The following is a 113,642-nucleotide window of genomic DNA, read 5'->3' on the forward strand; positions in this document are numbered from 1 at the left end:
AACGTGGAAACATTGATTTTGGTCATCCAAAATTGATAAATGATTCAAACGTGTTCGTGTTTTTATTTTGAAAATATTCAAATAGAATATTTTCGAAGATTAATTCTATTTTTAAAATGGAAATGTTCATTCTTGATCGTCAAGGAACATTTAAATATTTTCATATGCAGAAACCTTGTGTAGGTTAAGTCAGGGTTTAAGCTTCATGTTGAATAGGACCAAGGGGCTAAAGCTTGACCCGAACCCTTTTCCTTTATTTTATATATATATATATATAATTTTTTGGTGTTAGGGTATTTGCAGCCGTTTGGTAGCCCAAAGTGAGAATTGCGGTGGGTGGCTTGTCTAGGAATGAGCTACTCGAGCGTCAGAAGCTGCCTTTACTGGTTGAAGCTTAGGTTAGGGGCTATGCACAGGTTTCACTTACTCGCACCTAGTTGTCTTATGGGTGGGCGCGTTTGCAGGATGTCATTTTTACCTGGTCAACCATCGTGGGGACCAGCCTTCTCCTGACGTGTCCGAATAAAAAGGTGTTTGTTTTCTACTTTTAGTGCTTTACACCCCTGGCTTGCCAGCAATTTTAATTTAAAGATTGGCTTCTCTTTCTGTAAGAGAGTATTACAGGCATTTTTGCTCTGTTTCACGGTTGGCAGCTAGCAACAATTAAATGGAAAATTTTAATTTATAAAAATTTCAATATTTGGAGGTTAAATTCAGGGCTGCAATTTGGGTGGGTTGATGGTTAAACCCTAATTTAAAAGCAACTAATCCAAGTTAATCCAACATCATTTCTCTCTAAGATTGGATTAAGTTCGAATTGGTCGAGGTAAACTCGAATTGAACTCAGATTGATTAGATTAAATTTAAGTTAGTTAGGTTGATGGATTGTATAATTTAAAATTTATTTATAATTTTTAAAAGAATTTACATACTCAAAATTTAAATAATAAATAAGACAAAATTTTAAGGTAATAATAAAAATAAATAAAAATAAATTTACATATATTTCTATAATAATGAAAAATATATAATATATTATAATATTATATTTTTAAAAAATTTTAAAAAATAAATAAATATTATTATATAAGATAATATATAATATAAATATTATAAAAATATTAAATCAAATTTATGTTAAGCTTAGGTTGCCTAAATGTTGGTACGAGTCCAGCTCAAACTAAGTTCGGATTAAAAAAATCTAATTTAAGTTTAAATTAAGTATTGAAAATGATTGAATACTCGATCGAATGGGAGAAGTTGCAGCTTTAGTTATAACTTATAACCTAAAAAAAATAAAAATATAATTAAAACTTTTTCAATATTTTTTTAAAAGAAAATGGGTATTGATTTTAAAAGAGAATGAGTAATGAGTGGCCTAGATTTCTGGAGGGTGACGAACAAGGGCCCTAGGATTTTGCTTTTTCATTTTGTCTAGGATGGATAAGGTGCGGCTAGTGGAGAAGACCCTGGACCTGGATCTCACAAACTCTCCTTCCCCACCCTTTTCTCTCCAAGAGGAACCTGCCAAATTAGTCTCCTACTGTTAGAAACCTTAAAGATGTTGCTGTTGTATCCGGCATCCGCCTCCCTACCATCACTGCAACTGCTGGCCAATAGTTCAAGCATCAAATGTAGAAGTGGATTGCATATGCCACTGAAGGTAATGGGTATGGCAAAGGAAAGCAGCGACAGCGGTGATGGCATCACAGAGAAGGTAGCCATAGTGGGTGGCCTGGTATCTACCCCCGTCATTGCCTGGTCTCTCTACACTCTGAAGACAACAGGCTGTGGCCTGCCCCCTGGGCCAGGAGGCTCAATAGGCGCACTTGAAGGTGTGAGCTACCTCATTGTCGTGGGAATTGTGGCTTGGTCCTCGTACACCAAATACAAAACTGGCTCCGGTCTCCCTAACGGACCTTTTGGCTTGTTGGGTGCTGTTGAAGGCCTTTCATATTTATCATTGCTCGCCATTTTGGTGGTGTTCGGGCTGCAGTTTTTTGAGCAGGGTTCCATCCCTGGACCCCTCCCCAGCGACCAGTGCTTTGGCTAAAGCCTTGTGTATCGTCATCCTTGTTCTACCTCAAGATAATGTACTACAGGCCAGTACATTTCCTATCGGCTGTATATGGTCATGCTTCACCCGGGCTGTCGGTTGAAGAAAATTGCCGTGATTGAATGTTGATCCACACTTTTTCTTTCTCCACTGTTGGTCTCCTGTTTATAGTTAAATCTTTTTCTCCAATAAATTGGGCTTTGGAACAGTTTTGCTTACTTAGTTCTCACTGGTTTTAGGCATCTCAATTGGGACCTAAGTCACTTGGTTTTATTTTCCCGAAATAAACTATCTTTGAGTTTGATCTACCCACTGGTCTGAAACTATTCCAATTCATTATAGCGCAAAGGCTGATTCGCCCATGAGATGAAAACAAGATCAGCACCAAATACTAAGAGCAACCTGATGAACTGGCTATGGAAGTAAAAAATACACAAAACACATAATGATTTATGTGATTTGACTTTAAGCCTACATCCATATCAAAATAAAGAAAAACTTTCACTATTGTTTGAAGAACTCTCACATCTCAAAGTCTTGGTTACTCTCAAACAAGGAATCTTTAAGTTAAAATCTTTCCCAATAACCATAAAAACCCTTTATTGTTGCAACATGTTGTTCTTTTAAGAGCTTTATTCTAACACTTTGAACCTCACATCCTCGGCTCTTGGAATTCTTTCCTTCCTTTCGAAAACTCATTTGCAAACAATAACCTTTTGTCCCTTAGGCATCTTAACTAGTTTCCCAATATGGTTTTGTTGAAGTGATTCAATCTCCTCATTCATAATGACAATTCATTGTATAGACTCTTTATTAGTAATGGCCTCATGATAACTGTGAGGTTTCTTACTTCTAATGCTTTTGACACATGAAGTATATAAGCAACCAAATCTATATAAGCATACCTTTAAGGTGGTTTAATCGGCTTTCTTGTTTTATTTTTTATTAAATTGTTTAATTGCTCATATGGTATTTTTTTTATCATCAAAATCTCTTCTACGCTTTGTGCTCAAACTCCACATTTTTTCTCACACCAAGATTATTTTCTATATCAAATTGCTTCTTCTTAGGACTTAATATTGGAGACTCATCAAAGGCACATCCATACTAATAAGAAATTTGGAGGATTTGAATGTAGACACCATAACCTATACCCTTTTATACTATTTGTATGCCATAAAAATATGCATTTCTATGCTCTTGGTTCCAACTTACCTTCATTTATATGCGTATAAAGTAAGACAACAAAAAATTCGAAAAAATTTACATAATTAGTCAAGGAACTAGAATCTATCTCTTTAGGATTCTTATAATTAATGGAAACTAAAAGAAATCTATTTGAAAAGATAACAAGCTAAATTAACCGCTTTACCCTAAAAATTCTTTTAACAATCTTGTATCTAGAAGAGTTCTCTTCATCTATTTTATAACACCATTCTGATGTGGATTATGTCTAATTGAGTAATGTGTCACAAGATGCTTTAAATGAGCCTCCCCATGGGTTTATATAGAGCCCATGAAGCTTCTGGAGACTTCTACACTTAGCCATTAGTGGGAAGAGTGTAGAAGGTTCTAAAGATGCCTAGAGATGTCCACACATCTTTACACTATGGTGGAAGTCATGAGAAGAGTCCAAGGCTTTCTAGAGAATTCTAGAGATCTCTTTGTGAAACCAAAGTTTGGTTAATCTCGGTTTTGATGATAACAAAACAAGGTTTATAACTAATTATTATATTTCAAGTGTATTTAAGCAAGACGATTTCCAAAGTGGCAATCATAAAGAGAAATGATTAAGAAGAAGAAGACCTCAAAGAGAAATGTTTTTCAAGACCCAAGCTTCATAAGATCTGTTTGTAAAGTTGTTGGTGTACTAAGATTTTCATGCATTACGTTCCTTACTTATGCACCAAAATCATCCAAGAGTTTTTTCTTTTTAAATCCTTTAAATTTGGATGATTTCATGTTTTCAACTAAAATCTTGTGTTAAATGTTTTTCAAACCTGTTTAAAAGGTTTTAAGTTGAAAAAGTTGGTTGTTGAGCCAAAAACGGCTCAACCAGTTGAACCGGTTGACCCCCATCTTAACCGGTAGAGAGGTGCAAAAAAACCTTCTCTTATTTTCAAAACAGTTGTTCAACTGATCAAGGTTGGAGCTCAACTGATCAACCCGTGCTTCAACCGGTCAAGGGGCGGTCGAGATCCAACGATCGCCTACCAAACATTAAATGCTAACGACTAGTCAATCGGTCGATCCTCAACTTGATCAGTCGAACCCCCAATGGCTAGTTTGACATTTTTCATCTATAAAAAAGTTTTAATCTTCATTGTTTCATGAGGTTAACCTTCCTAAACCGTTTTTTAATATATTTGAGTCTTGGGAGAGTGTTTTTGAGTGCACCGTTGTTCTAAAACTTGTATATCTTTAGTGCACCATTCAATCCTAGTTTTCTTGTATCATTTGAGCCTTAAAGTTTTGTACTAGGATTTTGTGAGATACTTTATTCATTTGTAAATCTTTGAGATGAAGAATCTAAGTGTGAGATATCACTTAGGGATTCTCAAGAGTGAGATATCTCTTGAGGTTTGTAAAGGGTGCTTAAAGCCAAAAGTCCAAGATAGTGGATTGAAGCCATTATCCAATTGTATTGCTTGAAGGCTTGGTTTGGAAGCCTTAAATTAGTGGAACCTCAAGCTTGAGATGAAAGCTAGATGAGAATGGATGTAGGTCAGGTTGCACTGAACCACTATAAAAATATTGTGTTTGCATTCTCTCTTCCATACTCTTTTACTTTATATGCAATTGTTTTTATATTGTTTTATTATATATTTGTATATAATTGTCTTTTGCATTCATACAATTTAAATTTGCAAAAAGAGACCATCACCCTATTCACTCCCTCTTTAGGGCAATTACCATAAGTTGGATTAGCCTAATTTTTCTAACAATTGGTATCAGAGCTAGGTCTTTTGTTTAAGACTTAACCGTCTAAGAGATAATGGCTAATACTTCAAGCTCATCTCACATTGAAAGTTTTTCAACCACCCGATCTTCATTCTTTACAAGAACCAATTATTCCTATTGGAAAGAAAAAATGTCTTGGTTTTTAAAATCTATTAATCTTGATCTATGAGATGTCATTGGAGATGGTCCCCACATTTCTTCAAAATGAGAAAATGAAGTGATGGTTCCAAAACCTAAGCAAGAATGGGATGAGGTTGATAAAAAAAAAAAAAAAAGTTCAATTAAATGCCAAAGTCGTTTATATCTTACATAGTGTTATTGATAGAAATGAATTTAATTATGTTTGGCAATGTAAGTCGGCTAAAGAAATTTGGAGACTATTAGCAATCACTCATGAGGGAAACAACCAAGTTAAAGAGTCTAGAATCAACATCCTTGTGCATGATTATGAATTATTTTCTATGAAGGATTTTGAATCTATTGTAGAGATGTTTTCTAGGTTCCTAGTGATTGTGAATGAACTTGACGCCTTGGGAAAAACCTACACCGAAGTAGAGAAAGTTATGAAGATCTTAAGGTCTCTACCAAAGAAATGGGAAACAAAAGTGATGACTATTCAAGAAGCAAAGGATCTCACCAAACTCTCACTTGAAAAACTCATTGGGTCACTCATGACTTATGAGATAAATTTGACCAATCATAAAAAAAATTGAAGAAAATAAGAAAAGTATAGCTTTTATGGCTTCAAAAAATGATGATGAAGAGGAAAAGAGTGAAAGTGAAAGTGATGAAGACTCCATGGAAGAAGAATGTACAAATGAGAATGCCAACAAGTGCTTCATGGCTTTCGAGGATCATGAAGATGAGGTAAATTCCAACTCTAACTATAGTGAGTTTCCAGATATACTTCAAGAATTATATTTTGATCTTGAAAAACTTTGGTTCAAAAATGTCTTTCTCAAGAAAAATATTTCTTGTCTTCAAAATGAGCTCAATGAGCTTAAGGAAAAATTTGAAAATATTGAGAAGGCAAAAATCTCTTTTGAAAAGGAAAATGATGAGTTGAAAAAGAAAAATGAATGGTTAACATCCTCTCTACAAAAATTCTCAAATGATCATAAGACTTTTGATATAATTTTGACAAGTCAAAAGTGCATTTATTATAAAAAGGGACTAGACTATAAGTCTTTCAAAAATCAAAAATATTTTAAGAATTATTTTGTAAAGGAAGCCTCTAGTTTTTCACCTTCAACTATTTGCAATCTTTGTGGAAGAGAAGGTCACATTAGTGATATTTGTCCCTTAAGAAAATCCCTTCATGTTCTTTAAAACTCTAAATTATTTTGGATTCCAAATGGAAGAAATACCCAAAAAGATATGGGTACCAAAGGCTACTTAATTTGTTTTGTAGGGATCCATGGAAGAAGGAGAATATACTTACCTTGGAAAGAATGCATTGATGATATTGGTAATGGTATCTCTTTTAAAGTTTAATTTGCAATATCATTTTATCATTTTACTAACACTTGATAAAATTTTTGTTAATAATATAACATTTGGTATCACATCAATAAAATTGGTATATTTGTTAAACCAAGGTTTGGATTAAAAAGAAGATTTTATTTAATATATACCTAGGTAAAATTGAATGATCATATGTTTGTATGCTCTAATAAAGTTATTCAATGCATGTTATATATATTTTTAAATGCATATGTTTTCTCATACATCTTTTCCAAATCATGTTTTAAATTGGGAATGCTCTAAGGTTGAGAAATCTTTTATTTGGAAAATGTTCTCAAATGAAAAATTGGGGAGATTCATTTTCATGAGAAATTATATAATGCTTATTTTTTATTTTAACTTTTGATGTCATGTGATTCCCTTTATATGCTTTATTGAGACTTTTTATTGATGACAAAAAATTGGAGAAGTAATGGTAGGTTGCTAACTTGAAAAGCATATCCATATTGATGCAATGTGCTTTATTGATCATAATTGCTTCTATCATATTTAATAATAATATCTTGTCAATTGCTAAATTGCTCTTTATGCTATTTATGTTTGATTATATCATTTTGAGCACCCTTAATATACTCCTTGAAGTTTCTAAACTTGAATATTTTCTAAATTCAATGGAGCATATATTGAGGGAGAGCTTTTTAGCAACCTTGGTTTTGTCATCACCAAAAATGAGAAGATTGTGAAACCAAGGTTTGGTTAATCTCGGTTTTGATGATAACAAAACAGGGTTTAGAAATAATGATTATATTTCAAGTGTGTTTAGTTAAAATGATTTCCAAAGTGGTAATCACAAAGATAAATCAAGCCAAGAAAAAATCATTAAGAAGAAGAAGACCTCAAAGAGAAGTGTTTTTCAAGACCCAAGCTTCATAAGATCTCTTTGTAAGGTTGTTGGTGCACTAAGATTTTCATACATTACATTCTTTACTTATGCACCAAAATCATCTAAGAGTTTTTTCTTTTTAAATCCTTTAAAATTAGATGATTTCATGTTTTCAAATAAAACCTTGCGTCAAATGTTTTCCAAACTTGTTTAAAAGGTTTTAAGTTGAAAAAGTTGGTTGTTAAGCCAAAAATGGCTCAATCGGTTGAACTGAATGAGGAACCAGTCGACCCCCAACTTAACCAATCGAGGGGTCCAAAAAAACCTTCTCTCTCTTCCAAAATGGTTGTTCAATCGGTCAAGGTTGAACTTCAACTGGTTGACCCCCACCTCAACCGATCGAGGTCTGATTAAGGGGTGGTCGATGTCCAATGATCACCTATCAAGCATTAAATGCTAACGGTTAGTTTGACATTTTTCATCTATAAAAAGGCTTCAATCTTCATTCTTTCATGAGCTTAACCTTCCAAAACCTTTCTTGAATATATTTGAGCCTTGGGAGAGTGTTTTTTAGTACACCATTGTTCTAAAACTTGCATATATTTAATGCACCATTCAATCATAGTTTTCTTGTATCATTTGAGCCTTAAAGTTTTGTACTAGAATTTTGTGAGATCCTTTATTCATTTGTAAATTTTTAAGAGAAATGATCAAAGTGTGAGATATCACTTAGGGATTCTCAAGTGTAGGGTATCACTTGAAGGGTTATTCAAGAGTGAGGTATCTCTTGAAGTTTGTAAAGGGTGCTTAGAGCCAGAAGTCCAAGATGATGGATTGGAACCATAATCCAATTGTATTGCTTGAAGGCTTGGTTTGGAAACCTTAAATTAATGGAACCTCAAGCTTGGAATGGAAGCTAGAAGATAGTGATGTAGGTCGAGTTGTGCTGAACCACTATAAAAATATTGTGTTTACATTCTCTCTCCCCTATTCTTTTACTTTATATGCAATTGTTTTTATATTGTTTTATTATATATTTACATATAATTATCCCTTACATTCATACAATTTAAATTTGCAAAAAGAGATCATCACCCTATTCACCCCTTCTCTAGGGTGATTACCATAGGTTGGATTAGTCTAATTTTTCTAACACTCTTATATATCCTTATACATAGGCTTGTACATAGAATTGTGTAGGGTGTTTTACAATAGTCATGAATTGTATGGAACCCTTCAAGGCTTCAAAGAGTTCCATTGGTGCCTATAAATAGGTGAGAGCCTCATTTGGCCAAGACACCAAACAAGTGAGTTCTAAAACACTTGTAAAGCTTTTTTTGAGTAATAAAAGTTTTTATTCTTCAAGAGTTGCCTACTACGCCTTTTAAAGCTTCCAAGTTGTGAGCATCTTACCCTAACAAGCTAAGCATCAGGAGTAAGGCTAACTTAGCAAGATCGAGGGTTTTGGTTTGTCTAAGTGTCGCTCAAGCTTAGGAAAAGACTAAGTTTGTGATAGTTGGTATAAGAGCGTGACTACGAAGCGAGCACAATAAAGAAATCATGTCGGGCTCCAACATAGACGAAACTAATGAGCAAACCAATAAAAGGGAGTCCGAGCCTACTGCATTGAACAGATGCAGGAAGGAAAAAATTTCTCTGATACCTTAGCCAACATAGAGGCAAGACTAGCCAAAGTGGAGCTAGCCATGACAAACAACTAGGAAGGGATGGACTTGATCGAGCAAAGCATGGAGAAAGACTTAGAAGATCTAAGGAATCAAATCTAAGACCTTCGTGAGGGGATTCTAGGCTCACAAGTTCAATCAATGTCACACAAGGAGTTCATGTCCTTCCAAGATAAGGTCATGAGCATGTTTACTAGCATGGAGTCAAGAGAGGAGACCTTAGCTAGATGTATGAAGGCCCAAGACCATGAGGTTCGACAAAAGTTGATCATCTACAAGATTGTCGTATCAGCATGAGTCATGGCCACTCATGAGGCACTAAGGGTGGAGGTGCCTAAATCACACACATTCAGTGGCAAGAGGAATGCCAAAGAACTGGACAACTTCTTATGGCACATGGAACACTACTTTGAGGTTATCGCACTAACAAATGAAACCACTAAAGTACATATCGCGACCCTCTACCACACTGATAATGCTACTCTATGGTGGCATCGAAGATTTGCCTATATAGAAAAAGGGACGTGCACCATAGACACATGGGATGCCTTTAAGTGAAAAACCAAAAGGCAATTCTACCCCAATGATGTGACTTACCTAGCAAGGAAAAATATGAAGCATCTTAAGCACACGGGCTTGATTCATGAGTATGTCAAAGAGTTCTCTGCACTAATGCTTGAGATTCCTAACATGTCTAAAGAAGAGTTACTATTCACTTCATAGACAACTTGTAAAGCTAGGCTGAGCAAGAGTTGAGGAGACGTGGTGTCCAAGACCTAGCCATGATCATGGTAGTAGCGGAGTCATTGGTGGAATATGAGAGAGGAGACTCATCCAAGCCTAAGCCACAATCTAGGGATAATTATGCCAAAGGTGTGGGAGACATGGGATCACGGGGCTACACTCCTAAGAAAAGATCAAGCAAGGGTCCTAGTGGTAAGGATGGCAAAGGTAAAGATAAACGGAAAGAGTTCACGTCCATGACCAATTGTTTCCTATGTGATGGTCCACATTGGGCATAGGATTGACCCAAAAGGAAAGCCTTAAATGCCATGATTGAGGAGAAAGAAAAGGAGGGTGATGCTCACGTGGGATCATTATAACTCTTAAACCATCTCAAGGCCAAGTCAGTACTTAAGACACCTCAAATCAAATGGCTAACGTATGTAGAGAACGTTGTAAATAGGAAGACCACCAAGGCTCTGATGGACACTGGTGCCACTCATAATTTTGTCTCGAAGAATGAGGCAAAGAGGCTAGAGCTCCAAGCATCCAAGGGAAGAGGTTGGCTTAAGGTAGTTAATTCAATTGCGAAGCCATCACACAGTGAAGCATGCAGGGTGGCTATGCGTATTGGCTCATGGGAAAGAATGGTTGACTTCACAATGGCACCCATAGACGACTTCAAGATGGTATTGAGGATGGACTTTCTACTTATGTCACTGCTCTTCCTATGCTCAATGGTTATCCTAGGGGAAAAGAAGCCATGCATGGTCTCTATGGTCATCAAATTTTTGCCCAAGACCTCTATGTTATCGGCTATGCAAGTAAAGAATGGGTTAAAGAGGAAAGAGATGACTTATCTTGCCACCTTTAAAGAGGAAAAAAATGATGGGTCGAGAGAACCCATGCCTAAGGAAATCGAGAGAGTCCTTGATGAGTTCAAGGACGTGATGCCACTCGAGTTGCCCAAGAGACTCTTTCCTAGAAGGAAGGAAGACCATTAGATCAAGTTGGAGTCGGGAGCTAAGCCCCTTGCTATGGGGCCATACAGGATGGCACCGCTCGAGCTGAAAGAGTTAAAGAGACAACTTAAGGAGTTTCTGGATGTAGGGTTCATCCAACCATCCAAGGCTTCATATGGCTCACTAGTCTTATTTCAAAAAAAACATGATGGGTCTCTATGAATGTGCATCAATTATTGGGCATTCAACAAGGTGACGGTAAAGAACAAGTATCCTATTTTGCTCATCGCCGACTTGTTTGATCAATTTGGTAGGGCGAGATATTTCACAAAGCTAGACTTGAGGTCAGGTCATTATCAAGTAAGGATTGTAGAGATGGACGAGTCGAAGACTACATGTGTGACCAGGTATGGATCATATGAGTTCTTAGTGATGCCCTTCAACCTCACCAATGCCCCGATGACATTTTGCACACTCATGAATAAGATCTCCCACCATATTTAAACAAGTTCGTGGTGGTGTACTTAGATGACATAGTCATCTACAATAACATGTTGAAGGAACATATAGAGCATCTAAGGAAGGTTTTTAATATTTTAAGGCAGAACGAGTTATACGTAGAAAATGAGAAGTGCTCATTTGCTAAGGAAGATGTGAGCTTCCTAGGACATCGCATCAAGGTTGACAAGTTGATGATGGATGACAACAAGGTTAAGGCCATCCAGGAATGAGATCCACCAACCAAGGTACCTCAACTAAGATCTTTCCTTGGTCTAATTAAATACTATCGAAAATTCATTAAGGGTTATTTGACAAGGGCAACTCCACTCATTGATCTTCTCAAGAAGGACAAGGCATGAGAGTGAGACGAAAGGTGTCAACAAACCTTCAAATATCTAAAGAAGGTTGTGACTGAGGAGCCCATGTTGGCACTACCCGACCATACTAAGGTATTTGAGGTACATATGGATGCCTCAGACTTCACTATTGGAGAGGTTCTAATGCTAGACAAACATCTGGTAGCCTCGAGAGTTGCAAGCTTAATGACATGGAGATGTGCTACACAGTGCAAGAAAATGAGATGATCGTCATCTTCTATTGCTTGCGCATATAGAGACATTATCTCTTAAAGTCTCACTTCATAGTGAAGACCAACAATGTTGCCATTAGCTATTTCCAGACACAGAAGAAGCTAAGTCCTAAGCAAGCTAGGTGGCAAGACTTCCTGGCCAAGCTCGACTGCACATTGGAGTATAAGCCAGGAAATGCTAATCACGTGGCTAATGCCTTAAGCCATAAAGCAGAGTTAATTTTCATGACGAGCCAACCCCAATGAGAGAGGTTACAACACGATCGAATGGCTAAGAGCGTCATTGCCTTAGCACATGAAAGAAAAATTAAGTGGTTCTGGGTAGAGGACAACTTACTATACACCAAGGACAAACAACTCTATGTGCCCAAGTGGGCGAATATGAGAATGAATCTTATCAAAGAGTGTTATGACACCAAGTGGGCTAGGCACCCTAGGCAACGACGCACAAGAGCACTACTTGAGTTGGCTTACTATTGACCTTAGATACAGGATAAAGTTGAGGCCTATGTGAGGACTTGTCTTATGTGCCAACAAGACAATGTAGAACATCGATAACTTAGAGGCTTGTTGGAGCCACTACCCATAGCGAAGCATCCATAGGAGAGCGTCAGTATGGACTTCATTATTGAGCTACCTAAGTTGAAGGGCTACGACTTGATCATAGTGGTAGTGGACAAGTTTTCTAAGTATGTGACCTTCATAGCAGCCCTTACTAGTTACATCGTAAAGGAGACAACAAGGCTATTCTTGAAGCACGTGGTCAAGTATTAGGGGTTGCCTAAGTACATTATCAGTGATCGTGATCTACGCTTCATTGGGAAGTTTTAGACAAAACTCTTGAAACTTGTGGGTTTGAAACTTCTCTTATCTTCGAGCTTTCACCCATAGACGGATGGACAAACTAAGAGGGTGAATGTCTTACTAGAGCTATACTTAAGGCACTTCGTGAGTGCCAACCAAAAGGGTTGGGCTAAGTTGCTAGATGTAACCTAGTTCTCATACAACTTGCAAATGAGTGAGACAACCAACAAGAACCCGTTCGAGCTAGCCACAAGGCAACAACCATTGACTCCTCACACCCTAGCAATGGGCTATGCGGGAAGAAGTCCAATGGCTTTCAATTTCACTAAGGGATGGTACAAGCAAGTTGATATAGCTCACTCATACCTGGACAAAGTCGTTATGAAGATGAAAAAGTGGGCTTACAATAAGCGATGCCACACGAAGTACTAGGTTGAAGACATGGTGCTGATCAAACTCTTTCCTCAACAATTCAAGTCGCTAAGGTCAATGCATAAAGGCCTTGGGAAGAGGTATGAAGGACCCTTCCCCATACTAGTAAAGGTCGGTAAGGTGTCCTACAAAATTGAGTTACCTCCAAGGTTGAAGATTCATCCCGTCTTCCACGTAAATTACATAAAACCATATCACAAAGACAACAATAATCCAAGTTGAGTGTTGTCCAAGAGGCCACCTACTACGGTTATGACCTCCTATGACAAGGAGGTAGAACACATCATTGCAAACCAAGTCATCATGAGACGAGGTGTGCCTCCTACTATGGAGTACTTAGTGAAATGAAAATGACCACCAGAGAGCAAGGCCAGCTAGGAGTTAGCACACACACTATGGCAGTTCTAAGAGCATATAGAGCAGTTTCGAGTGAAAAACATGATGAAGAGGTCTATAGCTTAGGTGGGGGAGAGTGTCACAAGATGCTTCAAATGAGTTTCCCTATGGGTTTATATAAAGCCTAGGAAGTTTCTTGAGACTTTTACACTTAGCCATTGGTGGTAAAAGTGTGAAAAGTGTGAACATCTTTACACTATGGTGGAAGGCATGAAAAAAGTCCAAGGCTTTCTAAAGAATTATAGAGATCTCTTAGATATCCTTGTACATAGGCTTGTACATAAAATTGTATAAGGTGTTCTATAGTATTCATAAATTGTAAGGAATCTTCCAAGGTTTCAGAGAGTTCCATTGGTGCGTATAAATAAGTGAGGACCTCATTTGGCCAAGACACCAAGCAAGTGAGTTCCAAAGCATTTGTAAAGCTTCATTTGAGCAATAAAAACTTCTATTCTTCAAAAGTTGCCTACTACGCCTTCTAAAACTTCCAAGTGGTGAGCATTTTGGCCTAGCAAACTAAGCATTAGGAGTAAGGTTGACTTAGCAATATCAAAAGTCTTGGCTTGTCTAAGTGTCGCATGAGCTTAGGAAAAGACTAAGTCTGTGACAAATGTCTCACAAAACCTTCATTCTTAAAATCTCTTTCTCATAAAATTTTATGTTATTGCTATCTATCTATCTATCAATCAATCAATCTATCTATCTATCTATCTATCTATATATATATATATATATATATATATATATATATATAGATATATATATATATTTCTAAAATAATTATTGATGAAGGTTAACATATATCTTTCACTATCATGTGATAAGATATAAATTGATGTAATCCAAAGTACCTTAAGTCTTGTGAACAACTACACTAAATCTAATTTTGTATTATTTCCATAACACACAATTCTCATAAATAAAAAATAAAAAAACTTAGATTTTGTCCACTAAGAAAACCTTGTTTGCTCAAAATTCTAAAACATGTCCTATTCATGTGCCTAAGCCTCATATACCACCATATGGTGAATTTTGAGAAAACAAAGGCTATGCTTAGTTAAGAAAAACACCCAAAAGGGGGGAGTGAATTGAGTTTTTAAAATCTTTTCAATCACAACAAATTCAAACACAATATAAGCAAAGTAAAGATAGAGAGTTTAGAGAATTCAAATTCGGGTTTATAATGGTTCAGCACTTCCTTGCCTACGTCCACTCTCCTCAACCTCCTAACCGAGTGAGGGTTCCACTAACTTGAAGCTTCAACCAAGCTTTCAATCTTCTTACACTTGGATTCCGACTCCAATGGGCTCTTACACAACCTCTTCAAGATTCAAACCTCTTGAAGGCTTTAACACTCAGATTTTTACAAGATATAATCCCTCAACCTAGCTTAAGGATAGCTCAAATATAAGACAAAGCTAGGATGACACATAAGAGTGCATTAAAGGATATGCAAGTGGTGATTTAATGCATTATGAAAGAAATGAGAGCTTTTTTATCAAGAACAGGTAGGTAGGCTATTGAATACAAGTGTTCTCTTACCAATAAATGAAGTGGAGCTCTCAATTTATAGGTTTCTAAGCTCGGGAGTCTAAAACAGCAAAAGGTAACCTTGTTCGGTCAAGCTAGGGGCGAGCTAGGGGTCGACCGGTTCACTAGCCATTGGAGCATTTAATGTATGACAGGTTACCGTTGCCTCAACCGGACCTCGACCGATAAGGGAATCACCTCGATCGGGAAGAGAAGGCCACTGCGAGAGAGAGAAGGTTTTGGTGCATCATTGACCGATCCTCGATCGGATGAGGTCAACCAATCAACCGGTTCCTCAACCGGTTGGCCATAGCCTCGACCAGTTGAGCCTTTTTGGTCCTGAAAACCTATTTTTTTAATTCCTTTCTTTTCTAACACTTAGACAAGGTCTTTAGGTGAATTATTAAGCCAGTTATAAAACATTTTGCCTAAGGTACAATAGTTAAAAACTCGGGTTTTAATGAAATCGAAGTTTTAAAGAATAAACCGAGTTTTCTAAGATGCATGAAATGTATGAAAATCCTAAGTGCACTCATGCATTCATCTTAGATTAGTTTCCTATGATCACAAGTCTTCCAAGTGTCTCGATCTTGTATCCATTTGGTCATTTGATGAATTTTCGAGTTTATACCTGAGATTCTTAATCATTAAACCAATTAGTCACTTAACCATGGTTTGTTATCATCAAACCCGATTAGGAGAACCCTTGGGCTAACAAATTTGATTATAAAGTTGAAATTGAAATTTCACTTGTAACCGTGCTACCTTGCAATATATAAAGACCAATCACAATAAAAGCACCATTTGAGATTCTCATTACTCAATCTCTAGCTTTATATATGCATTCATCAACCTTCTTTTACTCATATGCCTAAGTCACATGCTACAATCTAGTAGTCTTTGAATTTGAAACTCAAGTTGCACTTCTAATTATGCTATCTTGCAATATATAAAGACCATTAATTTTTTGTCTTTATATCACAAAAAGAGTACCCTTTGAGATTCTTATAACCTAACCTCCAACTTTATATGTACATTCATTTAAGTCAAGTATATTTAAAAGAAATCAAAATTTTCTTTAATTCTAGGATATGCCTTACATTAGTTAACGTCCTCGTAATGTCACCATGCATCTTAATTTGAATTGTGTCTATTCCAAAAACCTTACAAACTTTATTTTTTTCCAATACCTAATTGGGAGAAATATAATAAAAGTACCTTGAATCAATAATCCACTTATCACTGGAGTTATTAACAATAGTTGAATGAATACTTTATAAGTTGGTAAGTACTAAAATCCATATTTGAAGAACTTGATAAGAGAATCTTGACTTACGGATCCAATCATCACTTGAGTTATTAACTATAACTAAAAGGACATATGCAACATCCAAATTTTTTCCTATAACTGCTATATCACTTGAATTAGAAGCTTTGTTTTTTCCCATTTTCTTCACATTATGGATAACTTTTCACATAGTTTCCTTCCTTGTTACAATTGAAACACTCGTTATTTCCTTTAGACTTTGATTTAGATCTAAATCAATATTTCCTATCATTATTTTTCTTTTCTATTCTCTCTCTAGCCAACAAACCTTCAATTGACCTTTTTTTTCTATGCTCAAACACCATTTTCTTCAACTCCTTTGAATTCATGGTTGCCCTAACATCTTTTATGGAAAGAATATTTCTACTATACATCATAGTATCCATAAACACTCATAAGAATTTGGTGGGGAACATATCAAAATTATAATTTGGTTTTCATCATCAATTCTCAAATCAATATCCCTTATATTTATTATAGTTTTATTGAACTCATTAAGACAATCTTTAATGAATGTACTTTTTTTTTACCAAGAAAGTAAACAATTGTTTCTTTAAATACAAACAATTATTAAAAACATTATATACAAACTTTTCAACTTCAATCATTACTTGGTAGTTGTATCGCAAGCACAATAGAATAATACTATTAGTTTTCTCCATAAGATTATTATTCTTTTTATCAAACATATTTGTTGGAAAAACTTTTCTATCTTTCAGTGTTTTACACAACCCTTATTGAACTAACAAGATATGTATCTTAACATGCATGTCATAAATTGATATTATTTCTTTCATCAAACTTTGTAATCTCAAACTTCATCATTGTTCCAAGTCAAACAACCTAAGTTTTGATACCAGTTTGTTATGAAAGACAATGCCAAAGAACAATAATAAAAAAAGGAAATCAAACTAAAAACACACACACACACATGCGCACAAAGTAAGATTTACATGGTTCACCTTAAAACCCACATCTATAAGTTAAAATGAAAAAAAAACTTCCACTATTGTTCAAGATGTTACAATAATAGAGTTCTAAAACTCAAGTCCTAATTTCATTAAAAAGAAGACTTTTTCTTTCAACCAAAATTTCTTTTTATATTTTGGCAATTACATAACAATATTCAATATAAGAAACTAATTGCATAATTATCAAAGATATATTTCCTAAAAAAAAAAATCTCACAATAAAATATTTCTTTTATAATAATAGAAAAGTTTCTTATACGAATATACCCTAATAGAAAAAATCAAAGATTTTAAAATTGAATTAAAAGAGAATTTGAATACTTGTTATGTCAATAAAACTTTTGATATTACTTATTGTATATACGAAAGTTATAATGTTAACATATTAATAAAATAATACAAAGATAAAATCATAAAGATACATAAGGTTTTAATATGGTTTTGTTAATTATGCTTACATTTGTGGATTAGAAAAAAGTAGTATATAACATAAAGATAGAGAATATTATAAAAGACAAAAAAAATAGATACCGATATCGAACTTTGAAAGCATCTTATGTTTTTTTTGTTTCTTGTATTTGCACCTTAAATCACGAGCTTTAACTATATTAAGTGTCTCTAATGCTAGCTCATAAATTATAGAGGTATACTTAATAATTCTCAATTTTTTTAAATATCAAAAATATTATATCAAATATTCTTTAATAATATATATATATTAAGAATTTCAAACAATTTTTCAATAAAAAACATTGCGATAACATTTATTATTTAGGTCGCAACACTTTCATTACATTTGTAATTCATTTTCAATCATTTTCTATTATTATTGACTACTTGTTATAAAGTCATGGATTAATACCAAAATTAAACTTTGAATCAAACTTCATTTTACTAGATAGTAGACGGTGATTTGATAAAGAAAGCACTTACTCATTGTGTAGTGTATGGTCAACCAGCTTCTGGTTTGACTCCATCCTGGTAGGAGATAATTGTAGCCTGGGACACAAACACTCCCTTTTTTAAGGTGCAAACCCTTGGCTCTAGCCTATAGTCAAGCCCCGGTCTTCTCCAAAGCTTTCCTAATTAGAAAACTTACAAAAGCACCCAATTCAAACTTCTCTCTAGAGTCTATACCCACCGACCCCTTCCCCTCTCAGAATCAAATCGATTGAGGTATGAGTTTATGCTTAATTATTCCATTTATTTCAGATTTCTCTGTAGTCATTACGTTATCAGTGCTTAGCGTCTTTTATTATTTTCGATCGAAATGCTGCTGACGGTGATTCGTTGTTGTTTTTTTTTTTTTAAGAGAGAAAATGCCTAATTTTGTTTACACAATTTTGATTAATTTATAAGTAAAATAGCTAACTTTTCCGATCATGTATTATGATTTGGGCTCTGTTTGGTTCTCTGGAAAGATGAGAGAAAACAGGGGAATTTGTAGAATAGGGTTTCTTATTCTCTCCGAGAAGCAAACTGAGTGTAACTGTGTCTGAAGTGGTGAAATTTGGTAAAAAAAAAAGTACTAAAGCTCTGTTTGGATCACGGAAAACGGTAAGAAAAAATGTATCGAGAAATCCATAACCTCTTCTTTGGTTTTGGGTGAAAGCTTTTTATTAAGTTCGGAACCTAATTATTTGTTTCTTTCCTTAAATTTTTACTCTATATTCTCTGTTTCTCCTACTTTGTCTTAAACTTTCAAGGATCCGGAGAGACCCTAAAGGAAGAGAATAAAGAAAAGGGAACATATCTTCATTTCGATCATTCCCGTTGATTATATTGAAATTGAGTGGTTGGATTTGAAGTTGATCTTCACCATCCATCCAATATACTAATAAAAACCAATGTGGTATTTGATTCATTAATTAATATTAGATAGCCTCTCATTTATGGATTTTCCTCATTTTGATTGCATAGAAATTGCAGAGTTTAGTGCAATTTTCCATACAGGAAACAAAACAAATGGAGAGAGAAGAAGAAGAAGAAGAAGAAGAAGAAGAATATAAAAAAAGGCGACATTTTTTAATCTGAAGTTAGAATAGATGTGAATTTGTCTAAAATCTAAATGGTAATCTGCAAAAATGTCATTCAAACTTAATATTTATGATAAGAGTTAATTTTGTCTTTTAAATATTTGGACAAAATATTTGAAATAAGACTTAATTTAAAAAACAAACAATACTAGCATATAAAAAGTTGGTTAAACTTTAGATAGAATGTTTGAAAATAAGGCTTCAAGGGTATTTGGTTAAACTTAATAGTTAATACTTAATGACTTAAGGTGATTTCCAGTTAAATTATGCTTAAGTCATTAAGTCATATTAAATTATTAAATTGTTCATCAAAGTCATTTTTAGCTTTAATTTGAAATATTAAGCTGAAGCCCTATTTGGATCAACTTCTAAAAAGTCAAATACTCTTTTTTAAGCTCAATAAGATTCTATTCTTGTTTGGCTAATTTTGTTCAAGGAGCTTATGGCTTAAACAAGAGCTTAATATGGAAATCAGGAAAATGTTGTTTCTTGTAGAAACTTATGTCTTATGTGATAAGTTCTTTCATGTTTAATAAAACTTTTATAATAATTTTTTTTTGATAAGTAAAGGATATGCATTAAAAAAGGCAAAACGCCGCAAAGCATACAGGAAGTATACAAGGCAGCTTAGTGTCACGAGATGCTTCAAATGACCCTCCCCATGGGCTTATATAGGAAGAGGGAAGCTTCTGGAAACTCCTGGAGCCATCTACACCAAGCCATTGGTGGGAAGAGTGTGGAAGGTTCTAGAGAAGCCTAGAGATGTCCACACATCTCTACACTATAGTGGAAGGCATGAGAGGAGTCCAAGGCTTTCTAGAGACTTCTAGGAATCTCTTGTATATTCTTGTACATAGGGTTGTACATAGAATAGGGTAGGATGTTCTAGAATATTCTTGATTTGTAAGGAACCCTCCAAGGTTCCAGAGAGTTCCCTTGGTGCTTATAAATAGGTGAGGGCCTCATTTGGCCAAGGCACCACCCAAATCACTTCCTAACCAAGCAAGTGAGCTTCTAAGCACTTGTAAAGGCTTCCTTGAGTTAATAAGAGCTTTCATTCTTTAAAGAGTTGCCTACTAAGCTTCTTAAGCTTTCGAGTCGTGAGCGTCTTAGCCTAGCAAGCTAAGCATTGGGGAGCAAGGCTGACTTAGCAAGATCAAGCGTCTTGACTTGCCTAAGTGTCGCACGAGCTTAGTGAACGACTAAGTCCGTGACAAGTGGTATCAGAGCGCGGTTACGAGGTGGGCATAGTAAAGGAAGCATGTCGGGCTCTAACATAGAGGAGAGTAGCGTGCAAACCTGTAGGAGGGAGACCGAGCCTACTGCACGGGGCAAGGCTAGCCAAGGTGGAGCTAGCCATGGCAGACACTCGGGAGGGGTTGGACTTGATCGAGTAAGGCATGGAGAAGGGCTTAGAGGATCTAAGGGAGCAGATCCAAGACCTTCGTGAGGGGGTGCAAGTCTCACAAGTTCAGCCAGTGTCACACGAGGAGTTCATGTCCTTCCAAGGAAAGGTCTTGAGCATGCTTGCTAGCATGGAGTCAAGGATAGAGGCCTTGGCCACTCGAATGGAGTCCCGAGATCAGGAGGTTAGGCAAGAGTTGGCCATCTACAAGACTGCTGTGTCGGCACAGGTCATGGCCACACATGAGGCATCTAGGGTGGAGGTGTCGAAGCCACAAGGGTTTAGTGGCAAGAGGGATGCCAAGGAGTTGGACAACTTCTTATGGCATATGGAGCGATACTTCGAAGCTATCACATTGACGGATGAGGCGACTAAGGTGAGAACTGCGATCCTCTACCTTACTGACACAGCTACTCTATGGTGACGTCGAAGGTTTGCCGATATGGAGAAAGGCATTTGCACCATAGAGACGTGGGAGGACTTCAAGAGGGAGATCAAGAGGCAGTTCTACCCCGAGGACGTGGCTTACCTGGCTAGGAAAAACATGAGGTGTCTCAAGCACACAGACTCGATACGCGACTATGTCAAGGAATTCTCTTCGCTCATGCTTGAGATTCCTAACATAACTGAGAAGGAGTTGTTATTCAACTTCATGGATAACCTGCAAGGGTGGGCCGAGCAGGAATTGAGGCGTCGAGGTGTTCAAGACTTAGCCACTGCTATGGCAGTAGCAAAGTCTTTAATGGATTATAAGAGGGGAAACTCCTCCAATAATGAGTCTTTGGAGGATAGCCACGCCATGGGTGGGGGAGACGAGGTTCCAAGGGACCACAATGCTCCTAAAAATGGATCAGGCAAGACGCCTAACGTCCGAGAAGGAAGGGGTAAGGTGGAAAGGAAGGAGTTCACGCCTAAAATCAAATGCTTCCTATGTGACGGTCCACATTGGGCATGAGATTGTCCAAAGAGGAAGGCGCTTAATGCCATGATCGAGGAGAGGGAGCAGGATGACGAAGCACATATGGGCTCAATGCAGCTACTAGATGCCCTCCAATTCAACCCAAAGCCTAATACGCCTAAGACCTCCTTACTAGCAGGGGTGCAAGTAAAGGAGGAAAAAGGGGAGCGAGCTGAGGTAGCCCGTACACACATGGAAGAGGTCACCAAGGGAAAGGTGAACTCAATGGGTAAGAGGAAGCAGCACTCTGAGCATCGAAAACGCACGGGTCTGCATCCATCTAGAGCCTCACGGGAGAAGGAGGTGAAGAACATCCTGGCTGAACGGGTCACTAGGAGACAAAGGGTTCCTCCTGTGATAGAGTATCTAGTCTAATGGAAAGGACTACTTAAGAGGCAAGCAAACTAGGAACATGTGGATGCCTTGAGAAAGTTCTGGAAACACATCGAGAGGTTCAGAATGAGGCAACGACGAGGACGTCGACGACATCGGTGGGGGAGAGTGTCACAAGATGCTTCAAATGACCCTCCCCATGGGCTTATATAGGAAAAGGGAAGCTTCTGGAGACTCTTGGAGCCATCTACACCAAGCCATTGGTGGGAAGAGTGTGGAAGGTTCTAGAGAAGTCTAGAGATGTCCACCAATCTCTACATTATAGTGGAAGGCATGAGAGAAGTCCAAGGCTTTCTAGAGACTTCTAGAAATCTCTTGTATATTCTTGTACATAGGGTTGTACATAGAATAGGGTAGGATGTTCTAGAATATTCTTGATTTGTAAGGAATCCTCCAAGGTTCCAGAGAGTTCCCTTGGTGCTTATAAATAGGTGAGGGCCTCATTTGGCCAAGGCACCACCCAAATCACTTCCTAACCAAGCAAGTGAGCTTCTAAGCACTTGTAAAGGCTTCCTTGAGTTAATAAGAGCTTCCATTCTTTAAAGAGTTGCCTACTAAGCTTCTTAAGCTTTCGAGTCGTGAGCGTCTTAGCCTAGCAAGCTAAGCATTGGGGAGCAAGGCTGACTTAGCAAGATCAAGCGTCTTGATTTGCCTAAGTGCCGCACGAGCTTAGTGAATGACTAAGTCCGTGACATTAGGCCTCAAAAAACAAAAACAAAGAATCACCTCCCTTTAAGTGGAAGCTATCCACTCTAGGAAGCCTATAAGGGAAAACGCCTCCTCACCTACATACAATTTGGCCCAACTCCACAAATTACAAACAAAAAAATTCTTTAACTTTTGAACGTTCAAAATCCCCCCCCCCCTTTTAAAAGCTAATCTATTCCTCTCCTTCAACACCGTCAAATACACAACGGAATAGCATCCCATATCTTTTTCCTTTTCTTTCCCACAAACGATCCCCTCCAACTAGCTAAAACCTCCTTTACAGTTTCTGGAAAAACCCATTTCACATCAACTAAACCAAAAACAATATCCCATAAAGCTCTAACCACCGTACAATGTATAAGGATATGATTTACACTTTCTTCCTCACAACCACACAAGAAGCAATGATTTGGAAGTTGAAGTCCTCTTCTTTGAAGTCTATCCAAAGTTAGCACCTTCCCCCATGTCGCCTCCCAGGCAAAAAAAGCAACTTTAGTTGGCACCCTTGCCATCCAAATGCTTCTTGAAGGAAAACCTATATCATCAGACTTCGCCAACAAACTATAAGTTTCCTTGACCCTAAACTGACCACTTCTTCCTTTCCTCCATAGAACCGAGTCTTCCTCCAAGGAGGGTTTGAAACCCCTCAATATGTGGAGAAAGTCCCCAACCAACTCCAACTCCCAATCATTGAAGTCCCTTTGTAGGTTCCAATTTCCTTGACCCGAATTTTGATCCCACATTTCCTCAACCGTTGAATTCCTTTGCGCAACCATACCAAAGAGATGAGGGAAACACTGAGACAATGAAGATTCTAAGCACCACACATCTGTCCAAAATCTGATCATGTTGTCCTTCCCTACTCGGAATGTCATGTTATCCCAACACCACTCTGATTCTTTCCAAATCTCCTTCCAAACCCCTACTCCAATCGCCCCATTTGCCTTTTTGGGCCTCCAATCAAGACCCTCTTGCCCATGCTTCACCTTGATCACTTGTCTCCACAGATTATCTTTGTCACAGGCATACCTCCATATCCACTTGCCAAGTAAAGCTTTGTTCAACAAAGCTAGCTTCCTAAGTCCTAGCCCGCCTTTATCCTTGTCTGTACATACCACCTCCCATTTAACCAGATGAACTTTTCCCTCCATATTTCCCCCTCCCCACAAAAAATCCCTTTGCACTTTCTCAATCCTTCTAACAACAACCTTGGGCATTCTGAAAATAGACATTTGATAGATTGGCATGCTAGCCAAAGTACTTTTTATTAAGGTGACTCTTCCTCCTTTAGAAATATATTGTTGTTTCCAAAGAGCTAGTCTCCTCCTTACTCTCTCCTCCACCCCATCCCATATATAAGGCGCTCTGTTTGGGGCCCCTAAAGGAAGACCCAAGTACTGAGAAGGTAAAGACCCCACCCTGCAGCCTAGCTCAACAGCCAACTCCTCCATCTCCACCACCTCTCCAACTGGAATGATTTCACTCTTGGCTAAATTAATCCTTAGACCTGAAGCCGCTTCAAACCAGAATAAAATCCAACTTAAGTGAGTTAGATGATCCTTTCTAGCCTCACAGAATATAATTGTGTCGTCAGCAAAAAACAAGTGAGAGATGTTCAAAGGGGGGCCACTTCCACCCCTTATGTTGCATCCTGATAAAAACCCCCCCTCCACAGCTCTCCTGATAAGAACATTTAGCACTTCCATCCCCATAATGAAGAGGTAAGGAGACAAAGGATCCCCTTGTCTAAGGCCTTTAGTGCTAGGGAAGAAACCTGCAGGCACTCCATTAACCAACTTTAGTGTTATAATAATGAAATTATCTTTTAGAAATTATGACTTAGGTTTCACCTTCAGCTTCCGTCTAAAGCCAAAAAGAGGAATCTATCTCAAATGAGGCCTTAGTTTATTTAATAACTTAAATTAAGTCATCAAGTCAATTAGTTATTAAGTTGATTTACCAAATACTCTATTAATTTTAAAAAACAATTGGTATTAAAACATCTTAAGTCTATTAGACTTTAGACAAAAATAAACAAGGTCTTTCTTTCTTTCTTTTTTTTTTTTTTTTGATATCCCTGGAAAGTAAAAAATGAATGTAATAACTTAAATTAAGTCATTAAGCAAATTATGTTATTAAGTTGATTTACCAAACACTTTATTAATTTTAAAAACTATGGGTACTAAAACATCTTAAGTCTATTAGACTTTAGACAAAAACAAACAAGGTCTTTGTTCATTTTTACATCCTTGAAAAGCCAAAAATGAATGTAATCAATCGATAACATAATTTTGTTTATATATGAGCATAAGCTAATTCTAAAAGTGATGAGTTATCATTAGAAGTTGGTTAAAATTTATCCCAACATAGATGAGACTCTTCAATTGATTGAAATAAGGTATTAGATTTGAATTGAGTCAAATTAATAAGTATTCAAGTCCTTTCTATAGTTGGTTTTATTTTTTTTCCCCCTTTTTCTTTTTGTTTATTTATTTATTCATTTTCTATTCAAAAGAAGAGGAATAGCAAAGGAGAGGATTTATCCAATATGATGTTTTAAATCAAGGATTTGGGTAGTGTTGTTTATGAGTATGGGGATGGGCTGCCGACATAATGTGGTTTATTGATGCAAAAAAAAAAAAAAAAGGAAAGAGAAGAAAGAAATGGCTTAACTAATAAATGAAAACTTTTTTTTTTAGAAAAAATAAATAAAAAAGGGGTAATTTTTGCACACTTAAAAGATACAAAATTTAATAGACTTAAAGTGTGCTTTAAACTATAGATCATTAGTTTATTGTGATTTGATTGATGCTAAAGTGCTTAATTCAGGAACCATATGAATGAGTCTCTAGGAATTCAATAAGGTCACAATTTAAATGCTTCTTTGAATCTTTGATCAAAGGGGCCAAAAATCCTCCATGAAACACATTTTAAGCAATATGTCAATTCGATGCTACCTATGTTGATATTGATAAATTTATAAAAGTTGGATTTGAAAAAAGACTCATTTCCTATTGACAACCTTGTGTGGTTAGGGTCCATTTAAAGTATGGGCAAGATTCAAAATCCACTGTGGAATTATGTCAAGGATATAATATTTTGCATAGTTTACATAATAGGTCTAAGTGAAACATTTTAGGAGAAATGAACCAAAAACTGAACATATTTCCTGGTTCCTAAAATATTTCATATGTAATCATTTCATACTCATCAAAGCCACTAGAATGAACCAGGTGGTATTTGTTCTCTCTTTTAATGCTCTCTATCATGTGTGTAGATTTTCCAAATGCAACCTGATAGGTGTGAAGTCTGATCTCATATCAAGCTGTGGAAATTTGACTGAAAGTTGGATGGATCGAGGAAAGAGACCTAGTAAGTCCATTGTAGGTGGGAACAATAAGATCTACATGGACCTGAAAGACATAATAAGGGAGTATACCCTCCCTTTTCTTCCTGCAAAATCGCTTTTCAGGTTCACAGGGGTTTGTAGGGACTGGAAGATGCAGATCTCAACACCCTTCTTTGCCCACAACCAGTCAAATTCATTCCATGCTGTGTCAGGCCTCTTTTATCAAATCGCTGGCGAGCCACCCTCATTCATCTCACTTGATCCAAAGGCTTATGGTGTGCCTGACCCATCTTTGAAGTTCTTGCCTGTTCCAGTTGACATCAGAGCCTCTTGCAATGGACTACTCTGTTGTCAGGCTCGCACTGGGGACAAGGCCTACTATATGTGCAACCCTGCTACCAAAATGTGGAAAAAATTGCCTAAACCAGATGCTGATCATGGGACTGACCCTGCCCTTGTGGTCATTTTTGAACCATCCTTACTCAATTTTGTGGCTGATTACAAGTTGGTTTGTGCATTCCCATCCACTGATTTTGATGATGGATATGAATTTGAGATATATTCCTCTGCAGAAGGATGTTGGAGAATTTCTCGGGAGATTTGCCTTGGGGATAGGAAACTCCTGCCAAGCCCAGGTGTTCATGTGAATGGCATTGTCTACTGGCAAATGAAGCATGGCGTGCTAGTTGCTTTTGATCTTGCAAGAGAGCGGTCACAACTCATCTATGGCATGAAAGGGGCCTTGTGTGTGATGCAAGGGAAGCTTTGTTCAGTTTCCATGCATGGCTGGACTGTAACTGTGAACGTGTTGTCTAATGTCTACTCAAACACCATGGAAATGCATAGCAAGGCCAGGACATGGGTGCAGAAACGACTCATCAATTTAGACCCTTCAGCTCTTGGTGCGGGTTCCTGCAAGCAGCCATCAGTGGTGTTTGCTGACAGTGATACAGTGGTGATTCACGACGGGACTACAATCTTTTCTTATGACATGAAGAGCAAAGAAACTTCGGCCTTGGGCAGTGCAGTTGGGACGAGGCTGATTGCATATGTGAATAACCTTGTCCATGTGTAGTTAGGGCCTTCTCTTCTCAGTCTTTTGTTTCTCACTTGATACAATCTCTAGCCATGAAACTTGAATCATGGGCAATCGGATTTGGTGATAATGTTTTAATCCATGAAGGTTGGTGCGATTTTTGAGTTGTCTCCATATAGGGCGCCTTTTGTTTTTTGGGAGCCCCAAATGCCTTGCAGTAAGGAGACACATCCATTTCCGCAATAGGGTTTTCATGGTTCTAGTACAAAGTATTACATATGATTTTAGATATAGATTGATATAAGGTGCATGAAAAATATTCGGCCATGTGATTTTTTGAGTTGGCCACGGCTACTAGTTTATGTGAATCTTTTTTGAACCACATTAATCCAATTGTTTTTGTTGATCTATGGCGTGTATGGGATGCACTGTCAAAGTAGAATGGTGTCTCATAATGGCTATGAACATGACTTGATTTCTGAGATGCCCTTTGTTGAAGGACGAAGCTGAAAATGTAGTCCACTGAGTAATGCTTCTTCAATATGATACTTCTCTTCAGGCCTCTGTGAAGGTTCTCAGCTCTCCTGTAAAGCAGGCGTGGTGCCAGCCTTCTACCAAATCATTTTTTTTTATTTGCTATAAATCAATTAAAGTGTTACTATTGTGTTTGACAATGATATTTTATAATTTTTTTAACATTTGAATTAATACTTTTAACACTTGAATAATAAAAATTTTAATTAAAAATTTTAAAAATGCTTCTTAGAATTATTATCAAATATATTATTATATTAAGATAATTTTAATGAAAATGTTTTCCTTATAATGATTCTAAGAAGCTTTTTTAATCTAAAAAGTATTTTTTAAAAAAACATTAAGTGTTAAGATAAAATTTAGGAAACACTTTTAAAAATTTTAAAAATCACTTATAATATTGAAAAATGACATGAGGAAATAATAATTTTTCTAAAAACACTTTGAGTAGAAACATTTTCATACTTATTGTGTTTCTAGTGAAACTCTAAAAATGATTTTTTAACATTATAAAGAATTTTTCAGATTTTTTAAAATTTTAACAAATGGCTTCTTTTTCACCTTAATCAACCCAAGTCCGAATTTCCAAGTGGTTGGGAAAAATTGTTTCTAATTTTTGTAATGTTAGAAAAAAAAATTCAACAAATGATAGAAACATTTATTAAAATCACCAATGTACTTTAACTCTGTCAAGATTTATATTTTTATTCTATTTTTTATTTAATAATAAATAAATGGAATTTACAATCATTTTATAACTTCTTGATGGGATTTTTTTATATTTGTAGCAAATAGTAATTATAAAAATGATTTAGAAAAATAAGATAAGAGACGATATTAATACAGTTAAGTTACGTTTAAATTTTCTTCTAAAATGAAAACATACTTTAAACTGATAGCGCAAGGGAGAAGGAAATCATGGAGGGTATAGATCAAGGAGGCGGAGGAAGCGGAAGCAAAAGAGCAGCAGCCAGGAACTGGTAAACTGAATATAACCAACTCAAACTAAACCAGAGGTGGCAGGGACTGAAGGATGAGAGACAGATAGGCCCCCTCCTTTGTAGGAGGGCAGTAGTGGGGAAGGAGGCCTCCCCCTTCCCCTTGTCTATCACGTAATTCCCACTATGCTTACCGTTTTTCTCTCTTGCTTTCCACAACCCTTCATTCATCAGGTAATTATCCTTTCTCAAGCATGCTTCGTCCTCTTCACATTCTTCATTCTTCATTCTTCCTCAACCATGGCTAACTTAATTCATATATGGGGTTGTTGTATATGAGAGTTTCTCATCAACGAGAAACTGGCTTGGTAAATTCCATCATCATGTAATTAATGTGTTTTGTTTTTAATTTTAATTGTTTATCTTCTTCAGGGGTCCTCAGGCCTTGAGACGGGCAGTTACAGGTGCGGCGGAGTCACCGGCGTGTTTTCACGTTGACATTTGCCGGTTGTTTCATTGATTTAACAAATGGCTTCGTCCCCTGAGACTGCTCCGTCCAGCGATTCTCCGCCATCTCCTACGCCGTCGTCGTCGCCATCACCACCGTCCCCTGACGCGTCTCCACCTCCTTCCGAATTCGATGCATCTCCACCCTCTCCCAATGCATCGCCACCACCTCCGGCTGAACAGCCACCCCCTTCTCCGGCGCCATCCGACGACTCCACGCCTCCTCCATCACAAAGTTTATCACCTCCTCCACCGCAAAACTCCCCGCCATCCCCCCCTCCCCCTCCTTCCAACAATGGTTCTCTTCCATCACCCCCACCACCTTCGGGAAGCCGTCGGAGTCCCCCACCACCCAATGGTGTTCCGCCACCTCCCCCACCTCGTTCTCCATCCTCTTCTGGAGCCTTAGCACCACCACAAAGAACACCGCCGTCAGGTTCTACTAGTTCATCGTCAGATGATTCATCATCTTCGGATAGCTTGGCTGTTGTAGTAGGAGCAGCAGTTGGGGCAGGGCTACTCCTTATTGCTTTGATCCTCATTTGTGTAACATGCGCCAAGAGGAGGAAGAAAAGAAACCAACAGGCGAGTCAGGCGACGCAGTATCAATCGAATCCATCGGGTAAAAATGGTAAACTACATTTTTAATTAGTTTCCACTGCAAATAATACCAACCATTTACATTATCATATCAAGCTTAAATTATATTTAACGGAAACTGGAATATTCCTGTTCTACGGCTCATGGACAGGTGGCAATTATTATAACAGTTCACAGCAATCCAACTGGTACAACTCTTCCCAGTCAGCAGACCATGTTGTTAAACTTCACCAACCACCAGGTGGTGGCTGGGCACCTCCACCTCCGCCAATGATCAGCAGTGGCGACATGAGCTCGAATTACTCAGGCCCTCGTCATCCCCCATTGCCACCCCCATCACCAAATCTTGCTCTTGGGTTCAATAAGAGCACCTTCACTTATGAGGAGCTAGCTGCTGCTACAGGCGGGTTTGCTCAGGCTAATCTGCTGGGTCAAGGAGGGTTCGGGTATGTGCACAAGGGCGTGTTGCCCAATGGAAAGGAGATTGCAGTTAAGAGTCTAAAATCAGGTAGTGGACAAGGAGAACGGGAATTCCAGGCTGAGGTTGAAATTATTAGCCGTGTCCATCATCGCCATCTTGTGTCACTTGTGGGATATTGCATTGCTGATGGGCAGCGGATGTTGGTTTATGAATTTGTTCACAACAAAACATTGGAACACCACCTTCATGGTAAGTTGTGAGATCATGGACTAGCTTACTGACATTACCCTGCTTCTATATAAAACAAACCTCATTTATACAGAATAGATGTCCTTTCCAATGAGCATTGCTTTCTAACAGTCAATTTTTTTCCTAATCATTTCAATTATCAAAATTTCAGTTGCAGGAAGTGGTCGACCGATCATGGATTGGCCAAGTAGGATGCGTATTGCATTGGGATCGGCCAAAGGGCTTGCTTACCTTCATGAAGACTGTAAGAAACTCACATCCCCTGTCCCCCCTTTTCTCCTCCTCTTCTCTCTCTCATATTCATTTGTTAAAACGCATGCAGGCCATCCAAAGATTATCCATCGTGACATTAAAACTGCTAATATTCTCCTGGACTACAACTTTGAAGCCATGGTATTTGTCCATAACATGTTTTCAACTCTTCACATGAATATATATTGTTAAACATTAAGTTTCGCATGCTATGTTGCCCAAGCTCACCCATCATGCTGTGATCATTCAGGTGGCTGATTTTGGTTTGGCTAAGCTGTCTACTGACAATTGCACCCATGTCTCTACACGCGTCATGGGAACATTTGGGTAATGTATAACTTTGTGTTTAAGACAACTTCAAGAAATAATATCTATACTGTGATCTTTTTGAGGGAAGGAAGAGACCTTGGATTGATCCATCTGGGTTGGAGAGATTTTTCAGTATCAGGAGAGAGCTATTCCCTGTTCTGTAGCTGGACTTCTATAGAAGTTTAGTTTTATTTTCCACCAGTGACATTAGATGATTCCTGAAAGTAACTAGTGTCTTAGATGCGGGTTTCCTTCACAAACTTATAATGGACTGTTGGAGATCATTTCAGCAACTAATGAAATTATTCTTACTTGAAGTTGCTCCCAAGCACTCCCCATATCTCAAAACAGAGGAAATTCTTATGAGTCTGCTGGCTCAGAAGTTTGTTTATATGGAAATGCAGGTATTTGGCTCCAGAGTATGCATCTAGTGGCAAGCTAACAGAGAAATCTGATGTTTTCTCATATGGGGTCATGCTCTTGGAACTCCTAACCGGACGAAGACCTGTTGATAACGCTATATTCGAAGAAAGCTTAGTAGACTGGGTTAGTAGTTATCTAAGATTTCTGAGACTTTATTTGAATCAAGGAAACCAAATTATCTGCACATAGGAAAAAAACAAGAAGATAAATTTGGATAGTCACATGAGATAATTTTATTAAGTTCAAACTTAATTTGTATTTTTCTCTACTTTTTCTTTCTTCCATTTTCCACTTCATATTCATTTCCACTTTTCTAGATTCAAACAAAGCCCAAGTGAGTACATGACAGATTTTCTTTGTCTTGGCTCACAGAATGAAGATGTTATGGAGAAATTTTTTTCATTATCCCTCATTTCTTCCTCTTGTTCCTGAATTGACAAACAGGCTCGACCACTTCTATCGCGTGCATTGGCGGAGGGCAACTATGACGAGCTGGTGGATCGATTCTTGGAGAACAATTACAACACTCAGGAGATGGCACGCATGGTGGCTTGTGCTGCTGCCAGCATCCGGCATTCTGCTAAAAGACGGCCAAAAATGAGCCAGGTATGGAGCCCTATAAGTGTGTGCTTGATAGAAATACCATGGATGCTTTCCAGCAATATGAATACTAAGTTCCCTTATATATGGCAATGGAAATGCTTGAAAAAATCCTAGTACATAAAACGGACAAAATGGACCAACTACTTATCTACTTGATTTCCAAATGGTAGCTAGTGGCTCCGAATAAATCAAAGCTTGTGAAAGAAGAGTTGATATAGCATAGTATACTGATTGATTCATGATTGCTATGCTGAATGGAAAGCAGATTGTACGGGCATTGGAGGGAGATGTATCACTGGAGGACCTAAACGATGTGACAAAGACCAACCAGAGCCCCGCGTATAGCACAAGTATGAGCTCAGAATACAACACAAGAATCTACAACGCTGATATGGAGAAGTTCAAAAAGATGGCATTGTCGAGCCAAGAGTTTGGAAGCAGCGAGGATGGAACTAGTGAGTATGGGCTTAACCCATCCTCTTCCGACAACTCCCAAGAGATGACCCATCGTTAAGGAAACCAGATGGACAACCTCTAGAGAGGCCCAACTATTGATCATATTGCCAAATACAATTATGTTGGTCATCATCATACCCTCGAAAGAAAAAAATTATGTATATGTGAATAATAATGGGGCTCATTGTTTCTAAGCCATTGTTTTAATTTGGGATGTTGGTTTTCTTCGGGAGATTCAAATTAATCAAAGGTGGGGCGGGTATTTTCATTTAGTTGTGTTTTCTCTTGTTCTATGGGTTTGTACTAATGCATGCAGATACATAATCTGACTTTATGTATGAAGGCAGATCTAGTTTTAATTATTACTTGTTGTATATTAGCTGTCTGCAGTGTACATTTTGAAGTATTCATCAAAAGCTTAATTGGGAATTAATCCTCCATTCTTCCTTTTTTTCATTTTTCTGGTAGTAACCTCATTTTATCCTGCTTCCTTTTTCCTCTTGCCTTGGATGATAGGGCACCATAACCCACTAACTATAGGTCAAAGAGAGTGGTTATAGTCATGGTCACTTGTCTAACTAGTTACAACTATGGTTAGTAGCTTAGGAGTGTACGAGAGAATCATTTATTAAGTATTTTTTAAAAAAATATTACAAGAGTTTTTTTAATGTTACAAGTGATTTTTTCAAAATTTTAAAAATGTTTTCTAAATTTTATTGAACACCTAATTTTTCTTTAAAAACACTTTTAAAGTAAAAACGCTTGTTAAAATCACTATTAAATTGACACTAAACTTATAAAAATTTGTTCTTCGTGTGGACATGAAAGATGTGACCCCTCTCCTCATCACATCTTTTAGCCCTACTAATTAATATATGAAGCCTCGTTATGGCTTAGCACTTAATGGGCATGAATAGGTGCCTCGTAGAATGTTCAAAGAATGGTTCACACATGTAATCTTTTCTTCTAATTTTTTTTTTTCTTGTAATTTTTTGATAAAATATAAGTTACATGAAAATGAAATATTTATGGCAACATAAGAAAAAAAGACTTGTTCATAAAATCCATACCGAAGAAAATATTAGATTCAAGGTTTTACTTAGTCCAATACCTTTAATTCTCTTTTAGAGTGCTTGACTTCTATCTTAGGAAATTTAGTTCTTGCAATTTTCATGTGGCGCTTCTTTGGAATCCCTTCTTGATGTTAATATACATGAAAGAAAATATTTGAGTTTTATCCCAATAAATGAAGAAGAGTAAGGATGAAAACAAAAATCAATAAACAAATTTTATTGCAAAATTTTTCTCTCAAATTAACATATATGATTTTCAAATCAAATATCCAAAAATTTTCATAAGAAATAAACATTTCTCAATGTTGAAAAGATTTGAAGCTCTATGAGGCACACCAAGCTTTTTTTTTTTTTTTTTTTTTTTTTGTTATGAATCTCTATTTTGAAAATGAGTTTAAATACTAGGAATTCAACCATAATTCAACATCTTTGATCAATCTGAAAAAAAAAATAAAAAAAAATTATACAATGTGATTGAAACAATAGAAATACTAAAATATTCTAGGTATACATGTTAAGCTTCCAACCCTAGTTTTAATAACTTGGTTGACCAATTTTTGAACCCATACACACTTCAAAATACTTAGCATTTCTTCTATCTTTCGGTCACAAACCATTTTTGAAATGATAAGATTCCAAGGGTGGAGGATTTGAAAATTTTGAGCTAGGAGTAAGCAATGGAAAATTTAACCCAAAATTGTCAATATACAATTATTTTTACAATCTTCCACTTTGACAATTTTGTGATAAAAATAATAATTACACAAACCCCTCAATACTTTCTTAAAAAGGTTTACATTTTACATATCACTCAATACACGCTTGAGTCTAAACGAAACAACTTAACTGATAGTCTTTAATCATCTACTTTTGAATCTTGAAAAGATTTCCCAAACATCTTAACCAATAGATTTTTTAATCATCTAGTTTTACATCTTGAAAACAACATAATAAACAAAAGATCTCAAATTTGAAGATCAAGATTGAACATTGAAGAATTATCTCAGTTAAGTCTAGAGGAGTCACAAGTGGTCTCATTTAAAACTCAAACAACTAGACATAAATTCAATAGAGTTTATCTTCTTTAAATAAAATGCAATAAAGAAGACAGAACTAAATTTGAAATTTAAACTTTTTTTGAAACTTGAGAGTAACTTACAAACTTTGAAGATTACAAAGAACTTTGAAGAGAGTTTCTCAGAGTTGAACTCATTACAAGGCTTTGGTTACAATTGGAGGGTTTTCTCTCAATTTTTTTTCTCTATTTTGGTTTATACATTTACAATGAAGGGAGGATCCCCTTTTATAGAACTCTAGGAGCGGATTTGAAGAGGCTTCGAATCTGCAGATTTGAAGAGCTTTGAAATCTATCGAAAGTAACTTTGTCCTTTTGCCTGAGATGTTTGAGTTATCCTTTGGATGTCCAAAACCAATTTTCTTGATGTAAAATCCTATGAAATTCATCTAAAAATCTCAATCAAACCATTCAAACATGAAGAATAATAATTTACATGCTAATCATTTTTAAAACATTGTTAGAACTCAATAAATTATGAATAAATAATAAATAATTTAAGTAAAACTCATGAAGATGAATTCAAATCATTTAAATTCTTCACAAAAATCATTGTTCACTCTCCTCAAGCTTCAATCATATTAAGGTTTCCCACTATTCTAAGGCTTGTAACCTAAGCCTCTAAACTGATAATTGAATTATGGTTCCAATCAATCTAGTCAAACCTCTAAACTTACAATTGGATTATAGTTTCAATAAACCCTTTAGGACTTATGACTTCAAGCGCTCTCTTAGACTTATGACTTCAATCACTCTCTTGGATTATGATTCTAAGCACCCTTTACAATAAGACTTTAAAAAAGGGGGAAAAAAAGTCTTCAAGTTTTTCCTTTTGAATTATGGTTCTAAAGGACCCTTACAAAATATAAAAATGTAAAAAGGATTCCTAATTTACAATATTTGTTCAAATAGAATATAGAGAAACAAGGGTAAAATTGTGCACTAAGATGAAATGTAAGTTTTAAAACAAGTGCACTCTAAAAATACCTCCTTAAAACTCAAATAATATTTAAGAATGATACAAAAATTTTATTTTTAACAATATAAGAAGTTTAAAGCTTTTAAATAAGAGTTAGAAACTCAAACTAGCAATTAGAGTTTGGGGTTAACTAGTCAACCAACCGATTGAATCGACTACTAGCCCAACTGTTGCCCAATTGGCTCAATTAATCCATAGTTGGTTGAGGTTTAACCTTGATCAATTAAATACATGCTACTAAAAGGGAGAAAGTGCAAATCCAACTCAACCAATCGAACCTAATTGACTCAATCAATTTCTCTTCGTCTCAATTGATTGCATTATAAAGTGCATAAAAGACTCCAATTTGAAACCTAGAACCTTTAGCAACTTTGAAACAAATATTATTGTGATAAACTATTAGTGTGGCGGATAAGAAATTGCAACCTTGGCATTTAAATAAATAATTCTTTATTGGATCTTATGCCAAAATAAATTCAATTTATTTAATTATTTTTTGTGAGGAAACTTCATTTTTTTGAGATATCTATCAATCAATTTTAAATTGAGTTTTTATTGGATTTTTTATCAATCAATTTTTAAATTTAACTTTATTAATATGCCTTTTGAATCAATAATGATGTGAACATATCTAATTTTAGGAAATTAAAGAGAAATTAGAAGAGATATTTTTGCTATAAAACTTTGAACTCCTTCAAATAATAACAAGATAATTTATCTATACTCTGTAATAAAAGTTGTATGTTTATCCAATTTTAAAAAAAATAATTACTAGTAAATCATTCAAGTAAAAAAGTTTGTTTATACTTCAAACACATGTTAGGCACATCAAAAAGCATCACTCTATGATTGCAATAGTTGCCCATCGCCCACACGGCTCATCATAATACAACACTTATACGGCACACGTATGCTTCCTACCTCCAACCGGATTTTCGAGAGAAAATTGATAATAATCTTTAAAATTATTCCGATAAAAATCAAATCTCACTTATAAGTAGGATTTCAATTCATCGTAAGTAGGTAGTATATAAATTCATTCAACCCATAAAATAAAGTATAAAATAGTCTAAAATTACTATTTTACCATTAGATTTTATTCATAAGTCTCGTGTCTTTTCGTCTCATAATAAAACTTTTTTTAGTATTATTATTTAGTAACAAAAAAAAAACTCAAAATTTAATTTTTTTTAAATGGAAAAAAAAAATTTTAAATTATATGTAAGGTATTATTATCATTTTTTTTTTCATTCCTATTATTACCAAATATTATAATAAAAAAAAATAATCATTCTAATTTTGAATTCTTAGATTTATCCAAACATTAATAATGTAATCACCAAATTTATTTTCATTCATAAAAAAATAGAAATAGAAACAAAATATTTACTTTTATTCCCCCTTCCAATGTACCAAGTGTACTAAACACCTCCTTTAATAACTTGTACTAACAAAACTATTGTTATGTTTCGGATTCTCTACCATTTTATGTATTAAAAACAATAATTTTGAATAAGAAATAATATTCTCCATCATTAAAATTTATTTTATTTTAATTTTTTATATTCAAAATTATTAATCTTAATGTTATTTATATTGTTGAAGTTAGATGAACGAGGTTTTACAAACTCGGGATTAACTCGGTGAACGAGTTACAGTCGAGTCAAGGGTTTCATGACCCGGTGTTGAGAACCGATATGTCCACTTCTCCGTATATATAACCAAGCGAAAACCCTTTCAGCTTTTCATTGCCGCTTCCAGCTCCCTCGCAGACCATCCGTGGGACGCCAATCGATCCGTATAATCCAACTTGTATGTCATCTCCACCTTTCGATCGCGAATTCTCCAAACTCTCTGAAACCCTAGCTTCTTCGATCTCTACTATTCCGATCTCTGCAGATGGGGGACTACAACGATGCGTTAATGCGCAACAACAACGCCGCCGTACAGGCGCGCACGAAGGCTCAGAATCGTGCCAATGTTCTGCAACTTAAACTGGTACCTTTTCTAATCCGATTTGTTGGCGGTTGTAAAATTCTAGGGTCTTTGTTGACTAATTGTGGCATTTCTTTGGGAATCTCTTTTTATTCTAGTTTTGAGATGAGAACAGTTCGATCCGTGCTTTGTTGATCTTGATCTGTTCTAGGTTTTGATGGTTTAAGCTTTTGTTGATTTGTTTAGGTTTTGGTATGGCAAAATGATTGTGCTGTGATTGATATGTTTACGGTCATTCCTGAAGAATATAACTTTACAATATTCATTTTCTTCTATTCTCTCTAGATTTCTCAGCGGCCAAATTGAACTCACTACTTCTAATAGATTGCTTATTTTTTTGTTAATTTGTCTCTCTGAACTTAGAGACTGCTTGTCCTGTCGTGTAGATTTATCAAGGAATTGAAGAAATCATTCTTTTTGTTTAATGGACATAGGTTGAGTTATTTTATTAATTTGCTTGTTATGCAGATCGGGCAGAGTCATCCCACCGGTCTAACAGCCAATCTTTTGAAACTCTTTGAGCCTCGTCCTCCATTGGAGTTTAAACCACCTCCAGAGAAAAGAAAATGTCCACCATATACAGGTATTGGATACCTTCATGAGTTAGGTCTTACAATTGTTAGGCTCTTCTCAGTATTTTTCTTGCTTTGGAAGAAAAAAAAAATGTGAGAAATTGCATTGAATTTTGCTCCCAAAAGCAAGATAAGGGGCCCCTAAATACTTATCAAACTTCACCTAAATGATACAGTCTAACAATATCTTCTTTTTCTCCTCAAGGAATGGCACAATTCGCAAGTAACTTTGCTGAACCAGGAGAGCCAGAATATTCTCCACCAGTTCAAAAGGCTGAAACTCCTGTAAGATGCTTGCTACAGCATGGGCTTTACTTCTTTTATGTGATCTATATTAGACGTTTATTGAGTTTTAGTTGAATGAACTATCTTTTATGCATATTTATAGTTGTCAAAAACTTATGATACTATGATAAGGTATATGTTTATGGAAATTAATATGTATCACTACTTCACATCTCATGTTAAATGTGTTTTGCAGTAAATATATGATGCACGATATGATATGTGATACAACGATACACATTTAAATATTTTCTATGGTTTTGTAAGAAAAATCAAATTCAACAAAAAGGAATTATTTTGCTGATTTTTAAAATGTACTTTATGATTAGAAGTTAATCATAAAATAGAAAGAGAAGGTAAAATAACCCTGCATACAAATTCTTTGTATGTGTTGTCAAAGGCATATTTTTTTTTTTTACATTAAGTGCATTTATTCTAATTGAATACTGGGAAATTGTTGATTTAATGATTTGAATGTTGACAGTGAAAGTGATTATTTTCTTTTCATTTTTTTGGGATAAAATTGGAACCTAGGAGAAGACAAATAAAGACATATACATGTCAACAACACATTAATATGTCTAGTTAAAATTTATATCAAAAAATCATGGTTAAAAATTAAAATTATTCTTCTAGATTTTGTGATAAACCTATGCATTGAAATCATATTTTGTTAAATAGAAATTTTCAAAATGCTAGTGTTCAATCTTTTCATATTGAATAGATTAACTCATTGAAGTGTTCCATCTTTCATGAAATTGGTTATATTAATAAATATTTCGTCCATTGAATGGGCATTATGTATGTGTGTGCGCATAATTTTTTATTTTTTTTATTTTTATTAATTTTCAATTATGTAAAAAACTCATGATAACACAATATGAAATGATACAGTATATGGAAAAATAGAAAAATGATACAAGATATGATTTACCCATTAACAATTATGTATGGATCACGAATAACTTTGTTGTTGATATTTAAATAATTGTATTCAGTATGAATCAAGAGGGATACTCTAAATATGTTACTTCACATGAATCATGTGCTCTGGTCTTTTGCTTCAATGAAGTAATGCAAGGGAGTAAAATTTTCACTACTATGGAAGTTCCAAATATTAACAATACTGGGGCAGACTTGCAATCACATTTTGGCTTGATTATGCATCTGGCTTGTTAGGTTATATGGATTTGTTAATTTATGCGTGCTGGCCCGCAAGTTTGGTTTAGAAGGAAAAATGAAGTATTATAATCACTCAATAAGCAACCTTTTGTGCTTTCCAAAGGTTAACAGAAGCTTTTAATCATCTGTGAGCCTATTGGACGCATTCCACACTTCTACACTTATGTTACATAACAAATTAGTCAATATCTTTAAGCTTCCATTTATTTATTACAATTATGAATGTAGCTTGGAACATGATGAATGGCGACTAAGAAAGTATAGTAGAAATGTGTGATATATGTATTTCAAGCATCTGATTTGAGTGGATTTGGGAATGACAAGTGCAATATGATGTGGATGAGACATTATGGGGAGGCTGGAGTACTTTAGTAGGGAGGGTAATGAAAAGATGGGATGATGGAGGAAGTAGGAATTGGAGTCTCAATTTAATCATTAGGGTGCACATGGATGTGGAAGATAGAGTGATTTGGACAGTTTCGAGGTGTGGGACCTTGACCTTTTCGGTCAAGTCTCTTTATTCTATCTTGGAGCCTAGAGATTCTCCTTTGTTCAGTAGGGAGGGTAATGAAAAGATGGGATGATGGAGGAAGTAGGAATTGGAGTTTCAATTTAATCATTAGGGTGCACATGGATGTGGAAGATAGAGTGATTTGGACAGTTTCGAGGTGTGGGACCTTGACCTTTTCGGTCAAGTCTCTTTATTCTATCTTGGAGCCTAGAGATTCTCCTTTGTTCCCTAGTGGTAGTATTTGGAAATCGAGCGTGCCTCCTAAGGTGGCTTTCTTTGCTTGGGAGGTTTCTTGGGGGAAAGTCTTAATTTTGGACCAACTTCAAAGGAGGGGGTACTTCTTGGCATATAGGTGTTTTCTTTGCCTCTATGAAGTAGAGACGGTTGATCACCTTCTTCACTATGCAAACTTGGGTTCTTTGGAATCTTCTTTTCTCCCTCTTTGGTGTGTCTTGGATTCTTTCTTGTTCAGTGAAGGAAACTCTTCTTGGGTGGCATGGGTCGTTTGTGGGTAAAGCTCGTAAAAAGGCTTGGCAAGTGACCCCCTTATGTATATTTTGGACAGTATGGAAGGAAATGAATTTGTTAGCGTTTGGTAATGAGGAGCTTCCGTTCCAAAGATTGAAAAATTCTTTTATATGTAACCTTTGATCTTGGGTTGGGTGTCTATAGATTTGAGCCCTTTTTCACTTGTAAGCTTTATTGATTGGTTAGACTCTAAGTAAAGGCAGGTGATGTTTTTTGTTTCTATCCCTCCCCCTCTGGTTTGAGTCTTTTGGCTTCATTTGTGTACTTCCTATATACTCTGAGGGCATTGTTTTTTATGTCTCATCTTTTTTTTCTATACAACTTTTCTTTATCTATTAACAAAAAAAAAAAAAATGATTTTTTCAGTGAGTTTTGATGATTTTTTGCAATGTTCACAGGTGAGACACTGATGTTTTTAATTTGGTGAAGAAGAATAAATGTGGATGAGTAGTGAAAGTTAATGTCCCATTTTTTAACATTTTTTAAAAAAATGTGGGAATAAATTTATTTATTTATTTATTCCTTTAGTGTTTTTTAACTTTTTCTATCAAGTTTTAAAAACAAAAAGTTAAAACAGTTAACCATCTACCAAACATGATTTTTAAATTTCAAAAAATTTAAAACAATGGTGCAGCCATACATATCCTAAGTTTCTGGATAGTGTCTTCTACCTGCTTCGAGTGTGAGTTGTGGTCTATTCAGAAGATGGTCTGCAATATATTATGCATATCAAAGATGTGAGTACTGACAGTAGTGATTTGGAGCTTATGAGTTGTGGTCCATTTCAAAAATGGTCTGCTACACATTTCAAATATGAGCACTGGCAGTATTGAATTGGAGCTTTACTGATCCAAGTATTGATTGTAATTACTGAAGCTGCATTCAGGTTTAGATTGAATGGAGAGCAGCTCCTTTGCACATCTTTTGGACAGTATGGAAGGCGAGGAATAGAATGGCCTTCAATGATGACATGCTTTCAATCCAGAGACTAAAATATTCTTTTGTTTACTCCCTTTAGTCAGAGGCAAAGTTGTTTATAGATGATTATCCTCCAACTTTAACTAGTTTTGTTGATTGGTTGGGCTTTTGTAGAGGTTGTGTGTTAGCCCATTATGTTGTGGGTGTATAGGTATTGTATACCTTGAATTGCTCTTTTGGTGCCTCTTTTTAATAGATCTTTTTCTTTTCCTATATAAAAAAAATCAGGTTTAGATTGAAGTTTTATATTTTGCATAGGGAGAGAGGGACACAGAGGAAGTGAGGCTTGGGGTCTTTTCAGTAACATTTTCGAAGACAGTTCTTGACAATTAGTTTGTAAGAACATTGCGTAAAAACAGTTCTCAATTGTTTTCACGAACATAATTCTATTTGGGAACTTGAACATGAAAAAGCAGTTTTCTTGGCCTATTTTCCATGAAAGCACTATGGCACTAATGTATAATGTCAAAAGTTTTTAAATTATTTTCTGTGTTTCCATTTTTACCCATAGCGTACAAAATACCTGAAAACAGTTTAAATTTGTTCTTAAAAATCAGTCTTTAGAACAAATTCTAAAAGAACTGTTTTCAATCCAAAATTCGCCAAACATGTTATTTAAAAGATTGTTATAATTACTGAATGCATTAAGGGTTGGGTTTGCTAGAGGGAGAGTGAGAAATTTAGTGTCTTCCACTTGCAACACAATATGCAGATAAAAGATGTGAGTCATGACTCTATTACAATTACTGAAGTTGTGTTTAGGTTTGGGCTGGAGGGGAAGAACACAATATGTGGAAACATGTGAATACTGAGTTGGAGAGAGAGAGTGTCTTCCACTTTTAATACAATTATGTAGATCAAAGATGTGAGTGCTTTGAATATTATAATTAGGTAAAATGAATTTAGGTTTGGCTTGAAGGATGGAGGGATGGGGACAGAGGGTAATAACTTCAACCATCCTATCTAATAACTAATAACTAATAACTAAGGTGTCGTTTTGGATACACTTCTTGTTTTCTGTTTTTAAAAATAAAAAATGATAGTACTTATATAAAAAAAAATGATAGTAACTTCTATATATAAAATACAGGAACTTTTATGGAAAAAGTATTAGATTTGCCTAATGCCTTTAAAAATTACTTTTAAAATTTTTAAAATTTGAGATAATAAATTTTTTTTAATACCTCAATTCTTTTAATTAGTTTTTATAAGTCATTATCTTTTTAAGATAAGTCCCAAAGTTGTTTTTTCATTTTATATAGAAGTTACTATCATAAAAAGAAGTGTATCTGAATGACTCCTTAAGTTTCTGATTTATGTCTTCCACCTTCAACACAATATGCATATACAATAAAAGATACAAGGATTGACTCTGTTATAAATACTGAAGGTGAATTCAGTTTTGAGTTGTAGCTTCATTATATTTTGGAATATCTGTCTTTTGTTTTTCTCTCTTGATGTAGCGAATTGTTTCTTGATGCCTCCCTAGCTCTTTTTTGTTTTCGTTAAATAACTTTTTTTTGGGTTGTATATTTGTTTCTTAATGTGTTTTGGGGGTCCAGGCACAACGAAGAGCTAGAATCCACAAGTTACGACTAGAGAAGGGAGCAGAAAAAGCTACTGAGGAGTTTCAGAAATGTGATAAGCTATTTTCTCCCTCTCCTAGTATTTGGTGTCTAGGTGGATTTTGTATCCATTTACTTCAACATTTTTGGTGCCTTGCTTTACATGTATCTTCTATGCAGATGATCCAAATAATGACCCAAATATTTCGGGAGACCCATACAAGACATTGTTTGTAGCTAGGCTTGTGAGTATTAATGATTACACTCTTTATCATTTTCTATTTTCTATCCATTATTAAACTCACTGATTTATTTTATTTTATATATTTTTTTTTACAGAACTATGAGACAACTGAGAGCAGAATCAAAAGGGAGTTTGAGGCTTATGGGCCAATCAAGCGGGTAGGTACTTTAGAGCATCCCCAAGTGGGGTTCAGGTTATTGACTTTTGACTTCGGTAAGAGGTTCAGTTACCTCTGTCTATTTTCTGGTGGTTTCTTTCTCCTAAATCTTTTCTCTCAATTTTCAAACTTTAGGAAACTTGTGATTATGAATTTTTTTTTTTTTTACTATTTCTAAAGCCAAATTGCATCTTTTCAGCCCTGGCAGCCTACTGATTACATCTGCCTATAGTTTCTTTTACTAAGTTAAATGTTCAATACAAATGTCTAACGGAGAAATGCTTAACTACGAAATTTTGTTGCTGTCCTCTGATGAATATCCATAGCACTCATTTAGTTAGACCCTTGGTAAATCAGTGAAAAAATGTTTGCTGCTTGACAATTGATTTTGTGACTCCACCTCTTTGCCACCTTGATATCTGCGATGCATCACAATTGTGAAGTTTTGTGCTTAAACAGTAAGTGTTCCTAATGATCCATAGTGCACATAAGGTATAAGTTCAAAATTCACTGTCAGCTTCCTATCGAGTACTATTTTTGGTAGAGGTTGGATATGTGATGGGTATTATAGCACAGGTACCGTTTCCTATCTTCCAGTATGATATACGGATTTGTTTTGCTTAACCATTGTTAGTTCTTTCTTGGATATAGTTCGAATTTAAAAAATCTCCTTGGGACTTGGGTAATATACTAGATTCTAGGTACTACTTTAGCATTAAGCTTCATCATATTGAGCAATATCCCTGGTAAGGGGGTGGTTACTCTGTTCCACAAATGGTATATTTGGTTCCTCTGTTTTCTACCATGTCCATTCCAAAGATGGTGCTTCATCCTGCATGGCAAAGCTGAAAATTTTAAGTTGAGCAGAGCAGTGATGGATTGTGCCTTTTGGCCTTTATTTTCAAGCAACAAAAGGGGACAGACAACTTCTGCTCTTTTTTCCTACACTTGGGTAAAACACGTAGGGAGTATTAGCATCTCTTTCTCCTTTATTTGAATTTTAATGTGTGCATTTCCTGCTACTAAAAATTTTACTTTTGGCTTTAAAGGCTATCAAAAACGTATCAGCAGTTGAGAAGATATCCTGGTATTTCTGATATTATTTTAACTATTGCATTATATATAAAAAATTTTCCCTGGTAAGGGGAGGTTAGTATGTCAACTGGTAAATTGGCCACACACATCGGTTTTTCTGCAACTCTAGAAGTGCTGGTGATGCATCTCGCGTTGGAAGCTGTATATGATTAAAAGGTGAGCACGGCTAATGAGGCATATGCCTGTCTGCCGTGCCATTTAGGATTTACTATTTCTAACTTCTTCTTTTTTTCTATAGGATTGGCACCTGGTTGCTAAGATCAAACATCATCTGTTTCAATATGTTTTCTTGATTCAGATATGAATCGACTTTTATTACTTTAGTTTATTTAACCTTTTTCTTTGAGCTTTGCAGGTCCGACTCATTACCGACAAAGAGACTAGTAAACCTAGAGGTTATGCTTTCATTGAATATATGCATACACGGGATATGAAAGGTTTGCTATATAGCTTGAGCATTTATTGGTTTTCATCTGATGTGCTTTATATTTTGTTTCTGAACACCACTTCTTTGCGTCAAATTCAGCTGCTTATAAACAAGCTGATGGAAGGAAGCTTGATAACAGAAGGGTGCTGGTTGACGTTGAACGTGGTAGAACTGTTCCTAATTGGCGTCCCCGCAGACTGGGTGGTGGACTTGGAACAACTAGGGTTGGAGGTGAAGAAGTGAATCCAAAGTATTCTGGAAGGTAATTGGCCTGATTGCAATGTTTGCACATGCTGTGTTCCATGGAGAAAGAATTCATGACTTTTATTGCCTTTTAAATAAATCTTGTTGCATGCATTATACAATAGATTCGTAGGGAGAATTCAATGATGTGAAGGTTTTTTGATGGGCTTAAGTAGGGATTATGTTATACCTGATATGATTTTTGGCATCTCAATTAATATAACATAGAGATGCCACATTTAAGTATACAACTATAATTTGATGTCTTGATATTCTTGAAAAATTTAACATGTTTTACTTCTCTTCTCCTCTTGTGCAGAGAACAGCAGCCAGCAGGAGGACCACCTCGGTCTGAGGAGCCTAGGACAAGAGAGGATCGGCATGGAGACCGGTATGATCTATATAGATGTGTTGGTTGTTTTGCATTTCTCCAATTTTGGTCGGTCTTGGTGGTATGTGTTCAGTAGAAAAAAAACTTGTCTAAGGTAGAAAGAGGTTACAAAGAATAGTTATGGTCATATTGGTGATTGGATCCCCAATACAAGAAATGGTTGGATGTGGTCCATAGATATGCTTTTGATGTTTTAGCACATGGTGTTGACTTGCTTATTCAAATGATGGTTTAAATGGGAAAATTTCAGTTGTGGTGTCCATGAAGTTGTTTCCATCTAGAAATTTTCAAGCATGGTTAGTTGGACAAAACAAAGCCAGTGTGAAGCCTTCCTCTTGGCATCTAGATGGGAGGCCATACAAAATTCTTGTTCTTTCTGACTTCTTAGTTTATGGTGCATGTAGTTAAATTGAAAATGTCTTACGGGTTGGAAATTTTCCATATTCATATTGTTTTTTCAATTGGAATTCTTCAGCCACTGCTAATAAGGGATGAAATGGGGCCATGTAACTCATGGCTTCTAGGTTAAACTAAACAAGATCATACTAAATCCTTGTTATTTGTAGCTTCTGTAGCTTCTTCAGTACTTTATACATCTGATTGAGATTGAATTATGTTTCAGGGACAGGGAAAAATCCCGTGAAAGGGGAAGGGATAGAGAGAGGGAACGGGAAAAGTCTCGTGAACCCGACAGGGCCAGAGATCGGGATCATAGAGAGGATAGGCACCATAGAGATCGTGACAGAAACCGGGATAAGGACAGGGACAGAGATAGGGGTCGTGACAGGGACCGCACCCGTGATCGTGATCGGGGTCGGGACCGTGGTCGTGATTATGAGCGAGAGCGTGACCGAGATCGTGATCGTCCTAGGGAGAGAGAAAGGGAGAAGGAGAAAGATAGAGATAAGGACTATGATGCCGGGGAACCTAACTATGACCGTGGGCGTTCTCGTGATAAAGAATATTATGATCACATGGAATCAAAGCATGAGCGAGAACGACATGGTGAAAGGGACCGGGACTTAGAACATGCTGGGCCTGAGGATGATCATGGGTGGTATGAGCAGCCTGAGCATGGGCATAGGCGTCCAGAAGCTGAACATGATGATGAGCATTACAAGCACTATGATCATCAAGCTCGAGGACAGTATGATCATCTGGATGCCCAGGGTGATCACGACCTTTATGATCGTCATGCTGACAATGATCGTGATCGTTACAACCAAATGGATGAGGATAATTACCCTTATGATCATGCAGCATATGACTCTCGTGAAAGGGATAGGACTCGGGATCTGGAGCGTGAATATCGGCGCTCAGAGAGGTCACTCTCCCGAGATTTCGAACACTGAAGTCCTGGTTTTCAATATCTTTGACTCGCTGTTTTGTGCTAAAAAGTAACCCCCCCTCTTTCTCTAGATGCCTCTCACCAAATCTACTGCTTATATCTGTATCTGACTTGCTTTTAATTACCTGATGGAATACAGGGGTTTACAGTCGAGCTCAAACAAGTGTGGTTTACAGCCGCTGCATCAAGTATGTACCCTTGGAGTCGTGTTTTACATTTTGATCCAGACCATTTTGTGTGTTTTGAACTCTTTTTATCTGGGATGTTTTGAGATATATTTGGTTTGGAATTTGGTAGCATCTGTTTTTGACATTTGAAATTGAGTGGGACGGTCCTAAATATCATATTTGTAGGACTCATCTTCCTAATTGTAAGACCTTTATCAACTTTTTTATGTAATTTTGGACCTATGTTCTATATTCGTTCTTGGATGGCGTCCCCATTTTTTTGTAGATGGTTTGGGTTGAAGGGATTTCCCATTGTCCATTTTGGGGAATACAGATGAAGTTTTGAATTTTTTTAGGCTAACTGGGGTTTAAAGCATTTATACACTGCATGCAGTGGCACCAAAAACTTCCCACCTATTTGATCATCAATCTAATTTGCTAAATAAAACGGAATTGAGCGAGCAAATGAATGTGCTTCCAATGATGTAGATATCCTCAAGTTCAGGCTTGCATTCTCAGTTTTCTTCGTTTGTAGGAATTATAAAAACTGGCTTGCTTTAGCATGAATCGTTTGAAGAAGAGAAACGGCACGCAAAATATATATTGGCATGTTTAGGGAAGCGATACCGGTGGATGATGGATCTTGGATTTAGTCAAAATCCAGGAAAGTTCTCTCTTTTTCGTACACTAATAATTCTAATTGTTTAACTACAGCTGCCCAGACAGCAGGCGGGATAGTTACAACGCAGATTCACCCTTTGCGCCCTTTTCATGAGGCTCAGTTGCTTGGTGTTGAAGATTTATATTACATAATTTAGTGGACGTTGAAAATTTACACTACATAAGGTAAAAGCAACTGCATAGAAGATCATATTTCAAGTTGTACCCATTTCCAAACCATAAGATTTCAAAGGTTTTCTAATGCTAAAATTGGGTAATTTAATGTCATTCTTGGATTGGCCTCATTTTCCCTGAAAAATAAGTATTGGAAAAAAGTTCCACCTGGAACTCAAGCAACGTCAACACCAGTTGATCCAAACCAATCCTCGCACTTGAATCCAAGCCCTTGAACTTCCAGAACTCTTCTGAATCATGTCTGGCTCTCGCTTAATGCTTAACACGGAGTTTGAAGAAGGCGATCCTTCTTACTAGGTTCTCTGGTAAGCAGCAGCACCCACCCATGAAATTATTGCTGAATAGAGCTCCAACTCTGCACAGATTAGCACCTCCCATCCTCGGAGAAGAGACTGTTCCAACCTCCCAACCTTGAGCTATTTGAACAAACAGTGAAAACAGCAGATTTATTGAACAAAATGGTTGGAGCCTGGAAGCGTTTTAAATAATGAAAGAAGGTAAAGCCATTTTTGGTGAAGGAAGATAAAAACAAAAGATAATCAACACAAAACGTTAGCTGTATATGATCATATAAATCAATCCAGCACACGATTGGCTACAGCATGCAACACAAAAATAATTATACCTCGGCCACCCCTCTTCCATACCATCTCAACTTATGCCACAGCAAATCACCCCTCTTCAAACCCATTCACCAGGTGAGCGGGAGGCCCAACTGTATTTTCTATACTTGGATTCTAAATCGTTCCAATCGATGCCTTTGATTTAAGCTTAATATTAATGTGATATGGCTGCTGATAATAGAATAATTATAAAACAACATTTTTTTAAATATTAATCTTTTTTAAAAAATAATCTTCAAATACTACATTCAACGGTAAAAAAACGGCACATATATTTGCTTCTTCCTCGCACAGGACAAAAACTGTATATATACCGTGTGTAGGGAGCGCTCCTCAGTTAGAATTGAAAGAGATGTATTATTTATTTGTTGGGGAGTGCATAGGAATATTAAAGAGACTATATGTTCATTTGGGACAGCATGGGAATATAAAAATTAAAGAGGGAGATGAAGAAAAGGCCAAGAAAACGCTGAAGCAGCAATGAAGCTTCACAAATTTGCTTGAATTTTCGTCCAGTCACAATGATTATACTGCACAAGAACAGTACCTTCATCGTACTTGGAACTCTAGTTTCACTCCTCTGCAATTCGAACGTTGTGGTTGGTTCCTCGAAACTTCCTACACTTTCTATTTGGTTGTCTGTTTGTTTTAGCTTTTATTTTGATCCTCCAAGTGGTTATTCAACTGTATACCTTTCTTTTTCTTCTCGCTATGAAGAACAAAATGGAAAAGTAAAAAATAAAAACAAGTTTCTGCTGTTTTCACAAGTTTTGGAATTTTCTTCTCTTTTACTGATTTCTTTACCAGAATCTTCATTGTAATAATGAGTTGAGGATCCGTACAGAATGACAAGATCTAGTAAGACTTGAAGGGTGGATTTGAAAAGCCAGATTCATAAGTTTCAAATTCGTTTATTTTCTTGACAAATTAAAGAACAAAACCCGAGAGAAAAAAATAGTGAAGATGGATATTAATTCAACCACATTAATTGATTGATAAGACTGCTTAGAATGAAAGAATTTGTTGCTGAGATTATAAAAGGACAAAATTTCTTTCCACCATCAATGGGGTGATTTTCTTTCTGGCAAGAGCCAGGAAGCAGCTGTGAAGCTTCCATGATCCCCGCAAAGAGTAATTTGGAAGTCTAAGGGTGGTAATTTATGTTGGTGGATTTTGGTTTTTGTTGTGTTAAAGCTTAGGTATTTTACTACATGAACGTAAATTATATCTCATTAGTAAATAGATAACATGTCGTGTAACTCATTTAACTTATTTAATAATTCGATGATTTTATTTAATAATTAAGTCTTATATATGTCTATCTATATGATTAATGTCTCAATCAAACTTATGATTTAATTGATCTATTTATTTAAAAACAAATTCAAAATGATTCAATAAATTAAATAATTTAAATAATTTAACGATGTAATTAAGTTAATAATGAGATTATTAGATGAATTCATTCATGTTAAATTTGTATTATGCAAATTGATTTAAAAATTATCTATTTATTAAGCAAGTTATAATAAAGGTTGACACAAGTTGATCCAAACTCATTTATACTCAATTCAAACCTATAAAAATTGTGTTGGGTTCATATCTGCATATCATATTAAACTTCGTCACCCCTATTTGGTAGTGAGATGGTAAAAAACCAAAATTACAGCAATAGGTTTGAATATTTGCAGACGGGGTTTTCATCTTTTGTGGCTAAATGTTCCAAAACAAGGAAAAAATGGACAAATCATAGGTTTGATTAATGCCTAAGCCACACCAAAGCTGACAATAACCCAAATCAATTGCTTCCAGTTACCACATACACTGGAGATCAAAATTAGGTGAGACCTACCCATCAGACTGGTATTTGAATAAAATGGTGGTGATGAGGCTCCAACAAACACTGTGTAGTGCTGCTTATGGCATGATTATGGAAGTGTAGTCAACAAATAATGATCCATTTTTGCATTAAGTACTAAGTACATGAAGTTATTAGTAATATTATCAAAAAAGTGAGGGAGATTACCATTTTTCACATTGTTATAATGGTATAGAAAGATTTTGGGTGTAGTGATAGCTACAAAATTTCATCTTAAAAGAGGTTGGCAAGCTGGTACTAATTACAACTGAACAAGGCCAACCTACAATTTATTACCTTAAAAGACAGTTACTTAAGCTTCCGGGAAGTTTCATGCAATAAGCAAAAAAAAAAAAGAAGGATTAGATGGAAACCTGGTGTTTTGATTTTCATTTCTACTCTTTCCAAAATTTTACTCTTCAATGCTATGCCACCAAAAGGGTGGTTCATTTTCAATGGTATTTGTTTGACAAAAGATTCAGATCGAATTTGGAAACATGGATGGGGATGAAGGGCTGGTTTGAGATGGGTTTTTTTTCTTCCCTTTTGATCAGTAGGTGGAATTACATAGGATCCATTGATTCCCTGAGATGATAAAAATAAATACCATCAAATTACCCCCTTAGAAAAGGCTTCATCACAGTTGGAATTATTAGCTTAGTATATCAAGTTGGTCTTCTGTTCATTGCCAGTTTGACAAGTGGCTCAAAAGCACCAAGGCCCACAACTACCTATTGGCAGCTCTTCTGCCATTCTGCCAATGAAAACATTAAAATAGAATGATTCCATGCCAAAAGTTTCCTTTGAAAATATTCAGGCTCCACTCAATCTTAAAAACAGCCATGGGTGTCGCCTAATGCCCCTTCTTGAGAAGGCCCTTAAAACATATGTATATTAACCAAACCACACACTACCACAAAATAAATAAATAAAAAATAACAAGAGTTTTTTACATATTTTGACGATGAATGTAATTCCTATATGCATGAAATGTACCAATACTTAATAATCCATTAATAAAAAAAAAAAAAAGTTACAATTGCAGTCACATTCTCTAAAAAACAAAATTTTAAATATAAAAATACTAAATATATAATAAAGTTAAATTCATTAATCATCACATAAAAAATAATAATAATAAAAATAAAACTTGGCACTATCCCCTTCAATTCACACAAGCTGATTGGATAGTTCAATCTTCGACATTTTGAACGAAACGTGATAAAACTAATTCAATAATATCTTTAAAAAAGGACTTGATCCAATGGAATCATCTTAAAAGATTTTTTTTTTCCTCAATAATGAATATTATGTAACATTCAGAGGCCCCACGTATAATTTCGATCTAAAATCTCATAATGATATTTCAAGCACACGCGAAAATACCCATATGTTATTATTTGATGTAGTCTGATGTGACAAATAACTGAATAAGTGAATGAAATATAAAAAAAAAAACCTCTACGATTAAAAAAGGAAAAGAAAAAAAAAAGCACCTGAATTACCCAGAGAGAGATTTATAAATGTAAAGAGCAGGAAGGAAGATAAGAGTGCGCTCCTCATTCCCTCATCTCTTCCCCCGCCAGTGTGCTTCAAGGAGAAAGACACAGAACAGGAAGAAGAGAGAGAGAGAGAGAGAGAAAAAAAAAAAAAAAGGAATTCCAATAAAAAAAATTGGAATAGGAGTTCTCACTAGCCATAGAGCAGCTGTGTGGGTGTGTGCTAGCTTTCAAGGTTCTCACACAACCAACATGGCTCGGCTTGGGGTTAACCAGCGAGCTGTAGCGGCGGTAGCAGCAACATCAGCATTGGTGGTGTGCTTGGGGCTTGTCATGATGAGTGGTGTAGGCAATGCAGAGAGACTTTTGAAGGCAGATGATCGGCCAGCTGAACATTTGGTTAACAAAAATAAGGAACCAGGATTTCTATCCAAAGTGGTTCACTTTCTCTGGCAGAGTGGGAAGTCTTCATATCAGCATGTTTGGCCGGTGAGTTAAGAAGACCGCTTTTCTGTTCAACCAAACACATCTCACTATCATAGTATCTTTAATTATATATCTTGATATTCTATATTTTGGTTGAACAGGATATGAAGTTTGGGTGGAAACTGGTGGTAGCTTCAATAATTGGATTCTTTGGTGCAGCATTGGGGAGTGTAGGAGGAGTAGGAGGCGGTGGGATTTTTGTTCCAATGCTCACCTTGATCGTCGGCTTCGACCCCAAGTCCTCAACTGCCATTTCTAAATGTAACTTACTGATTTTACATGAGAATTAAGGTGTAAGAAAACTTTAAATAATAAGGGTTATTTACAGTTTGTGTGTGAATTGCAGGTATGATAATGGGGGCTGCAGGATCAACAGTATACTACAATATGAGGCTTAGACATCCAACACTAGACATGCCCATCATCGATTATGACCTGGCCTTGCTCTTCCAGCCCATGCTCATGCTAGGCATCAGCATTGGTGTTGCCTTCAATGTCATCTTTGCTGATTGGATGGTCACTGTTCTCCTTATCATCCTCTTCTTAGGTAATAATTCACCATCTATTTGTCTCACAGATGGTTTATAGTGAGTAAGGTTCCTTGGAGAGTTAGACTTCATCTTTATTTCTTGAGTGCAGAAGGTTGCTCCATAACTATTTTTGAAAACACATTTAACAAAAAAAAAAAAAAATTATTTTTACTTTATATTTTTACTTATTTTTTAAAAACTAATTTAAAAAATAATTATATAAATACAAAGAATGATCATTAAAAAATAAAACATTACATATAAAAATTATTTTTAAAATATATTTTAAAACATAAAAAAAAAGTTAAAAACATATCAAATTATCAAACAAATTTTTGTTTTGCAAAACATAAAAAAGAAAACGATTTTTAAAAACTCTTTTCAAAAATTATTTTTTAAAATTATTTCCCAAAACACTTCTTAGCTTGCTTTATTTATTTATTTAATTTTGGTAATGATGATGTAAGGTTTCTTCTTCAACTTAATAACTTTTTCTTCTTTTTTTCCTGTGCAATTATAATCTTCTTTTTGGAGTAATAGGACAAGTTAGTACCTCTTTCTGAGCAACTGCATATCTTCTTTGTCAATTATGCACTTATGCTCAAAACTATAATGGCAGTAGGTACATCAACTAAGGCTTTATTCAAAGGCATAGAAACATGGAAGAAGGAGACAATCATGAAGAAGGTAATTCAAAATTTTCACCTACAATTATTACTATTATTATTATTGCCTCTCTTTGGTTTTCCTTAGTATCAAAGCTTTTTAATTTGAGATTTGGCTTTATTTTCAGGAAGCAGCTAGGCTGTTGGAAGCAGAGACCAAGCCAACTGGTGAGTAATGCCCTCTAAGCAAATGTTTCCAGAAATAATGAAATCAAATGCATAAAATTTTCATCCATGATCCAAATCAATATCACAACAAACCCCTTGAGAGCTTGCTTGACCCAGAAATGAAACTTATAGGATTGGTTCTTGGGAGATGAAGAATGAGACAAATTGGTGGATATAGCAGCAAAATGATCATAAATAAGATCTTGTGTTAATAGTCTCATGCAATTGCAGATAATGCTGGAGGAGGGGATTACAGACCACTACCCAGTGGTCCGGCTACAATCCGAGATGATCACGTAAGTCTGAGAATGCCTCAGACGTTTCTCCACCAGACTAGTACTCCTCCCAGATCGATTCTCAACTAATTAACTGTTTTCTTTCTCTCTTAATTAATTTCAACTCCATCCAGGTTCCCGTCATATACAACATTTGCTGGAAAGAGTTGGCACTGCTAGTGTACGTGTGGGTGGCTTTCCTTGCTGTTCAGATTGTCAAGGTATAGCGTTAATCAAGCAGCCTAGAAAATCTCACCTGTCTTTCTGATTCATCTACGTAACCTCTTGAGCTGCATACTGAACATGATGTTTTTATAAATCTCTATGCAGACATACACGGTGACGTGCTCAATAGAGTATTGGGTTCTGAATTGCTTACAGGTAAGATCTCCAGATAATTGACTTCTGAATATCTCATGATCTCAAGTATCAAACCCCCGTTCAATAACAAAATTCGGTATCCCTTAGGTACCCATTGCGGCTTCAGTTTCGATATATGAAGCCGTATGCTTGTACAAAGGAACCAGGGTGATTGCATCAAAGGGAAAGGAAGTCACAAACTGGAAGATACATCAGATTTTTCTTTACTGTTCATGTGGGATAGTAGCAGGCTTAGTGGGTGGATTGCTTGGGCTTGGAGGCGGCTTCATCTTGGGACCCCTTTTTCTTGAATTGGGAATTCCACCCCAGGTAGACTACATTCCTCAACCTCTCTTAAGCGCCTTTAAGTCAGATATATCATGCAGGTCTATAACAACGTTAAACCAATTGTTTGACAAAGTTGTACCCTTTTTGCAGGTTGCGAGTGCAACATCAACCTTTTCAATGGCATTCTCCTCCTCCATGTCAGTTGTACAATACCACCTTCTAAGGCGCTTCCCAGTCCCATATGGTAGGTGGCAATAACAGAAACATATATAACTCCTCATAGTGACTTCAATTGTTACCAAACTTTGATATCAAAAACAAAAATGAAGTATTATTCTCATGTTTCAATACTTTTGTTGCAGCTTCTTATTTTGTCCTAGTTGCTACAATAGCCGCCCTTGTTGGTCAGCACGTGGTCAGAAAAGTAATAAAACTTGTAGGCAGGGCTTCAATAATCATCTTCATTTTGGCTCTCACAATCTTTATCAGTGCTATCAGTTTAGGTATATTTCCCTCTTTTATCTTTTTCCAATTTCGCTTTTCAGATTTGTGTGTGTGTGTGTTGAGGGTGTGGTGCTCAATTTCCATGGTGAATTGCAGGCGGAGTGGGCATAATGACTATGGTTGAGAAGCTGGCGAACAATGAGTACATGGGGTTCGATGATCTCTGCTATCAGTCTTAGATTTTCATGGAATTTTTCAGCAGATAAAATACAAATACCTGCGCTACATTTCCTCTTGTCTCCCTTCTGTTCCATTTATTTTTTTTCCTCTCATTTTCATGAAAATTATGCCTTGATTACGTTAAATTGATGCCAATTTCACTCTACTAATTGTATCTACGAAGGCCCTAGACCCATCATGTTTTTGCCTTTTCATTCAATGTTCATTCTACATAGAATTTTAGCCTATGAATTGTGTAAGAAATGAGTATGTGCAATAATAAGATGAGATGTGAATGCTGTACATTTGTTTCATGTCCACACAATTACCAACAAAAAAAAATGCTCAAGGATATTACTTACCATTTTTACATGCAAATCTATTCATTTTTCTCCCTTTTAAAGTTATTTCTTATAAGTAAACAAAGATAAAAAATCATCTCATCAGAGCATACAGAAATTTTGCTTCCATTTAGTACAGAACATTGGGTTATTAAAAAGGAAGCCCCTAGATTTGGTTCCAAAACTGACCGACCTCCCAATATTGCAACATGGCATTACTATGCCAAATCCATAATTGAACACAAACACTACTCTCATGCAACATTCCCAGTTAATTTTCACGGTACATCATTTCATCTTCTCCATGATCTCTCCAGTTTTTCCTCCCAAACCTTCCAGCTCCGCCTGTCCTCCATATTCTCATGGGCTCACATGGGTTCACATGGGTATCAGGCATGGCTGCCTTGCTCAGCATCTTCGGCTGTCTAGGTTTTATTTCAGTACTGGCGCTGTTGGCTTTTTGGATACATGCCATTCGGAAAAAAATAGCGATCTCTCAACGTCGACATGGGGGCCGAAGAGTGGATCCGGATAAAATACAGGAAGAAGAAGAAGAGGGAAGAGGGAAGAGGAGGTGAATGTTCTGAATCAATTCACCAAAGAGTAGTGTGCTGCCGGCGCGACTGCCCCTTATATAAAGTATGAGGCGATGGTAGGACGAGAGAGCGGTTGCGGTATCTGTCGCAAGAGCTTCAAGGAGGGGGAGCCCTGCCGGGTGATGCACGAGTGTGGGCACAAGTTCCACTACCTTTGTGTTGATCCTTTGGTGATCAAGCCAACTGCATGCCCCATCTGTCGCATGTCGCACTTGCCCTTTGTCGCATGTCGCACTTGCCCTTTGTCTATCAGATGTGTGCCTGAATTATATATTTTGAAGCACTTAGAATTAGTGGGCCTGGAAAATTATCCTCACTGATCGGGTTGGGCTTGAGTTTAAAAAGACAGTGTAGTGTTGAGAAGGGGACACGTCACCACCCTCAACGCTACATTGTCTTTTTAGAATTCGGTTTTTTTTTTCTTAATTCGGTCCGAACTTAATCTAAACTCCATTTAATAATTTTATAATATTTATAATACATATTATCTTATATAATAATAGTTATTTTATTTTTCTATTTTTAAGAAAAAAACTATCAAATTATATTATATCATATATTTTTCATTTTTTTTAGAAAAATATATAAATTTATGTTCTTAAAATTTTTTCATATTTATTATTTACATTTTCAAATAAATACATTAATTTAAATATATATATATATATATATATATATATATATATATATATATATATATTATAAATGGATTTTAAATTATATAATCCAACCAACTTGAGTTTAATTTGAATAATCTGAACTTAAAAAAATAAGATTGAGTTGGGTTTAAATTGAGCATCTCAAGTTAAAAGTTAGGTTGGGTTGAACTCCATTAATTGTTTCTTAGTTTGGGTTATATTCAAGTTAGTCAACAACCCGATTAATCCATCTACCAACTTCTACATAATTTATATATACTTGCAAAGAAAAAATAATGTGAATACTCTTATAATTAAAACATGTGCTAAAATAATTTTGAATTCTAATAAGAAATGTTAAAGACATTTATCTAAACTCTCTCCAACTCATTTTTTAAAATAGTGAAATAATTAAAAGACTCTCTTATAGTACCCCATCTGAAACCCTAATTTTATTTCTTTTTCTTTTCTTTTCTTTCTTTCTTTCAATTTTTTCCTTCATTTTCTTTTCTTTATATTTGAGTTCAAAGATAACTTCTACGGATGATCTCTACACATATGAGTTATCTTTACAATCCTAATTAGAAAGTTCTTGATTCAAGCCCCCCTTTCCCTTTCCCATGTCAGATAGGAGGGCAGTAACATATTTGGTAATGAGTTGGGCTTGTGTGCTCAGGCCCAAAGCTAAGGGGGTCCATCTAGGCCCGCTATTGGTCGAAGGCCTGTAAAGTCATTCAAGTATCTGGGCCAAGCCTGAGTCTCGAATGTCCGAGCCCATGTTTTTACCTGCATACTCATCCCATGAACAATCGGATATTCAATTTAACAACAGTACGAAGAATGTACTGCGCGGTCCAGCTATAAAAGGCTCTTAAAAAGGCCACTATGTTGCAGTAAAAGTAAAATTAAAGTTTGTCCAATTTTCAAGCGCTCCACGTGAAACCAAAAAATGCCATAAAGTTAGGAAAGGATGGCCCTACAATTTTATCATGCTATCCTCGTTTGCCCTTTTTGGATCGGGTCAGGTTTTTAAACCGTCGCCAAACCGCCAACGGATCATTTTCCACACGAAGACCATATAGGCGGCCAAAAAGGCCAAAACACGGACAAAGTCGGAAAGGAGGTTCTCTTGTAATTATGGAGACATTCTTTGGGCAAATACTAAACTTCGTTTTCCCGCCTAGACCTGTGCAGGAAAGAGAAGAGAAAAATAAATAATATTTTGGAGCATCGCACTGTATATGTTTCGCCTCCACTCTCCCTTGTTTCCAGAACTGTCCATCTTCTCTTGTCGGTTGTGATCTGTTGCTCTGTAACCTCCAACACCGCAGCTCTCAAGTGAGTTCTTCCCCGATTCCGACATTTCACTGGTTTGTTCCCATTTGTTTTGGTTTTTCCATTTCCACTTTTTCCAGACGGCGTTTCTCGCTGGATGCTGATGGATTTTGAATTCCTAGTCCTCTGTTTGTTTCTCGGACAACGAGAGAGAGAAAGGGTTACTCGTCTGTTTCCCTCATTTTCTTGAGGAGCAGACCGAGCTCTGGGTTGTGGGCATTACTCGGATGTTTTGGAAAACCCTAGGGGTTTTTTCTTTTAGAAGGAGTTTCGTTTTTTGGTTCATTGTGTTGTTCTGATAAGATTTAGTGTAATGCGTTTAAAGAGTCATTTACTTCTGCAGGATTGTTAGGGTTAGAAAATGGTACCTGGTAACGAAGTAAAGGATGACGCCTCTGCGGATTCTCCGACTTCAGTCCTGGAGGATGAGGTTTGATTCCACTTTCTTTCTTTCCGTTTATATTTATGTTCGTTTTCTGCAGCAAACTTTAACATTTTCCTCTCCTCTTTATTCATTCTTTCGAAGAATGATGTGTACAATGTAGGGCTAATGCTTTGCCTGTTGTTTGTGACGACTGACGAGACACATATGCTTACATTTTTTCTTTTCTACTATTTTGTTTTCGGCACCTTGGGTTTCCAGGTTGCTATTTTTGGTTCCCATCGAATCGGAGGGAAGAAGTATTGATAACCAAGAAGCCATTGGAAACAGAAATGAAAACCTTGTTATTCTGTTCAGCTTCATCCCCAACTTTTTTTTTTTTTCCTTTTTCATATGTTGTCTTAGGAATCGAATTTACTATAAGGTTTTAATACTGGTGCTGATTCTACAACTATCATTGTTATTGCTTTGGCACGTTGCTGCTTGTCTTTACCCTGATGGTTCAAATTTAAGGTGATAGCTGTGGTGGCTATTGTTATTGACACATTTCTGTTAGATGTCGGTTTTCCCTCTCTTATGCATGTCAATGTAGAAAGAACGACAATGACAAAAACACCATTTCCCCTAAATGATAAACTATATTTTCACAAGCTCTTTCTCATATTTAATGGCAAATTTATTTCTTTTGTTGTTTTTAATATTATATTATATTACACCTTATTGGTAATCTGATTTGAGGTTATTAGTTGACATTCTTAGGCAGAAAAATCTACATAGCCTGGTATTATTTATTGATTTATCATTTTTCATTCAATGTTTTCAGAAATTTTGGTCTGTTGCTTTTATACTTCTAATCACTGTTTATCCAAGTCAATTCTCAATCAGTATTAGATATTTTCTGCATATTCAACACTATTAAGCTTTTCTATTTTTAATTTTTTTGTTATTTAATCTAAAATGAAGGGTATTTGTGAGGAGAAAATTAAAGTTAAGATGGAGGATGACATACTTCTTCCCCTCGATGCAAAAAATGGAGATTCTTCTCTTATATCAGGAACCATGGCAAAGGAAGAAGAGATGCTGATGAAAGAACGGGTGAAGGAAGAGGATGCAGAAGAAGTAGTGACTCAGGAGGCCCCCCACTTGAATGACAGCCAGTTCACTAAATTGGATGAGCTTCTAACACAGACCCAGCTGTACTCAGAGTTTTTGCTGGAAAAAATGGATTCCATCACATTTGTATCCTCCTGCTTACACTTTTTGATGAATCTTTTTCTTTCTTGCATAAATTTTAATTAGTATTGATCAAGTTGTTGTATGAATTCTGTCACCAGAATCGTGTGGAGGAGAAAGAGAGTGAAATTGTTGAAGTAAAAAAGAGGGGTCGTGGTTCAAAAAGAAAAGCAGAATATAATAATGTAAGGTTTCCATTCTTCTCTTATTTGTGTGATTTCTTTTGTTTTATTAACTCTGTTATATTTTTTATGAGCCAAGAATCTTAGTACTCTTTGTGACATCTGTTCTTTGTCACATTTGTGGAATTAAGTGTTGAACATTGCTCTGGCAATCCTGACTCTTGAGGTCTTCTAGAGTCCTGCTCACCTATCTTTTTCTTGTTCTAGTGTCTTTGTCTTATATCTTGAGTCTGAAATTTAATTGGTCTTAGGATGTTTGATCTTTTCATTGAATAGTAAAAAATCACCTGCTTTATTTCTAGCTATTCATTGGGTGTTGTACATTTTGTCTTTAGGAGTTATGTGTCAAATCCTTGAAACCAAATATTCCTTGAGGTTCTTTCTTAATATTTCTATGATGCTTTGGTTGTTTTAGGATCTTATGTTGAGCATGCAGTTTATTTATTTGCTTTGTTTACCTATAAAAAAAATGCAGTTTATTTGTACCTGAACCCTTCATTTTTCTTTTGTCCTTTTTGCTAGCTTATGTAATTCATTACAGCTTCAGGTTTGAACTCATTTCCTTCATGCATTTGCACCTTTTCCCTGCACTATTTTAAGACAATGCTATGATACTTTTTTCAGAGGAAGGCCAAGAGAGCAGTTGCAGCCATGCTTACAAGATCTAAAGAAGGTGCTACTCCTGAAGATGTGAACCTCACCGAGGAGGAGAGAGCTGAGAAAGAGCAGGCTGGACTTGTACCCTTGTTGACAGGTGGAAAATTGAAGTCTTATCAGATCAAAGGTGTGAAGTGGCTGATCTCACTATGGCAAAATGGACTGAATGGGATCCTTGCAGATCAAATGGGGCTTGGAAAGACAATTCAAACTATTGGCTTCCTTGCACATTTAAAAGGAAAGGGGTTAGATGGCCCCTATTTGGTCATTGCTCCTCTTTCTACTCTCTCAAACTGGGCAAATGAAATAGCAAGGTGACTTGAATCTTGATTTTTTTTCAAAGGACTAGCCTGAAGGAAGTTTCTTTTATAGCTTATTTTAAATTTGGTTTTTCTTTTGGAAAGGTTTGTGCCCTCAATAAATGCAATCATCTACCATGGCAATAGGAAAGAAAGAGATCAAATACGAATGAAGTATATGCCAAGAACAATTGGCCCCAAATTTCCTATAATTCTGACTTCTTATGAGGTTGCATTAAATGATGCTAGAAAGTATCTAAGGCATTACAATTGGAAATATCTTGTGGTTGATGAGGTAAATCCCAAACTAGTTAGTCATTAAATGTTCCTTCTTTTTTACTTATAAAAGAAAAGGCGGTCCATATATTTTCCTTTCTTTTCACTTTAAATTAAGCATGAATTGTCAGGATGAACGCTATTGCCTTTATTTAATTATCTTAGCTAGATATTTCCTCTTGAAGGGGCACAGATTGAAGAACAGTAAATGCAAATTACTGAAGGAACTGAAGTTGTTACCCGTAGAAAATAAGCTTCTGCTCACTGGGACTCCTCTGCAGAACAACCTGGCAGAGCTGTGGTCTTTGTTAAACTTCATATTGCCTGATATTTTCTCATCCCACGAAGAATTCGAGTCCTGGTAAGAGCATTCTTTGCCTACTGCCCTTGATGAGTTGCCCCAGTGGCAAAAGATTTAGTAGGGGCTGGGGAGTTTCCAGGTTCAATCCCATGAACCCAAATAATAGTTACCTATAAAAAAGGAGATGTTCTTGATGATTGGATACCTTCTGTTTTTTCATAATCCAAATATCAGATTATTTTATCTGCAGAGTTTGATCGTTTCTTGACTTCAATTTGAGGGTTCTATGTAATCATCTACTGATTAAAAATTCAATTGAAGGCTTCCTATTAGTTTAAGTTTAAATGCTTTCAATATAATTTTATAAAACCAAACAAGCTTGAATAGCTCTGTTGTAGCATTGACGAACAGAAGAATGGAATTCTGATGGTGGTATGAATGGAAGCTTATAAATCTATAAGTTCTATTTTCCCTCTTGGTAAACCTTTTTAATTAATTTTCTTGTCCTTGTCATGTTCTTGAACCATGCTGAAATCCTATGAGCTGTTCTCTGATTTGATGATCTGTGCAAAACATACTAGGACACAATGCACTTTACTACTATGATCAACAGATCTCTATCTATACTTTACAAGGTTCTGAAATTTAAAGTGTGAAATTCTTAAATTGGATGGATGATGTATTAAGAAGATTAAGGTAAATTTTAGGAACAAAAGTAAATTTGTGATCATTAAGTAGGATGGTGAGTGTTTACTGCCTTGATTTGATGTTTAATCTGTTTATAACATGATTTCAGGTTTGATCTGTCAGGCAAGTGCAATAATGAAGCAGTGGTGGAAGAATTGGAAGAGAGGAAAAGGGCTCAAGTATGCAATCATCCTGAGCATATTTTTACTCGTGAAATATTTTATATCGTATATGTAATGCCGGGGTTCTGTTCATGTGCAGGTGGTGTCAAAACTTCATGCTATATTGCGTCCCTTTCTCCTTCGGAGAATGAAGTCAGATGTTGAGCAGATGCTTCCCAGAAAAAAAGAGATTATTTTGTATGCCACCATGACTGAGCATCAAAAGAATTTCAAGGATCATTTGGTTAATAAGACATTGGAGAATTATTTAAAAGAGAAAGCAAGCACTGGTAATGGCATCATTGTTACTTGTGAATAACTGCATTTTCTAGATAATGGGTCGCTGGTGAACAGAAGAAAATAATTGGGAACTTGTTTCTAAACTTGTTCTTTTCTTATATGTTTCCAGCAATCCCTGGCATATTCTTGTCATGGTGCTGTAGCTTGAGTGTGAAATTATTGGCACTTTCAAAAATCATTCTCCATGAAAAAGTAATTTTTTTCAAGGATTTCAGGAAATGGATTAAAGGAAAATCAGGCATTAATTGGGTAGTATGTGAGAATGGGCCCTACAAACAGCAGCATGAATATTTAGATTGAGGTCATAGGTCATGTGACTGGATTCAGGTTGGAGTATGATCCAGACTTGGAGAAAAAGGGTTTTTCTTAATATTTGGCCCTCACATTAGAGGGTATTGGCCCTGATATTGATTATGTATTTAATAGACCTGTAGATCTGGGCTGGATTGGCGTCTCCATTGAGCATTTGGTGTTAGCTTGGAATATTCATGAATCTAACTCATTTCATGAACATGGTAGCATACTGCTATCCATTGTTTCTGATGGCTGACTCATTCATTTCTGATGCAGCATTCATTCTACACTATACAATCTTAGTGCTAAGTTTCAGTTGTAAAAATGCAGGGCGTGGTGTGAAAGGAAAGCTTAACAATTTGATGGTCCAACTTCGGAAGAACTGTAACCATCCTGACCTCTTAGAGTCTGCCTTTGATGGTTCATGTATGTAACTTACAATTTATTCCATGGTTTTAAAGTAAATTCTTGCTCTACCATATCAGTTTTAAGCCATTTTTTTCTTGCTTGTCTTTCTTTACAGATCTCTATCCTCCTGTAGAACAGATAGTTGAACAGTGTGGCAAATTCCGCTTGCTGGACAGATTGTTGGCAAGGTTATTTGCCCGCAAGCATAAAGTAAGCTTTACAATCTTTTAGTTTGTATCTGTTCCGACTTGTTATTGATCTGCTTACTCATCTTGTCATACATTTCCAATCAGGTTCTGATCTTCTCTCAGTGGACTAAGATTTTGGATATAATGGAATACTATTTTAGCGAGAAAGGACTTGAAGTTTGTAGAATTGATGGTAGTGTGAGGCTGGATGAAAGAAAAAGACAGGTAGGTGATACCTCTACAAAATTCCTGAACTTTTGATATTTCAAGAAACATTTAAATTTTCAATTTTTATTTTTCAATTTCAACCAGAATCAGTTGGGTGGCAGAACCTATGCTCCTAATTTGTGAGTTCAGCTAGGCTTATGAGGAAAGGAAGCCGTTTGTCTTTCCTAGACCCTTGGTAGCTTTTGGTTTTCTGCATTCAACTTAGGTCTACTATATTGTCAAATCTAAGGCTATGGTTTTCATTACAGTCAGCTTCTATTATCTCAATCTATGTTCTTTTTGAGACATCTCCTTTATGCAGCAAGGAACCCAATTCATTCCAACAATTGCCATCTGTTCCTGATGTATTCATCTTTATCCAGATGATCATATGTGGTGATATATTTTATGTTTGTATTGATTTCGTTTTATGTGTGAGGTGAGCATTTACTGAAGAATAACCATATAACAGTGGTGAACATGCAGAGGTTAATGTAATTAATGCATCAATTTCAGTTGGTGCCATTTAGGAACTGATGATAATTGTCCAGAAAACTAGTCCACAGATAGTTTCTTACTGTCATTTAAAGCAGAACAATTTGTATGTCTTTTAGTTACATCATCCATCCAGTGGTTGGTGCACCCATTTGGACATATACAGGACTGTTTATAGAGAAGTGGAGTCCTGTCATTCTAGGTACCACCAATTTTCATAGTCACTGTAGTACTGGAAGCCTGCTTCTTCCTTACTGTTCTGGTAAGTAATCTGCTGTAGTATAATGATAAATCTTCTACATCTACAAACAGATTGAGGAGTTCAATGATATGAATAGCAATTGTAGAGTATTTCTTCTCAGCACTCGAGCTGGTGGGCTAGGTATCAATCTCACTGCAGCTGATACTTGTATATTGTATGACAGTGACTGGGTATGTTCCTGATCTCACGTTTGTTTCATATTCTTTTCTTTCTTTTCCTTTTTGTTGTATTCTATGTATTTCATCTTCTAAACTGATTGATGTGGAATGTGTGGCCCAGAACCCTCAAATGGATCTGCAGGCCATGGATAGATGTCATAGGATAGGTCAAACTAAGCCTGTTCATGTTTACCGGCTTGCAACTGCCCAATCTATAGAGGTACAACTTGCTAATGGTTATTTTATTTTGGTTTTTAAATCATAGAACTTAAGGATATTCTATCAGTAATGAGGAGAAATTGAGGAAATGTTTCTTATCAGGGCCGCATGCTGAAAAGAGCTTTCAGTAAGTTGAAACTTGAACATGTTGTGATTGGGAAAGGCCAGTTCCAGCAAGAACGAATCAAACCTAATATGGATGTTTTGGAGGTCTGTATTGTCTGCTGCAATCTTTTTTATTATGTCATTTAGGGTCTTTTTCCATGGCAGTTCTTTATTGGTTATGTGGGATTTTGCCAGGGGATTGTGCTATGCTTGGAAAGCTAGCAACTGATTTAAATTATATTTTATTATTTTCTGTCTTCTGTATTTCCTGTGTCTCCCTCATGTTTCTTAAAAATAAGTTTTTCATTGCTACTTAATTGGTTTTCATTTTTTTCCAAGTAACATTAAGTGCCCTTTATGATTTTATCCTTTCCTTTGTAAAGCCATATATTTTGGGTTGTGATGTAACAAACTAAAACTAAAATTTTGATCAGCTCAAGTCATCACTAATATTCTGTTCAGGATTCCTTCAGTTTTAGTGGCCTTAGCATTGGCCAAGATATATGTTAACCAGTTCAAACTAAAACTAAAATTTTGATCAGCTCGAGTCATCACTAATATTCTGTTCAGGATTCCTTCAGTTTTAGTGGCCTTAGCATTGGCCAAGATATATGTTAACCAGTTCCTGATCAAAACATGCACACATAATGCCCAAAGAAAAAGGGCTTCTATGTGGTGAAGCTGAGCTGCCCTCATGGACCTTTGCTTGTCAAATGCTTTACTTGAGCTTCAGGCTGAGTTATCATTGGGTTTAAGTTCAGTTACCTGCATGAGTTGCTCCACTTCCTCCTACATTCATGTGCCAGAATTGAACTGTTAATAATGTTCCTCTGCAATGAGAATATGTGATCTGTTATTTGTTTAACTGCATTTTCCTTATCCCTTTTCTTAATGGAGTTCTGTTGCTTCAGGAAGAGGATCTGCTACAACTGCTTCAAGATCAAGAAGATTCTGAAGATAAGTTGATACAGACAGACATCAGTGAAGAAGATCTGGACCGGATCTTGGATCGCAGTGACTTGATTGGTGATACCTCAAATGATGATGGGAGGTCTAACTCTGCCGCGGATGCCTTTCCCCTTAAGGGCCCTGGTTGGGAAGTGATGACACCAACCGCAAGTGGAGGCATGCTTTCTACCCTTAATAGCTAATAAAGGTTCTCTGATTGGGAGATAGGAGCCAGGTATCTGTGTAAGAATGCTGGGTGTTTTGGTGTCTCTGGGCTTCAATTTTTTCACGTCATGGTTTTGTGTGAACCGAAGTATGCTCTGAAATTGAGCTCACTTTCAATTTTGTGAATGTCTGAAAAGATATACTTGGAAAGAGAGCTGATTTTTCTTTAGCCCCTTCTCCCAGACAAAGTCAAGAGGTTAATACCTTGAAGGTGATATATATGTAGACATTGCCATATTACTTAATGTACCTTGTACACCAGTATATTTTCTTAACTATCACAATCGACGTATTTGTATTATGTATTTGGATTTGGATTCCAGTTTGACGCCAGCGGTATGTCGAAGGTTATGTTGCAATGCCACCCCAAAGAAGAGTTTGAAGCCACCATTAGGGGCAGCATCCAGAGACAGCTAAAAATTAGCTTGATTTGTGTTTATTTTGTCTCTTAAAATTTTCGGACCCAAAAGAAAAGTAAGGGGTTACCTTTTTTTCATTAGAAAAATAATGTATTTTTAAAGCATTAAAATATTCTCTGCACTAACTCAAAATACTTTATGGATTCCTCAAAATTGTTTCCTTATTTGCTGACTCTAGGCAACAGAATTCATATCTTTTAAACGCCCTCTTCCAAACACAGCCTAAGGAAAGACAGCTAATCCGAGCCTCTTGGGCCGAAGCAGATCATGAAGCCAACCATGGCATGGGCCTCCGGCCCAGCCCACATCTCAAAAAGTAAGGCAGTTAGAAGGAGTAAATATTAAATAATAGTGTTTTGACGTTTGCAGCCTGGAGGTGTATGGTTGGATCCCTGAAAGCGAACCTCAGAAAGACGCAATTTGTAGGAAAGTTTGAGGGAATTTCGGTCGAGGTGTAAAGGTCGGAGAGAATCTCCGGTCCGAGAAATGATAACCCGTTCTAAACTGGTGGAACAACTCAGAGACTATCAGATCCGATCGCAGCACAAGTGCTCCGCTCTCGCTATCTTCTCTCCCAAACCCCATATCACTTCCCGGTAACTCTCCTTCTCCCCTACTCTCAATTTTCTGATATTATTTGAGATTGAACTGCATTTTTTTTCCTTTCAGTCTTTTTTGGCGTGAGGTTTATTGAATTTGAAATTCTCTAGTTTTATTGATGAGAAACTGGTAGTGTAGCTGCTCCCTGCGCGATTAGCTTGCAGTTTTTACATGGTACATGCTGAAACAAACCCTCGCGAAAATGAGTAGCAATTTTATTTTAAGAATGTAAGCCTGTTTGGGAACTTAGAAACATTGTTTGGGAATAGTTGTTAAAAACAGTTCTAGATTATCTAGGGAAAAAAAAAATTATGTTTAGGAACTGGAATAAGATAAATAGTTTTGTTGGCTTATTCTTTATAAAGTTACCATATACTTACATGCTAATTCAAGAGTTCTCAATGTATTTTCCATCTTTTCAATTACTGCTTACTCTAAAAAAAATCGAAACCACCTCAAAATTGTTCTAAACCAACCTGTTTTCAGAACATATTTGAAAAAAAAAAAATTATTTTATGTCAAAAGTTTGTCAAACATGATTTTTAATTTTGTTCTAAATAATAGAACTGTTTTTGAGAAGGGTTACCAAACAATTCATGTTTTCTTGACTTATTTATCTGTTGCAGCAGAGGATTCATTTGAAATCCAGAAGCAAAGAGTTTTATTTGCAAAACTGCTCCTCGCGGTTCAAACAAGATGTTTGAACCATCAAACTCGAAAGTTTCTGTTTAAGACTGGCAAATTTTTCCCTTTTTTTTCTTATGTTCCTTCATTTGGGTTGTAACCTTTTCTTGTGAGCACTAATAGGTATTAGCACAATTTTATACAAAACCTCAACCTCAACCTCCAAAACACTGGTTTCCTACACAATTTGTGTTGTGAAATCTAGGGTTGGCACCAAATTAAACCATGGATTATGATAAACAATTTTAAAGATTCATCTTAGGGTCAATCTTTTGGTAGGGTTCACTGACTGCAATCCTACAACATCAATATTTGAAGAAATAATTAAAATTATTAGGGGTCTCATACTTCTTTTAGACTTTGTGTTCACAAAGGTTAATATAAAGGTTTTATGTGGTAAATAACCATGAAAACCTGCTTTTCTGGTTTGGAACTGTGGAAGATTTAATATAACATAGGCAGAAGTTTAACATCTTGGATTGAGGGGAGGATCAAAATGAAATGAACCATAGAATTAAATTGGGATGGATGAAGTGGAAGAGTGCTTCTGGAATTAAGTATGGTATGATTTCTCAAGTGCTTCTTTTCAGCCACAAACTCTTCTATGGCAAGGGGAATTTTGATTGGGGTGGTACAGACCTTTGGAAGGGGCTTAGTGAAGGAGATCTTGCAAGTATGATAAGTTAATATTTGAGCTGTAAACATATGTATAGGGAAACAAATCAAGCTGCTGACCATATGGCTAGCTATAATACCATTAAGGGAAAAGGGAAATATACATAAGAACAGTTTTCCAAGGAAAGTCAGACAGATGTTTGTAAATCATATATGAGGTTGTATATACTTCAGATAGGTCCTATTTTCTAGAGATCTGTAAGAATTTGAAAAAATAACAGTAAAGGCCAGCCATGATTTATGAAAGGGAATGTTGGGCAATCACAAGATAACATTTCCGCAAATGAAGATTTTGAGGTGGTTGATGCATGAGATAGTTTATGGAGGAAAGTTGCTATGGACAAGTTTGTCAAGAGGAAGGGTTTGGTGTTCTAAGGTGAGGGTAGAGGCATATGAGGTGGTTTTTGGAAACCTTTGGGATTTAGTTCAAGTGAGGAACTAGTCTTTTCATGAGCAATGGATTGAGAGCTAATTTTTGGTTGGATGTTTATGCAAAGGAACAACTTTAAATGAATATTTTTCCTTGCTTGCTTTTTATTGTTGCTAAAAAAAATGCTTAGGTGGCTATTTTTGGAAATAGGAGGGAGGTTGGTCCCATTGGCACCCAAAATTTCCCAAGGCATTCTCATAATTGGGAATTGAAGTGATGGCGTCATTTTTACACCTTATCCATTATGTTGCAATTTGTGGTGGAGGTTGCCTAAGAAAGTTGTTTTTTGGTGAAGTCTTTTTGCAAATCTTTGGTGTCAAATTTATTTGTCCTTTTTTTCGGCTAAAGAGATATGGGGTTCAAGTGCTCCATCCAAAGTGTGCTTCGTTGCTTGGGAAGCGACATGAGGGGAGATTGTCATTGTTGACCAACTCATGAGGAGGGGTAGATTCTTGTTAATTAGTTATGCCTATGCAAGCCAAGTGAGGAATAAGGAAGTCACATCTTCATCCACCCTGAATGGATTAAAGGCTCATGGTCATTCTTGTTCTTCTTGTTCGAGAATGTTTGGTGTTGTTGCATAGTAAAAAGAAAGGAAAAGGGTGTTAAGATTTATTTTGATTTTTATTGATAGTGTGGGTAGGGGTTGGGGCTGTTTTGAGGCTGCTTGAAGCATTTTTATTTTTTTATTTTTTGAAAGTACATTCTTCAAATCTTGTGCCGTGGTGTTATGCCCCATTCTTTTTTTCTGACTTATTACTTATAATTTGCTTATAAAAGAAAAGGAAAGAGTAATGTTGTTAAATTGCTTGCAAAGAAAGGTGAAAAACAACACAATTTCCTTCAATCAAAACAAGGAAAAGAAAAAAATAAGGCACTTGCCTTAGTGTAGCAAGACGATAAAAGTATTCATACATTTACCTATTCCCGTACTTGAACAATGTAGACGTTATTTTCAACAATCAACTATTAATTTTTCATCCCTCATGGTGTCTTATAAAATTAACAAAATAGTAATAATTATTCAAAATATTAAATATCATCCCCACATCATAAGAAGCATCATATTATTTAAAGAAATTCAAATTGGCCAAATTATAATTTTCCAAATGTCCGAAAATCAAAAGAAGAAAAAAAATTAAAAAAAATGGAAGTCCTAGAGAAGCTATTATCATAGTCATCAATGAAATTCAAACTATCACAATTTCCATCAATATGAGATAACCCCCCATCTTATTATCATTATCCATTTCCATCAATACTAGATTGATAACCCTCCACCTTATTATCATTATCTTTAGTGTCCTCAAAATTAGTCTCCTCCTTTTCAAAATCTAGTTGTGATGTTTGAGCCATGGTACCTCCTTTTTCCAACACTTGTTGCACTTGCTATTGCACCCCATGTCAATCCATCAATATATATATATATATATATATATATATATAAAGAAAGAGAGAGAGAGAGAGAGAGATTTTCTACATCCATGGAGGTGTCTTCATCTGTTTATTCCACTAACCAACCAACCAACCATTACTATTATCAATATTTACCAACGAAATGCGATCAATGACATTGCATTTAGAACTTGGTTTTATTTGGCAAACACCGATACATTTAGTTGTTTATACTCTAGTTTGTTCCTTTTCTTGTTATGAATTTGTATGCATTCATTAATAAATATTAGTGCATGTCATATGGCAACTTAACTGATAAAATTGATATATTATAATTAATAGAGTATAGACTTACATGCTCACACTCATTCTAATTATGTTGAAACCCCGATGATCGCAAGGCAAGCTAAGAATCTTTATGGCTAATTATTGCAAATTAGGGTTGTGTTTCCATATAGCTTCAACCATTCAGCTATCATGTTTTAAATGTAAATAAAAAATCAGTAGATTAGCAAGTAACATCTAATCTTATAAAAAACAAAATAAGTTATCTAATATCTAATGTACAAATGTAACTTTCTTATAAGCATTTTATATTTGGACCTAGTTTCTTCCTTGATTTAATGGCTATTGGAATACCAAAGGGGCTGTCTACATTCTTAAGCTTACAATTATCAGATTATCTTATCTTGCACATTAGTGTTGAGAACTAATCTATCTATGCAAAAATATAATCATGATGTGATGCAGGACAGAAAATAAAATGCAAAGAGAATAGTGGTGTAATTGAAAGAACACTAGGAATCACTCTTGGAAACTTTTAGGCTTCACATTCAAGTACTCTTTGTATCACACAAAGAAAATAGTGGCTGCTGGAAATTTTATCATTCGTTCATTGATTTTTTTCAAAAGACTGATCAACTGCTATATAGAAGTTTTCTAGGGATTTATAACTCCTTGGAACTAGTCACATAGTAGTAATACAACTTGAAAATAACAAAAACTTGGGCTGACTACTACACCACAGTAAAGACTCTTGGAAAATGATAATATTAATGACTGAAAATGGTAACTTATGACCATTGACTAGGCCCATAATTTGATTTATGGAAAGTACTTTCTAGGCTGAACCCATATTGAATTATATAAGATCTCAACTAAGCCCATTATCATCTAGAGAGTGCCAAATTAAAAGTTGGGCCTTGGAGCCCGCTCTTTTGTGCCTTTGATAAACTTCTACAGGTGGCTGCCACTTGTCTCCATCATGATGTCACTTCTTCATCAAACCTCAAACAAGGATTGCCATTAAAAATTTTAAAAATAAAATAAAAATTGAGTTTGGAAGTGAGCATGGAAAGGATAGTGGAGTTAAACATTTCCATCTTTTGTCAATGATACAAAAAATTCTTTATACTTATCTTTATTCTCATGAAAGGGCTTTTTGATGTTCTTTTTGCATTTTTCTATAGCTTAATGTGTGTACCCTATAGCTTGTTCTATTTCATTATCAATAAGTCAAGGAACTTGAAGAAGGGGTCCATCACCTTACAAATATGCATAATGTGCTTCCAACATAAAGGCATAAAAACCATTTTTGATAGGCATTTTCCTATTGTTTCTATTGAGCTTGTAAGGGAAATTGTAAGAATATTTTGATTTACTTCTCTTTTTTTGTACTATTATAGGCTTATAACAATACTTGTAATCTTCTCATTCAAAATATATAGAACATATGAAATAAATTCTCTTCTTTTAAACATGGTATTAGAACATGATTATTCTAAAGCCACCATCCCTCCTTGATACCTAGCCATCCACTCTTGTCTCAAATCCTTCTTATCTTGTTGTTTGTAAAGATACACCACTTTTACTAAACATCCTATTTCTAACTTTGTCTCTTATGATCACTTGTCCGTCTCTTTTAGAGCCTTCTCTGCCTTTTTCTCGTCTATTACTCTTTCTAAGTCTTAAAGTGAGTCTCTTTCTCATCTACTGGAGGACGGTAATGGGAGAGGAAATGCACTCTTTATAGTGGAATCACATATGAGAACATGTACACAAGTTAGTTGATATTCTAATTGTTGGGTGTGTCTTTACCATAAAAGTTTCTATAGCATATTTTCATATAAAATCTCTTCTCAAACCCTTCAAATCATATTGATTCATATTGGACAAAAAAAAAAAAAAAATTAATAATAACAATTGAATTCTAAATTTTTTGCTACTTGAAAAATCGTAAATAATTAGATTGCATAAAATTTTCTCTACATAATTAAATAAGTAAATAAATAAAAAATAAATAAACAAATATATAAAATTTTACATTAAAAAAAGGTGAGTGTGGCGTAGAAGAGCATTACTAGAATTTTAAATTTAAATGTGAAAAAAATAAAAAAAATAAAAAGTGATTCCATGGGAGGCTAGAAAAGTGGCCTATTTCAAATTGATATATGGAAGAAAAAAAAGGAAGGCAAAGAAGAGGAATGAAGAGTTGAGAAGAGTGGACTGTTTCAAACTGAAATAGATAAATAAAAATAAAATAAAACCTAGTGCAAAAGGCAAAAAGAGGAGTGGAGAGTTGAGTTGGTGGGGTGGTCTCTCATATTAAAAAAATAATAATAAGATGAAGTGCACAGAGAAATTGAGCAAGATTTTTGTGGCATGGGAAAGAGAGAAAGGGAGAATAAGAGAAGTCGAAGAGATGGAGATGGAGAGAGGATAAAACAGAAGAGGAATTGTCAGTGTGAGGGTGGGACACCAATGATGCCTTAGATGAGAGGTAGTAGATATTGAGAGAGCACCACTCTGAGAAACACTAAGTTAGGTTGTTCCTCCCTCAAATCCAATTCTATTATATTTTTATTTATTTATTTATTTTTTGGTCACTTGCATCTTTTTCACCTATGGCTAGTAAAAAAATTGTAATAATAATTATATGTATTGCTGCAAATCTAGACCGGTTCCTCATCAACTTGATGTCAAGAACGTCTTCCACTCTTCCTTCATAGCAACTTCAATGACGTAGTGTTCACTGTTCAACCATGTAGGTTTGAATCAAACCTAATTAATCAATATGTTTCAGAAGGACTGATCATCATGGTATTTTAGTCTTGATAGTATATGTAGAGGGTATTGAGACTTTGATTCATGACCACATACCAGCTTTCACACTAAAGATGTTGGTAAGCTTTGTTAGTTTCTAGGTATTGAAGTTGCATGATCAAATAAAAGTATTTGTCTCTCAAAGGAAATACATTTTTTATAAAATATCTTTATAACAATAACAGGTACAAATATTAAATCGGTTGGGACTGAGACTGGCAGTGAAAAGAAAAAGGAGTGATGGCAGAGGATAGTTCACCCAAAAGGGAGATGAGATGAACTATCGATTCTCCGATAAATGTCAATGACTTAATATGTTTCCAGGGTCTTTACTTGATCCAGGATGTGTGATGTATATGCCATTCTGAAGTGATCTATTAATCTGCTAATAATTTGTTTCATGGCAATTCCATCTTGGCACTAAACTTGTTGTTATGCCTATGAAAACAAATTAAAAATTGATAAATGATGGTGAGTTAGCAGATGATCTTGGATCGTGTAGGACATCGGTCGAAAAGCTGGTTTACTTGACCATCACTTAGCCAGTCTCACAACCAATTTTGGGTTTCTCACTTGAATGCAATGATATGAATTTTGAAATATCTCAAGGGAACTCTTGTTCATGGTCTTCTTTATCAATCCTTAGAACATTTCTTATTGAAGGATATTCTAATTCTGATTGGGCAGGATATAATATATATGAGGTAATCTCATAACCCAGAGAAGCAAGAAACAATCCATTGGTGCTCGTTCTAGTGCATAGGTAGGGTATCGGGCAATGAAAAATACAGTACGTGATTTGACTTGGTTGAAAAGCTTTTTGCAAGAAAATGGCATACCAGTACCTGATACATCTTTCTACTATGACAATCAAGCAATCATTTATATTGCTAGCAATTCTATTTTTCATGAAAAAGCAAAGCACATGGAAGTAGATTTTCACTTTGTTTGCTCAAAAGTGGACCCAAGGGAAATTATTACTCCATTTGCATCATCGAAGAACCAACCTACTAACATATTTGCCAATGCTCTTCTAAAATAAGTTATTGACTCTATTTGTCACATGGTAGGAGATTTAAGGGGGAGTGTCTTACTACATGTCTCTTGCTGCATGCATTGCAGCCATTTTCATTTAAAAGAAAATGTATTTAGGGGGAACATATTGACATTCATTATTGCTATTTGTAATGGATTTATATGCCCTTTCTTTCTTTGCATGCTAATTTGTGATGGATTTGGAGGTTTACAAAACTCTCTTGAATGTTTATTTTTAGCTGCATGGATGTTTCTCTAATGAGAAGATGCTCTTAGGTTTACATGCCTTCTGCTTTGTCCTCTTCTATTGGATTCACTTTTTCATTGAGTCTTCCTCTTACCATTTTATGGAATTTGTAATGTCTCATTCAAATAGTTAATATCATCTGTATCATCACTGGTCTATAACCATCCTCTCATTAGTGCCCAAAGAACATTGAAGAGATCTAAGTTACATGAGAGCATTTGAAGAGCGTTTTATGCTATTTATGGCACTGAATTTTTTGAATTCTATTAACTTCATGCAGGGCTGATGTTGCTGTGGCTATCTTGTGGGCCTTACTCTTTAGTGTGCTTCTTGTATCATCCTGTATGACCTTTTACTTCAGATATTTCCGTCTTTCTTCCATCACCGTCTGCCTTGTTATTCTTCTTCTTATTCGACTAAGAGCTTCTAAGAAGGCATTTGCAAGGAAGAAAGAAAGAAGATTGTTGTTACCTTTGTCCATGTGAACATCTATAGCCAGTGGTGTAAAGGTAGCACAATAGCTTGGTCAATTTGTTCTGTTGCTCACTTCTAAGTTCTGATACATGTGGATTTTATTTAAACTTTATATGCTTGGAGTACTGATCTTGATCAACAAGAATTCTCACCATCCTCCTGAAATAGATGGTATGGTCCCTATTCCTCCCTCATAGCCATACACGATAGCCATGAGAATTTTCTGGACAATCTCTTTTATGTGTAAATAGGTCACAGTTGAATGAGGTTAGAGGTTTGCTAATTCATAAATTTCCCATTGGCTTGTACATTTTATTCAGTCCAAGGAATTGTATATTGAAGTATGCTTTAGATTAAGTTAGTAGATGCTTGCCATTTCAGTATTGAGACAAAACAGGCAGTACTGGCCAGCAAATTAAAGACAAAAATCTAAAGACTTCATAACAAAGAAAAAAACAAAATTAAAACAAGTTAAACCTGTAGAATCATACTGCTAAATAGGCAGAATTTGACTGGTAAGGTAGGTTTCTGATGCCTTTTTTGGTTTTTTCCATTTTTTGGGGTTCACTTTTTTCTGTTCTGGGACATTGATTGTAGTGTCTCACCCATACAAACTCAGCATGTTTTCTAGGGAAGTTATTATTTTAAGCTCATTGTGAAATAATACACTTAAGGTATCTTAATTAGAAGAGAACTCATGGACCTTAACGGTCTAGTTAGTTTGACAAGTAATCTCTTACTTCAATATCAATGAGTATCCACTACTCATTGTACATGTTCCATATAAGCATGTAAACAGCAAATGAGAAATCTTTAAAAGATAAAACCATAGCCATTTTAGTATATAAACTGTTCAATAGTTTTAAGTGTATGTGCTGGCTTTAAATCTGCCTTTTTGTCGGGAAACAATTTAATTGTAGGGAGAATCTCACTTACAGACTAGATGGATGCATGCATGAGGCATGCTCAAGCAGCTACCCAGTTGCAAGGATTTTGGAGTGAAATTATAACTCATGAGACAGTTTAGAAAGACTCTTCAATTGTGTAAAGATACTAAGGATAATATGGAAGAGCGAAAGAGAGAGAGAGAGAGAGAGAGAGAGAGAGAGTGGGTATTCAAACTGCAATAAAAAGTGGGAGGATTGCATCCCTTCTATAGTATATAGATATCATAATTCTAGAAGTTCTTTATTCACTCCTGAAAAGTACGAGTAAAATATAAAACTATAGACACTCTGGATTGGCTTCATTTGATTTTAATAGGCACAAAAATCTGAAATTGTTAACCTTTTGTGCTACATTTGGAATTTTCTTGCTCACTGATCTCTTCTAAGCCAGAGTTGTGATACAAACCTGTTTTGTTGTTTAATAAATGGGATAGGCTACGGCAAATATGATGATGACACCTTTTTGCATGCAGTATTTCTTGAAATCAATATTTATCTTGTGATTATTGATTGAGTTTAAGGCTAAGAAATTATTTGTTTCAAATTATTTTGCCTTTCTTTTATTTTTTAAAAACAAAGGACACATTCTTTTTCCTTGTTTGTTTAAAAGACAAAGAACTAGATAGAATTTATAGATATTGTGAAGTTCAACAAGTGCAGTGTCATTGCATTCATTGCCTGTTTAAGCTGTTTGCATTCTATAAGCACCTTTTCTGTAGTGGTCCCCCCCTGGGACCATTTGGCTGTGTTCCCCTCAGAGATAGCTCAAGGTACTATCATCAGCAGGAGACGATAAAAATAACAAAATAAAATAAAAACTGAGGGTAATGGGTGGCATACAGGAGACATGATTGCTTTTATTTAATGAGTACCGGGCCCTTCAAAACATGCCTTCAAAGGAATGCGGGGGGGCTTCCCATCTTTTTGTTGGACCATAGATGAGTATAGTGCATAAACGATACCCATAAATGATTGCTGTATTACACTGTTTTTATAGTGCAAAGCATATGTTGGTGAGTTAGATACGAGATTGAGTAGATAGTATGGATGATTCCATGTTGCTTTTCCTAGCCATGTCTTTTACAAAAGGATATGGTTTCCAACTGTTCTCTCCTTTTCAAGTCTTCAAAGTGATTGCATAGATTTCAAATTAAATTGGAGGCAACTAAGGTTGTGTAAAAAATGCAGTTACTATCAGTGACTAGATCAGTTTAAATATGTGGTATGCCATTTGGCTCATCAGCTGTTTATGATACATTCAGCCTCTACGTACTGGCGTGGTGCATTATAATGTTATTTTAAAGGTGGTGGCATTAGGAAACACCTTTTTGAAATGTGCCAGTGGCGTGAAGCTCAGTTTGACATTAAGCAGTCAAGACATGGGTCAAAATTTTCTTGTAGATATGTTATTATGTGCAGTGGAATGCTTTGGGAATATGTGAAATGCCTTGATATTTACTTTTAGCTTCCAGTGCTAATTCAAAAGAATTTCAATATCAGATTTGTTTATTGGTATAAATGTGGACGTAACCGTTAGAATAATTTCATTAAGAAGAGTGAGCTTGGAAGCAACTTCAAAAAATAGTGGGTTACGATTGAACTTTTCATATTGAATTTTCATAGCTTCTGTGCAGGTACCAACTTCCTCTTCCCTGGTTAGTGTAAAGATGTTATCTGAAATGAAAAGGCAGTATTCAAATGAAGTTACAGTTGTGTCCTGACTGAGCTTTGAAAAACATACCAGAGAAGTTGTATCAAGTTAATCTGTTGCCCTTTGAGAAGTCATTCTTCCCGTAAGGTTTGTTTCCAAACACACCAAAAGAACTGTTTCTTTCAATGAAGCTATGAATTCAATTTTGGTAGGAAATGTACTCCATCAAGCCTTTTCTATTATGATACTTGCCTGCTAGGGGTCTGTAGCCAATTAGCTTTATATTGATCAAGATTATACACCTTTTATCCAAAAGGAAAAGGAAAAGGAAAAGTGATTCTTGTAGGTTCCAAAGGGAACATCTTATGTAATGCCTGGTGCTCTATACACGGAAGCCACCTTCTTTCCTTTTCTCTCTCATCGAGTTTTTGATGTGATAGAAGATTTATCCGAAGATGATGCTTTAATAGCAATTCAGCTCTTTAATCCAGTCCATCGACTCTAAAACACTTGGGTTTAGTTGTCACATGATTAATAGGCACCTTTTTGTTGATAAGACAAGGCAAATGCTCAGTTACAATTGTTCAAAAGGCCGAAATTCTCGGCCAATGAATACTCTACCACTAAGTTTAAATTAAGTTTATTTCTTTTCTCTCTTTTGGGTTACATTAGCCTAATGCCATCATGGGGAGCCTTAGTGTTGAACTAATACCGATTAAAAGTATTATTAGGAACTGACCCTGATGTTGGCTTCTCGCACTCTTTTAACTCTTTGATGGGGGACCGCAGGCTCAATGCCTCATAGCCGAAAGTAAAAGTCAGTGAACCTAATAAGTTTTTCCCATCCCAAGCTAAAAGGCTAGGTTCATCTCATTTTCATGCTGAAAACCTTCTGTTCCTGAGAAGTACTAAAGGCACAAAGTTACAAGTATGAGTGGGGGGCACAAGTTCCATTTATATAAGTCCTAGGGGGGCTGGCCATTCTCGTGCCTTTACTTTTTGACCAGCTGCTTCACTTAACTTTTGTAGGCCTATGTTGCCTGGATGATTAGTTGGGAAAGGGATCCATTTGGTATCCCAGATGCTTCTTCCCCCAATAGCTTCTTAAGACGGATGGTTGATCCATTTCACTGTCCTATTAGTTTGACCTTGACCTGAGCCCGATCGATCTGATTATTGGAATCCATAACCAGCCATGCCACTTATCAAAAAGAAAAGGAAAAAGAAAATGAAATTTCCCTTGGCTTGGCTGTTATGGCATGACAAGACACCAAAATATGTAATTTTTCGTAAATATGATCATCCAAAAGAGGGCCACCAAATAATCCAGGCAGTGTGGTCAAAGTTTGGATGGTATGATTTGGCCTGGAAATGTCTTGGTATTGATTGAGGCCACGTTTTTCCAAACAGCGCGTGAGCAATGATTGAGGGTCTACTTATGCCCTGCTAAAATGATGATGCTCCGAGCGCCCCCACATTCTTCTCCTCTCCGACGTTGACACAATCATCTCTCCTTCCTACTATACTACTATTACTACTCTTTTAACACTTGCTTTACCATCTCTCCCGCCTTTCCCCATCTTCCCACTTGCTTCTCCTCCCTTTTGCACCTAACCTCAGCTCACCCTCTCTCCTTTAATCTTTCAGCACTGGACCCTGGACAGTGGCATGGGAAGTTGTCGGCTTACACAATGAACTCTTTGATAGATATATGGTAGACCTGTAATTTGGAAGCTTGTCTATATGGTCAACATTATTAGTACTGCCTAACTTTTAAATCTGTCAACAACTCTCTCTCTCTTTTCACACCCAGCTCGATCCACTTAGGAAATAATCAAGGTGTATTGTCCCGTGCCTATCAAGAGTGGGCTAACTTCAAGTTTAAACATTTTCCTCCCATGTATTTGAAACCAAAACATTGCATCAGCATCGTTGACCGGCTAAATACCTTGGTCGCAATTATAGAGAAAGCAGATGCTGTTGATTTAGGAGGGAAAAAAAAAAAGGAGAGACAGGGGGAGAAAGCAGTTGATGATATCATAGAAAATTTAATAACAAGATCATTCTGTTGGCATTCAAATCATCTGCAAATTCTTTGGAACTTCACCTTTTGTCGAGCTTGTGATTGGAACGTTTGTATTATTAGAATTTAGAGGTCAAACTACCGGTTTGTCCTTTTTAATTTTTGTTGCTCTGTCAAGGACTGAAGGTGTCGCACATGGTTTATTAAAAAAGAAGTACACGCTAAATAATATTTTTTTGTTCAAATTGTTTTCTTTGGCTGACATAAATACGTTATCATTTCTGTTAGATAAAGTTAAAAATATTAGGCGTTATATTTTATCAAACAGATTAATCGAAAGAAATTATTGAACGGACAACTCATCTTAGTTGCTGTCAGACCGTGCCAAGTATTATTATTATTATTATATTTACCCGTTCGCGGTCTTCGCGGTCTTCGCGGTCAATGCTCTGCATATTTGTCCTGTCCTACAGCAGGCATGAAAGTGTTCCACCAAACCGTGTACTTACATTGATCATTATTATGGCGTGCAAAATGTTGTTTCTATGCCATAATGTCTTCTTTTAAAAAAATAAAAAAATAAATCCTTTTGAAAAAAGATCACTTTTATTTTTTGGTTGAAACGAAACAATCGAACCTACTCTTTGACACTGGGATGGCAATGGATGGGTTTTTTTTAAGTACTCGCCGCCTAATTCCTAATGAAACAGGTTCAATTTTAATAAATGAATTTTAGATAAATTTAATAAATTTTTTTAAAACTTGAAGTGGGTTTGGGTAGTGATTGTCCTGCGCCGGTAGTTCATCGGTTATATATAAAATTAATTTTTAAAATTAAATTAATTTAAATTTTAAAATTAATTTAATTTAATTTTTATTTTATTATTTTTAATATATAAATAATAAAAAAATATTTTTAATAAAATAAATTATAAAAATTAATAATTTAATTATTTATAAAATATATTTATTTTAATGTAATTAAAAAATTTTAAAATAATTTAAAAAATTTAAAATTAAAAAAAAAAAGTTAAACGGGACAGAACGGACATGAGAATTTATTATACCCATCTCGTCCCGTTTAATTTTTTAAATGGGACGAGGGTGATAATTATTTTGAATAAACGGGATCCCTATTTGATACTGAATCATGATGCACATTGTGCTAGTCTATCTTGTGCATTATATTTTTCTTTTGAATTGATTTTAACATTTTCTCAGGTTTTTTTTTAAGTTATTTGATTAAAAATATGAAATAATTTCAAATTTACAAATTTAACCTTCCATATATTTCAACCTAAAAATAATTACTTTTTATAAAATTATTGATGTTTTATTTAAAAAAATTATATATATTCTTTTAAATTATATGAAAATAATTTTAACGTTAAAATTTTTCAAATTTAATGTGAAAAAAGTTATTTTTATAAATCTGCAATTATTTTATCTTTTAATATCATAACCCTTTTATTTTCTGCTTTCTAATGGTATGCGAGGGATACTTCTTATACATTGGAAAAGAAACGTAATACTAGCAAAATAGAAGAAAAGTTAGTTATCCTTCAATGAGGGCAGCCGTAAGCTGTATTAGCTGAGTTTTGGGCCAAAATAGCCCATTTATAGAAATCTCAATTGACCATATTATCAAAAAAAAAAATCAAAGTTTAAGTTAAAATCACCATTATTAATTGAAGTTTTATTTTTTTGATTGAAATCTCAATTTTTCAACTGATGCTTGATTTTTTAAATGGAGTCTAACCCACAGTTACAGTCGTAGAATCCAGAGGGTTTGTCTCATTAAAGATCTTCGTCTTGACTTTTCTGTCAGTTATCTTGCAAATCCAAGTCTAATCAAATGGGTTGTAAAGGGGTCCCCCACACCCTACACTAAAGTACGCGGTTGGCGCGCAATAAATTTCCCTTTCATACGTCTTGTCGTCAACCTCTCCTGTAGCCCCTTGGCACGCTGAACCAAGGAATATTAGCCCTATGCCTGCAATCATTGGTAGGACACCCGCACGAGTGCCTCCCCCTTCCCTCTTCCTTCCCCTCTCTACTTTCCTTTCTTTTATCTTTGAGTTTTGGGTCAAAATGTCCCATTTATTAAAAAAAAAAAATATATATATATATATATATAGAGAAAGAATATAGACACTTCATAAAACTTATGTTCAAATTAGGAGTGTATCATAATTTTTTTTTTTTTCATTATTCTAGTTAAAACCTTAATTGACAACTGAGATTTTATTTTGAACTGAAGTTACAGTTACTAATTGAGGTTTCAATTTTTGAATTAAAACTGAGACTTTATCTTTTAACTAAAACCTTAATTAATAATTGAGTCTTCATTTTTAAATTGAAGTCACAGTTGTTAATTAAGACTTCATTTTTTAAACTGAAATCGTAATTGTCAATTAAAACTTTATTTTTAAATTGGAGTCTCAATTGGTAATTATGACTTCATTTTTGAACTAAAGTCGTAATTTATTGAATTGACAATTGTGATTTAGTTAAAAAATGAAGTCGTAGTTACCAATTAAACTGAAGCCTCAATTGATAATTACGACTTCAGTTCAAAAAATGAAACCTCGATTGACAATTGCGATTTCAGTTCAAAAAATAAAGCCTTAATTGACAATTACGGTTTCAGTTCAAAAAATAAAATCTCAGTTTTCAATTGATGTTTCAGTTAAAAAATGAAATTTTAGTTATTAAATGAGACTTTTACTAAAATAATGAAAAATAATATCTTTTTATGATATGATACCTAGAAACCAATTTGAATATAAGTTGCATTAAGTTGTATTTTTTTTTTTAATAAATGGACCATTTGACCCAAAACTCCTTTTCTTTTCTAGTTTATACTTTAATCTAACTCAGCACTGCCTATTGGGCCACCTGTCCCTGCTTTAACCTCTTCCTTCTTAATAATTAAAGCAGTCAATCTGTCAACTTCTTAACGGTTTATATGTTCTTCTCCTTTTTAATAGGGTGTTTTATTATACATATATTTTGAGAGAGGTGTATTATTTGACACTATGCATCTCCTCCTCTTTCCGAATTTTGTTGACCCGAACAAAAAATCAACTTCGGGCCCGTGTTGAAGCTAAATTCTTCCTTTTCTCTCTTTTTTTTTTTTTTTTGTTAAAAATTAAAACTGCATTCCTTCGTATTCCACCCGCACACCCATCACCATCGACCCATCGCCCACGACATCGCAATCGGCCACCCCTTTCTCCCTTCCTGAGTTCCTTCTTACCCTTTTTGTCTTCTCTCTCTCCATTCTACCCACCATACCCATTTTTCCTTTTCTCCAAATCTTCCTGTTACTGACTGGCGGCCAGCGACGTCATGCCGTCGGTGCAGCTCATGGATCGACCTTGTTGACGATGCCCACGGTTGCCCCCACCGAGACCCTCACCTCCATCTTCAAATTTTTTTTTTATTAAGTAACTTCAAAAAAAATAATTAAAAATAATAAAAATGAAGGATGAGAGAGAAAGAGGCCATCTTGAACAGAAGATTCAAAAAAAAGGAAAAACCCACATTTGTTTGGTTAAAGGGATGATTTTTAACACAAACTCCCTCTTTCCTTTCTCCCAACATACATGTGGATTTGGTAAAGTTGTGGGAAAGATATGTTGCCAGATGAGTATTCACGTGAAACCCAATAATGCACACACGTGGGTTTGGATAATCCCATAATAAATGTCCAAAAAGGCTTTATAGATGATGCTTGAAGTTTGGGTTAAAAATATCCTCTTTAACCAAAAGAAATGTGGATTTTGACCCTCTTTGCATCTTTTGCTTCGTCTTTTATTATTATCATTTTTTAAAAGTTATTTAAAAAAAAATGAAGATGGAGGTGTGGGTCTTGATGGGGGCAACCGTGGGCATCATGATGCAAGGTCGAGCCATGAGCGGCACCGACGGCATGACGTCGTTGGCCGGCAATGAGTAGCAGCCGGAGTTGGAGGAAAGGAAAAATGGGTATGGTCGGTAGGATGGAGAGAGAGAAAGAGGAGTTTTGGGTCACCCATTTATTTAAAAAAAAAAATATAGGATGTAATCATTTTTTGAAACTTATTTTTAACCGTGTCATTAAAACATATTTTTTTTTTTTATCATTTTAGTTAAATTCTTATTTGGCAATTGAGCTTCAATTTTGTTCATTTTAGTTCATAGTTGTTAATTGATGTTTCATTTTTTGAATTAAAGTTGCAATTACCAATTAAGGTTTTAGTTAATTTTTAAAATTTAATTAAAAATTATTAAATTATAATTTATTATTAAAATTTAAAAAATATACTTAAATAATAAATTATTTATATTTAAATTTAAGAATATAGTATTATTTTAACAAATATAAATTGATAAATAAAAAATATTATAAATAAATATTTTATTTATTAATAAATTAATAATCTTAAAATAATAAATTTATATAACATACAAATAATATATATAATTGTATTATTTATTAATTTACGATATTTAATTTATTTATTTTATGATAAATTTATATTTATCAAAATAATAGTAAATTTTTAAGTCATAGTAGATTTCAATTATAATTTTTTTTTAACTTTTAAATTTAATTAAAAACTATTAAATTACAATTTATTATTAAAATTAAAAATATATACTTTAATAATAAATTATTAATATTAGATTCTTAATAATAAATATAAATAATTTATTATTAAAGTATATATTTTTAGTTTCAATAATAAATTTATTATTAAATATAAATTATTAATGCTAGTTTGGATGATAGTTTCAGAAATGGCTAAAGTTGATTTTTTGTTACGGTCAAAAGGGTACTTTGACCCAAAATTCTGATGTTTGCCTCAAACCCCCAAGGTTTTGTAGCTCTCTTACCATTTAGCCCCTGCTCCCCTTCCAAAATTTCACCTCTCAGCTTTTGGATTTCAAGAATCTTGGACGTCCATACATTCCATACCTGTCTATAAAATGATCTTCTTCTTTTTTGGCAAAATTTTAATTCCTGCTATTACATATTATCATTACTGAGGGAATCAGGTACGCTGTCATATACAAACTAGTCAAGTCAAAATTTTTGTACAGAAAACTCCCAAATTCAAATCTTTACGTCCAAAAAAAATCATCGCCGCTAACGTTTAATATTAAATTTATCTATTTTTAAATAAACTCTGCAACAGTACAGCTTTAAAAGCAAATTTTAAAATGGTGGTGCAGCTTTGACGCCAATATGGATAAAGGCACTAAGCTGAATGATGGGTGATTAGACAAGTCGAAACAGAGGATATTTCGTGTCCAAAGCAAACTCCTCAGTCCTCACTCCCAAATCACAACATCCCACAATTTGCCATGTCATGGTCCTCATGGCATAGAGGGATAGCTTCATTATTTTACTAAATAAATATAACTACCCTTTTCGAAAACCCATTCCCCCCACCACCATAATTCAACGATTGGAAGTTTGGATCCTAATAATGGCACCTCCCGACTCGGACGGCCTGAGACGGACCCAGACTCCCTCCCATAACGGCTCTGTACTTACATTTTGTTTACTTTCTCTCAAGCTATACCTTTCATATGCCCATGGGTGCATAGTTATCTATCCTATGTTCTCGTGGGGTCATTTTATAGATTTTTTTTTCATTTTTTCTAACACGTATGATAAAAGAAATTTTTGAACCTTTACAAAAATGTTTTTGTAGTAGTTCTTAACATAACTCATGAACAAGATTCAAAGTTGAATTGAAGTATTTTGTTTCATAATTATGCCAACTTATTCAAAGTATTTATTAAAAGTAGACCTTTGGCTCATTTGAATTCATTTATGCGGGTTTTAATTAATGTATTTATCTTATTTTGTTGATAAGATTATAATTTAAGAAAAAAATATAAAAGAAAGAAAATAAAATAAAAAATAAGTTTAAATTTAATAAATTACTTTTATATGTTTTTTCTAACTCATTTTATTTATATCTTTTTATAATAATAAGATTAAATAATTTAAAAATATATCAATCCCAAATTAATTTTAATCATATATATATTTTTAATGTGAAATTAAATATAAAAAAACTATTTTTTTTCTTTAATATTTTTTGGAAATCAAACATATCATTAAAATTTTATGAATTATTTGCATTACAACGATATGGATCCAATTCCCACTACTCACTAAACCTATTGACCATACAAAATGATATTTTGAAAATATATTTGAATTCATAGGTACGTGACAGGTTGGAAAAAGAAAAAAAAGACAAGGGGAAGGATGCAATAAGACCGATTTTGTAATGGATGTATTTTTCTTCACGTTCTTACGCCATTTTGCGTATATGGATGTTTTTTCAAACGAGATAAGACTGCTCATAGTAACAGCTCAAGCTAGCATGTGTCGATACTGCAGATGATTTGCAATCATCAAAGACAAATAATCGGTCAAATGCATGATTACAAATCGATTTGAATGCACGTCCATCTTGACAAGTGACAATACATTTTTAACGAATTGTGTCACGTAATCTTTTAAGTTTTCAACCAAGAAGCGATGTCTCTTTGTCACCACCTGCCATTAATCAAAGATTTTGAGCATAAAATCTACCCTCAGACCATAATTTTCTTCCTTGACCGACTCCTATTCATCTATGATGATTGAGTGCGTGAACACTGATGCCGTTATCAATCAATACTTCAATAGTGTGTTGCATTATGGCCGTTGCTGCCTGATTTTTAATGAATATATATATATATTTTTTTTGGGATAATTGTGAAGAAAACAAGTGTGGTTGTTGACCAATGCCCGAGACAACGAAGATACAATGCACTTCTGAAACATTATTGGCAGTTTGTGGTGTCTCTGGACTCTCCACCTGGCGAATTTTTCTGGTTTTTATTTAAATATGTGATGCAATGGGCAGAGATCTTTTAGGGTTGGGATCTAATTTCCTTACTGAAAATGAGGAATGGTAAAGAAATGGTGGTTTAAGAAGAGTAATGGTGGAAATGGAAAGTGGGGGTGGGGGGTTTCCTTGTAGGGAAAAAGCATTGTGAATCATCCATTCTAAATAAGCCTTCATGGATGGTCCATTTTTCGTTCATTTCTTTTTGGCCCATAGTTAATTGGTCATTGCATAACACTTGTGGCCACCGACATCACAATAATGCTGGGGTTGATTATAAGTGGGTCGGCCATTGAATTTAGGGCATTTACATTGCTGAATTACGCATGCATTAGTTTGAGAAGGTACCCAGAAACGAGGGACTCCGTATGGGCTCTGTATGATTTGTTTTGGGAGCAGAGGAGGATGATTTGTGCCTTCGAACCACTTCCCTGTTTTGCGGAGATCTTGGGCGTTTAATTTTGACTATCCATTTGGGACATGAAAATCCAATTATGGTTTGTCGACATCGTGTGGGGAAGAAAAACATAAAAATAAAAACAGAGAAGAAGCATGCAATCTACTCTGATTTTGTAATCTGCTACTTAAAATATCAGAGTTGACCATTTACCCCTTTCTTTTTCTAGAAAAAATGCATGGGATTTGGTATTGGAGGCTGTAGGGGGAGAGAGAGCCCCTCTCCATTCTGATTTTCGGGGGCAAAAGCAATGCCTTTGACCTTTGGTCTAAACAATTGGGTTATTTGGAATAGGTATTTTCTCTGCAAATAAGACCAAGCTTTCAAAATTAAAAATACATATGTTTTTTTGTGGGTAATCAATCGTATTACATTTCCCACAAAACGACAGAAAAAAAACACTATAAAAGAAGGATATTGACTTGATAGCTTTCATTAAGTTTTGGTACCTTGGGTTGCTTAAGCGACGTTTAAAGGTGCAGAAAATGAACCCTCCTTTCTTTTCAACAGATGGGGAGAACCAGGGAAAGGTAGATGTTTGATTTCGTTTTTGCTTACACCAAGTAGCCGGTGTCAGAGGAAGAGAGAATTTTGTATGTCAGAGGGTGAGTGGGTGAGTCGCTGAGTGAGAGAGAGAGTCTCCATCATGTCTGACTTGGAGTTTTTTCTCCTCCTCCTTGCGTCAATCTCAGTTCCCCTTGTGATTCTCAATCTGATCAAAAGAAAGCAAAGCGGACTTAATCTACCTCCGGGAAACACGGGTTGGCCTTTTCTGGGTGAAACCATCGGCTATTTAAAGCCGTACTCGGCCACTTCAATAGGAGACTTCATGGAGCAACACATATCAAGGTAAGCCGTCGAAACCAAATTGAACCCAAGATTCTTGTACCTTCTCCCTTTTCCCTTTCCTGATCGGGGTTCAGTTAAATCTGCAGGTTCGGAGAAATCTACAAGTCCAATCTGTTTGGCGAGCCAACCATAGTCTCAGCGGATTCTGGGCTGAACAGATTCATACTACAGAACGAAGGAAAATTGTTTGAATGCAGCTATCCCAGAAGCATAGGTGGAATTCTTGGGAAATGGTCCATGCTGGTTTTAGTTGGAGACATGCATAGAGACATGAGAACCATCTCCCTCAACTTCTTGAGCCATGGCAGGCTTAGGACTCATCTCCTACCAGAGGTGGTGAAGCACACTTTGCTTGTTCTAAGCTCTTGGAAGGAGAATTGTACATTTTCTGCTCAAGATGAAGCTAAGAAGGTAAGACTTTTTTTATCCTTTCTCCAAATTTACATTCTCAGAAACAATTTAAACGTTTATAGTTGGATATGAATAGTTTTTTAAGGAATGCTTAGCTGATTGAGGACCAATTTCACAGTTTACCTTCAATCTGATGGCAAAACATATCATGAGCTTGGATCCCGGAAAGCCGGAGACTGAGCAGCTTAAGAAAGAGTATGTTACTTTCATGAAAGGAGTGGTATCGGCTCCTTTGAATTTCCCTGGAACTGCATACAGAAAAGCCCTACAGGTAAGGGATGAAGTAGAGCTAAAAAGGAAATAGTCGGTAAAGTGAATAACTTAAATTTACATGAAAATTATGAAATATGAAGAAACTCCAAACAACCCATTTGACAAATCTTCTGGTTTTGTGTTTCTGCTCAACAGTCTCGGTCCACCATCTTAAAATTTATCGAGCTGAAGATGGAAGAGAGGATTCAGAAACTGAGGGGAGGAGGGTTTGAGAATATGGAGGATGACGATCTTCTTGGATGGGTGCTGAAGCATTCCAACCTTTCAACTGAGCAAATCCTGGACTTGGTACTGAGCTTGCTCTTTGCTGGCCATGAAACTTCATCAGTGGCAATAGCTTTAGCTATCTACTTCTTGGAAGGCTGTCCCAACGCCGTTCAACAGCTAAGAGTAAGCATCATACAACCATCCCTCCACTCTTCTACATTTATTCTTTATTAATAATAGACACCCCTTCTCTTAAATCATCATAATGTTCTCTCCTCTACATTCAGGAAGAACACCTTGAAATTTCCAGGGCCAAGAAGCAATCAGGAGAGTTAGAATTGAGTTGGGAAGACTACAAGAAAATGGAATTCACTCAATGTGTAAGCTCTCTTCACCATCTTTTCCATCAAAACAAAAAAACAAAGGGTTCTGTTTGAGATTGTTCCATATAAAAACATTCTGTAATGGCATGTGAAGGTTATTAGTGAGACACTGAGGCTTGGAAATGTGGTTAGGTTTCTACACAGAAAGGCCCTGAAAGATGTCCGGTACAAAGGTAGGAGAATTGAATTGAAATGTGTAATTTTCTCGCAGGAATCTGCAGACACACTGTTTCGAGTTATTAAAATTGTAATTAATTTGTGTGCTTTTTTTCTTCAAAATTTGATAAAGGGTATGACATTCCATGTGGGTGGAAAGTGCTTCCGGTGATTGCAGCAGTGCACTTGGATCCTTCCCTTTTCGACCAACCTCAACAATTCAATCCTTGGAGATGGCAGGTCAGTTCTTTCCTTAGTTCAAAACTTCAACTTCAACAACATACACCTTTATTGTTACCATCGTTTTTCCTCTTTCCTTCATTTTCTTTGAAAAATTTTGGATTTAACATATTTCCTACTAAGTCATATCATCAAAAGGAGGACAAACAAAGTCATGATCTATGGTATGAAGCACGGCCTTTAGCTGTAATTGCCTTATAAAAATTGAATTATAATTAAATTAAATTATGCTAAAATTCAATTCTATATCAAAATTATACTTCCAAAAAAAGAATACCAAAATGCGTTGTCAAAATTAATTTTTTTTATGTCTTCACATATTGTGAACTCAAAGAAAGGTGAGTACGTACACTATTACGATTTCTTTTTCTTTTTCTTTTTTTAAAAAAATTCATAATGCATTATCTAGGTTTTTAAATAATTAAAAAATATAAAATAAAATAAAATGGATTAATGGTTATAATGATTGGACGGTGCATACAGGTGTTTAGATGGGTCTAAAGGTATGCTCCTCCTCTTCTTTCTCATGATGACACTCGTGGGTGAGGAGGTTAAAGCTATTTATCAACCATGGTCCAAACCCAAATGTTTTTTTTTTTTTTTCATTAATTTTTATCTGAATTTACTTGGGTTATTACTTAGATCATGTATCTTTTTCATGCCGACAAGTTTTTATTTTCGATGTTGAAGTGATAGGATTTAAGTTCCGTAACATATGGATAGGATATGGCTAAAAATCGACCTCAGCAAACAAATTCCAAGCAAAATTATAAAAGAAAGAATTTAATATGATGTAAAATTACAAGCCGAGCAAGAGAAAACAGAGGAGAAAGAGTAGGAAAAAGGGAATGATAGGTGTAGGCAAAATGCGAGCAAAAATTGAATTTTTGCAATATGCTGAACTGTCATTATCAAGGATGCTATGGTACGGAGGTGGGAACCGAGAGATGTGATCAACGCACAGCTTTTCCTCTCAGGGGCGTGTGGGGAGAGGGTGGGGTTTTGAGATGATTAAAGCCCCATGTGGCTGTGGGGTTCTCACGTGCACGTGCATGAGTGCTTTCTCTGCCTGCCCCTGTCACTAACTGGTCCAACATAAATTCCATAACTGAACACACTCTATTATATGCTCTCGGCCACCATCCAAATAATGCTTCGCACATAATTAATCTTATGATCATGTTCCTCTCTCTCTCTCTCTCTCTCTCTCTCTCTCTCTCTCTCTCTCTCTCTCCAACCGTAAATGCCTTATACTTGTGGTTTACTCTATAAAACATTCCTTGGAAATATAATAGTGTGAGTTGAAAATACTTCTAATAAAACATTCGTTTGATATATTTTTTTTTTTAAAAAGAAACATTATTATGTTAGTTGAAAAACCCTTTTTCCATGGCCCCTTTTGCCTAAGAAAAACGTTCATGTAAAGGGATTTTAGCGTGTGACGCATGTGTTGGGGCAATCAAAGGGGCGCATGAGAAAAGGATAGGGGAGTACTGATATACATGTATATGTGCTAAAAAGCCTCTCTGGAACCTCAATGATATATTTTTTTTTTCTTTTGGGGGTGTGTGGTAGCAGAATAATGGTAACCGAGGAAATTCGAGCAGCTGGAGCACAGCCACGAATCAAAACTTCATGCCATTTGGGGGAGGACCACGGCTATGTGCGGGCTCTGAATTGGCCAAACTGGAAATGGCGGTGTTCATCCACCATTTGGTTCTCAACTACAACTGGGAGTTGGTTGATAAGGATCAGGCTTTTGCCTTCCCATTCGTCGATTTTCCGAAGGGCCTACCCATCAAGGTCCGACACCACAATTTCACGTGAAAACGGCCTCGTTCGTCACTCTCCGCAGGCCTCAGCTCACATGTTGGATATACAAACAGAAGAAATCCTCATTTCTCCCTCCACGTCAGCCTGTTGCTCTTGGATTTTCCAACGGCCTAGTCTTTTTATTTTTAGTTGTTCACATGAACAAAGGGAAGACATAAAAGAAGTGAAGTACAGTTATGTTAGGAGTCAGGACCACAACCCCCGAACCCCAACCCCAACCCCTCTTTGTAAATTTTAATTTTTCCCTGAGCCTTGCGGGCCTGGGAGTCTATTCATTATATTTATATGTGATATGGTCTTTCCTTTGCTTTAATGTAATTCTCTTTCCCTGCCTCCTGAGAATTATCTCATTTCCCTCAGCATTATCTGAATATATCTCTTGGATGGGACTCCTTGGATGTTGGGCCATTTTCTCCCTTATTATCAACCACCATACCAACGTGGGGTGCCTCTTCAAGGGCTCATTAAGACCCCCATTTATCACTGTTCCACCATCGCCACAGGAATAGGGAACCGGGCTTCATTTGTAACTTTCAGGAAAGTGATATTTTCTTGATCCTGCCGGTGCCCAACGGGATGGAACCAAGACGGGGTATAAAGGCTGTTTTGTCCTTTGGGAGCTATTCCCGTTCTCTCTTGTTTTCCCGTTCCGCAAATGTCCAACAGTTTCTGGGTGGTACCGTTTTTTTTGCTCTTCTTTTTATCATCTTGGAGGGTCCCGATCCAAATAATTCCGTGTGTCCGCAGCACAAGTGGCGCATCTTTCTCTGTTCAGGGACCCTTTTATTTCCCCTCTTTTCTCCGGTGGCAGTGGGGCTGTAACCGGTGGATGGATTGTTGCATACCAACCTTAAAATAATACAAAGTACAACGTGATTTAACTACAAAATATAAATGTAGATAGGGGCATAGATTTGGTTGTTGAAGACTGATCCGTTTGGCTAACCAAAGTATCCATCGCTTGACAATAATTTTTTTGGAGCACATGGTCATTTCATCATGCCAACCCAGTAAATATTCCAAACGGAAAAGATAACGAGTTGATATTTTGAGGCGCATTGAGTATATATCAAGAGAGTGGCTCGACAAGCCATTTGCATGTGCCAAGCATCTAGTCAGGAGGGATATCCATAAGGAGGAGGCTGTGGTGGAAATATCCTGCTCCACAAGTTGCGTTAGGTACACAATTTGAAAGGGAGAAGGGGGTATGATTTTGAGTCTTTGAGACATCTTTGGTAATAATAAGTACACAAATTCCATCCGCAATGCTTAGCATATTTTTGCCTGTGTATTGGTTTTAAGTAGCTTTCATTGACAGTGCATTATTGGAATAATTGAGGGAAGTCCCACGAACAAAGAGCATCCAATTCCTAGATTTGACCGGTCCTTGGTCCCTAAGTTCGTAGAAAACAGTTTATTCCCCTTTCATAACTCCGCATGCAATCCCTATTGGCTATCGGTGTTGACGAATCCCTATTCCATTTTGAAGGTACAGAATGCAAGCCCATCCGAGTTGGGGGGGCCAGTGGATGAGGCATTAAAATCAACATGGGATACCTCGGGTACATCTTGTCATTTAGTACCATGGGATACCTGTAGCCTACTCATGGCATTTACTATCACTTCAATTTCTCTAAGGCAAAAGAAACTCAATCCACTTGATCTTGTTAAATCACTCTGGGTGGATTACAAACCATTTTTCTTTGGAATGGAGCATAGAGAGATGTTTGGAGTCTTTCTTCTCAAAATTCAAATGAAGTCTCTACTGGTAAGCTAGGTGTGAAAAATCATGAAGTGGGTGAAATTTGCTACGTGTGTGGAGTATTTAATAGAAGATAACAAAGGCCAACAACCAGAATTGAATGCAATAAGAAAGGTACCGGAAATTTTTTTATGGAGAGTAGTGATGGTCAGGTGGAGGGGGAGGGAGAGGCTGGAGAGGGGAGGGGGGTTTACTCTTTCTTATTGATCTGACCAGAGCCCCCTTGTTAGGTTTGCTTTCGCTTTCCAATGTCGTTTGTTATGTTCCCTTCTCAATGATTCATGGGTTTCTGTTAAAATACATGACTCACTCTGTGGCCTGGGAAGCTGCACGTTTGAGGATTTTAAATTCGGGGGACATGAAAATACTATTGAGAGCTACTCTACGAAGAGGGACTCCTCTCCCACTTCCCCATCATTTTCCTTGTTTCTGTTTTTGCCATGGGGAGCTTCCACCCCTTTCCCTCCCTATCCTCCCCTTTCCTCTTTCCTTTTTCCTCTTTCCCCCGGCCCATTCCTTTTGTTTACCAACTGCCGACACATGCAACTAAATAAATCCCTATTTCCATGTAATTCAGTTGTTAAGTCTTTTCGCAAACAAACCAGCTGTGGACCTATTTTATATATTGATTAACCCAATCCACTCCTGAGACAAGTCCTTTCAAATCTTGAATTACGGCCCAAAATGGCAAAATGATAATTTTTTCTATGAATTATTTTGATTTGCCACTTCCATATCCTGTATTATCAAGGCTAAGATATGAAATCATCTTGATGCGAAAACCATGCTTTGTGAATTTGAACTTTCAGACCCCAATGGCCTGAAGCTCAGGGCTGAATCGGGCTGAGAAGAAGCCGGTTCGATATTTTGCCCGAAGGACTTTTCCCGCAAGTTACATTGGGCCAGTCCTGTTAATAATCTCCATCCAAATCGAAGGAGAAGCCCAGCCAAAAACTTCGACTAAGGATATATGAGTAATGGGCCCCTGAGGCTTTGTCTATGCTTCGACTGTTAAAGGTAATGGGCCCATTTCCCCATGATTCCATATATATACTTACGGGATAGGAGCTAGTGATGTCAGATGTGGACTACTTGGTAAGGTCTTGCGGTTGGCGAACCGTACCATTTTAGGACTTTGATTTGAGGCGGATTGCACTTGGATCCAAAGGGATTTTTGACACGAGTACGGTGCGATTTCTTCAAAAAAAAAAATAAATAAATAAATAAATAAAAATAAGGATGAATTGACTCTCCAAAAAGATGATTTCTTAAAAATAAATAAATAAATAAAATTATAGGAAAAATAAGTCTAAGAGACGATTTCACCTTTAGAAAAACAACATTTTCAAATTTTCATTTTTTCATTTCCTTAAAATATTAATGGAATAAAAATATCAAAGATTAATATTTTTAATTTTAAAACTTATATAATAAAATTAATTTAAAATTAAATCAAAACAAAATTATTTATTTTGTAAATAATTATTTAATAAATTAATAATAAATTTGTTTTTTATAAACTCATTTTTCACATAAAATTGATAATAATTTTTTTTAATTCTAAAAGAAACAAAAAATAATAGATAAATAATATTATCTTATAAATAAAAAAATATAAAACTAAATTATTTTTATTAGTTATAATCAAGGATGAAAATATCGGTAATCATGGATATATTGGTACTTCGATTTTACGGATATATCGGAGATATATCGATGGATATTCTAGGAAAAAATATCAGTAGGCTTAAAATTATTAAAAACTCATGGAAATGTAAGGAAAACCTCATAATAATATAATTATAAGTATAATGGATATTTTAAAGTTGTTTTATTGAAAAATTTGATATATATATATATATATATATAATTTGCAATATTAGATGTAATTATATCATGTCGATCTATAAAAAATGTTAATTTTATAATTGTTCTCATTATAAGGTGACATAAAATATTTCATTTAATTAAATAAACATATTTCATATTCAAAATATACTAGTTCATGTTAATTAAATTAATTAAATAATTCAACTAAGTTAACTAGTTTAATTTAATTCTAAATGTGAAAATAAATCACAAATAATCATCTAAAATAAACATATCAATTTATAATTAAATAATCAAATTAACCTAAGTTAATTCAATAAAAATATAAAAATTAATTATAATTGAATGTAAAAATAGCATTAAATCATCCATATTGCAAACATACTAATTAATTGAAAATACATTAATTAATTACAATTGCTAACAAAATTAATTACAATTTAAAACAAATATACCTTAAAATGATTAAATAATTGAGCAACCTTAATAAAAATTGAAGTAATGAGAGAGCAAATGAAGAATGAAAGCAAAAATGGATGAAATAGATGAAATTTGGGCTATTTATAGAAGAAATTTGGGCCAAAATAGCCGTTGGAACATTAATTTACCGTTGAAAATCAATTTTGGCCATTAGATAAAAAACTGGGAGCAACCTGGCCGTTGAATCGCCATATTACCATTGGAATCACATCTAGGCCGTCAGATTAACATGGGCGTGATCTGGGCTATCAGATCACGTTGCATGAAGGAGGGGAAATATCACCAAAAAATCAGTAATATATCTCTGATATATCGTCGATATATCACCGATATTTTGCCATTAGAGACGATTTTTTCAAAAAATCTCCTATATATCTCCCCGAGCCAATATATCGTCGATATTTACAAAATATCTCTCCTCTGATTTTTCTCCACGAAATATCGTGTTGACCCCTCCCGATACATGATATATCGCTGATATATCCCAACATTTTCCTCCTTGGTTATAATTAATTGAATTAATTTAAAGATAAAATTGAAGATAAAGAACAATCTATTTTTTTAAATCAATAACTAATTTAATATAAAATAGTATTTTTAAATATTGAATATTAAACCTAATTTTGTTAGAAAATATGATAATTTATTGGGAACTTGTGGATGATCATCCATATTGATATATATCTCTTTGTGACTTCCTATAAAAGGGAGATACCTCTAATGAAAATCTATTATATTCTTTTCCTACATTCTAATTTCTCTTTCTTGTTCTCTTCTCCTTTCACTTTATAATTTTACAACACGTTATTAGCACAATGACGTTCTTTTCTTTAGAGAAATATTGATATGTTATATTATGTTTATATTTAGTTTGTGGAATAAATAAAAAATAATATGAAATTGTTAGAAAATATGAGAATTTATCAGATTATAGGAACTTGTGGATGACCATCCATATTGATGTTGTTGGCAAATCGGAGGGTTGGCCGTGTCCATCAACTCCCCTTGTGTTCGTCATGGGCGCTTGGGTGAATGCACTATAAAGTTAGGGTAAGTGTCTTTCCTAACAGCAATTGCTTTTAGGAGAGTTGGTAGCACCTGAGGTCCTACAAGTGGTATTAGAGCCAAGGTCACGGGTTCGAACCCCCAAGGGTGTCGCTGGGGGAAAGATTGTTGGCAGATCGGAGGGTTGGCCCTGTCCATCAACTCCCCTTGTGTTCGTCGTGGGCGCTTGGGTGAATACACTATAAGGCTGGGGTAAGCGCTTTCCTAACAACAATTGCTTTCAAGAGAGTTGGTAGCGCCTGAGGTCCTACAGATGTGTATCTCTTTGTGACTCCCTATAAAAGGGAGATACCTCTAATGAAAATTTATTATATTCTTTTCCTACATTATAATTTATCTTTCTTGTTTTTTTCTCCTTTCACTTTATAATTTTACAACACATTATCAGCACAACTAATCTTTACAAAAGAAATATAAAGATTTTTATCTATTCAGATAAATAGAAAGACATTCTCATTTTCAGAGAAATAGAAAGACTCTTCTCTCTTCTTTCTCACAAAAAGGTATGTGATAAATTTATATCATGATTTTCTATTTTATTACCCTTTGATCTTTATTCTCATTTATTTTATTTGAATACATAAATATGTATAATCCCTATAATAAGAAGTTATGAGGTAAATTCATAATCAGAAGTTATGAAAAATATGTGCAATTCCTATAACCAGAAGTTAGGGGGAAAAATTACAGAATTACAGATACATAACCAGAAGTTATGTATATGATCCCTAATTATTTATTTTTAATTATACGGTATAACTGGATGTTATACCAAACAATATTATATAGCCAAAAGTTATAAAATAAATAAATAAATAAATGTTCATAGCCTGAAGCTATATACAAATTTACATAAAATAATTCATAGCTTGAAGTTATATATTACTTTGCACGTTTTTGTTATGATAAAATAATCATAGCTCGAAGTTATAAAAAAGTAATATATATATATATATATATTAAATTTTAATTCTTATTTCATATTTATACATTTTTATCATATTTATAATTGATAAATTTTAGGTCATTATATTTTTTAGATGTTGTTTACTTGAAATATTGTTAAAGCATTTTATTAATAGTTTATTATAATAATTGAAATATTTCTCTGATTAATATTATATATAGTTTTCAGATGATGTCAAACCTTGCAAAGTTTGAATTTGTTACCCTCGATATTTTGGGCAAGAACTACTTATCTTAGGTTATGGATGCTGAAACTCATCTAGATGTGATGAATCTTGGAAATACCATTAAAGAAGAAAATGACACATCCTTGCAAGATCACGCCAGAGCTTTGATATTCCTTTGGCATCACATTGATGAAAGATTAAAAGGTGAATATCTTACTGTTAAAGATCCTTTCATCATTTGGAAGAATCTAAGAGAACGATATGACCACCAAAAAATCGTAATCCTTCCAAAGGCACGCTATGATTGTATGCACTTGAGATTACAAGATTTCAAGTCTATTAGTGACTACAACTCGACCTTATTCAAAATTAGCTCACAATTAAAATTGTGTGGAGAAAAGGTCACTGAAGAAGATATGCTTGAAAAAACATTCACGACTTTTCATGCCTCAAATGTGCTCCTGCAGCAACAATATCAAGAGCGTCGTTTCACTAAATATTCAGAATTGATCTCATGTCTTCTTGTCGCTGAACATAATGAGCTATTATTGAAAAACCATCAATCTCGTCCTACTGGGTCTATGTCATTGCATGAAGCCAATGTCACATCTGTTCAAACCCTTGGACATGGACAAGAATGTGGATATGGATGAGGTCAAGGACGTGGTCACAGTCGAGGTCGTGGTAAACACAATTCTTCTCATCATAGTGGTTCTCAAAGTAAAAATAACAACTCAAACCACCAGAAGTGGAATAATTCAGAGGCACAACCTGAAAAGTGGATAGAACCACAAAGTAAACATGCTCGTGAGAATAAGTGTCATAGATGTGGCATGAAAGGACATTGGTCACGTACTTGTCATACTTCAAAACATTTTGTTGACCTTTATCAAGCCTCAATAAAAGCAAAAGGTAAGGAAATTGAAATGAACTCCATTGATAGTGATGACCAAGTAGATTTAACCCATTTAGATGTTTCAGATTTCTTTGAGAATCCTAATGGAAAAATTGACCATCTAATTAGTGATGAAAATGTTTGTTATGATTAAATGTTATGTTCTTATTTAGTTCTTTGCAAATAGGTTCATTTTGTTATCATCTTTAAACACATTGTTTATTATTCATCTTTTATAGCTTATTTCACATTTTATTTTTTCTTATTTAAATTATTGTATTTATTTACACTTGAAGATACATGGATCTTTCTCATACCTTGGTACATCATACGACATCCAATGTAGGTGCATGTCTTGTAGATTGTGACACAACACACACAATCCTTCGTGATAAAAAATATTTTTCCAACATATCGTTGGTTAAGTCTAATGTTAATACAATATCAGGTCATGTAGACTTGATTCAAGGCTCCAGAAGAGCAACTATTATTTTAACTAGAGGAACTAAAATCCACATTAATGATGTCTTTTATTTTATTTAATCCAAGTGAAATCTTCTTAGTTTCAAAGATATTCGTCGAAATGGATATCACATTGAAACTATGAATGATGATAGTAATGAATACCTTCTCATTACTTCAATTATTTATGAGGAAAAACACATCTTGGAAAAGTTTTCTTCTTATTCTTGTGGGTTATATCAAACAATCATTAGACTCATTAAGTCATATGCTGTTATAAACCAGAAGTTCTGTGACTTAAAAACTTTTATGATATGACATGAATGTCTTGGTCATCCAGGATTATCCATGATGTGTTGTATCATCAACAATTCTTTAAGGCATCTCTTGAAAAACTAGAAGATTTTGATGCCTAATGATTATAATTATGTTGCTTGCTCACAAGACAAATTAATTATTAAACCATCATTTACCAAGGTTGAATATGAATCACCAGCCTTTTTAGAACGTATTCAAGGTGATATTTGTGGACCAATTCATCCACCTAGTGGACTTTTTCGTTATTTTATGGTTTTAATTGATGTATCAACTCGTTGGTCTCATGTTTGTCTTCTTTCAACTAGAAATATTGACTTCGCCAGGTTACTTGCTCAAATAATTCGACTCAATGCACAATTCCCTGATCATCCTATTAAGACAATTCATCTTGATAATGCTAGTGAATTTTCCTCTCAAACATTTCTTGATTATTGTATGTCGGTTGGTATTGATGTTGAATATCTTGTTGCTCATACCCATACTCAAAATGGATTAGCTGAATCTCTAATTAAGCGTTTGCAACTGATTGCAAGACCATTACTCTTGAGAACAAAATTGCCCTTGTCTTCTTGGAGGCATGCTTTCTTCATGCTACCACTTTAATTTGAATTCGCCTGACAACTAATCATGATTGCTCACCTTTACAACTCGCTTTAGGCTCCCAACCAAATGTTTCACATTTTCGTATTTTTGGTTGTGTTGTCTATGTTCCCATAGCTCCACTTCAACGTCGACTTGGTATATATGTTGGTTTTAATTCTCCCTCCATTATCCGTTATCTTGAACCAGTCACAGGTGATGTTTTTACTGTCCGCTTTGTAGATTGTCATTTTGATGAAAATGTTTTCCCGCCATTAGGGGGAGACAAGTCAAAAGAATGGCGAGACATTACATGGTATGTACCCTCCTTGTCTCATCTTGATCCTTGCACAAGACAATACGAGTTAGAAATTCAAAGGATTGTTCATTTGCAAGAACTTGCAAATCAATTACCGAATGCTTTCACAGTATAAAGAAAGTAATAAAGTCACACGTGCTAGCTCTGAACGGCCCAACACATATTGATGTCCCTGAATGACAAATGGAGAATATCATAACAAATGAATCTAAGACACACCTGAAGCATGGTAAACCTATTGGCTCAAATGATTTAATTCATAGAAAAAGAAAAGAAACAACATATGAACAACTTAGTACTTCTAAAGAGTTCACAAATATGAAATGGTCAAATGATGAAACCCAACTTGACAAACAGTTAGCTCCTAAAAAGGCACAAATTGATCAAATATCGATATCTAGAACTGAAGAGATCTCAATGAGTCACATGAGAGAAACAAAGGATCGTAGCAACATTATCATAGATAATATATTTGCATTCTAAGTGGTTATGGACATCATGAGAAATGATGAATATCAAGAACCACAAATTGTGAATGAATGTCGAAAAATGAATGATTGACCAAAATGGAAAGAAGCAATCCAAACATAGCTAAACTCGTTAACAAAACGAGAGGTATTTGGACATGTAGTTCAAACACCTGGAAACATAAAGCCTATTGGATATAAATGGTTCTTTGTGAAAAATGAAATGAGAATGATGAAATCATAAGATATAAAACACGACTTGTTGCTAAAGGTTTCTCTCAAAGACCTAGTATAGACTATGAGGAAAGTTATTCCCCTGTAATGGATGCAATCACACTTCGATACTTGATAAATTTAATAGTCTCTGAAGGACTAGATATGCGTCTTATGGATGTTGTTACAACCTATTTATATGGGTCTATAGATACTGACATATATATGAAAATCCTTGAAAGATTCAAATTGCCTGAAGCAACTAATCCAAAACCTCGAAACATGTACTCAATCAAACTACAAAGATCTTTGTACGAATTAAAGCAATCCGGACGTATGTGGTATAATCGTTTGAGTGAGTATTTGTTAAAAGAAGAATATGTGAATAATTCAATTTGCCAATGTGTTTTTATCAAGAAATCAAAATTTGGGCTTACAATAATTGTAGTGTATGTGGATGATTTAAACCTTATAGGAACTCCTGAAGAGCTCACAAAAGCAGCCAATTATTTAAAGAAGGAATTTGAAATGAAAGACTTGGGGAAAACAAGATATTGTCTCGGCCTACAAATCGAACATTTTTCAAATGTCATATTTGTCCATCAATCGACATATATAGAGAAAGTATTAAAACGATTTTATATGGACAAATTACATCCAGTCAATTCCCCTATGGTTGTTCGTTCACTTGAAGTGAACAAAGACCCATTTCGTCCTAAAGAAGAAAATGAAGAATTGCTTGGTCCAGAAATACCATATCTTAGTGCAATTGGTGCACTAATGTATCTTGCAAATTGTACTAGACCAGACATAGCATTCTCTATCAACTTACTAGCAAGATACAGTTATGTCCCAACTAAAAGGCATTAGAATGGGATTAAACATATATTGTGATACCTTTGTGGAATAAGTGACATGGGTTTATATTATTCAAAAAAATCAAAACCACAATTGATTGGGTATGCAGATGCAGGATATCTTCTAGATCCTCATAAAGCTCGATCTCAAATGCGATATGTCTTTACTTATGGTGGAACGACAATATCTTGGAGATCAGTCAAGTAAACAATGGTAGCCACATCTTCAAATCATTCAGAAATTCTTGCGATTCATGAAGCAAGTCGTGAATGTGTATGACTAAGGTCAATGATCCAACATATACAAGAAACATGTGGACTACCTTCCATCAGAGGCAATGCAACCGTGTTACATGAAGATAATGTTGTTTGTATTGCACAAATTAAAAGAGGATTCATAAAAGGTAACAAAACTAAGCATATCTCCCTTAAATTCTTCTATACTCATGAGCTCCAAAAGAAATATGAGATTGATGTTCAACAAATTCGATCATGCAATAATCTAGCAGATCTATTCACAAAGGCGTTACTTTCAACCACATTGAAAAAGTTAAGGTATGACATTGGAATGCGAAGATTGAGAGATCTACCATTTGAAATGTTGAAAAAATCATCATCATGTTTACATGATGGGGAAAATGCTAATATGAATATATTGCACTATTTTTTTCCTTCGTCCAGGCTTTGTCCCACTGAGTTTTACTAGCAAGGTTTTTAATGAGGCAGTTACCATATTCTTATGATCATTCAAGAGGGAGTATTAGAAAATATGAGAATTTATCGGATTATGGGAACTTGTGGATGATCATCTATATTGATATATATTTCCTTGTGACTCCCTATAAAAGGGAGATACCTCTAATGAAAATCTATTATATTCTCTTCCTACATTCTAATTTCTCTTTCTTGTTTTCTTCTCCTTTCATTTTATAATTTTACAACAAATTTCTATTTTTATAAATATTATTGTTGATAAATATCTCAATAATTATAATTATATTTATATATTAAATTTAATAAATAAAATTAATTAATTTTATAATACATATATTTATAATAATTATATTATTGTATAAATATATTATTAGTTAAAATATTTTTAATAAATGAAAAAATGAATTTAAAAAAGAATTAATAGAGAAAGAGACAATTTCCCCTCTAAAAAACACAATTTGGCAAAACTGCTATATGTCTTTTGAAGTGATTTTCATTTGTTAGCACCTTGTTGTGCAAAGAAAAATGATGTAATCCTTTGGGGACCCTTCATTTCCATAGGGTCATCCAATTCTTATTCAGTTTTGTTTAGCAACTCTCTTCAATTAGTTCGAAAGCTAACTTAGTCGTAAAACATCCATTCAGAGAATGACTCCACACAACAACATCACACTAGGATGCTCTGTTAGGAGGATTGATTACTTCAATTTTGAGGCATGTATTCATTGGCAAAACGTGCACATGAATTTCTAAAAATATTTTTTTAATGGAGAAAGAGACTATGTCTCCTCTAATATATATTTTTTTTAATTTAAGGAATCCTCTCTTGAAGAGATAATTTCTCTATTTTTTTTTTTAGTTTTTTTTATTAAATCATCTCTTGAAGAGATGATTTGATCCTATAATTTTTTTTAAAAAAAAATTAGAAATCGTATCTTGAAAACATGAAGGAAATAATTCATCTTTTGAATAGATGATTTTGAAATGAAATAACTTTTTCTCTTTTATACTTAGCAAAAACTATGGTAGATTTGAAATTATTTTCACCACTACAGTAGTTTATGAATTATTTTTTAAAACTACCGCACTCTTGTCAAAAATCTGATCCAAATTTGTTTGATGTTAAAACTATGACCTTATTTGACTTCGTGCTTTAAATTTTTTTTTTTATTTGGTTTTTGTTCTTTAAGAACGTTTTTAAACAAAGTGAGAATTTGATGGTTTTTAAAAATATTTGGAAGCGAAAAAATTATTCAATTAATATTAGAAAGTAATGGAACTAAAAAATTGATGGAATTAATATTAAAATATGATAAAATTCAAAAATCGATTCAATTAATATTATAACGTGATTAAAGAAAATTAATCTGGAATGATTTTGCTAATTTTTCCTTTACATGTAATTTTTTTCCATTTTTGTTACTAAGCAAATAAACTAAAAATTAAGTAAAACCGATAACATCATAAATATATATATATATATATATATATTATTAAATTTTAAAAAATAATAAATAAAAATAATAAATTCTATCTAAATTTTGATAGCATCTACTCTATTTGTTGAGTTTTTTCACAAAGTTTTTTACCTATAAAAGTCATCAATCATCATATATCATATCTCCAACACAATATAAAATGTTATACATTCATAATGTCAATCAACCCAATATTTATCAAATAATCAAACTATTTCTAACCCACATCCAAATATGAGCAATAAACCAACAATGACCAAATTATCAAAGAGTTGTTAACACATTATCCATAATAGACAATACAAATGTCAACCACAACACTTAAATAGTTACTCAAAATATAACATAACAATGTTTGAGTATTTATGAGCAATTTTTGCATACTAATAAATATAAAATTCATGTCTTCATTCATTTTGAAAATTAGGATGTTGAGATTCAAAATGAGCATATGGAAAACCAAAGTTCTCCACATCAAGCCCTTCTATAGCCACGCCCCCACCATCCTCATCATCTACAAAAATATTGAATATATATCAACAAGAACTCATTTTTGAAGAAAAAAAATATAATTATTGAACTTTTATAAGTTTAAATATTCTACTAACCAATGTGAGAACTTGAACCTTCCACTTCATTTATTAGAATTGACCCTTCTTTATATAGAAGATTTTTCAATTCTTCAACATCTAGCTCTATTGGCTCATCCTCATCAACCATCCAAAAATTTGTCTCATCAATACATGTGTAGTCAATGGGATTATAGGTTCTTTTCTTGTTATAGAAGCTAAAAAAAGAAAAACATATAATTATTCAAAATTGTGAATGAAATAACTTAAATTCAAAACAACTAAAAAAAAACATTTATACCGATCTTTTAGCCTCAATTTGTAATGAATGTATACAAGATTATTAAGCCTTTGATGTTTCAATCTATTAATTCTTTTGGTATGTATATGTTCAAAGACACTCCAATTCCTCTCACATTAAATAAAAAAAAAAACGATGCAATTTGACTCAATATTTGAATGGCCAACTTTTGCAAATACGGTACACTGTAAGCCTCCACCATTCATCTAGTTACCATTTTCACATTAAAAATAAGAAAAAAAATATTAGTAAGTTTAAAATATTAAATAGTCAATAGGTAACTAATGAAAAAGAACAAACACACTAATAAATTAAAATTATATTTTACCAAGTTGAACTACTTCATGTGAAGAATTCGCAAAGTCTCTTCCAAAACTTCTCAATCGATCATGAAACAACTTCATTTCATTCATCGTATCAAGCTTGCCTTTCAAAACTTTTTTATCAATAACATCTATGACACCTCCAATAACAGTTGGCTTATTACAATAGTTTTCCTTATCATATTGAAAACATGGATTCAACCAATAAGCTGTTGAATGAATGTTTTTTTTTTAATTATTAATCTCAATATTGCTTTATGATCTCTGTATAGGGCTTATATAGTTTTTTGTCATGGTTAAATAATTTATTGATGCCCAAACGAGCCCTATGCATGTCTTCATACATATATCATATTGAAGACCTCTCATCACAATCTACAATACGCAATAAGTGCATTAGTGGGACATGAAATTCACAACTATGAAACAATAATTCCAAAATCTATTATCCAAGATAATAAAAACTACAACTCTGTTTTTATTATCCCTTGAATATCTAGAGTCCACAAAGAACTTGCTAGTCACAAAAACTTGCAAGTCATGTTTATGATTATGAAGACTCTTAAGTGTAATGAATGTAATAATAAAGCGAGTTGCACCAGGTCGAAGAATCTCTATTCATCCTTCTTTTTTTATCAACCAACTTAACAAAGTAACATAATTATACAAAATAATTATCACATTTGATGCATGTCTTACAAGTTTAGCAACATGGTCCATCTTACCAATATCCTTAAAGGTCAAATTAAGACAATGAGCTGCACAAAGTGACCAATTGATGTGTTTATGCTTCTAAGAAATCAATCTCCCTACGGCTACATAATTTGTTGCATTATCAATTACTACATGAACTACATTGAGTGGACCCACACATTCAATCACCTCATCAAATAACTAAAACAAATTAGTTGCATTCTTGACAATATTTGAAGCATCAACATATTTCACAAATAATATTCCTTCATGACAATAAACAAGGAATTTGATGAGTGTTCTTTGTTTATTATCTATCCAACCATCACTCATTATTATACACCCCAAAATTTGCCTAAATTGCATGATAAGAGTCCACAAGTAAATGAATTTCCTTATTGGCATCCTTTAAAATATTAACTCACAATTGATGGTAATTTGGACCCTTATATCTAGGACCAATTACAAATATAACATCCAACATTGGCTTGAAGTAGAAGGAATTCACAGCATTAGTAGGAATGCATGCATCATAAAAGAATCTCCCAACAACCATATCTGCTCTTCAAACAACTTCTTTCCTAGCTAATACACTCCTCATCGAAGGTTGAGCTCCTTGAGTATTTCTTGGTGCAAAATACTTATCAACTGTTGACTTTTTTCTTTTTTCCACTACTAGCTACCATAGGATTTTGTATTTCTTGAACATTTTTTTCACTTTGTCATATCCCCTTCGAATTGTGACACATTAAGACTATAAGGATTTCTATATTCATATGCTTATTGGGTTGCTCTCTTGGAATTCACAAACTTTTGCAAATAATTTTTCGTTTGAAATCTAACATTAGGAAAAGCCGATTTACAAAGACCAAGATTCTCTTTCACGTTTGTAAGGTGTTGCTTCATTCTATGAATACCCCCACTTTTTGCAACTTTTTACAATACAAACAAACGAGAGTTTTCCTTCCATTTGTATATCTTTCTTTAAAAACATGCTCTCATGCAAGTCAGTCTTGCTTCTAATTATATGTGAATTGGCAGTTGAATCTTGATCAGAAGATGGGGTCAAGATTGATTACATTTTTTGTTTCTCTATCAAATTATAAATAAAAATCACAATTTTAATTATAAAATTGAATAATCAAGTCATCAACAATTTAATTTTTTTTAAAATAAACAAAATTCAAGTAATCAACAATTTATAAAAACCTCACATTAATTTAGAGAACCAAGTCATCATTCATCAACAACTTAAAAAATCAAAGAATTAAAATTTTTTGAAATTTATTACAGAATTTTTTTTCAAAATGAGAAATTTACTTTCAAATCAAATATTTATTTAAAATTTAAAAATCAGAATTTTGTTTGAAAATCAACAAATTATTTTAATTCCTAATGTTTTATCTTTTCAATGATTTCATTAATTTATTTAAACTCAAATAAAAAAAATCAATATAAAATTTAAAAAAGTAAATATATATAGAATCTAAAGTCTAAACTAAATAAAATATGTAAATGATTCAAATTTCAATTGTAATAAATAAATCAACAAAAATTTCAATAATTTCAATAAATTAAAATTTCAATTTGCAATAAATAAACAAAAAATGAAAAATTTATAAAAATTAAATATTAAACATAACATTAAAATTATAATCAACAAAACATTGAGACATTAAATATAAAACATAACAATTAATTTTTTTTTAAATGGAAGTTGAAGATTTCACTTGCTTCTCAGCGGCAGGAAGGTGTGCCGACGGCAAGGAAGTGGGGGTCCGTCTACAGTAGGTAGGCCGGCGGCAAGTAGGGGCGGCAAGCAATGACGTAAGCATCGACAACTGTTGTTCAAGTTAGGACGACCGCAAAATGTGAATAAAATATGGTTTTATAGTCATCAAAACGACATCGCTTTGATGTTGTAATAAAAAATAAAAAAATAAAATTGGTTGAATCGTCCAGTTCACCGATCAGATAGTCGATTCACCCAATCCAATTCCGGTTCACCGAACTGAACCGAAACTGTGACCATCCGGTTCGATTTTTAAAACCATGAAAATATCAACAAAGGACACAAGATCATGCATCAAGGGAAGAGTTTCAAATTTGAAAAATATTTTCAAGTCTTTATGCACGTAAAGTTGAGATGTACTAAGTAAAGATTGCATTAGCAAGTTCAAAGTCACCAAACCTTTTCACTTTTGATGAAATTCTCATTCAATTTATTTGTCAACTATCACAAGATTTTTAAAATATTTTATGAAGTGAAAACCGTTTTTCAATTGATGTCATTAAAACTTAAAAGGTTTTCCAAGATTGTTAGAAGTATAACCTACCCAATTCCTCAACTTTTTAATGCTTAAAAATTACAAAATTGTAAAAATGGAAAATCAAAAGAGCTACTAGTCAACCACTTGATTAACTGATTAAGTAGGTTTGAAGATGAGACTAACGAATGGATACTAATCTCATAATCAATTGAGTTGTTAACTTTTCAACTGTCACTGATAGCCCTTAATGGATAGTTACCGATCTATACCTGGTCAATTAGTTAAATTGAAATTGTGTCTAATAGCTAATTTCATTTTCAAACTCTTATTTAAAGTTCTTGGACTTTATTTATGAGGTTAGTTGTGCCTAAAAATCATTCATGCTTTACATTAAAGAGTTTTCATTGTTTTCTTTGAGTACACCTACCCTTGAACTTGAAAATTAGTGCATGTTTGATCATAATTTTCCATTTGTAGTTGAACTTCATTGTAAACTAGAAATTTTAAAAAATGAAGTAAATCGAGTTAATCACCTATTGTACCTTTTGTGATGATTTATTTTAAGTGTGATGTATTACTTCATCGTAAGTCCTATCCAATGTGCGTCACATACACTAGTACACTCATAATGGAAAATTTATCCTGATAGTTAAAGACAAGTCATCTTTCTAATTAAAAATTAGTGCACTACAATTTCTATTGGATTACCCAAATCCATGAACTGATTGTGAACAACAACTTATCTACTTACAAAGAACTCGTGACTTGTATCATTTGTGTAAATTCTAATGCACCAAAGTCATGTATAATGTAAGAAATATAGGTTGAATGTTTAAATCAATGTTAATGCATAAAAAGGATAGCAAAGAAATAGTCAAGTGTGATTTTGTTACATTATATTTTGTTTTTAAAGGCTCGATCCCAATAGGAAATATGCACAAGATGATTACAACTAAAGTTGGCCTTTTAAGCTAAAAGTATTTTTTTGCCACTGGATAATCAGAGTCAACATAAGTTGTTTTGTTTCAAGAGCATCGGAAGGCTACTATAATAGATGAATATCTTACTCTTCTAAGAAATGAAACTTAGTCTCTTGTTCCTTTTCTTGTGAGCAAAAAAAGTGATCGCTTCAAGATTAATATATATATATATATATATATATATATATATGACACTATAAATAAATATAAGGCTAGGTTTGTGGCAAAGAGATTTCACCAAAAACTAGGTTTTAACTCTAACGAAACCCTCAACCTAGTGATAAAGCTAAGTGCAATCATAGTAGTGCTAACTATAGCTCTTGCTAAGAATATTAGATGGTTAGACATTAGCAATACATTTTTTTAATGTAAAGTTTGCAAAAAGAAGTATTCATGGAGCAACCCCTTAGTTTCAAAGATCCCAAATCACCAACATTAATGTGTAAGTTGCATAAGTTCTTATATGAACTTAAGCAAGCTCCAACAATTTGGTTTGAGAAACTAAATGGTGCTCTCATTTCTTATGGATTTGTTTCATTGACACCTGATCAATCCATTTTCATCATAATTATATCATGTCATTCTACTTTTGTTTTGGTATATAGATGACATTTTGGTCATTGATAGCAACAATGAAGAAATGTAACTATTGATTAAAAAAAATGAACCAAAGCTTTATATTAAAAAACTTTGGCATGGTTCATTATTTTCTAGGTATTCAAGTAAAGCGTACGACTGAAGGTATTCACCAATCACAAACCAAATATATTAAAAATGTATGTTATGGAGCTAAGATACAATGCCAAAGTAATAACACTCCAATGATGTAGCTTGAACCTATCAACTTATAGAAATGATCCCGATTAGAATGCTCAGCTCTATTGAAGCATTGTAAGGGTTCTACAATATCAAAAGGCCTAAGATCTCTTATTGTGTCAACCATAGATGTTAATTCATGAAAAATCCTTTAAAAGTTCACTCATAGATAGTAAAGAGGATTCTAAGATACTTAGCTAATTCATTTGAATGTGGATTACATCTCGAGAAATCTTAAAATCTAGATCTGGTGGGGTTCTAAGATGTTGATTAGGCCATAAATTAAAATGATCAAATGTTAATCTCCATATATTATGTTTACTTAGGATCCAATTTAGTATCTTGTATTCTAAAAAGCAACATATCACTTTTAAATCTTTGATAAAAGTTGCATATATGAGTTTGACAAGTGTTGTGGTAGATATCTCATGGCTATATTCATTATTTAGTGAAGTAAAGATAATAGCTTCCAAAACTTCAATTGTATGGGATGATAATTTGCATACCATTATACAAGTTGCAAATCATGTTCTATATGCTCGAAACAAGCACATTGAGCTTGATTTTTATTTTGTACGACGAATTTTTTTCAAAAGAAAATATAATTCAAATATGCCCCATCCATTGAGTAATTTCTTAGACGTCAACTTAGAGTAGAAGACTTGCATACTCTAATTGTTAAAAAAAGCTCAATACATGTATCACAACTCTAATGATTCTACTAAGAAGTTATTAAAGACCTAAAATGTTGTAAACTTTGTTTAAGCAACTCTACGAGATGTAATGCCCTCTTAAAGCTATTTATTAAAACCATTTTTAAAAATGCCTAAAATCTATTTAAATAAATAAATAAATAAATAAAACATATTTGGAAATAAATTCTCAAATATTATTTACCCTTATTTTTTTCACGACATTTTCTCAATTTTTGTCCTCCTTTTAAGACGATTACACAAACACTAATCCGTTTTCTTTCCACCCTCGCTGAAGATTCTCACTTTCAACCAATAGATGCATTCAAGGGATGACGTTGAACCAACCACATGGGCTTTGATATGGGTAAACCGCCTTAGGCCTGTTTGATGCCAGGTATTATTAGTCTACAATCCAATTTCAAATGAAACTTGGGCTGAACATGGGCTCTAAAACGGGGCCGTCCACACCTTGAACCCGTACCTACTTTTGACATCAATAATTTAGAATTAAAAATTAAATATAAAAAAATTCGTAATTGAGTAGTATGCTTGAATGTAAAATTTGACTCATTTTTATTTTAAAAAGATAAACTTTATTTATTTTTATATTTATTTAAAATAAAATAATATTAACAATTATTAATTTTAAATTATTTTTTTAATAAAATAAATCTACTATGCTTCTATGAAAATGTTAATATTCATAAAAATATATAATAATTTATGATTATTCACATTTTATTAAAAACTAGTTATTTATAATTATAAAATTATTTTTATTTTTAATAAAACTTTAATTAAATTTAGGTTATATTATATACATTGAAGGTGTAATTCTTTTTATAAAATCAAAATAAAAAAAAAATTCAAAATAACTTATTTAAATAAGTTTTTTTTTTTTTTTTTGAAAAATTATTTTAAAAATAACTTGTATTGAAAGAATCAAAATACCTTTTATTGAAAATGAATTAAAATCTCGTTTATAATAAGATTTCAATTATGTTTGAATCATTTTTTATATTTTATTTTCATCTTTACTTGAGTTATTCAAATACGAGAATTAATGAAAAAAATGAATGAGATGTAAATTTTTACTCACCCTACCTGCATACTAAACATGATTAGGGGGTATTTACTATACTGAAAATATTTACTTACAAAGCAAGGAAAATTAATTAATTTTATTATTATAACATTTTGTAGATAATTTTTACAATGATTTAAAAATTTTAAAAACCTTATTTAAATAGAATTAAATATGAATAAAATTTATTTTTGTAATATTTACATTTTAAAAAAAAATCATTGATTTAAATTATGAAATGATTTTAAAATTTTGAAAATATTTATTTTTTGGGGCTTAATTAGATTTAACAATCATTTTTACCAAATTTTAATTTTTAACATGCTAAAAATTAAAATTCTTTTTTCTTTTTTGAGCAAAAATTTTAATTATAAGAGTTTTATAAGATTTTAATAGATACCTAATATTTTTAATAGTTTAAAAATATTTTTATTAATTTTATATATTCAAATATAAAATTATTTAATTATTATTGAAGCATAACCATCAAAGAAGGTGTCCGATTAGCCTCCATGCCACATAGACAACAATGGCACTAATACAATGGAATGTTCAGATGCATTTTTCGGGCACTCCCCTCTCAAGTTTAAGTCAGAGATGAAATATTTGAGCCAAAGTTTTTTTAAAAAAAACAACATACCTTTTTTGTGACCAACACTTGCTATTTATCTTTGTTCAAATATAATGTGTTCCTTAAGTGCTTTAATGGTACCTTTGATTGCATATTACGATATTTAATGTGTCAATTAAGACACTTTATGTCTATAATAGATAATGCTTGTCAAGCGTGAATACATAGTGCCCGATTGATTTTTATCCTTCTAGCACCCTAGGTGAATGAATAAAGCTACATGACTCTTGTACTATCTAGATGAAGCTTGGGAATCATGCTATACGATTATTAAGTATCCTACAATTATAATTATTTATTTTAAAATATTTAACTATCTAATAATTATTTTTAATACAAGGTTAAAATGAGTAATTTTTCATAACACTTCCATTTCTTTCATTTTCTTTCCTTTTCTAAAATTAACAATATGCCTTAAGCCCCTAACTAAAGATCACAGTGGGATAGCGACAGGCATGGGCTCTGGCAAATGTTCATGCCCTCTCTTATTATTATTATTTGATCTTACTTTTTTTCGGATTTATTTATTTATTTTATTTATAGAAAGAACTTTCCGCAACATTTGGACATCTTCCCTACGAGAGGGTATTTTAGGAATCTAGATTTGCTCCCACTTCCACATTCCAATCACGCAATAAGGAAGAAGGTGGGAGATTAGAAGACCACGTGGCTAGGGCGTGAGCTAATTTTGGTAGTGGCTAAAAAGGCCGCAACGCTTTGCTTCTCCGCAGCATAAGTTCGTGTATGAGTCTACGTAGCAAGGTAGTCAGCAACACGGCATTTGAGAATTAATTTACAAAAAAGTTTCACTATATTAAATAAATTTGTATGGTTTGCTCTGAAAATTAGAAAAAGTAATAGCAAAAAATTTTAAA

At 34.7% G+C, this 113,642-nt stretch overlaps 8 protein-coding genes and 1 long non-coding RNA gene across 12 annotated transcripts; 8 read left to right on the forward strand and 1 right to left on the reverse strand.

The window, feature by feature from the left end:
* Positions 1–1,460: 1,460 nt before the first annotated feature.
* On the forward strand, positions 1,461–2,274 carry LOC117913015. Its single transcript, XM_034827862.1, has one exon. The coding sequence runs from the start codon at positions 1,562–1,564 to the stop codon at positions 2,051–2,053; it is 492 nt and encodes a 163-aa protein (XP_034683753.1). The 5' UTR covers positions 1,461–1,561; the 3' UTR covers positions 2,054–2,274.
* A 16,079-nt stretch (positions 2,275–18,353) lies between these two features.
* LOC117913247 (F-box protein At5g07610-like) lies at positions 18,354–27,575 on the forward strand. The gene is made up of 2 exons (XM_034828207.1): positions 18,354–18,460; positions 26,062–27,575. Exon 2 carries the CDS (start codon positions 26,135–26,137, stop codon positions 27,206–27,208), a length of 1,074 nt encoding a protein of 357 aa, XP_034684098.1. The 5' UTR covers positions 18,354–18,460; positions 26,062–26,134; the 3' UTR covers positions 27,209–27,575.
* A 1,165-nt stretch (positions 27,576–28,740) lies between these two features.
* On the forward strand, positions 28,741–32,831 carry LOC117912479 (proline-rich receptor-like protein kinase PERK4). 2 transcript variants are annotated; one of them, XM_034827069.1, is made up of 9 exons: positions 28,741–28,875; positions 29,074–29,779; positions 29,900–30,418; positions 30,570–30,662; positions 30,741–30,811; positions 30,921–30,997; positions 31,384–31,525; positions 31,847–32,008; positions 32,271–32,831. In XM_034827069.1, the coding sequence occupies exons 2-9, from the start codon at positions 29,170–29,172 to the stop codon at positions 32,517–32,519; spliced, it is 1,923 nt and encodes a 640-aa protein (XP_034682960.1). In that variant the 5' UTR covers positions 28,741–28,875; positions 29,074–29,169; the 3' UTR covers positions 32,520–32,831. The 2 variants fall into 2 exon arrangements, with proteins under 2 accessions (XP_034682960.1, XP_034682961.1); XM_034827070.1 differs by having other exon boundaries at positions 29,074–29,770.
* Positions 32,832–37,325: 4,494 nt separating this feature from the next.
* LOC117912023 (U1 small nuclear ribonucleoprotein 70 kDa) lies at positions 37,326–47,549 on the forward strand. Its single transcript, XM_034826441.1, has 11 exons — positions 37,326–37,586; positions 38,052–38,166; positions 38,361–38,440; positions 43,202–43,277; positions 43,385–43,449; positions 43,544–43,606; positions 45,056–45,137; positions 45,227–45,389; positions 45,690–45,761; positions 46,384–47,158; positions 47,249–47,549. The coding sequence occupies exons 1-10, from the start codon at positions 37,488–37,490 to the stop codon at positions 47,111–47,113; spliced, it is 1,545 nt and encodes a 514-aa protein (XP_034682332.1). The 5' UTR covers positions 37,326–37,487; the 3' UTR covers positions 47,114–47,158; positions 47,249–47,549.
* Positions 47,550–48,123: 574 nt separating this feature from the next.
* Positions 48,124–48,840, reverse strand: LOC117912024. Its single transcript, XR_004650964.1, has 2 exons — positions 48,757–48,840; positions 48,124–48,547 (listed from the first exon to the last, which is right to left on the reverse strand). It is a non-coding gene; the product is annotated as an uncharacterized LOC117912024 (long non-coding RNA).
* A 3,317-nt stretch (positions 48,841–52,157) lies between these two features.
* On the forward strand, positions 52,158–55,849 carry LOC117912281 (sulfite exporter TauE/SafE family protein 3-like). Its single transcript, XM_034826810.1, has 12 exons — positions 52,158–52,600; positions 52,699–52,858; positions 52,944–53,144; positions 53,750–53,814; positions 53,921–53,960; positions 54,192–54,256; positions 54,370–54,456; positions 54,566–54,616; positions 54,704–54,925; positions 55,034–55,127; positions 55,246–55,386; positions 55,484–55,849. Exons 1-12 carry the CDS (start codon positions 52,364–52,366, stop codon positions 55,564–55,566), a joined length of 1,446 nt encoding a protein of 481 aa, XP_034682701.1. The 5' UTR covers positions 52,158–52,363; the 3' UTR covers positions 55,567–55,849.
* Positions 55,850–58,349: 2,500 nt separating this feature from the next.
* LOC117912804 (ATP-dependent DNA helicase DDM1) lies at positions 58,350–66,763 on the forward strand. Of its 2 annotated transcripts, none has more exons than XM_034827523.1 (16): positions 58,350–58,459; positions 58,800–58,886; positions 59,802–60,077; positions 60,173–60,256; positions 60,878–61,224; positions 61,315–61,504; positions 61,671–61,846; positions 62,583–62,652; positions 62,735–62,924; positions 63,559–63,654; positions 63,752–63,846; positions 63,930–64,049; positions 64,839–64,958; positions 65,068–65,166; positions 65,268–65,375; positions 66,182–66,763. In XM_034827523.1, the coding sequence occupies exons 2-16, from the start codon at positions 58,818–58,820 to the stop codon at positions 66,419–66,421; spliced, it is 2,280 nt and encodes a 759-aa protein (XP_034683414.1). In that variant the 5' UTR covers positions 58,350–58,459; positions 58,800–58,817; the 3' UTR covers positions 66,422–66,763. The 2 variants fall into 2 exon arrangements, with proteins under 2 accessions (XP_034683414.1, XP_034683415.1); XM_034827524.1 differs by having other exon boundaries at positions 58,368–58,491.
* Positions 66,764–67,228: 465 nt separating this feature from the next.
* Positions 67,229–75,884, forward strand: LOC117912806. Its single transcript, XM_034827525.1, has 2 exons — positions 67,229–67,458; positions 75,311–75,884. Exons 1-2 carry the CDS (start codon positions 67,349–67,351, stop codon positions 75,513–75,515), a joined length of 315 nt encoding a protein of 104 aa, XP_034683416.1. The 5' UTR covers positions 67,229–67,348; the 3' UTR covers positions 75,516–75,884.
* A 12,037-nt stretch (positions 75,885–87,921) lies between these two features.
* On the forward strand, positions 87,922–92,241 carry LOC117913676 (cytochrome P450 90B1). Of its 2 annotated transcripts, none has more exons than XM_034828721.1 (8): positions 87,922–88,330; positions 88,417–88,741; positions 88,860–89,012; positions 89,150–89,404; positions 89,509–89,601; positions 89,699–89,777; positions 89,894–90,000; positions 91,576–92,241. In XM_034828721.1, exons 1-8 carry the CDS (start codon positions 88,128–88,130, stop codon positions 91,825–91,827), a joined length of 1,467 nt encoding a protein of 488 aa, XP_034684612.1. In that variant the 5' UTR covers positions 87,922–88,127; the 3' UTR covers positions 91,828–92,241. The 2 variants fall into 2 exon arrangements, with proteins under 2 accessions (XP_034684612.1, XP_034684614.1); XM_034828723.1 differs by having other exon boundaries at positions 91,579–92,241.
* The last annotated feature ends 21,401 nt before the right edge of the window (positions 92,242–113,642 follow it).

The sequence above is a fragment of the Vitis riparia genome, chromosome 4 (genome assembly GCF_004353265.1).
Source record: "Vitis riparia cultivar Riparia Gloire de Montpellier isolate 1030 chromosome 4, EGFV_Vit.rip_1.0, whole genome shotgun sequence".
NCBI lineage: Eukaryota > Viridiplantae > Streptophyta > Magnoliopsida > Vitales > Vitaceae > Vitis > Vitis riparia.

Excerpts from the sequence above, each read along its gene's own strand:
- LOC117913015 (XM_034827862.1), top strand. The coding sequence starts at position 1,562 with ATGTTGCTGTTGTATCCGGCATCCGCCTCCCTACCATCACTGCAACTG.
- LOC117913247 (XM_034828207.1), top strand. The coding sequence starts at position 26,135 with ATGGATCGAGGAAAGAGACCTAGTAAGTCCATTGTAGGTGGGAACAAT.
- LOC117912479 (XM_034827069.1), top strand. The coding sequence starts at position 29,170 with ATGGCTTCGTCCCCTGAGACTGCTCCGTCCAGCGATTCTCCGCCATCT. Across the intron at positions 30,998-31,383 it reads CGCGTCATGGGAACATTTGG|GTATTTGGCTCCAGAGTATG; the intron begins GTAATGTATAAC and ends ATGGAAATGCAG. Across the intron at positions 31,526-31,846 it reads AAGAAAGCTTAGTAGACTGG|GCTCGACCACTTCTATCGCG; the intron begins GTTAGTAGTTAT and ends ATTGACAAACAG.
- LOC117912023 (XM_034826441.1), top strand. The coding sequence starts at position 37,488 with ATGGGGGACTACAACGATGCGTTAATGCGCAACAACAACGCCGCCGTA. Across the intron at positions 38,441-43,201 it reads TTCAAAAGGCTGAAACTCCT|GCACAACGAAGAGCTAGAAT; the intron begins GTAAGATGCTTG and ends TTGGGGGTCCAG. Across the intron at positions 45,762-46,383 it reads GAGGATCGGCATGGAGACCG|GGACAGGGAAAAATCCCGTG; the intron begins GTATGATCTATA and ends ATTATGTTTCAG.
- LOC117912281 (XM_034826810.1), top strand. The coding sequence starts at position 52,364 with ATGGCTCGGCTTGGGGTTAACCAGCGAGCTGTAGCGGCGGTAGCAGCA. Across the intron at positions 52,859-52,943 it reads CTCAACTGCCATTTCTAAAT|GTATGATAATGGGGGCTGCA; the intron begins GTAACTTACTGA and ends TGTGAATTGCAG. Across the intron at positions 54,926-55,033 it reads AATTGGGAATTCCACCCCAG|GTTGCGAGTGCAACATCAAC; the intron begins GTAGACTACATT and ends CCCTTTTTGCAG.
- LOC117912804 (XM_034827523.1), top strand. The coding sequence starts at position 58,818 with ATGGTACCTGGTAACGAAGTAAAGGATGACGCCTCTGCGGATTCTCCG. Across the intron at positions 62,925-63,558 it reads AAAAGAGAAAGCAAGCACTG|GGCGTGGTGTGAAAGGAAAG; the intron begins GTAATGGCATCA and ends GTAAAAATGCAG. Across the intron at positions 63,655-63,751 it reads GTCTGCCTTTGATGGTTCAT|ATCTCTATCCTCCTGTAGAA; the intron begins GTATGTAACTTA and ends CTTTCTTTACAG.
- LOC117912806 (XM_034827525.1), top strand. The coding sequence starts at position 67,349 with ATGATAACCCGTTCTAAACTGGTGGAACAACTCAGAGACTATCAGATC. Across the intron at positions 67,459-75,310 it reads AAACCCCATATCACTTCCCG|GGCTGATGTTGCTGTGGCTA; the intron begins GTAACTCTCCTT and ends AACTTCATGCAG.
- LOC117913676 (XM_034828721.1), top strand. The coding sequence starts at position 88,128 with ATGTCTGACTTGGAGTTTTTTCTCCTCCTCCTTGCGTCAATCTCAGTT. Across the intron at positions 88,742-88,859 it reads CTCAAGATGAAGCTAAGAAG|TTTACCTTCAATCTGATGGC; the intron begins GTAAGACTTTTT and ends CCAATTTCACAG. Across the intron at positions 89,405-89,508 it reads ACGCCGTTCAACAGCTAAGA|GAAGAACACCTTGAAATTTC; the intron begins GTAAGCATCATA and ends CTCTACATTCAG.